At 42.8% G+C, this 144,179-nt stretch overlaps 2 protein-coding genes across 3 annotated transcripts; both read left to right on the top strand.

Annotated features, from left to right (window-relative positions):
- The first annotated feature begins 51,699 nt into the window (after positions 1–51,699).
- On the top strand, positions 51,700–56,356 carry LOC145351492 (deoxycytidine kinase 2). 2 transcript variants are annotated; one of them, XM_080201090.1, is made up of 7 exons: positions 51,700–51,849; positions 52,559–52,674; positions 52,966–53,159; positions 53,344–53,491; positions 53,601–53,716; positions 54,626–54,725; positions 55,062–56,356. In XM_080201090.1, the coding sequence occupies exons 1-7, from the start codon at positions 51,756–51,758 to the stop codon at positions 55,086–55,088; spliced, it is 795 nt and encodes a 264-aa protein (XP_080057216.1). In that variant the 5' UTR covers positions 51,700–51,755; the 3' UTR covers positions 55,089–56,356. The 2 variants fall into 2 exon arrangements, with proteins under 2 accessions (XP_080057216.1, XP_080057217.1); XM_080201091.1 differs by lacking the exon at positions 54,626–54,725.
- Positions 56,357–62,483: 6,127 nt separating this feature from the next.
- On the top strand, positions 62,484–143,729 carry LOC145351841 (electrogenic sodium bicarbonate cotransporter 1-like). The gene is made up of 22 exons (XM_080201538.1): positions 62,484–62,758; positions 68,696–68,856; positions 71,150–71,302; positions 73,750–73,826; positions 82,649–82,806; positions 85,494–85,581; positions 87,419–87,573; positions 89,494–89,610; positions 90,107–90,281; positions 91,222–91,355; positions 94,235–94,506; positions 94,621–94,694; positions 97,454–97,645; positions 104,008–104,121; positions 113,123–113,284; positions 117,237–117,415; positions 122,321–122,393; positions 122,509–122,577; positions 130,749–130,922; positions 134,937–135,089; positions 140,158–140,222; positions 143,645–143,729. Exons 1-21 carry the CDS (start codon positions 62,484–62,486, stop codon positions 140,209–140,211), a joined length of 3,009 nt encoding a protein of 1,002 aa, XP_080057664.1. The 3' UTR covers positions 140,212–140,222; positions 143,645–143,729.
- The last annotated feature ends 450 nt before the right edge of the window (positions 143,730–144,179 follow it).

The raw sequence follows: 144,179 nt of genomic DNA, 5'->3' as shown, positions 1-144,179 counted from the left end.
CAGGACCAAAAAACAGCAGAGATTGAGAAACTTCAGGACAAGAAAACAGCAGAGAGTGCAAGACTTCAGGAACAGCAGAAAGTTGAGAGATGAAGAGACCAGAAATCAGCAGAACATCAGGACTAAGTATAAGGAGAGAGTGCCAGCCTTGAATGAAAGACATGTGGACTAGAAAACAGCAGACTGCAAGTATTCACAATCAGAAAATGGAAAAGTGCAAGAGTTCCAGACCAGAAACCATCAAAATGTTCAAGACTTCTGGACTAGAAAACAGCAAAGATTGAGGGATTTCAAGATCAGAAATAACCAGAATGTTGTGAGACCTCAGGACCAGAAAGCAGCTGAGAATTTGAGAATTCTCATCAGTGAACAGCAGGGAGTGTGAGATCTCATAACCAGCACATCACAGAGAGTGTAAGACTTCAGGGGCCAGAAATAAGCACTAAGTTGTGGGACATCAGGCATAGAAATCAGGAGAGAATGTCAGATCTTTGGACCAGAAAACAGTGGAGTGAAAGAGTTATGACCCGTAAACAGCAAAGAGCAAAACATCAAAATCAGAGAACAGCTGATAGTGAGAGATATTGGGGCCAGAACATAGCAGAATGTGCGGGACATCGGGGCCAGGTATCAGCAAAACGTTGGGAGACTTATGGGACCAAAAATCAGCTGAACGTTGTCAGACATCAGGAATAGAAATCAAGAGACAACGCCAGACTCTAGGACTTCAGCAAAGTGCAAGACTTCAGGATCAGAAAACAACAGAAAGTGTGAAACAGCAGGATTTGAAGAGAATACCAGACATTTGAACCAGAAAACAGCAGCATTCAGGACATCAGGGTCAGAGAACAGTACACAGTGAGAGATGTTAGACCAAGAAAACAAAGTTCGAGAAATCAGTACCAGGCATCAGCAGAAAGTCATGAGACTTCAGGACCAGAAAATGAGAGTGTGAGAATTCTGGACAAGGGATCAGCAGAAAGTTGTGAGACCAGAAATCAGCAGAACATGGTGCAATATTAGAACTAGAAATCAAGAGTGGTTGCAAGACTAAGACCCAAAGGTGAGATTTTGTTAGATGCATTGGACTTGCTAAATTCTACCTCGGTGTACCCAAACAGGTGCAAGAGTGTGCTGACTAGGGGATTTTCACAGTAACTTCATTTCAGTTTTGATGTAAACGTACTTGTGACACTGATGAGCTTTAAAAGACATCAGGACGAGAAATCAGCAGAGTGTGAGAGCTCTGGTTCAGAGAACAGCTGAAAGTGCAAGACTTGCGGACCAGAAAATAGCAGAGGGTTCAAGATTTCAGGTGCAAGAAACAGGTGAGAGATTGAAACATCTCGAATGGAAACAGTGGAGAGTGAAAGATTTTTCTGGCAGAAAACTGCAGATTGAGAAAGTTAGCATCATAAAAAGCTGAGTGTGAAACTTTGTGGCAGGAAAGAGCAGAGAGTTTAAGACTTATGGGAAGGAAATAATGGAGAGTTGGAGACTTCCAGGAAGGAAACAAGCGGAGAGACTCCCGGCCCTGAAAACAGCGGATACTGTGAGATTTCAGGACCAGAATTCAGCAAGGAATGCATGACCTCAGAGTTAGGAATCAGGAGAGAATGGGAAATTTTAGGACCGGAAAACAGCAGAGAAGGAGAGACCACAGGACCAGAAAACAGCAGAGTGAAATCCTTTGAACCAGAAAATAGCAGCATGGAAGACATCAGAATCAGAGAACAGTAGACAGTGAGAGACATTGGGGCCAGAAAATAACAGAGTGCCTGATTTTATGATCAGAAAACAGCAGAGAGGGTGAGACTTCAGGAGCATGTATAGAACATAGAACATTACAGCGCAGTACAGGCCCTTTGGCCCTCAATGTTGTGTCGACCTGTGAAACCAATCTAAAGCCCATCTAACCTACACTATTCCAATATCATCCATATGTTTATCCAATGACTATTTAAATGCCCTTAATGTTGGTGATTCCACTACTGTTGCAGGAGGGCATTCCATGCTCTTACTACTTTCTGAGTAAACCTACTTCTGACATCTGTCCTATATCTATCACCCCTCAATTTAAAGCTATGTCCCCTCATGCTAGCCATCTCCATCCAAGGAAAAAGGTTCACACTGTCCACCCTATCTAATCCTCTGATCATCTTATATGCTTCTATTAAGTCACCTCTTAACCGTCTTCTCTCTAATGAAAACAGCTTCAAGTCCTTCAGCCTTTCCTTATAAGACCTTCCCACCATACCAGGCAACATCCTGGTGAATCTCCTCTGCACCCTTTCTAATGCTTCCACATCCTTCCTATAATGCGACGACCAGAACTGTATGCAATACTCCAAGTGCAGCTGCATCAGAGTTTTGTACAGCTGCAACGTGACCTCATGGCTCCTAAACTCAATCCCTCTGCCAATAAAAGCTAACACACCGTATGCCTTCTTAACAATCCTATCAATCTGGGTGCCAATTTTCAGGAATCTATGCACATGGACACCGAGATCTCTCTGCTCAACCACATTACCAAGTAATTTACCATTAACCCAATACTCTGTATTCCTGTTACTCCTTCCAAAATGAATCAATTCACACTTTTCCACATTAAACCCCATTTGCCACCTCTCAGCCCAGCTCTGCAGCTTATCTATATCCCTGTGTAACCTGCAACATCCTTGTGCACTGTCTACAACTCCACCGACTTTAGTGTCATCCGCAAATTTAGTAACCTGTCCTTCTATGCCCTCATCCAGGTCATTTATAAAAGTGACAAACAGCGGTGGCCCCAAAACAGATCCTTGCAATACACCACTAGTAACTGAACTCCAGGATGAACATTTCCCATCAACCACCACTCTCTGTCTTCTTGCAGCTAGCCAATTTCTGATCCAAACTGCTAAATTGCCCTCAATCCCATGCCTCCGTATCTTCTGCAATAGCTTATCGTGGGGAATCTTATCAGACGCTTTACTGAAATCCATGTACACCATATCAACTGCTTTACCCTCATCCACCTCTTTGGTCACCTTCTCAAAGAACTCAATAAGGTTTGTGAGGCACGACCTATCCTTCACAAAACCATGGTGACTATCCCTAATCAAATTATTCCTTTCTAGACGATTATAAATCCTATCTCTTACAATCCTTTCCAAAACTTTGCCCACAACAGAAGTAAGGCTTCCTGGTCTATAATTACCAGCGTTGTCTCTACTCCCCTTCTAGGGACAACATTTGCTAGCCTCCAGTCTTCTGGCACTATTCCTGTGGACAATGACAACCTAAAGATCAAAGCCAAAGGCTCTGCAATCTCCTCCCTAGCCTCCCAGAGAATCTTAGGATAAATCCCATCTGGCCTAAGGAACTTAGCTATTTTCATACTTTCCAGAATTGCTAACACCTCCTCCTTATGAACCTCAATCCCGTCTAGTCTAATAGCCTGTATCTCAGTATTCTCCTCAACAACATTATCATTTTCCTGTGTGAATACTGACAAAAAATATTCATTTAGTGCTTCTCCTAAATCTTTGGACTCCACACACAACTTCCCACTACTGTCCTTGACTGGCGCTAATCTTATCCTAGTCATTTTTTTATACCTGTAGGAAGCTTTAGGGTTTTCCTTGATCCTGCCTGCCAAAGATTTCTCATGTCCCCTCCTGGCTCTTAGCTCTCTCTTTAGTCCTTCCTGGCTAACTTGTAACTCTCAAGCGCCCTAACTGAAGTCTCATGTCTCATCTTGACATAAGTCTCCTACTTCCTCTTCATAAGTGATTCAACTTCTTTAGTAAACCCTCGCTTGACCACTTCCTCCCTGCCTGACAGGTACAAAGCAGAAAGTTGTGAGACATCAGGACTGGAAATTAGGAGAGGATTTCAGATATTTGGATGAGAAAACAACAGAGAGTACAAGAGTTCTGGACCAGAAAACAGCAGAGATTGGGAGAGTTTAGGATCGGAAAAGAGCAGAAAGTTGTGAGACTTCAGGACCAGGAAAAGCTGAGAGTGGGCGACATCAGGACCTGAAAACAGCAAATAGTAAGAGACTTCAGGACCAGAAATTGTCAGAAATCTGTGAGACTTTAAGGAACAGAAATCAACAGGATACAACATTTGAACTAGAAATCAAGAGGGCGTGCAAGACATCAGGATGGGAAAACAGCAGAGAGTGCGAGACTACAGGAACAGACATCAGCAGAAAGTAGGGAGACTTTAGAGACCAGAAATCAGCAGAGTGAAGGACTTCACAATCAGAAAATGACAGAGTTCAGGAGAGAGGGCCAGGCTTTAGGACCAGAGAACAGCAGAGTGAAAGACATCAGGATCAGAAGACAATGCACTGTGAGAGACTTGGGGCCAGAAAACAGCAGAAAGTCTGTGACTTCAGGATCAGTTATCAGCACAAAGTTGGCAGACACCAGGACCCGAAATCAGAAGAGAGTGCCAGTCCTGAGGATCAGATCACAGCAGAATGAAAGGCATTTGGACCAGAAAATGGTAGAGTGCAAGACTTTACGATCAGAAAATGGCAGATTGCAAGAATTTCGCACCAGGAAACAACAGAGTGTTCAAGACTTATGGACTAGAAAACAGCAGAAATTGAGGGAATTCAAGGTCAGAATTAAACAAAGCTGTGAGACCTCAGGACCAGAAAGCAGCAGAGAGTGGAGATCTCAGGACCAGAAAGCAGCAGAGAGTAGGAGACCTCAGATCCAGAAAGCAGCAGGGAGTGGGAGATTTCAGGACCTAAAAATAGCAGCTTGTACAAGCTGGACCAGGACCAGGCATCGGCAGAAAGTTGAAACTTCAAGGACCAGAAATGAACAGAACATGGTAAGACATCAGAACTAGAAATCAAGAGCGAGTGCAAGATATCAGGACAAGAAATCAGAAGGAAGTGCAAGACCTCAGGTACCAGAAAGCAGCATAAAGTTGTGAAACTTCAGGACCAGAAAACAACTGTGGGTGTGAGACTTCAGAAGCAGAAATCAGCAGAAAGTTGTGAGACTTTAAAGAACAGAAATCAAGAGAGTGCGACATCTGAACTAGGAATCAAGAGAGAGTTCAAGACATCAGGACGTGAAATCAGACGGAAGTGCATGACCCCAGGGACCAGAAAGCAGCAGAATGTTCTGGGACATTAGGACCAGAAATCAGGAATCAGTGCCAGTCCTGAGGACAAGAACACAGCAGAACGAAAGATATTGGACCGGAAAACAGCAGGGTGTAATACTTTGCAATCAGAAAATGACAAGCAGCAGACAGTTTGAGAATTATTGATTGGAGAACAGTGGAAAATTGTGAACCACCAGGACTGGAAAGCTGGAGAGCGTACAAGGATTTTCGCCCAGAAAACAGCAAAGTGAAAGACTTTACAATTCGTAAACAGCAGAGTGAAAGACATCAGGATCCAAAAACAGTGGACAGTGAGAGACATTGGGGCCAGAAAACATCGGAGTGTGGCTTTATGAGCAGAAAACGGCAGAAATTGCGAGACGTCAGGACCGGGTATCAGCAGAAAGTTGGGAGACATCTAGAACCAGAAATCAGCTACATTATGAGACATCAGGACTGGAAATCAGGAGAGGATTCCAGGTTTTTGGATGAGAAAGCAGCAGAGTGTGCAAAAGTTCTGATCCAGAAAACGGCGGAGATTGAGCGACTTCAAGAGCAGACAGGAGTGGAAGGTTGTGAGACTTCAGCACTAAAAATCAACAGAACATGGTACATCTGAACTAGAAATCAAGAGAGAGTGCAAGACGTCAGGACAAGAAAACAGCAGAGAGTGCGAGACTTTAGGAACAGCTATCAACAGCAAGTTGGGAAATTTCAGAGACCAGAGATCAGCAGAGTGAAAGTTCCATGAAGGACAGAGTAGAGAGTGAGAGATTTTGTGGCAGAAAACAGCGATGAGTGAGAGACTTTGGTGCAGGAGATAATGGAGAGTATAAAACTTTTATTTGTAAACTGCACAGATTGAGAAATTTGGGGTGATAAAAGGCTGAGTACGAGACTTTGTGATAAAAAAAGAGTGGAGAGTTTGAGACTTAGGTGAAGGAAACAGTGGTGTTAGACATGTTTCAGGAGACAACAAGAGTTTGAGACTTTGGGGCAGGCCATAGCAGAGTGTGTGATATTTTGGCACAGAAGACAGTGGAGTGTGAGATATTTTAGTGCTTTAGGCTGTGGAGAGATCACAGGGCCTGAAAATGGTGGAGAGTGTGAGAATTCAGGACTTGAACTCAGTAGAAAGTTGTGAGATGTCAGGTTCAGAAATCAGTAGAGAATGTGTGACCTCAGAGTCAGGAATCAGGAGAGAGTGGGAGATTTCAGACCAAAAAAACACAAGATTTTAGGATCAAAGAGGAAGAGACAACCAGAAAACACCAGAATAAATCCTTTAAGACAAGAAAACAGCAGCGTGGATGATAACAGGATCAGAGAAAAGTGGACAGTGAGAGAATTGGAGCCAGAAAACAGCAGAGTGCCTGACGTTAGGACCAGAAAACAGTAGGAATAGTGAGACATCAGGACCAGGTATTAGCAGAAACCTGGGAGACTTCTGGAACGAAATAATCAACAGAATGTGTGAGACATCAAGACTGGAAATCAGGAGAGGATCCCAGACAAGAAAACAAGTCGGGACTGAAAGACTTTGAGATCAGAAAAGAACAGATAGTGAGAGATTTCAGGATCAGAATTTGATAGAAAGTTGTGAGACATCAGAACCAGAAATCAGGAGAGTGTGCCAGTCCTAAGACCAGAATACAGTAGAATGAAAGATATTTGGATGAAAAATCAGTAGGGTGCAAGACTTCACGATCAGAAAATGTCAGAGTGCAAGAGTTGTGCACCAGGAAACATCAGAACGTTCAAGCCTTCTGGACCAGAAACCAGCAGAGATTGAGGGAATTCACAGTCAGAATTAAGCAGAAAGTTGTGAATCCTCAGAACCAGAAAGTGGCAGAGAGTTCAGGACTTCAAGACAAAAAAAAACAACCATGAATGGGCGACTTCTTCAGGACCTGAAAACAGTAGATTGTATGACTGTTCAGGACCAGGTATCAGCAGAAGTTGAGACTTCAGGGACCTAAATGAATAGAACATGGTGAGACATCAGAACTAGAAATCAAGAGAGAGTGCAAGACATCAGGATGAGAAATCCGAAGGAAGTGCAAGACCTTAGGGACCAGAAAGCAGCAGAATGTTCTGAGACACCCGGACCAGAAATCAAGAGAGAGTACCAGATCTTGAGACCAATAAATAGCAGAATTTCGACCAGAAAACAGAGTGCAAGACTTTGTGATCAAAAAATGACAAGCAGCAGAGAGTTCGAGAATGCTTGTCAAGGGAACAGTGGAAAGTTGTGAGATATCTGGACTGGAAATCAGAAGAATGTGCAAGAAATTTGGACCAGAAAACAGCAGAGTGAAAGACTTTATAAGCCGTGCACAGCAGAGTGAAAGACATCAGTTTCCAAAAACAGTGGGCAGTGAGAGACATTGGGGCCAGAAAACAGCAGAGTGTGACTTTATGACCAGAAAACAGTAGAAATTGTGAGACTTCAAGACCAGATATCAGCAGAAGGCTAGGACCAGAAATCAGCAGTTCATTATGAGACATCAGAACTGGAAATCAGGAAAGGATTCCAGGTTTTTGGATGAGAAAACAGCAGAGTATGCAAGAGTTCTGGTCCAGAACACAGCAGAAATTGAGAGACTTCAGGATCAGACAAGAGTGGAAAGTTGTGAGACTTCAGCACTAGAAGTCAACAGAACATGGTACAACATCTGAATTGAAGTCAAGAGAGAATGCAAGATGTCAGGACAAGGAAACAGCAGAGAATGCAAGACTTTAGGAACAGGTATCAGCAAAAAGTTGGGAGACTTCAGAGACCAGCCATCAGGAGAATGAAAGTTCCATGAAAGAAAGAGTGGAGAGTGAAGATTTTGTTGCAGGAAACAGCAGTGAGTGAGAGACTTTGATACAGGAGATGATGGAGAGTACAAGACTTCTATCTGTAAACCGTGCTGATTGAGAGATTTCAGGTCATAAAAAGCTGAGTGTGAGAATTTGTGGCAGAAAAGAGTGGAGACTTTGAGACTTCTGCGACGGAAACAGTGGTGAATGTTAGACTTTGTTGAAGGAGATATCGGAGAGGGCAAGACTCTGTTGCAGAAGACAACAGAGTGTGAGACTTGGAGCAGGCCATAGCAGAGTGTGTGATATTTTGACATTGAAATATGAGAGATTTTAGTGCAGGTGGCAGTGGAGAAAGCATTGGCCATGCTAAATTCTCCCTCAGTATAGCTAAACAGGTGCCAGAGTGTGCCGACTATGGGATTTTTACAGTAACTTCATTGCAGTGTTAATGTAAGCCTACTTGTGACACTAATAAATAAACCAACTTTAAAAGACATGAGGAGGAGAAATCAGCAGAGAGTGTGAGAGTTTTGGTCCAGAGAACAGAAAGTGTGAGACTTGTGGATCAGAAAACAGGAGAGAGTTCAAGATTTTGTGGCGGGAAACAGCGGAGAGTGAGAAACTTTAATGCAGAAGATAACAGAGAGTGTAAGACTTAGGCAGGAAACTGTGCAGATTGAGAGATTTAAGGTCATAAAAGGCTCAGTACAAGACTTTGTGACAGGAAAGAGAGAGTTTGAGACTTCCAGAAGGAAATTGTGGAGAGTTCAAGACTTATAGGAAGGAAACTGCAGTGATTAAGTGACTTAAGAGGCATTGGAAAAGGCGAGACTTTGGAGCAGGCCATAGGAGAGTGTATGATATTTTGGCATAGAAGACAGTGAAGTGTGAGAGATTATAGTGTGGAAGAGAGCAGAGACTAAAGGCCCTGAAAACAGCGGAGAGTGTGTGATTTCAGGACCAGAAATTAGCAGAAATCTATGAGATGTCAGGACCAGAAAGCAACAGAGAATGAGTAACTTCAGAGTCAGGAATCAGGAGAAATTGGGAGAGGGAGAGACTACAGGACCAGAAAATAGCAAAGTGAAATCCTTTAGGAGCCAAAAACAACAATGTAGAAGGCAACAAGATCAGAGAACAGTGGACAGTGAGAGCCTTTCGGGCCAGAAAACAACAGAATGCCTGACTTTATGACCAGAAAACAGCTGAAAGTGCGAAACTTTAGCACCAGGTATCAGCAGAAAATTGGTAGACTTCTGGGACCAGAAATCAGTAGAACATTATGAGACATCAAGACTGGAAATCAGGGGAGGATGCCAAACATTTGGACCAGAAAATATCAGGATCAGAAATCAACAGACAGTGTGTGACCACAGAGTCAGGAATTAAGAGAGAATGGGAGATTTTAGGACCAAAAACAGCAGAGAGTGCAAGAATTCTGGACCAGGAAACAGCAGAGTGAGAGAATTTATGAGCAGGAAACAGAAAACAGTGTCACACCTCAGTGACTGGAAATCAGCAGAAAGGTGTGAGAAAACAGAGTGGTGGGTCTTAGGACCAGAAAACAGCAGTGTGGAAGACATCAGGATCCGAGAACAATAGGACACTAGGGCCAGAAAAAAACTGAGTGCCTGACTTTATGACCAGAAAACAGCAAAAAGGGCGAGGCATCCGGACCAGGTATCAGGAGGAAGTTGGGAGACTTCTGGGACCAGAAATCAGCAGAACATTGTGAGACCTCAGGGCTTTAAATCAGGAGAGGGTCCCAAATCTTTGATCCAGAAAACAGTAGAGTGAATAACTTCAGGACCAATAAACAGCAGAAATTGAGAGACTTCAGGACCTGGAAATAGCAACACGTATGAGAGATGAGGACCTGAAAACAGCAGGTAGTACAAGAAATAAAGACCATGTAACAGCAGAAAGTTGGGACTTCAGTGACCAGAGGTGAACAGAACATGGTGGGACCAGAACTAGAAATAAGAGAGAGTGCAAGACTTCATGGACCAGAAGGCAGCAGAATTTTGTGAGACATCAGGACCAGAAATCAGGAGAGAGTGTCAGTCCTAAGGACAGCAGAATGAAAGACATTTAGACCAGAAAACAGCAGGGTTCAAGACTTCATGATCAGAAAATGGCAGAGAGCACAAGAATTCCAGACAGAAAAACATCTGTGTGTTCAAGACTTCTGGATCAGAAAATAGCAGAGATTGAGGGACTTCAGGACCTGTGGGTAGCAGAAAGTTATGAGTCCTCAGAATCAGAAAGCAGCAGAGAGTGAAAGAATACTGGACTAGGGAACAGTCAAAAGTTGTGAGACATCAGGACTGGAAATCGGGAGAAAGTGCAAGACTTTTGGACCAGAAACCAGCACAGTGAATGACATCAGGATCAGAGAACAGTGAGAGGCATTGGGGCCAGAAGTCAGCTGAATGCGTGAATTTGTGACCAGCAAACAGCAGAAAGTGCAAGATTCCAAGACCAGGCATTAGCAGAAGGTTGTGAACATCAAACCAACGAATCGGGAGAGTGTGCAAGACTTCGGGACCAGAAAACAGGGAAGAGTGAAAGAATTCAGGGCCTGAAAACAGCTGATAGTGCGAGACTTCAGGACTAGATATCAGCAGAAGATGTGGGATGTTAGGGACCAGAAATCAGCAGAACCTTGTGGGACATTAGGACTAGAAATCAGGAGAGAATGCCAGAGTTTATGACCAGAAAACAGCGGAGTCAAAGACTTCAGGACCAGAAAACAGCAGAGATTGAGAGACTTCAAGATCTGAGGGGACCAGAAAGTTATGAGTCCTTAGAGCCAGAAAGCAGCAAAGTGCTAGAATGCTGCACAAGGGAACAGCAGAAAGTTGTGAGACATCAGGACTGGAAATTAGGAGAGAATGCAAAAGTTTTGGACCAGAAACCAGTGGAGTGAAAAACATCAGGTTCAGAGAACAGTGGAGTGTGAGAGACACTAGTGTCAGAAAACAGCAGAAAGTGCGAGACTCCAGGACCATGCATCACCAGAAGGTTGTGAGAGTTTAAGGACCAGAAATCAGCAGAACATGGTGTGACATCAGGACTAGAAATCAAGAGAGGATGCAAGACATCAGTGCGAGAAAGTAACAGAGAGTGCGAGAGTTCTGGTCCAGAGAACAGCTGAAAGTGAGAGACTTGCGAACTGGAAAATGGAGAGTTCAAGATTTTGATGCAGGAAACGGGAAGTTTGTAACTTCTGGGAAGGAAACAGTGGAGAGTGAGAGATTGTGAGATTTAGCTTCACAATAGCTGAATAAGAGACCTGGTAGCAGGAAAGAGCGAAGAGCTGGAAACTTCCGGGAAGGAAACAGCGGTGAGTGAAAACAGCGTGAAAGACATCAGGATTGGAAGACAACGCACTGTGAGAGATATGGGGCCAGAAAATAGCAGAGAGTTTGAGACATCAGGACCTGGTATCAGCAAAAAGTTGGGAGAAGTCAGAGACCGGAAATTAGCAGAATGTTCTGAGACATCAGGACCAGATTTCAGGAGAGAGTGCCAGTCCTGAGGATCAGAACACAGAGTGAAAAACATTTGGACCAGAACACAGCAGAATGCAAGACTTCACAATCAAAAAATGGCAGAGTGCAAGAGTTCCAGGCCAGAAAGTACCAGCATTTTCAAGACATCTGGACTAGAAAACAGCAAAGATTGAGGGGCTTCAAGACCAGAAATTAGCAGGACGTTGTGAGATGTCAGGATCAGAAAGTAGCAGAGAGTACACGAATTCTGGATCAAGAACTGCAAGGAGTGGGAGAGCTAATGACCAGGACACCTTGGAGAAGACAAGACTTCAGGACTAGAAATCAGGTGAGAGCATCAGATGTTTGGACCAGAAAACAGTGGAGTGAAAGATGTTACAACCCATAAACAGCAGAGTGCAAGACATCAAGATCAGAGAACAGTGGACAGTGAGAGACATTGGGGCCAGAAAACAGCAAAGTGCCTGACTTTATGATTAGAAAACAGCAACATGTGCAAGACTTCAAGACCAGGTATCAAAAGAAAGCTGTGAAGCTTCTGGGATCAAAGATCAGCAGAATGTTGGAAAACATCGGGAATAGAAATCAGGAGACAATGGGCCCGATTTTACCAATAGTAAGCTAAGGGCCGGATCCGGATGTAAAACAGATCCTAGCCCAGAATCCTCATTCCAGTGCACCGATACACTTTTTGCCGGCTCCGATTCGGTCGACACTGTGGGCGGGGCTTAGCGCTGCTGGAATGATCAGAGCTCTGAACTGCGCGTGCACAGTTCGAAAAAAACTGAAACAGCGCGCCCGGGCACAAAAGACAAAACAGAGGGGGGTGGGGGGGTAGGATGAGCCGCGATCGGACCCTCCTGGGAGGCAACCCCCACCACCACCACCACCATGATCAGGCCCCCCTCGGTAGTACACACCCCCAACCTACCTCGATTGCTGTTCTCCTTCCACCATCCTTCTGACCTGCATTCGTTGATGTGGAGATGCCGGCATTGAACTGGGTTAAACACAGTAAGGAGTCTCACAACACCAGGTTAAACGTGTTGTGAGACTTCTTACTGCACTCATTGGACAGCCTGCAGCACATTCCCAGCCTTCCCTCTGCCTGAGGAGGGGGGGGGGCGGGGTCAGGTGGATCTCTGGTTGAGGGGGGACTGGTGGAGGATGGACTTGGGAGAATCTCAAGGGGGGGCCTGCCTCCCCGGGGGGTGGTGTGCTGGGTAGGTGGTCCGGTGTTGTGGGGGGGGGGGGGGGCCGTTGGTGCGGAGGTCTGCCTCCCAAGGGGTTCAGATCACGGGGGGGGGCAGGTCTGCCAGGGTGGTTAGCGGGGTTCTGCGAAGGGTGTTCGAGGAGGATGGGCTTTGGAGGTTCCCCTACAGAATAGGAATCCGCTTAGGATTTTTATTCTGCAGGTTAGTAACAGAGTTGATGTGGAACAGATTCGAAGATGTAAAGTGGGATTTGGCAGTAGAGTTAGGCGCGTGATTCATTAAATCGATTTAAATGCATGCTAATGGATCCGCGCCCAAATCGGGTGTCGGTAAAGGCGTGATCTGCTCGGTTTCTGGTGCAGATCGCGTTACAGGCCCGACACCTGAATTTACCGCAATTTTGTGCCCGAAAACGAGCACAAATTTTTGGCAAAATCGGGCCCAGTGTCAGACTCAAGGACTTTATCAGAGTGAAATTCTTTCGGACTAGAAAACAGCAGCGTGGAAGGCAAGAAGACCAGAGAACCGTGGGCAGTGGGAGATACTGGGACCAGAAAACAGCAGAGTGCAACACATCAGGACCAGTTATCAGGAAGTTGGGAGCCTTCCAGGACTAAAAACCCACCAGAACATTGCGAAACATCAAGACTGGAAATCAGGAGAGAGTCCCAGAATTGTGGATGGGAAAACAGCAGAATGTGCAAGAGTTCTGTGCCAGAACACAGCAGTGATTGAGACACTTCAGGACTAGAAAACAGCTGAGATTGAGAGACTTCAGGATCAGAAAACAGCAGAGAGTTGTGAGACTTCAGGACCAGAAACCAGCAGAATGTTATGCGAAAACGGGTCTCGAAAGCAAGAGATTGGGCCGTGCTTTAGGACCATAGAACAGCAGAATGAAAGACTTTAGGTGCAGAAATGGCAGTGTGCAAGACATCAGCATCAGAAGACAATGCATTGTGAGAGACATGGGGCCAGAAATCAACAGGGTGCGAGACTTCATGACCAGTATACAGCAGAATGTTGTGAGACTTCACAAATAGAAATCAGGAGACAATGCCAGACTTTAGGACTTTATCAGAGTGCAAGACTTCAGGATCAGAAAACAGCAGAGAGCAACAGTTCCAGACTAAAAGACAGCACTTCAGGGCTTCAACACTTCAGGACCAAAACAGCAGAAAGTACAAGAAAGCAGGACTAGAAATCAGAAAGAAATGCCAGACATTTGAACTAGAAAACAGCAACGTGGACAGTGAGAGACATTGGTGTCAGAAAACAGCAAAAAGTGTGAGACATCAGGACCAGGCATCAGCAGACAATTGTGAGATTTCAGGACAGGAAAACAGGAGAGAGTGTGAGAATTCTGGGCTAGGTATATCAGCAGAAGGTTGTGAGAGTTTAGAGACTGTAAATCAACAGAACATGGTGCGACATCAGAACTAGAAATCAAGACATCAGGACAAGAAATCAGCAGAGAGTGTGAGAATTCTGGTCCAGGGAAGAGCCAAAAGTGCAAGTATTTTGGATTTGAAAACAGCAGAATTCAAGATTTTGATGCAGCAAACAGGTGAGAGTTTTAAACTTCCGGAAAGGAAACAATGGTGAGTGAGAGACATTGGTGCAGGAAATAATAGTGTAAGACTTTTCGGCAGGAAACTGTGCAGATTGAGAGATTTAGGGTAATTAAAATCTAAGTGTGAGACTTTGTGGCAGGAAAAAGCAGAGAGTTCGAGATTTTCAGGAAAGAAACGAGTTGTAGACTTTGTTGCAGGAGACATTGGAAGGGCTAGGATCAGTGGCAGTAGACAACAGAGTTTGAGACTTTGGGACAGCCATAGAGGAGTGTGTGATATTTTGGCATAGAAAACAGTGGAGTGAGACAATGGAGAGACTTCAGGTCCTGAAAACAGTGGAGAGTGCAGCATCAGAAATCAACTGAGGGAGAGACTACAGGACCAGAAAACAGCAGAATGAAATACTTCAGGATCAGAAATTAGCAGAAAGTTGCGAGATTTAGGACCCGAAGACAGCAGAGAGTGCAAGAATTTATGAGCAGGAAACTGAAGAGCGCAACATTTAAGTGACTGGAAATCAACAGAAAGATGTGAGAAAACAGGACTAGAAATCAAGAGAAAGGTGCAGACTTTAGAACCAGAACACAGCATTGTGGAAGACATTAAGATCAGAGAAGAGTGGACAGTGAGAGACATTGGGGCCAGAAAACAGCAGAGTGTGTGAATTTATGACCAGAAAACAGAAGAAAGTACGAGATTTCAGGACTAGGTATCAGCAGAAAGTTGGAAGACTTCTAGGACCAGAAATTAGGAGATGATGCCAAACCTTTGGACCTGAAAACAACAGAGGTTGAGGTACTTCAGGACCTGAAAACAGAAAACAGGAACTAGAAATTAACAAAACATGGTGAGACATCAAAACTAGAAATCAAGAGAGATTCCAAGACCTAAGGATGAGAAATCAGTAGAGTGAAAGACCGCAGGGATAGAAAGCAGCATAATATTGTGAGACATCAAGGCCAGAAATCAGGAGAGAGTGCCAGACCTTATGACCAGAACACAGCAGAATAAAAGACATGTGGACTAGAAAAGAACAGCGTGCGAGACTTTGTGATCAGAAAATGGCAGAGTGCAATAATTTCAGATAGAACACCGGAATGTTCAAGAAAACAGTAAAGATTGAGGGGCTTCAAGATCAGAAATACCTCAGGACCAGAAACCAGCAGAGTGTGAGAATTCTGGACCAGAGAACAGCAGAGAGTGTGAAACTTCATGACCAGGACACCACAGAGAGTGCAAGGTTTAAGGGACCAGAAGTTGCAAAACATCAGGACTAGAAATCAGGAGAGAGCATCAAATGTTTGGACCAGGAAATAGTGGAGTGAAAGATGTTACAACTCGTCAACAGCAAAATGCAAGACATCAAGATCAGAGAACAGTGGATGCTGAGAGACATTGGGGCCAGAAAACAGCATCATGGAAGACATTGGGATCAGGGAAGAGTGGATGCTGAGAGACACTGGGGCCAGAAAACAGCAGTGTGCCTGACTTTATGACCAGAAGAAAGCAAAATGTGTGACACTTCAAGACACGTATCAAAAGAAAGCTGGGAAGCGTCTGGGACCAAAAATCAGCGGAATGTTGGAAAACATCAGGAATAGAAATCAGGAGACAATATAAGACTCTAGGACTTCATCAGTGAAATCCTGTAGGACTGGAAAACAACAGCGTGGAAGGCAAGAAGAGCAGAGAATCATGGTCAGTGGGAGAGATTGGGGCCGATAAACAGCAGAGTGCCTCACGTTATGACCAGAAAACAACTGAGAATGCGAGACATCAGGACCATGTATCAGCAGAAAGTTGGGAGCCTTCTGGGACTATAAATCATCAGAACATTGTGAGATATCAGGACTGGAAATCAGGACAGGAGCCCAAGCTTTTGGATCCCAGACTTTGGGAAACAGCCGAGTGTGCGAGCTCTGGACCCAAAAACAGCTGAGAGACCTCAGGATCAGAAAAGAGCAGAGAGTTGTGAGACTTCAGAGCCTGAAAGCAGCAGATAGGAAGAGACTTCAGGACCAGAAATCAGCAGAAAGCTGTGAAACATTAAGGACCAGAAATCAACAGAACATGTTGCAATGCCAGAATTAGAAATCAAGAGTGGAAGGCACCAGGATAGGGAAACAGCAGAGAGTGCGAGACTTTAGAACAAGATGTCAGCAGAAAGTTGGGATTCTGCAGAAACCAGAAATCAGCAGAGTGAAAGACTTCACACTCAGAAAATGGCAGAGTGCGCAAGAGTTCTGGATGAGGAAACACCGGAGTGTTCAAGAATTCAGGACCAGAAAACAGCAGAGATTGAGAAAGTTCAAGGTCAGAAAAAAGCAGAAAGTTGTAAGACCTCAGGATCAGAATGCAGCAGATGGCATGAGATTTCATGACCAGAAATCAGCAGATCATTGTCAGAAAACGGGTCTCGAAAGCAAGAGAGGGTGCCAGGCTTTAGGACCAGAGAACAGCAGATTTCAAGACTTCAGTGCAGGAAACTGGTGAGAGTTTGACACTTTTGGGAAGGAAAGAGTGGAGTGTGAGAGATTTTGTGGCAGGAAACAGCGGTGAGTGAGACACTTTGGTGCAGGAGATTATACAGAGTGTAAACCTTAAGGCAGGAAACTGCTGATTGAGAGATTTAAGGTCATTAAAAAGCCAAATCTGAAACTTTGTGGCAAAAAAGAGCGGCGATTTCCACAAAAGAAACAGCGGAGAGTTTGATACTTCCGGGAAGGAAACAGCAGTGAGTATTAGACTTTGTTGCAGGAGACATTGGGGAAGGCAGGAGGCTGCAGAATATGAGACATTGGGCAGAAAATATCAAAGTGCATGAGATTTTGGCACTGAAGACAGTGGAGTTTGAGACATTTTAGTGCAGGACACAACGGAGAGATTTCAGGACTGGAAATCAGCAGAAAGTTGTGAGATGTTAGGATGAGAAATCAGCATGGAATGTGTTAATTGAGTGAGGAATCAGAAGAGTGGGAGATTTTAGGACCAGAAAATAGCAGAGAGGGAGAGACTATGGAACCAGAAAACAGCAGAGAGAAATCCTTTGGGCCAGAAAACAACAGCGTGGAAGACAACAAAATCAGAGAACACCGCACAGTGAGAGATATTGGGCCAGAAAACAACAGTGTGAGGCAACAGGATCTGGTACCAGAAATCACCAGAATACTATGAGACATCAAGAATAGAAAACAGGAGAGGATCTCAAACTGTTGGACCGGAAAGCAGTAAAGATTGAGAGACTTCAGAATCAGAAAAGAGCACAGAGTTGTGAGATTTTAAGGAATGTAAATTAACAGAACATGATGTGACATCAGAACAGGAAATCAAGAGTGAGTGCAAGACATCAGGATGAGAAATCAGCAGAGAGTGTGAAGTTCTGGTCCAGAGGACAGCCAAAGGTGCAAGACTTGCGGACCAGAAAACAACAGTGAGAGACTTTGGTGCAGGGGATAATGGAGAGTGTAAGAATTTTAGGCAGGAAACTGTGCAGATTGAGCGATTTATGGTCATTAAAAGCTGAGTATGGCAGGAAAAAGTGGACAGTTCAAGATTTCTGGGAAGTAAACAGTGGTGACAAACTTTATTGCAGGAAACGTCGGAGAAGGCTAGACTCTGTGGCAGGAGACAACAGAGTTTGAGACTATGGGGCAGGCCATAGTGGAGTGTATGATATTTTGGCATAGAAGACAGTGGAGTGTGAGATATTTTGATTTAGGAGACAATGGAGAGCCTTCAGGTCCTGAAAACAGCAGAGAATGCAAGAATTCAGGACAAGAAAACAGCAGAGAGTGCAAGAGTTTATAAGCAGGGAACAGAAAAGAGTGACACTTGAGTGACCAGAAATCAGCAGAAAGGTGTGAGAAAACAGGATGAGAAATCAAGAGCGAGGGGTGGACTTTAGGACCAGAAAACAGTAATGTGGAAGACATCAGGTTCAGAGATCACTGAACACTGAGGGACACTGGAGACAGAAAACAGCAGAGTGCCTGACTTTATGATCAGAAAACAGAAAAAAATGTGAGATTTCAGGACCAGGTATCAGCAGAAAGTTGGGAGACTTCTGTGACCAGAAATCAGCAGAAAACAGTGTGACATCAGGAATGGACATCAGGAGAGGATCCCAAATCCTTGGGACCAGAAAGTGAATGACTTCAGGACCAGAAAACAGCAGAGATTGAGATATTACAGGACCTAACAACAGGAAAAAGCAGAGTATGAGAATTTCAGACCAGAAACAAATGGAGTTTTCAAGATTTATGGACCAGAAAACAAGAGATTGAGGGACTTCAAGATCTGAGAGGAACAGAAAGTTGTAAGTCTTCAGAACCAGAAAGCAGCAGAGTGCAAGATGTCAAGACGAGAAATCAGTTGGAGAGTGCAAGACCCCAGGGACAAGAAAGCAGCAGGATGTTATGAGACATCAGGGCTGGATATGAGAGAGTGCCAGACCTTATACCAGGATGCAGCAGAATGAAAGTCATTTGGACCATAAAACAACAGGGTTCAAGAGTTCATAGTCAGAAAATTACAAAAAATGCAGGAGTTCTGTACTGGAGAGCAGTGGAGTGTTCAAGACATCTGGACTAGAAAATAGCAGAGAAGTAGAGACTACAGACTGAGGGACTTCAAGATCAGAAATAAGCAAAAAGTTGCAAGACCTCAGGATCAGTAAGACCTCAGGATCAGAAAGCAGCAGACAGTTTGAGAGTTCTAGACTAGGGATCAGCAGAAATATCAGGATTGGAAATCAGGAGAGATTGCAAGACTTTTGGTCCGGAAAACAGCAGAGTGAAAGACATCAGGACCAGGTATCAGCAGAAAGTTGTGAGACATCAGGAATAGAAATCAGGAGAGAATGCTGGATTTTGGGGCCAGAAAACAACAGAGTGTGAGAGATCCAGACCAGAAAACAGAAGAGGTTGAGAGACTTCAGGATCAGGTATCAGCTAAAAGTCATGAGACTTTAGGTTAGAGAATTCAGCTGGTAGTGAATGGTGAGACATCAGAAATGGAAATCAAGAGTGAGCGCAAGACATAGGACGATAAATCAGCAGAGAGTATGAGAGTTCTGGTCCAGAGAACAGCTGGAAGTGTGAGATTTGCGGATTAGAAAATATCCAACAGTTCAAGATCTCGATGTGAGAAACAGGAGAGAGATAAAAACTTCCAGGAAGGAATCTGTGCAGGGGGAGAGATTTTGTGGCAGGAAACAGTGGTAAGAGAGAGGCTGCAGGGGACAATGGCAAGTGTAACACTTTTTGGCTAGAAAATGTGGACATTTAGGGTCATAAAAAGCTGAGTGCGAGACTTTGTGGCAGTAAACAGCAAAGAGTTGGAGACTTCTGGAAAGGAAACAGTGGTGGTTGAGAGACTTTGCTGCAGGAGACTTCAGTGGGAGCAAGATCTGGCAGGAGGCAACAGAGTGAGAGGCCTTGGGGCAGGCCAGAACGGGGTGTGTGAGATTTTGATGTAAGAGACTTCAGAGCAGGAGACAGCAAGAGTGATGTAAGAGATTTCAGAGCAGGAGACAGCAAGAGTGACTTCACTTTGTGAAAACAGTGGAGAGTTGAGAGATTTCAGAAGCAGATGTCAGCAGAATGTTGTGAGATGTCAGGACCAGAAATCAGCAGAGAATGTGTGAATTCAGAGGCAGGAATCTGGAGAGACTGCAAGATTTTAGGATCAGAAAACAACAAAGTGGAATACTTCAGGATCAGAAAACAGCAGAAAGTTGTGAGATTTAGGATACGGAAACAGCAGAGAATGAACCCTGGACCAGGAAACAGCAGAGACTGTGAGTTTTTATGGCCAGGAAACAGAATAGAGTGCAAGACTTTAGTGACTGGAAAACAGCAGACAGACGTGAGAAAACAGGACCAACAATCAGGACATTGCAGGCTTTAGGACCAGAAAACAGCAGAGATTGGGAGACTTCAGGATCAGAAAAGAGCAGAAAGTTGTGAGACTTCAGGACCATAAAACAGCTGAGAGTGCGAGAATTCAGGGCCAGAGAACAGTAGAAACCGCAAGACCTTTGGACAAGAAAATAGCATAATAGTATGAGACTTCAGGACCAGGTGTCAGCAAAACGTTGTGAGAGATCAGGACTGGAAATCAGGAGAGGATGCCAGAGTTCTGGATCAGAAAAGAGTGGAGTGAAGGACTTCAAGACCAGAAGACAGCAGAAAGTTGCAAGAACTAAGGACTACATGTCAGCCAAAAGATATGAGACTTCAGGACCAGCAATCAAGAGCACATGGTGAGGCATCAGAACTAGAAATCAATCGAGAGTGCAGAACTGCAGGTTGAGACATCAGTAGAGAGTGGAAGACTTCAGGGATCAGAAATAATCAGAACATTGTGAGACATCAGGACCAGAAATCAGGAGAGAGTGCCAGACTTTAAGACCAGAACATAGCAGAAAGACATTTGGATCAGAAAACAGGGTTGCAAGATTTCATGATCAGAAAACGGAAGAGTGCAAGATATCAGGACCAAAAAACAGCAGAGATTGAGGGACATTACAATCAGAAATTAGCAGAAAGTTGTGAGACTTCAGGACCAGAAAGGGAGTTTTAGAATTCTGGGCCAAAGGACAACAAGGAATGTGGCACCTTATGACCAGGATACCACAGAGAGTGTGAGACTTCAGGGACAAGAAATCAGCAATAAGTTCGGAGGTATCAGGACTGCAAATCAGGAGACAGCGCCAGAACGCAGTGGAATGTAAGATGTTACAAGCAAAGAGCATGACATCAGGATCAGATAACAGCAGAAAGTTGGGAACCTTCTGGGACCAGAAATCAGCAGAATGTTGTGAGATATCAGGAATGGAGTGCAAGACTGCAGGATGAGAAATTAGTAGAGAGTGCAAGACCTCAGCAGTCAGAAATTATCAGAACATTGTTAGACTTCAGGAGCAGAAATCAGGAGAGAGTGCCAGACCTACAGACCAGAACATAGTAGAAAGAAAAACATTTGGTCCAGAAAGCAGCAGGGTGCACATATTCACCCTGGAAAAATGGAAGAGTACAAGAATTTTGGGCCAGAAAACAGAGTGTTCAAGACGTTTGGACCAGCAAACTGCAAAGATTGAGGGAGTTCAAGATCAGAAATAAGTAGGAAGTTGTGAGACCTCAGGACCAAAAAGCAGCAGAAAATTTGAGAATTCTGGACCAGGGGACAGCAGGGAGTGCACAATCCTATGACTAGAACACCACAGAGAGTGTGAGACTTCAGGCAGCAGAAATCAGCAGTAAGTTGTGAGACACCAGGACTAGAATTCAGAAGAGGACACCAGAATTATGGACCAGAAAACAGCAGATTGAATGACTTCAGGACCAGAAAACAGCAGACAGCATGAGAGTTCTGGACCAGAAAACAACAGAGTCAAAGCTACAGGACCAGAAATCAACAGAGATTGAGATGCTTCAGGACCAGAAAACAGCAAATAGTGCAAGATTTCAGGACAAGGTATCAGCTGTGAGACTTTAGGTTACAAAAATCCACAGATCATGATGAAACATCAGAAATAAATATCAAGAGAGAGTGCAAAACATCACAACAAGAAATGAGCAGAGTGCATAACTTCTGGTCCAGAGAACAAATGAAATTGCAAGACATGTGGACCAGAAAAAAGCAGAGGGATCAAGATCTCGGTGTGGGAAACGGGAGAGTTTGAAACTTCCAGAAAGGAAACTATGGAGACAGAGATTTTGCGGCAGGAAACAGCGATGTGAGAATTTGGTGCAAAAGACAATGTAGAGTGGAACCCTTTTTGGCAGGCAATTGTGGAGATTCAGGGTTATGGAAAGCTGTGTGCGAGACTTTGTGGCAGGAAACAGGGAGAGATTCTGGAAAGAAAACAGCAGTAATTGAGAGACTTTGGTGCAGGAGACATCAGAAAGAATGAGACTCTGTAGCAGGAGACAACAGAGTGTGAGACTTTGGGGCAGACCATAGCGGAGTATGTGAGATTTTGGAGTAGAAGACAATGGCGTCTGAGAGATTTTAGGGCAAGAGAGAGCGGAGAGACTTCAGGAGTGCAAGATTTCAGGACCAGAAATCAGCAGAATGTTGTGAGATGTCAGGATCAGAAATCAGCAAAGAATGCATGACTTCAAAGGCAGAAAACAGAAGAAAGTTGTGAGATTTAGGACCAGAAAACAGCAGAGAGTTCAGGAATTCTGGATCAGGAAACAACAGGGATTGTGGGACATTATGTCCAGGATGCCAGAAAGAGTGCGAGACTTCAGGGACAAGAAATCAGCAATAAGTTTTCGGGGCTAGAAATCAGGAGACAGCACCAGGCCTTTGAAGACATTGTGAAGTCACACTTCCAGAAGGATGTGGAGGCTTTTGACAAGGTACCTCACAAGAGGTTATTGCAGAAGGTAAGGGGGCATGGAGTTGGGGGTAGGGTGTTAGCGTGGATAGAGGATTGGTTGTCAAATAGGAGGCAGAGGATGGGGGTTAATGGGTGCTATTCGGATTGGCGGTTGGTGACTAGTGGAGTGTCCCAGGGGTCGGTGCTGGGGCCTCAGCTATTTACCATTTATATGATCTGGAGGAGGGAACCGAGTGTATGGTGTCGAAATTTGCTGATGACACCAAGATTGGTGGAATGGCAAATTGCGCGGAGGGTGTGGAGAGTCTGCAGAAGGATCTAGATAGGCTGGGCGAATGGGCCAGGAAATGGCAAATGGAATTTAATGTTGGCAAGTGCGAGGTGGTCCACTTTGGTAGGAATAATGGTAGGAAGGACTATTACTTACGTGACGAAAAACTGCAGCAGGCGACGGTGCAGAGGGACCTCGGGGTCCTTGTGCATGAGTCGCAAAAATCCAGCCTGCAGGTGCAGCAGGTGGTCAGGAAGGCGAATGGGATGCTGGCCTTCATAGCGAAGGAGATTGAATATAAAAGTAGGGGGGTCTTGTTGCGGCTGTATAGGGCATTGGTGAGGCCGCAGCTGGAGTACTGTGTGCAGTTTTGGTCGCCGTACTTACGCAAGGATATTTTGGCCTTGGAGGGAGTGCAGAGGAGGTTTACTAGGCTGATACCGGAGTTGAGGGGGTTGAGCTATGAGGAGAGGCTGAATAAACTAGGCTTGTCCTCGTTAGAGTTTAGAAGAATGAGGGGAGATCTCATTAAGACATATATGATGATGAATGGGATGGATAGGATAGAGGTGGAGAGACTCTTCCCGCTCAGAAAGGACAGTAGGACTAGGGGGCACAGCCTCAAGATAAAGGGGGGGTGGTTTAGAATGGAGTTGAGGAGGAACTTCTCCACTCAAAGGGTGGTGAATCTCTGGAATTCTCTGCCCGTTGAGGTGGTGGAGGCTGCCTCGCTAAATATTTTTAAGATGCGGGTTGATGGGTTTTTGATAAGCGAGGGGATTAAGGGTTATGGGGAGAGGGCGGGAATGTGGAACTGAGCCACGACAGATCAGCCATGATCTTATTGAATGGCGGGGCAGGCTCGAAGGGCTAGATGGCCCACTCCTGCTCCTATTTCTTATGTTCTTATGTTCTTTGGAGAAGGTACAGAAAAGATTTACCAAGATGTTGCCTGGTATGGAGGGTGTTAGTTATGAGGAGAGCTTAGAGAAACTTGCTTTGTTCTCACTGGAACATGGAGATTGAGGGACAACCTGATAGAAGTCTACAAGATTATGAGAGGCATGGACAGAGTGGATAGTCAGAAGCTTTTTCCCAGGGTGAAAGAGTCGATTATTAGGGGACACAGTTTAAGGTGCGAGAAGCAAGGTTTAAAGTAGATGTACGAGGCAGATTTTTTTATACCGAGGGTAGTGGGTGCCTGGAATTCATTGCCGGGGGAGGTAGTGGAAGCGGATATGGTAGTGACTTCTAAGGGGTGTCTTGACAAGTACATGAATACAATGGGAATAGAGGGATATGGTCCCTGGAAGGGTAGGGGTTTTTAGTTAAGTCAGGCAGCATGGTTGGTGCAGGCTTGGAGGACCGAAGAGCCGGTTCCTGTGCTGTAATTTTCTTTATTCTTTTGACATTGGGGCCAGAAAACAGCAGAAAGTGTGAGACTTGAGGATCAGGTATCAGCTGAAAGTTGGGAGACTTCTGGGACCAGAAATCAGCAGAACATTGTGAGACATCAGGAATAGAGTGCAAGACTGCAGGACGAGAAATCAATCCAGTGTGCAAGACCTCAGGGATGAGAAATCATCAGAAGATTGTTAGACTTCAGGACCAGAAATCAGAAGAGGGTTCCAGACCGTAAGACCAGAACACAGCAGAAAGAACAACATTTGGACCAGAAAACAGCAGGTATTCACAATCAAAAAATGGAAGAGTGCAAGACTGTCAGACCAGAAAACACTGGAGTGTTCAAGATGTTTGGACCAGCAAACAGCAGAGATTGATGAAGTTCAAGATCAGAAATAAGCAGAAAGTTGTGAGGCCTCAGGACTAGAAAGCAGCAGGGAGTTCAGGAATTCTGGACCAGGGGACAGGAGGGAGTGCAAGATCTTATGACCAGGACACCACAGAGAGTGCGAGACCTCAGGACCAGAAATCAACAGAGATTGAGACAATTCAGGGCCTGAAAACAGCAGAGAGCATGAGAGTCCTGGACTGGAAAACAGCAGTGTGAAACTTCAGGACAAGGTATCAGCCGAAAGTTATGAGACTTTAAGTTACAAAAATCCACAGGTCATGGTGAAATCAGGAGAGATTGAGAAATTTTAGGACCAGAAAACAGCATAAAAGGAGAGACTATAATACCAGAAAACAGCAGAGTGCAATACTTCAGGATCACAAAACAGCAGAAAGTTGCGAGATTTAGGAGCAGAGAACAGCAGAGAATGCAATAATTCTGGACCAGGAAACAACAGAGACTGGTGAGTATTTATGACCAGGAAACTGAATAGACTGCAACACTTCAGTGACTGGAAATCAGCAAACAGATGTGAGAAAACAGGACCAACAATCAGGACAGTGTGGGCTTTAGGACCAGAAAACAGTGGAGATCGAGAGACTTCAGGACCAGAAATCAGCAGAAAGTTGTGAGACGTCAGAATCAGAAACAACTAAGAGTGAAAGAATTCTGGGCCAGGGAACAGTAGAGAGTGCAAGACCATTGGACCAGAAAACAGCATATAGTACAGGACTTCAGGACCAGGTATCAGCAGAAAGTTGTGAGAGATTAGGAGTGGAAATCGTGAGTGGATGCCAGAGCTTTGGACCAGAAAACAGCAGACTGAAGATCTTCAGGGCCAGAAAACAGCAGAAAGTAGCAGTACCTCAGGACCACATTTCTGTTGAAAGTTCAGGTGACTTCAGGACCAGAAATCAAGAGAACACAGTGCAACATCAGAACTAGAATCAACCGAGAGTGCAAAAATGCAGGTCGAGTAGTCAGTAGAAAGACTTCAGGGATCAGAAATAATCAGAATATTGTGAGACATCAGGACCAGAATCAGGAGAGAATGCCAAACCTTAAGACCAAAACACAGCAGAAAGACATCTGAATGAGAAAATTGTAGGGTGCAAGGCTTCACGATCAGAAAATGAAAAAGTGCAAGAATTTCAGACCAGAAAACACTGGAGTGTTCAAGACTTCAGGGCCAGAAAATAGCAGAGATTGAGGGTCTTTAAGGTCAGAAGCAAGCAAAAAAGGACCACAGGACCAGAAAGCAGAGAGTGTGCGTGATTTCTGGAGCAGCGGTCAGCAGGAAGTTGTGAGACATCAGAATTAAGAATCGGGAGAGAGTGCAAAACCTTTGGCCCAGGAAACAGCAGAGTGAAAGACACTGGGATCGGAGAGCAGTGGACAGTGAGAGACATTGGGGCCAGGAAACAGAAGATAGTGCGATTTTATGACCAGAAAACAACAGAGAATTTGAGACATCAGGATCAGTTTTCAGTAGAAAGATGGGAAACTTCTGGGACCAGAAATCAGCAGAACGTTGTGAGACATCAGGACTGGAAATCAGGTGGGAGTGCCAGGCCTTAAAGACCAGAACATAGCAGAAAAAAGGACATTTTGGACCAGAAAACAGCAAGGTGCAAGTATTCACAATCAGAAAATGGAAGAGTGCAAGACTGTCATACCAGGAAACACCGGAGTGTTCAAGACATTTGGACCAGAAAACAGCAGAGATTGATGGAGTTCAAGATCAGAAATAAGCAGAAAGTTGAGAGAGCTCAGGACCAGAAAGCAGCAGAGAGTTCAGGAATTCTGGACCAGGGAACAGAAAGGAATGCAAGATCTTATGACCAGGACACCACAGTGAATGTGAGGTTCCAAGCGCCTGACATCAGCAGTAAGTTCTGAGACACTAGGACTAGAAATCAGGAGAGAATGCCAAACCTTCGGACTAGAAAACAGTGGAGTGAAAGCTGTAAGTACCAAAGTGCAAGACATCAGGATCAGATAATATCAGACAGTGACAGACATTGGTGCTGGAAAGCAGCAGAGTGCAAGACTATGACCAGAAAACAGCAACAAGTCCAATAAGTCCAGAACAGGTATCAGCAGAAAATTGGGGAATGTCTGGGACCAAAAATCAGCAGAACATCAAGAGGCATCAGGATTAGAAATCAGAACAGAATGCTAGAACTTTAGACCAGAAAACAGCAGAGTGAATGACTTCAGGGTCAGAAAATACTATAAAGTACGAGGTGTCAGGACCAGGTATCAGCCGAAAGTTGTGAGACATCAGGACCGGAAATCATGAGAGAATGCCAGATGTTTGGTCCAGAAAACAGCAGAGTGAAGGATTTCAGCACCAGAAAACAGCAGGGATTGAGAGAACTCATGATTAGAACAGCATCAGAAATCAGCAGAGAGTGCGAGACTTCAGGACAAGGGAACATAGAGTTTACCAAGACTTCAGAACCTGAAAACAGTATTTTGCTTTGCGACTTCAGGAGCAGTTATCAGTAGAAACTTATGAGACATCTGGAAATCAGGAGAGGATGCCAGACTTTTTGACCAGAAAATAGCAGAGTGAAGGACTTCAGGACAAGTTTTGAGCAGAAAGTTGTGAAACTTTAGGGATCACAAATCAACAGAACTAGAAATCAATGGAGAGAGCACACCTGCAGGATGAGAAATCAGTCAGGAGTGCAAGACTCCAGGGATCAGAAATCATCAGAACATTGTTTGACTTCAGGACCAGAAATCAGGAGAGAGTGCCAACCTTAAAACCAGAACACAGCAGAAAGAAAGACATTTGGACCAGAAAACAGCAGGTTGCAAGTATTCACAATTAGAAAATAGAAGAGTGCAAGAGTTTTGGACCAGAAAACACTGGAGTGTTCAAGAGTTTAGACCAGCAAACAGTAGAGATTGAGGAATTTCAAGATCAGAAGTAAGCAAAGAGTTGTGAGACCCCAGGACCAGAAGAGCAGCAGAGAGTTTGAGAATTCTGGACCAGGGGACAGCAGGGAGTGCAAGATCTTATGACCAGAAGAGCACAGAGTACGAGACTTGAGGCACCAGAAATCAGCAGTAAGTTGTGTGATACCAGGACTAGAAATCAGGAGAGAACACTAGGCTTTTGGACTAGGAAACAGTGGAGTGAAAGATGTTACAAGTTGAAAACATCAAAGTGCATTACATCAGGATCAGATAACATCAGACAGTGAGACATTGGTGCTATAAAGCAGCAGAGTTCGTGACTATGACCATAAAACAGCAGAGTGTGAAATACAGGACCTGATATCAGCAGAACCTGTGAGACTTCAGGAATGGAAATCAGGAGCAGATGCCAGACCTTTGGACCAGAAAACAGCTGATTGAATGACTTCAGAATCAGAAAACAGCGTTCTGATTCTGAATCAGAGAGAAGGAGGTTCCGAGGGACACTGGTGGGTTGAACTGTGTCTGTTTCAATGCGAGGAGTGTGACAGGAAAAACGGATGAGCTTAGGGCCTTGATGTTTGTGAGGAAGTTAGATGTGGTGGCAGTAACGGAGACGTGGTTACGTGAAGGGCAGGACTGGCAGCTAAATGTTCCTGGGTATAAGTGTTTTAGGTGTGACAGAGGAGGGTTAAAGAGAGGTGGAGGGGTAGCACTGTTAGTAAAGGAGAACATCACAGCAGTACAGAGAGAGGACAATATGGAAGAGTTAGGGATTGAGTCGCTGTGGGTGGAGTTGAGGAATAAGAAGGGAGAGATTACGATGCTAGGGGTATACTATAGGCCACCCAACAGCCCGAGGTCAGTGGAGGAAGGCATTTGCAGGGGCATTTTGGATAGGTGCAGAAAGAATAGGGTGGTTGTAGTGGGTGACTTTAATCTTCCTGGAGTGGATTGGAGGGGGCCTAGAGCTGGGGGTACGGAGGGAGAGGAGTTTGTAAAATGTGTTTTGGTAGGGTCCCTAGAGTAGTACGTAACTAGCCTGACTAGGGAAGGGGCTATACTGGATTTAGTGTTGGGTAATGAGCCGGGGCAGGTGGTTGAGGTTGAGGTAGGCGAACATGTGGCTAACAGTGACCACAAGTCCGTCTACTTTAGGATAAAAATGGAAAGAGATGAGTGCCGGCCAAACAGGAGGGTGCTGAACTGGGGGAAGGCGCGCTATAGCCAGATTAGGAGGGAGTTGAAGGACACTGATTGGGAGGGACTGTTAGCTGGCAAGTCCACGGTTGGCAAGTGGGAGGCTTTTAAGGGCAAACTGAAAATGTTGCAGGAAAGGCATGTTCCGGTTAAGCGGAAGGATGGGAAAGGTAGGATTAGAGAGCCATGGATTACAGGGGGTATTGAAGAATTGGTTAGGAAGAAGAGGGAGGCGTATGTTAGGTTGAAACAACTGGGTACGGAGAGTGCGCTGGAGGAATATAGAGAGAGTAGGAGGGAGCTAAAAAGGGGAGTTAGAAGGGCGAAGAGAGGGCATGAAATGGCTTTGGCTGATAGGATTAAGGAGAATCTGAAGGCATTTTATTCCTATATTAGGAGCAAGAGATTAGTTAGAGGGAAAATTGGTCCTCTTAGAGACAAAGGTGGGGAGTTATGTATTGAGTCGGAGGGAATGGGGGAGATCCTGAATGAATACTTTGCATCGGTATTCACGAAGGAGAGGGGTTCGGTGTCGTGCAGTGTCTTGGAGGGAGCTGTAGATCAGTGGCAGGAAATATCTATTACGAGGGAGGAAGTGCTAAGGCTTTTAGGTAGTGTAAGGACGGATGAAGCTCTGGGGCCTGATGGTATTTATCCCAGGCTGCTTAGGGAGGTGAAAGATGAAATTGCTGGGCCTCTGGCGCAAATCTTTGTCTCTTCTTTGGACACAGGTGAGGTCCCAGAAGACTGGAGGGTAGCTAATGTTGTACCGCTGTTTAAAAAAGGTAGTAGGGATAACCCTGGAAATTATAGACCGGTGAGTTTGACATCGGTGGTAGGGAAGTTAATGGAAAAAATACTTAGGGGTAGGATGTATGAGCATTTGGAGCCCTGCGATCTGATTAGGGATAAGCAACATGGCTTTGTTAGGGGGAGGTCTTGCCTTACGAATCTGGTAGAATTCTTTGAGGAGGTGACAAAAACGGTTGACGATGGGAGAGCCGTTGATGTCATCTATATGGATTTCAGTAAGGCGTTTGACAAAGTCCCTCATGGTAGGCTGGTAGAAAAGGTTAAGGCGCATGGGATACAAGGACAGGTAGCTAGGTGGATTGAGAACTGGCTGGGCAATAGGAGACAGAGGGTAGTTGTTGAGGGGACCTTTTCGGGCTGGAGGCCAGTGACCAGTGGTGTGCCGCAGGGCTCAGTACTGGGACCTCTCCTCTTTGTAGTATACATAAACGACTTGGAAGAGGGCGTAGGTGGTGTGATCAGCAAGTTTGCGGATGACACCAAGATGGCAGGATTGGCAGATAGGTGGAATGTCAGGTGATACAGCAGGATATAGAGGGTTGGTACATTGGGCAGATAGGTGGCAGATGGAATTTAATCCTGACAAATGCGAGGTGATGCATTTTGGAAGGAGTAATGCAGAGAGGAGCTACGTGATAAAAGGTAGACCGATTAGGAGTGTAGAAATACAGAGGGACCTGGGAGTGCAGGTTCACAAGTCTATGAAGGTTGCGGCACAAGTGGAGAAGGTTGTGAGGAAAGCTTATGGAATGCTAGCCTTTATAGGAAGGGGTATAGAGTATAGGAGCTGCCATCTAATGCTTCAGTTGTATGGAACGTTGGTTAGACCGCATTTGGAGTACTGCGTCCAGTTCTGGTCACCTTACTACTGGAGGGATGTGGAGACTCTGGAGAGGGTGCAGAGGAGGTTTACCAGGATGTTGCCTGGCACGGAAGGACTGAGTTATGAGGAAAGGTTGGAGAAACTGGGACTTTTCTCCTTGGAAAGACGGAGATTAAGGAGAGACATGATAGAGGTATATAAGATACTGAAGGGAATAGATAGAGTCAATAGTGAGAGGCTGCTCCCTAGATTGGGTACAATTACAAGAGGTCATGATCTAAGGGTGAGGGGGGAGAAGTATAATTTGGATGTGAGAGGAAGGTTCTTCACGCAGAGGGTTGTGGGGGTATGGAATGCGCTACCGAGTAGGGTGGTGGAGGCAGGCACGTTGGACTTGGTTAAGGTTTACTTAGATAGACACATGAGCGAAACAAGGATGGAGGGTTATAGTAGGGGGTATTAAATAGGGTCAGAGCCTCGGGAGACACCGGAAATGCAGACTTATATGTTAACGTTTTTGTCTTTTTATTCCGCAGGTGGCGGTCCACCTTGTTGTCAAATGAGGGGCATGCACACGGTGGGTCGTGCGTGGGCTGCTCTTGGAGGTTCCGGGAGTGGCCTAGTACTTCGTGTCGGTGTGTGTGCTTGATCCTGGACCGGTAGACGGGTGCCGCAACAGCTCAGTGACTAGCACTGCTAGCTGTGCAGAAACATGGATTTGGGCCGGTGTCTGTGGGAGTTTGCGCATTCTCCCTGTGGTTGCATGGGTTTCCTCCGGGCGCTCCGGTTTCCTCCCACACCCCAAAGATGTGCTCTTAGGCTGATTGGTATACCAAATTGACACTATTCTCCCCTGAATCTGGCTAAGTTAGGGGTTCCACTCGCATACACGCAGGGCAGGGTAGGTGTAGGACGATGCGGCGGCGCAGGCTCGTTGGGCCGAAGGGCCTGTTTCCTGTGCTGGGTTGTTCTTTGTTCTTTGTTTCTTGAGTGCGAGAATTCCAGACCAGAAAACAGCAGAGAGTTCAAAGCTACAGGACCAGATATCAGCAGATAGTGCGAGACTTCAGGACCAGGTATCAGCTGAAAGTTGTGAGACCTTAGGTTACAGAAATTAACAGATTCTCGTGAGCCATCAGAAACAGAAATGAAGAGTGAATGCAAGACATCAGGATGATAAATCAGCAGTGAGAGAATTCTGGTCCATAGAACAGCGAGAAGTGTGGACCAGCAAAAGCAGAGTTCAAGATCTCAGTGTAGGAAACACGAGAATTTGAAACTTCCAGGAAGGAAAATGTGGAGAGTGAGAGAATTTGTGGCAGGAAACAGCAGTAAGTGAGAGACTGTGGTATAGGAAACACCGGAGAGTGTAATATTTTTTGACTGGAAAATGTGGAGATTGAGTGATTTAGGGTCATAAAAAGCTGAGTGTGAGACTTTGTGGCAGGCAACAGTGAAACATTGGAAACTTCTAGGAAGGAACCACGGTGATTGAGAAACTTTGGTGCAGGAGACATCGGAAAAAGCAAGATTCTGTGGCAGGAGACAACTGAGTGTGAGACTTTGGGGCAGTCCATAGTGCAGTGTGTGAGATTTGGCGTAGTAGACAGTGGAGTCTGAGAGATTTTAGGGCAGGAGACAGTGGAGAGACTTTAGGTTCTGAAAATGGTGGAGAGCGTGAGATTACAGGAGCAGAAGTCGGCAGAAAGTTTTAAGATGTCAGGAGTAGAAATCAGCAGGGAATGTATGACTTCAGAGAAAGAAATCAGGAGAGAGTGTGAGATTTTAGGATCAGAAAACAGCAAAGAAGAGACAACAGGACCAGAAACAGCAGAACATTGTGATATTTTGGACCTGAAAACAGCAGAGAATGTGAGTATTTATGACCAGGAAACAGAATAGAATGTAACATTTCAATGACTGGAGATCAATAGGAAGATGTAAGAAAACAGGACCACAATCAAGACAATAGCGTACTTTAGGACGAGAAAATAGCAGAGACTGAGCCTTCAGGATCAGAAAAGAGCAGAAAGTTGTGAGGACTAGAAATCATCAGAAAGATGTGAGACTTCAGACTCAGAAAACAGCTCAGAGTGCGAGAATTCAGGACCGGGGAACAGTAGAGAGCGTGAGACCTTTGGACCAGAAAATAGTATATAGTACGAGACTCCACGACGGGGTATCAGCAGGAAGTTGTGAGAGATCAGGACTGGAAATCGAGAGGATGCCAGAGTTTTCAATAAGAAAACAGCAGGAGTGAAAGACTTTAGGACCAGAAAGCAGCAGAAAGTTGCAAGATCTAAGGACCACATATCAGCCAAAAGTTGTGAAACTTCAGGACCAGAAGTCAAGTGAACACAATGAAACATCACAGCTAGAAATCAATCGAGAGTGCAAGGCTGCAGGACGAGAAGTCAGTAAAAAGTGGAAGACTTCAGGGATCAGAAATAATCAGAACATTGTGAGACATCAGGACCAGAAATTAGGAGAATGCCAGACTTTAAGACCAGAACATAGCAGAAAGAAAGACATTTGTACCAGAAAACAGCAGGGTGCAAGACTTCACAATCAAAAAATGGAAGAGGGCAAGAGTTTCGCACCAGAAAATACTGGAACGTTCAAGACTTCAGGATCAAAAATTAACACAGATTGAGGGAATTCGAGGTCAGAAGTAAGAAGAAAATTATGAGACCACAGACAAGAAAGCAACAAAGAATTTGGGAATCCTGGACCAGGAGACAATGGGGAATGCAGAACCTTATGACCAGGACATCACAGAAAGTGTGAAACTTAAAGGACAAGAAATAAGCAATAAGTTGTGAGATATCAGGACTAGAAATCAGGAGACAGTGTCACACCTTTGGACCAGAAAACAGTGGAGTGAAAGCTGTTACAAACCATAAACAGCAAAGAGCAAGACATCAAGATCAGAGAACAGTGGACAGTGAGAGACATTTGGGCCAGAAAACAGGACGGGGTATCAGTAGAAAGTTGGAAGAATTCTGGGACCAGAAATTAGCAGAAACACTATGAGACATCAGGAATAGAGTGCATGACTGCGGGACGAGAAATCAATAGAGAGTGCAAGACCTCAGGGATCAGAACGTAAGACCAGCAAGTAGCAGAAAGAAAGACACTTGGACCAGAAAACAGCAGGATGCAAGTATTCACAATTAAAAAATGGAAGAGTGCAAGACTGTCGGTCCAGAAAGCACTGGATGTTCAAAACATTTGAACCAGCAAATAGCAGAGATTGAGGGACCTCAAGATGAGAAATAAACTGAAAATTGAGAGACCTCAGGGCCAGAAAGCAGCAGAGAGTTTGAGAATTCTGGACCAGGAACATCAGGAAGTGTAAAATCTTATGACCAGGACACCACAGTGAGTGCAAGACTTCAAGCACCAGACATCAGCAATAAATTGTGAGACACTGGGACTAGAAATCAGGAGGGAACACCAAACCTTTGGACATAAAACAGTGGAGTGAAAGCCGTAATCATCAAAGTGCAAGACATCAGGATCAGATAATATCAGACAGTGAGAGACATTGGTGCTGGAAAGCAGCAGAGTGCAAGACTATGACCAGAAAACAGCAGCAAGAGCAAGAAGTCCACACTAGGTATCAGCAGAAAGTTGGGGGATGTCTGGGACCAGAAATCAGCAGAACTTTGTGACATCAGGAAAAAAAATGGTGCGGATGTCAGACTTTTGCACCAGAAAACACCAGATTGAACATCAGAATCAAAGAACAGCATTGAGTACAAGAATTCCAGACCAGAAAACAGCAGAAAGTTCAAAGTTACAGGACCAGATATCAACAGATAGTAAGACCAGGTATCAGCTGAAAGTTGTGAGACCTTAGGTTACAGAAATCAACAGATAATGATGTGACATCAGAAATAGAAGTTAAGAGTGAGTGCAAGACATAATGATGAGAAATCAGCAGAGAAATTGCGAGAGTTTTAGAACAGCAAAAAGTGCGGACCAGTTCAAGATCTCAGTGTGGGAAACAGGAGAGTTTGAAACTCCTGGGAAGGAAAGTGTGGAGGGTGAGAGAATTTGTGGCAGGAAGCTGCAGTAAATGAGAGACTATGGTGCAGGAGACAATGGAGAATGTAACGTTTTTCGGCTGGAAAATGTGGTGATTGAGAGATTTAGGGTCATAACAAGTTGAGTGTGAAACGTTGTGGCAGGAAACAGCGGAGAGTTCGAGATTCTGGAAAGGAAACAGCAGTGATTGAGAGACTTTGGTGTAGGAAACATCAGAGAGAAGAAGACTTTGTGGCAGGAGACAACTGAGTGTGAGACCTTGGGGCAGGCCATAGTGGACTATGTGATATTTTGTGGTAGAAGACAATGGAGTGTCAGAGATTTTAGGGCAGGAGACAGTGGAGAGACTGCAGGTTCTGAAAATGGTGGAGAGTGTGAGATTCCAGGACCAGAACTCAGCAAAAAGTTGTGAGATGTCAGGGACAGAAATCAGCAGAGAATACATGACCTCAGAGGAACGTATCAAGAGACAGTGCAAGCTTTTAGGACCAGAAAAGATCAGAGAAGGAGAGGCTTCTGTGTCCGAAATCATAAAGATGTGAAAAAACAGGACTAGAAATCAAGAAAGTGTGGCAGGCTTTAGGAACAGAAAACAGCAGACTGAAATACTTTAGGACCTGAAAACAGCAAAGTACAAGACAGGTAGAGTGCCTGACTTTATCACCAGAAAACAGCAGAAATTGTGAGACTTCAGTACCAGGCATCAGCAGAAATTTGGAAGACTTCTGGGAGCAGAAATCAGCAGAACATCAAGAGACATCAGGACAAGACATCAGAACAGAATGCCAGACCTTTGGACCAGAAAACAGCAGAGTGAATGACTTCAGGATCAGAAAAGAGCACCTAGTACTAGATGTCAGGGCTAGGTATCAGTGGAAAGTGTGTGAGACATCGGGACCAGAAATCATAAGAGGAGGCCAGATGTTTGGGTCAGTAAACAGCGGAGTGAAGGATTTCAGCTCTGGAAAACAGCTGAGCTTGAGAGACTTCACAATCAAAAAAGAGCAGAAAGTTGTGAGATCTCAGGACCAGGGAACAAAGAGTGTATGTACCAAGACTTCACAACCTGTAAACTGCATATAGTTCGAGACTTTAGGAGCAGATATCAGTAGAAACTTGTGAGACATTAGGATGGAAAACAGGAGAGGACACCAGACTCTTTGACCAGAAAACAGCAGACTTCAGGACAAGTTTTCAGCAGAAAGTTGTGAGACTTTAAGGACCAGAAATCAAGAGAACATGGTGAAACACAGAACTAGAAATCATGGGACAGTGCAAGATTGCAGGACCAGAGATAGTAGAGAGTGCAAGACTTAAGGGATCAGAAATCATCAGAAAATTGTTAAACTACGTGTTGAGAAATCAGGAGAGAGTTCCAGAGTTCAAGACCAGAACACAACAGAAAGAAAGACATTTGGACCAGAAAACAGCAGGGTGCAAGTTTTCACAATGAGAAAATGGAAGAGTGCAAGAGTTTCGGACCAGAAAACACCAGAGTGTTGATGACGTTTGGACCAGCAAACAGCAGAGATTGAGGGAGTTCAAGATCGGAAATAAGCAGAAAGTTGTGATAGCTCAGGATCAGAAAGCAGCCAAGTTCAAGAATTCTGGACCAGGGGTAGCAGGGAGTGCAAGATCTTATGACCAGGGCACCACAGAAACTTCCAGGAAAGAAACTATAGTGATTGGGAAACTTTGATGCAGGACACACCGGAGAAAGCGAGAGCCTGTGGCAGGAGGCAACTAAGTGTGAGACTTTGGGGCAGGCTATAGCAGAGAATGTGAGATTTTGAGGTAGGAGACATTGCAGTCTGAGAGACTTTAAAGCAGGACACAGTGGAGAGACTTCAATTTCTGAAAATGGTGGACAGTGTGAGATTTCAGGACCACAAGTCTGCAGAAAGTTTTGAGATGTCAGGACCAGAAACCAGCAAGGAATGTATGACTTCAGAGGAAGAAATCTGGGTAGATTTTAGGACCAGAAAACAGCAAAGAAGGAGAGACTGCAGGACCAGAAAGCAGAATGCATGACTTCAGGATCAGAGAACAGCAGAAAGTTGTGACAATTTGGACCAGAAAACAGCAGAGAATACAAGTATTTATGACCAGGAAACAGAAGAGAATGCATCACTTCAGTGACCAGAAATCAGCATAAAGTTTTGAGAAAATGAGACTAGAAATCAAGAGAGTTGAAGGCTTTAGGACCAGAAAACGGTCGAGTGAAATACTTTAGGACCAGAAAACAGCAGCATGGAAGACATCAGGATCAGAGAACAGTGGACAGTGAGAGACATTATGATTAGACAACAGCAGAAATTGCGAGAGTTCAGGACCAAATATCAAAGAAAAGCTGGGAGACTTCAGGACTGGAAATCGGGAGAGGATCCCAAACCTTGGGACCAGAAGACAGGAGAGATTGAGAGACTTCAGGACCAGGAAAGAGCACAGAGTTGTGAGACTTTAAGGACCAGAAATGAACAGAACATGATGTGACATCAGAACAAGAAATCAAAAACAAGTGCAAGACATCAGAACAAGAAATCAGCAGAGAATGCGAGTGTTCTGCTCCAGAGAACAGCTGAAAGTGCAAGACTTGTAGACCAGAAAACAGCAGAGTTCAAGATTTTGGCGCAGAAAACAGGTGAGAGTTTGGCACTTCCGGGAAGGAAAAAATGGAGAGTGAGAGATTTTGTGGCACAAATCAGCAGTGAGTGAGAGATTTTGGTGCAGGACATAATGGAGAGTGGAAGACTTTTAGGCAGGAAAATGTGCAGATTGAGAGATTTAGGGTCATTAAAAAGTTGAGTGTGAGATTTTGTGGCAGGAAAGAGCAGAGATTTCTGGGACTTTGTTACAGGAGACATCGGAGGGGCGAGACTCTGTGACAGGAGACAACAGAGTTTGAAACGCAGGCCATTATGGAGGGTATCGTATTTAGGCATAAAAGACAGTAGAGCAAGACAATGGCGAGACATCAGGTCCTGAAAGCAATGGACAGTGAGATTTCAGGACCAGAAATCAGCAGAAAGTTGTGACATTCAAGACCAGAAATCAACAGAGTGTGATACTTCAGGATCAGAAATTAGCAGTAAGTTGCAAGATTTAGGACCTGGAAACAGCAGAGAGTGAGAGAATTCTGAATGAGTGAACAGCAGAGTGTGAGAATTTATGAGCAGAAACAGAAAAGAGTGTGGGAGTTTAGTTAGTGACTGGAAATCAGCAGAAAGGTGTGAGAAAACAGCACTAGAAATCGAAAGAGTGGCAGACTTAAGGACCAGTAAACAGCAGTGTGAAAGACATCAGGAGCAAAGAACAGTAGTCAGTGAGAGACACTGAGGCCAGAAAACAGCAGAGTGCCTGACTTTATGACCAGGAAACAGAAGAAAGTGAGCGATTTCAGGACCAGGTATCAGCAGAAAGTTGGGAGATTTCTGGGACCAGAAATCAGCAGAACGTTGTGAGATATCATGAGTGGAAGTCAGGAGAGGATGCTAAACCTTTGGACCAAAAAACAACAGAGTGAGTGGCTTCAGGACCAGAAAACAGCAGAGACTGCGATACTTCAGGACCTGAAAACAGATAATCGTATGAGAATTCTGGGCCAGGAAAAAAACAGTTTTTATGGACCAGAAAACAGCAGAGATTGAGGGACTTCAAGATCTGACAGGAACAGAAAGTAATAAGTGCTCAGAACCAGAAAGCAGCAAAGTATGTGAGAATACTGGACTAGGGAACAGCAGAAAGTTGTGAAATGTCAGAACTGGAGATCAGGAGAGAGTGCAAAACTTTTGGCCCAGAAACAGCAAAGTGAATTACATCAAGATTCAAGAACAGTGGATAGTGAGAGTCATTGGGGACAGGAATGAGCAAAGTGTCTGACTTTATGACCAGAAAACAGCAGAAAGTGAGAGACTTTAGGATTAGGTATCAGAAGAAAGTTAAGACTTCAGGGATCAGAAATGAACAGAACATAGACTTCAGAACTAGAAATCAAGAGTGAGCGCAAGACCTCAGGATGAGAAATCAACAGAGAGTGCAAGATCTTATGACAGCAGAATCAATAGAGAGTACAAGATCTTATGACAGCAGAATAAAAGACATCTGGACCGGAAAAGAGCAGGGCGCAAGTCTTCGTGATCAGAAAATGGAAGAGTACAAAAATTCTAGACTTCTGGATCAGAGAACAGCAAAGATTGAGGAACTTCAAGGACTGAGAGGAACAGAAGGTTGAGTCCTCAGAACCAGAAAGCAGCAAAGAGTGCGAGACATCAGGATGAGAAATCAGAAGGAAGTGCAAGACCTCAGGAACCAGAAAGCAGGAGAATGTTGTGAGGCATCAGGACCAGAAATCAGGAGAGAATGCCAGTCCTGAGGATCAGAACACAGCTGAATGAAAGACAGTCTGGTCCAGACAACAGCAGGATTCAAGACTTCACAGTCAGAAAATGGCAGAGAATGCAAGAGTTCCGGACCAGAAAACACTGGAGTGCTCAAGACTTCAGAGCCAAAAAAACAGCAGAGATAGAGGGAGTTCAAGGTCAGAATTAAGCAGAAAGTTGTGAGACCTCAGGACCAGAAAACAGCAGAGAATTTGAGAATTCTGGACCAGGAAACAATGGCGAATGGAGGACTTTATGACCAGGACACCACAGAGAGTGTGAGACTTCAGGGACAAGAAATCAGCAATAAGTCATGAGACATTAGGACTAGAAATCAGGAGACATTGCGTGATTTTTGGAGCAGAAAACACAGAGTTAAAGATGTTACAAGCCATAAACAGCAAAGAGCAACACATCAGGATCATATAACAGTGGACAGTGAGAGACATTGGAAAATAGCAGAAAGTATGAGATTTCAGGACCAGGTATCAGCAGAAAGTTGGGAGACTTCAAAAATCAGGAATCAGCAAAATGTTGTGAGACATCAGGAATAGTGTGCAAGACTGCAGGACGAGAAATCAGTAGAAAGTGCAAGACCTCAGGGATCAGAAATCATCACAACATTGTTAGACTTCAGAAGCAGAAATCAGGAGAGAGTTCCAGACCTTAAGACCAGAACACAGCAGAAAGAACGACATCTGGACCAGAAAAGTGCAGGGTGCAAGACTTCATGATCAAAAAATGGTAAACTGCAAGTGTTTTGGGCCTGAAAACATAAGCACACAAGAAATAGGAGCAGGAATAGGCCATCTAGCCCTTTGAGCCTGCCCCGCCATTCAATAAGATCATGGCTGATCTGAAGTGGATCAGTTCCACTTTCCTGCTTTCTCCCCATAACCCTTAATTCCCTTGTCTATCAGAATTCTATCTACCTGTGACTTAAATATATTCAACAGGATAGCCTCCACCACTTCAACGGGCAGAGAATTCCAGAGATTCACCACCTTTTGAGTGAAGAAGTTCCTCCTCAATTCTGTTCTAAACTGCATCCCCCCCCCCGCCCCCGACCCCTGAATTATTTTGAGGCTGTGCCCTCTAGTTCTGCTATCCTTTCTAAGTGGGAAGAATCTCTCTACCTCTACCCTATCTAGCCCCTTCATTATCTTGTAAGTCTCTATATGATCCTCCCTCAGCCTTCTAAACTCTAACGAGTACAGACCCAGTCTATTCAATCTCTCTTCATGAGCTAACCCCCTCATCTCTGGTATCAGCCTGGTGAACCTTCTCTGTACTCCCTCCAAGGCCAATATATCCTTTCTCAAATGCTGATAAATACCAGAGTGTTCAAGACGTTTGGATCTGCAACATGCAGAGATTGGGGGACTTCAAGATCAGAAATAAGCAGAAGGTTGTGAGACCTCAGGACCAAGAAGCAATAGAGAGTTTGAGAATTCTGGACCAGGGTGCAGCAGGGAGTGCAAGATCTTATAACCACAGCGAGTGCAAGACTTAAGGCACCAGAAATCAGCAAAGAGTGCAAGCGATCTGGTCCAGCAAACAGCCAAAAGTGCAAGACATGAGGTTCAGAAAACAGCAGGAAACAGGTGAAAGTTTGACACTTCCAGGAAGGAAACAATGGTGAATGAAGTCTTCGGTGCAGGAAATAACGGACAGCATATGACTTTGAGGAACGAAACTGCAGTGATTGACAGACTTCAGTGCAGGAGAATGTGGAGATTGACAAATTCAGTGTCGTAAAAAGCTGAGTGCGAGACTTTGTGGCAGAAAACAGCAGAGAGTTTGAGATATCCGGGGATGAAACAGTGGAGGGAACAGCAGAGAGTTTCAAACTTTACAGCTAGGAAACAGAAGAGAGTGTGACACTTCAGGGACCAGATATCAGCAGAAAGATGTGAGAAGACAGGACTAGAAATCAGGAGAAAGTACTAGGATTTAGAGCCAGAAAACAGCAGAGTGCAAGACATCAGAATCTGAGAACAGTGGACAGTGAGAGACACTGGGGCCAGAAAACAGCAGAGTGCCTGACTTTATGACCAGAAAACTACAGAAAGTACGAAACATCAGCACCAGGTATCAGCAGAGAGATGGGAGACTTCGGGTGCTAGAAATCAGCAGAACATTGTGAGACATCAGGAATAAAAATCAGGAGAGAGTGCAAATCTTTAGAACGAGAGAAAAGCAAAGTGAAACACTTCAGGACCAGAAAACAGCAGAGATTACTAGACTTCTGGACCAGAAAACAGTTGATAGTGCAAGACTTCAGGACTAGATATCAGCAGAAGTAGTGAGATGCTGGGGTTCAGAAATCAGCCGTAAGCTGGGAGACATCAGGACTAGAAATCAGGAGAGAATGCCAGACTTTAAGACCAAAAAAAAGCAGAGAGTTCAAGATCTCAGTGTGGGAAACAGCGGAGAGATGGAAACTTCATGGAAAGGACATTGTGGAGAGTGAGAGATCTTGTAGCAGGAAACAGCGGTGAGTGAGAGACCATGGTGCAGGAGATAACAGAGAGTGGAACACTTTTTGGCAGGAAGATGTGGAGATTGAGAGATTTAGGATCGTAAGAAGCTGAGTGCAAGTCTTTGTGGCAGGAAACAGCAGAGAGTTCAAGACTTTGAGGAAGGAAACCGTGGTGATTGACAGACTTTGGTGCAGGAGACACCGGAGAGGGCAAGACTCTGTAGCAGGAGACAACTGAGTGTGAGACTTTGGGGCAGGCTACAGTGAAGTGTGTGAGATTTCAGGGTAGAAGACAGTGGAGTCTGAGAGACTGTAGGGCAGAAGACAGTGGAGAGGCTTCAGGTTCTGAAAACGATGGAAATGCAAAATTTCAGGATGAGAAGTCAGCAGAAAGTTGTGAGATGTCAGGGCCAGAAATTGGCAGATTATGCATAACTTCAGTTGCAGGAATCAGGAGAGAGTGGGAAATTTTAGGGCCAGAAAACAGCAGACAATGATGGACTGCAGGATCAGAAAAGGGCAGAGTGCAATACTTCAGGATCAGAAAACAGCAGGAAGTTGTGAGATTTATGACTAGTGAACAAGAGGGCAACACTTCAGATATCAGCAGAAAGATGTGAGAAAAAAGGACTAGAAATCTAGAGAGAGTGGTGGGCTTTAGGACCAGCAAACAGCAGAGGGAAGGACTTCAGGATCTGAAAAAAGCATTTAGTGCGAGACTTCAGGACCAGGTATCAGCAGAATGTTGTGAGACTTTAGGGATCAGAAATCAGCAGAACATGGTGAGATATCAGAACTAGAAATCAAGAGCGTGCAAGATCTCAAGACAAGCAATCAGCAGACTTTGTGAGAGATTTAGTCCAGTGAACAGACAAAATGCAAGACTTGCAGACCAGAAAAAAAGCAGAGAGTTCAAAATTTCAGTGTAGAAAACAGAAGAGTGCAGCTTCTGGGAAGGAAACTGTGAAAAGTGAGCAATTTTGTGACAGGAACATTGTGAGTGAGGGACCTTGGTGCAGGAAACAACGGATAATGGAAGACATTTTGGAAGAAAATGTGCAGATTGAGAAATTTAGGGTGGAATTTTACCAACATGTCTGCCCGAGGTTCGTACAATCCCACCTGAGGCCAAAGGAGAATGCTGTTCTCCGAGCCTCGCCCACCCCCCAAATCGGGGCGGGTGCACCGGGAAAATTCCGACCGTAGGGTCATAAACAGCTGAGCCCGAGACACTGTGGCAGGAAACAGTGACGAGTTTGAAATTTCTGGGAAGGTAACAGTGGAAAGTGAGATATTTACAGGCAGGAAATATTGGCTGAGTGAGCATTTGGGGTAGGAGATATTAGAGACAGTGAGACTCTGTGCCAGTAAACAACAGTGTGCGACTTTGGGGCAAGCTATAGCAGAGTCTGTGAGATTTTGGGGTAAAAGAGAATGGAGTGTGAGAGATTTCATTGAAGGAGACAGGGGAGAGACTTCAGGTCCTGCAAATGGAGGAGAGTGCAAGAGTTTTGACCAGAAATCAGCAGAGAATGTGTGACTTCATAGAGTGCCAGGTCTTCGGACTAGAGAAAAGCAACATTAGGATCAGAAAACAGACGCATGCCAGACATCAGGATCAAAGAGCTGTGGACAGTGAGAGACTGTTAGAAAACAGCAGAATGCAAGACTTCAGGACCAGTATCAATAGAAAGCTGGGAGACTTCTGGGAACCAAAATCAGCAGAACGTTGTGAGACATCAGGACTTTAGGACCAAACAGTGGAGAATGAAATAGTGGAGAACGAGTGATTTATGGACGAAAACAGCGGCTGTGTGATTTTTCAGGGCAGGAGACATTGGAGAGAGTACTACTCTGTAGTAGCAAACAATGGAGTGAGATTTTGCGGTAGATGTCAGCAGAGTGAGAGATTTTTATATCAGGAGACAGAAGAGCAACTTCAGGACCAGTGAACAGCATTAGGTGCAAGATTTCATGACAAGAAATAGCATTCAGTTTGCGATCTCAAGACACGAAATCAGCGGAGAATGCATCATGACTTCAGATCCGGTAATCAGGAAGGATGCGAGACTTTAAGACCAGACAACAGCAGAGTACAAGCCTTTAGGAATGGCAAACTGCAGAAATTGAGAGATTTCAAGTTGAGAAACCAGCCAAGAGTGCAAGACATCAGAAGAGAATGCCAGCTTTTAGGACCAGAAAATAACAGAGGGCAAAACATCAGGATTAGAGAACAGCACATAGTTCAAGACTATGGGGGCCAGAAAAAAACAGAGAGTGCGAGACTTCAGAACCAGAAACCAGCAATGAGTATGAGGCTTTATGACCAGAAAACAGCGGACCGTGCAATACTTTGGGGCAGGAGGTAACTGAGAGAGCAAGACTCTGTGGCTGGAGATGGTGGAGTGTGAGGGACATTGGGATTGGAGGCATTGGAGAGTGCTGGAACTTCAGGGTCAGAAATAGCGGGGAGTGCGAGACACCATGGCAGGAAATAGCAGAAACTGAGAGACTTCAGTGTAGGAAAGAGTGGAAATTGAGGTCCAGGAAGGAGCAGAGAGCGCAAAATCTCAGGACCAAAACAACAGTAGACTCCCAGAATCCAGTGCAGGAAGCAGCAGAGAGCTCCCGATTTCAAGAAAGGTAAGTGTGGAGGGGAAGAGATTTCGTGGCAGGAAACAATGGTGAGTGAGAGATTTTGGTGCAGGAGACAACAAAGCATATAAGAAAGACATTTTGGCAGGAAACTGTGGAAACTGAGAAATTTAGGGTCGTAAGAAGTTGAGCATGAGGCTTTGTGGCAGGAAACTGCAGAGAATTTGAGACCTCTGGGAAGGAGACAGTGGAGAGTAAGAAATTTATGGGAAGGAAACATCGGCTGGGTGAGACTTCAGGGCAGGAGATGTCGGACAGAGTAGAAATGGTATGCCAGGAGATAAGAGTGTGAGAGACTTTGGGAAGACCAGAGCTGAGTGAATGAGATTTTAGGGTGGAAGACAGGGGAGTGAAAGAGGTTTGGAGCAGGAGACAGCAGAGAGATTTTAGGACCAGAAAATAGGAGAGTGCAAGACTTCAGGACCAGTACCGAGCAGTGGGTATGAGGCTTTATGAACAGAAAACAGCAGAGTGTGCAATATTTCAGGGCAGGTGATAGCTGAGACAATGAGAAGCGATGGCTGGAGATGGTGGAGTGTGAGGGATCTTGGGGCTGGAGACATGGGAGAGTGCAGGACTTCAGGGCCAGAAACAGTGGAGAGTGTGAGCCAATGTGGCAGGAAAAGCAGAAATTGAAATCTCAGGGCAGGGAAGAGCAGAGATTGAGAGACTTAGGACTAGGAAAAAAACCAGAGTGAGAGACTTTGGAATAGGAAACACTTAAGAATGAGAGATTTTGTGGCAGGAAAGAGCAGAGACTGTGAGACTTGAGGACCAGAAAACGACAGAGACATCAAGAGTCCAGTGCAGGAAGCAGTGGGAGTTTGCAACTTTGAGGGAGGCAACAGTGGAGAGTGAAGGATGTCATAGCAGGAAACAACAGTGAGTGAGAGACGCTGGACAAAGGATGACGGAGTATATAAAACATTGTTATAGGAAACAGCATAGATTCGAGACTTCTGGGAAGGAAACGGTGGAGACTGAAAGATTTATGGGCAGGAAACAGTGGCTGTGTGAGACAATGAGGCAGGAGACAATGGAATGTGAGAGACCATGGGGCAGGCTACAATTTAGAGACTTTAGGATCAGAAAGTAGCAAGAGCGTGAAAATTTTGGACTAGGAAAAATTAAAGTGTGATATTTCAGGACGCCAAATGAGTTGTCAGAAATCAGGAATAGAAATTAGGAGAAAGTGCCAGACTTTACGACCAGAAAACAGCAGAGAGTGAAAGACATCAGGATCAGAGAACAGCGGAGAGATAGAGACATTGGAGCCAGATAACAGCAGAGATTGTGTGACTTTATGACCAGGAGACAGAAGAGAGAGCAAGACTTCAGGACAAGAAAACAGCAGTGAGTATGAACGAGGCTTTATGACTAGAAAACAATATGGAGTGCAATACTTTGGGGCAGGAGACATTTGAGAGAGTGAGACTCTAGCAGGAGAAAACCAATCGTGAGAGACTTTGGGGCAGGCCACAGTTGAATGAGATATTTTGTGGTTGAAGACAATGGAGCATGAGAGATTTTGGATCAGGAATCTGTGAAGAGACTCCAGAACCAGTAAATGGCAGAGTGTGAGACTTCAGGACTAGAATACAGCATTTCATGCAAGATTTCAGGAGGAGAAATCAGCAGAGAGTTGAGATATCAGGACCAGAGATCAGCAGAGAATGTGTGACTTCAGAACCAGTAATTAGGAGAGCATGTGAGATATTAGGACACAGAAACAACAGAGAGGGAGGGATACTGAACCAGAAAATGGCAGAGTGAAAGATGTTCAGACCAGAAAACAGCAGAGTGCATCAAGATTAAAAAAAAGCAGTAATTGAGAAGCTTCAGGATGAGAAAACAGCTGAGGATGTGAGACATCACAACTAGCAATCAGAAGAGAGTCCGAGACTATAGGATCAGTAAACAGCAGAGTGAAAGACATCAGGATCAGAGAACAGTGGAGAGATAGAGAGATTGGAGCCAGAAAACAGGGATTGTGTGACTTTTTGACCAGGAAACAGAAGAGAGTGTGAGACTTCAGGATGAGAAAACAGCAGTGAGTACACAGCTTTAACACCAAAAAACAGTGGAGTGTGCACTACTTTGGGGCAGGAGACAGCCAACAGACTGACTCTGGCTGAGACAGCTGGGTGTGAGGGATATTGTGCAGGAGACATTGGAGAGTGCAGGACTTGGGAGACAGAAATAGCCGAGAGTGAGAGATTTTAGGACAGGAAACAGCAGTGAGTGCGAGACTTCGGGGTAGGAGACAGCAGAGAGTGCAAGACTTTGTGGCAGGAAATAGCAGAACCTGAGAGACATTAGGGCAGAAAAGAGTGGAGATTGAGAGACTTAGGAGCAGAAAAATGCACAGAGTGACAGCCTTCGGAGGAATCACTTGAGAATCAGAGATTTTGTGGCAGGAAACAGCAGGCAGTATGATAGTGCTGGACAGAGAACAGCAGAGACTCCAAGACTTCAGAACTAGAAAACAGAAGAGAATACAAGACTTTAGGATCAGAAAACAACCAAGGGTGCAAGAATTGTGGACCAGGGAATGGCAGAAATTGTGACATTTCAGGACAAAAAATCAGCTGAAAGCTCTGAGTCATCAGGACTAGAAATCAGGAGAGTGTCAGAATTTAGGACCATAAAACTGGTGTGAATGACTTCAGGATTACAGAAATGTGGAGAGTGAGAGGCATTGGGGCCAGAGGACAGCAGAGAGTGCATGAATTTATGACCAGAAAGTACGAGATTTCAGCACACTATAAGAACAGGATGCTGTGAGACATCAGGACCAGAAATGAGCACAGTGTAGATGACAGCACTAAAAATCAGGAAGGAGTGAGAGACATTAGAGCCTCCAAACAACAGAGAGTTTGAGATTTCATAATGAGAAATCAGCAGAAAGTTGCATAATTCAAGACCAGAAATCAGTAGAAAGTGCAAATCTTCAGTGCCAGATACAGCAGAGTATGTGAGCCTTCAGGACTAGAAAACAGTAGAGAATGCAATAGTTCTGGACCAGAGAAAACAGAAAGTGTGAGACTTCAGGACTCGAAAATAGTGGACATTGTGAGACTTTGGAGCCAGAAAACAGCAGGGAATCTGTGACTTTATGAACAGGAAACAGTGGAGAGTGCAATACTTTGGGGCAAGATACAGTGAGTGAGGATCTGTGGCTGGAGACAGCATTGTGTGAGGGACCTTGGGATAGGAAACAGCGGTGTGTGCAAAGCTTGGGGACAGGAAATAGCAGAAATTTTGGTCATGGACACAGCAGAGAATTCAAGACCTCCGGGAGATAACAGTAGGGGGAGATTTCGGGGCAGGAAACTGGTGAGTGCGAGACGTCAGGACAAGAGACAGCGATAAGTAAGAGATTTTGTGGTCATGAACAGTGGAGGCTGGGAAATTTCAGAGACAGAAACAGCACTTAGTGTGAGTCTTCAGGGCAAGAGACAATAGAGAGAGCAAGACTATGTGGCAGGAGACAGTAGAGTGTGAAAGACTTTAGAACCAGAAAACACCAGTGAGTGCGAGGATTCTGCACGAGAAACAGCAAAGAGTGCAAGACTTAAAGACCAGTAATCAGGAAACAGTGTCAGACTCTAGGACCAGAAAACAGCAGAGTGAAAAACTTTAGGATCGAAAAACAGCAGTATGGAAGATTTCAGGATCAGAGAATAGCAAAGAGAGAGAGACATTGAGGACTGAAAACAGCAGACCATGCAAGACTTCAGGACCAGAAAAGAGGAGTGCAATACATCAAGTCCAAAATATGGCAGAAAATGTGAGAGTTCTGGACCAGAGAACAGCAGAAAGTTCAAGACCGCTGGACCAGAAAAAAGTAGGAAATGCAAGACCTTATGACCAGAAAAGCACGAGACTTTGCAGGAGGACATGAAGGATAGCAAGGATAATCCAGGTAATCACAGGCCGGTGAGCTTTACGTCAGTGGTAGGGAAATTATTGGAGAGGATTCTTTGAGACACTTGGAAATAAGTGGATGCATTAATGAGAGGCAACTTGGTTTTATGAAGGAGAAGTCATGTCTCTCTCACTTAATCGAGTTTTTTGAGGAAGTGACAAAGATGATTGATGAGAGTAGGGCAGTGGAAGTTGTCTACATGGCCTTTGACAGGGTCCCTCATGGAAGACTGGTACAGAAGGTGAAGTCGCATGGAATCAAAGGTGAGCTGGCAAGGTGGATACAGAATTGGCTCAGTCGTAGAAGACAGAGAGTAGCAGTGGAAGGGTGAATTTCTGAATGGAGGCTGTGACCAGTGATGTTTCTCAGGGATCAGTGCTGGGACCTTTGCTGTTTAGAATATATAAATGATTTGGAGGAAAATGTAACTGGGTTGATTAGTAAGCTTGTGGATGACACAAAAGTTGGTGGAATTGCAGATAGCAATGAGGACCATCAGAGGATACGGATTGGTTGGAGACTTGGGCAGAGAGATGGCAGATGGAGTTTAATCCAGACAAATGTGAGGTAATAGAGATGGGAAATATACAGTAAATGGCAGAACCCTTAGGAGTATTGATAGGCAGAGGGATCTGGGTGTACAGATACACAGTCACTGAAAGTAGCAACGCAGGTGGAGAAGAAAGTCAAGAAGGCATACGGCATGCTTTCTGTCATCGGCCTGGGCATTGAACTTAAACATTGGCCAGCTTTAGCAGCTTGTTGCAGTTTTATAAAACATTAGTTAGGAATATAATGTTCAATTCTGGTCACCACACTACCAGAAGGATATGGAGACTTTGGTGAGGTAACAGAAAAGATTTACCAGGATATTACCTGGTATGGAGGGCATTAGCTATGAGGAGAAGTTGGAAAAGCTTGGTTTGTTCACTCTAGAACTTCAGAGGTTGAGGGACAACGTGATTGAAGTCTACAAGATTATGAGGGGCATGGACAGAGTGGATAGTCAGAACCTTTTTCCCAGGGTGGAAGAGTCAATTACTAGGGTGCATAGGTTTAAGGTGCGAGGGGCAAGTTTTAAAGGAGATGTGCGAGGCAAGATTTTTACGCAGAGAGTGGTGGGCACCTGGAACTCGTTGCCAGGAGAGGTAGTGGAAGCAGATACAATAGTGACTTTTAAGGGGCGTCTTGGCAAATATATGAATGGGATGGGAATAGAGGGATATGGTCCCCGGAAGGGTTGGGGGTTTAGTTCAGATGGGCAGCATTGTCAGTGCAGGCTTGGAGGGCTGAAGGGCCTGATGCTGTGCTATAATTTTCTTTGTTCGTTGACACAGCAAAGAGTGCGGGACTTTAGTGTCAGAAAATAATGGACTGCAAGACTTTAGGACCAAGAAACAGCAGTGAGAGGCTTTAGGGCAGGAAAACAGCAGAAGGTGTGAGACTTAGGACCATAAAACAGTGGAGAATGAGAGACTACAGAACCAGAAAACAGCAGAAAGTTGCGAAACTTCAGGACAGAGAGTGCAAGGAATCCAAACCAGAAACAACAGTGAGTACGAGGCTCTGGTGCAGAAAACAGCAGAGAGTGCAAGACTTTTTGGCAACAAACTGGAGATTTAGAAACTTTGCAGCTGGAGACAACAGAGATTGCGATACTTCAGAGTGGAAAACACTAGCGTGTGAGATCTTTTGGCAGGAAACAGCAGAGTTGCGAGACTTTAGGGACACTGAAGTTTGCAAGATTTTGTGGCAATTGACAGCAGACAGTGAGAGTCTTTGGAGTAGAAGACAATGGACAGCAGTGATGAACAACCTAGGCTAGTGAGTGGGCCATATGAGTGGCCCTCCATCTCAGTGGAACGGGCCGCAAAATTGCAATCAGGCTTGTTTGCTAACCATGACCCCCATGAATAAGATTAAATACATTTAATGCACATCAAGTATTCATAATGAATTATAGAAAATGTTACACGATTTATATATTAATAGAATTATTCAATAGTAAAAACAAAATAAACATTTACACTTTGGATGCAGAGGGAGCAAACGACTCCCATAGTCAATGTCGTGTGTAATCAGCATGCACCTCATTTCATTTGCCCTGCTATAAATGCTTACCTTCACTCATAGCAGACAGAAAAAAACTATGCGGATGGAAATCAGTGGAATGTGGCAACCCCACATATGACTAGTGGCCTACAAAATGTCTCATGGGCTATCCCTTGGAATTCAGATAGGCTACGTTTGGCCCCCCAAGCGGCAGATTGCCCACCAAAAAGTAAAGTTAAAGTTTATTTACTGGTCACAAGTAGGCTTACATTCACGCTGCAATGAAGTTACTATGAAAATCACCGCTGGCAGTACATGTATGATTTGGGACAGGACACAGCAGAGACTAAGCCTTTAGGACAAAAAAACAGCAGAGTGCAAGACCTTGTACAGCACAAGTATACAGCAGAGCATGCAATACATTAGGAGCAGAAAACAACAGTGTGAGACTTCAGGGCCAGAAACATCAGAGTGCAAGACTTCAAAACCTAAAACCAGAGTGCAAGATTTCAGAACACAAAAAGAGCAGAGAGTGCAAGACTTTAGGACCAGAAAACAGCAGAGTGTTCAAGATTTCAGGGCAGGAAACAGCAAGAAGTTTGAGGACTCCAAACCAAAAAACAAGAGTGAGGGACAACAGAACCAAAAGACAGCAGAAAGTGAGACTTCAGAACCTGAAAACGGACACATGCTTGAGGTCTGGAACAGAAAAACAGAGTGCAAGACTTCAGGACAAGGAAACAGCAAAGAGCACAAAACTTGAGGACATAAACATAAATATATAAATCATAATATATAAATTTGGATAGTTATTCTGAAATTGTATTTGATTCGCCTCTGGGAACTGGCTGGAAACTTCATAGAATGTTTCCTCATAAAATTAAATGAATTCTGTCTGTGACAAAGTGTTTTTAACCTGCACATCATGATGAAAAGAAGACCTTGAAAATGTATAGGGTTGATCCTTCTGTGACCTGGGGGTCGCAAGATGGGATGGGAAGGTGAGGCCCAAGGGGGTTGGGCAGAGCAGGAGTGGGGGTAATGATGGAGAGGCCCGGGGCGGGGGCTGCAGAAGGTCCTGTGGGGCTGGGGGGGGGGGGGGGGGTGCAAAGGGTAAGAGGGGCTTGACGTTTAAATAAGGCAACTGATAGGGCCCTTCGAAGAGACCATTTTCAGACTTTATTGTGTGGGTTGAAGGCATTGATAGGAAGCTAGTTTTTGGCTCAGTTGAAGCATGGTATCAAGCCCAAGATAGCGTGCAATGTCTTATCAGCTTCACAGAAAGGTTGTGTGATTTCAAGAATAAATTAAATACTAAAGGGATCAAGGGATGTAGGTGGGAGGGAGATGGGGATATTGAATTTGGTGATCAGCCCTGATCAAAATGAATGGTGGGGCAGGCTCAAAGAGCCGAATGGCCTATTGCTCTTATTTTCTATATTTCTATCTCGCTAGTGAGAACCATGAATTAGATTCCATTTGAATTTGGTTTCTGGAACAAGGAGATGGAGTTAGGTCTGCCCAGTCCACTCTGAACATTGGCTTTGTAACTCAAGAATGAAATAAAAATTAAATAATAAAAAGAAGAAAAAAATCTTAATTGTGCTCCTCATTGTTAAATATGTGGAGTTCATTGGCTACAATGAATGTACAGTAGGGCAGCACTTCCGTAGTTGGATTGAGATACGCTAGCAGGGAGGCGGGCTGAGTGATTTCTGAGCTTACAAATACGAACGGAGCCCGCCACTTTCAAATACTTTTAAGCGCTGCTGAAAGGAGCTTGCAGAATTACCAGCAAGCACTATGGCTACTCCTCCGAAAAGAATGTGTGTCAGTCCCGCTTTCGACGACAGCTTTGAAAAGAGAGTGAGGAGGATTTCAATTGAAGGAAACATTGGTGAGTGAACTGAACCGTTTATACTGATATTCCAATTCGTTTTTGCACAAATGGGGGCTCTAGGTAGCCGTATTGGCGCCAGTATGTTTTGGCGGGCAGTAAGTTTCCAGTGTTTTACTTGTGAACTTCAAGAGGAAAGTTTTTAAAATAGTGCATTTGCCCGAGTCGGTAGCATTAAAATTGAATGAGATAAGATGATTCTGGGCTGAGAGTCTGGATTTTGTTACATTTTTGCTCCTCAATCGGGTGACCGACTGCGCGGGAGATCTTGCGGTACGTGCCAATTAAAATTGTTCTCCATTGCTTCCTGCCTCTCCCATTTGAGCAAAATTAAACTCTTTCCTACTTTGAAATAGTTTACAACAATTCAATGACTTGTTATTTTTAGAATATTTGGCAATTATTCTAGAGGACAGTCACCCTGCTTATGAGATGACATGCTTGCATCTTTTTATGTACCCCACTCCTGTCCAGTCTTTTTGCACAAAAATCTGTTGTGTAATGTTGTGTAATAATGTTTTCAAATGCATATGCACTTTTTTAAGCGTTTCCTGTTCTCTAATTTCTGTGCCCGCTACATGCTGTACAGCATGTGTTCAGGCTGCTTGGGGTTCTAATGGAAGTTTACAAATGTTTAATCGTGATTAAGTTCTACTTTTCAGTGGACAGGTATACCTTGTATTTTATTTTACCTTTTTATTTTTAACAGCTGCAGGGAAATCTACTTTTGTTCATATATTGGAAAGAGCCAGTGATGAATGGGAAGTTGTACCTGAGCCTATTGCTAAATGGTGTAACGTTCAAACAACAGAAAATGAATTCCAGGTAATTAGCACACATGAAATACAATGTACTGCCTTTCAATATTTGATTGGATTATTGGAGTAAGTTTCAGTTTAAAAGTTGTAGGAAACGGTTTTTTTTTAGTTTTACCTTCAGAGTTTTCTGAAATAATTTCTGCTCCCAGAGTTGTGGACAAAAACTGCTGTATTCAAGTTAACATTATAACACAGCACTATTGGGTAATCATTTGGAGTTTCATGTGTAGATTTTGGTGAAATTTCTCCTAACCAGTTTTTTGTTTCTGGATTCCCCCCTCCCCTCCCCACCAAATAGGAACTTTCAACATCCCAAAAGAGTGGTGGTAATCTCCTCCAGATGCTCTATGACAAACCAAGCAGATGGGCATACACATTTCAAACCTATGCTTGCCTGAGTCGGGTTCGGGCACAGCTTCAGCCATTCAGCGCCAAACTTCAAGAGGCAGAACATCCTGTACAGTTCTATGAAAGATCTGTATACAGTGACAGGTGATGCACAAACTTCTAATGTTATAAATCGTGGGGGGGGATAGGAAATATAAAATTACCCAAGTTACCTGACTTTTTAATAAATGTAAGTTCATTTTAAGTATTAAATTGTTCTGTGTTTATTCATTCCAGTGTTTAGAGTGCTATGAATTCATAATATTTAGTTTTATCTCTCCCCAAACAGGTATATATTTGCCTCAAATTTGTTTGAATCTGGAAATCTTAATGAGACTGAATGGTCCATTTACCAAGATTGGCATGGTTGGATATTAAACCAGTTTGGTTCACAAATTGACTTGGATGCCATGATCTACCTCCAAGCAACCCCTGAAGTAAGTAAATAAGTGACTTATTTTCTTCGCCTTAGTTTCTTTTCTCCAAAATATTAATCTAACTTGACATTCTAGTATTGATAGAGATCTGTCACTTGTTCTTTGGTAGAAATGTATGGAGCGCCTTCATCTAAGAGGCAGGGAGGAGGAGCAAGGAATTGAGATGGAGTACCTAGAAAAACTGCATTTCAAACATGAATGTTGGCTTCATAACCGGACAATGAGGTACATAGGGCCTATTCGAATTTATTGGTTAACACCTTGGGTGGAATTAACCCAAAAAAATTCTAAGTGCTGAATTTGCGTAAGATCGGGAGTGAATCACGATGCTTTTTTCAACAGGACTTTCAAAATGAATCTCCCACACCCTGCACCACAGAGAGCCCGGAAGTGAATCATGCTGAAGAGCTCAGGGTGGGTCCTTAACCTGCTGGGGAAGCCGGTAGCATAATGCTGAGTGGGCCATTGCACGTGTGCTGAGATTAGCACGTGTGCATAGCCCCGGACTGCCAGCCTCCTGATCGCTGGCTAGCCCCTTGACCCCCCAGGCATGTGCAGGCCAGCCCCTGCCTCGATTGCTGTCCACTCTCCCTCTGTCATCAATCCTGAGTGCAGAGTGGCAGTGGGATCTCTCTTCCCCACACGCACAGGCCCTGCCCCCTTGGTGCTGCCTGATGGGCAGTGCCAGGAAATGCCCAGGGGCACCACCACCCCGCTGCCTTCCCCCCCCCACACACACACACACTCCTGACTTCCTGGAGGGCCTCCCTTTATTCCAGGGGGTTGGGGCCGCCAACTTACTGATTGTGGGGAGGTGTTGTAAATCCAGCTGGAGTGAAATAGTCCTGGCGAGGGTGGAGAGGCTAGTAGGCCCACTAATAAGATGTAAATCATGATTTAAATAATTTATTCATCTCTGTGCCAATTTCTGGCAAAACTGACAACACCAGAAATCCAGCAGGTGGAGATGCATGGAGGCCATGGCGCCCATTGAGAAGCCCGCTAAATAGTCTCCGCATATGAGAACCCCCCGTTTCGTCTTAAGTCTTGGATTTATCCTAGTCTGGATAATATAATTTTGCAATAATTCTTTTTTTTTTGCCACCTCAAACATTCTATACTTTACTATTTCAGGCTTGACTTTGAATACTTGAAGGACATCCCTATTCTGGAGTTGGATGTCAATGAAGATTTTAAAGATGACAAGATAAAACAAGAAGACATCCTAGATAAGGTTAATTGAGTTGAATTTCTGTTTCAATAACCTCCTCTATTTGGCCATGAGCTGCATGATAACAATTTATTACTTAAGTTGGTCCAGTTACCTGAAATTCTGTATTCATATGTTTTAATTTTTCAACTAAAATGAGAGGGTTTTTTGGGTAAAGTGATGAACTGGTTGGTTGAATAGGCTTTCATTGCAATTGTAGTTTCTACAATTTTGCTTTAGTATTTTGAAATTAACTTTCAAAATACATGTAAATGAATAAATAGTTAGCTGAAGTATGTAATAGTTAAACAGTACATCTGTAACAATTAGTAACACTGCAACTTTATTTCTTGTTCACAGGTGAAGGCATTTTTGCAGAATTTATAGTATGATGGCAGAGACTACAAAATATTTATCTGGTATTGCACTGATTTTGTTTAATCTGTGGAATTGGAAGCAAATACCTGCATTTGAAGATATATTTTGACTATTTTGTACAGATAATGCAAGAGTAACTTAGTTACTTATTATGCAAACAATTCTCATTCAGTCCTATGCATGTTTATTGTATTTCCTGCTTGCCTTTCTTTCCCCTCTCCAAACTGTGTTGACTAAGTTGTCATGATTGTCAGTCTTTGTCCAAGTATGATGCTAACAATGCCAATTTTCCACAATAACATGGCTTAGATTGTAATGAGATAGTTCTACATAACCTATAGTTTGGTGATTATTCTTAATGAACTGGTGTGAGTGACTGAATTGTGAAAATATTGTGCATACCCAACTGCCATAAACAGTAAATCAGTAAAGCTATTCTGGTTGAACTTCTGCTGAAAGATAATCTATGTAACGCTGATATCCTTAGTGTTACATGACAGCATGCCTTGGATTATAATGCAACTCAGATTTAATTCAGTAGCATTCTGACTCTGCTATTACTGACCTTGGCCAGTTCTGTCTTTTGGCAACTGATCTTTTATATAGAAAAACATATTCGATCAGTTTTCTTCTCCAGGACTTCTTGCTAATTTTTGTTTCAATTTCAGATCTGATCTCCATCTTGTGTATTCCTTGAGTTTTTTTTTCCACCTCCCAAGTTATACACTTGTTCATTTCTGTCTTTCAGTTGAATGGCAAATAAATTAAAACTGTGGCCAGCATCACCTCTTTAAACAAGTTGATTTAATCTGCCAATACTTCACCTTATTCCTTGTTTGCCCATTGGTTTTGATGAAAATTTGTAATGTTAACTTATTACTGCCTTGCTGTGTGCTGCCATTATTTATCAGTATCAAATTTCTGCTTTTGTCAAAATGTTCTCAGTATTTTTCAGTATTTTGGTACTTGTGCTATGCCATTCTGTCCACCTTCTTAGGAAACATTCTGGAGCTTAATTTAATCTTTTGTAGGCTTTTTTTTGTTTCTAACCGTTGCAAATTATAGTATCTCTTTCAAGGTGGGACTTATACAATTTTCATTAACAGAAACAATTGTGGTGACACAACTGCTCCTATGTGAATGGTAGTAATGTAAATAGATGTGAAGTATAGATTTCCATATTGTATATTCTACAACATTTATTAATCAGTTCTGTTTTCAACCACTTTGTTTATTTTCAAATCCATTTTTGTATTTGCTGAATGTGCTTTTTTGAATTAATTTAATAAAAACATATATGTGGTTCTGTTCATTTTATTATAGTACTGTGATGACTACAAAGCATTAGAGGAAACATAAAATGATGCTACTTGTTCATGGCTGGAATTAGGTTTTTAAAATGTTAGCGTTCCTGGAACAAAAGCTTCTAGTTTTAAGCACTGACTCTGGGAAATCACTGTTTTGGAAATGCCTAAATAGTTATACAAAAACATAAACAATAGGAGCAGAAGACTATGCTGCCCATCACCCTTGTCCCCCCCACCCCCACCCAACCACCACTTTCCTGATGCCCCAATATCAGATTTTGGGGCGTACACCAAAGATGCACTGGCACATTCCTCTCAGAAGTTACCGGGTTGGGCTTAATGTGACAGTTGTCTATGAGGGTTTGTTGCGCTGCATTAGGAACCATCCGACAAAGCAATTTGAATTGCTAACTAAAGATCTTTGTACCAGTTTTACACCAATAGTGACTGAAAGACTCAGAAGAAATGAGCACTTATAACCAGTATAACTATTTCAAACGTTCAGTATACACAAGCCACTCCCTGAGCCCCACACCCTCCAAGCTGTGGCACCAACTCTATATCATTCCCCACCCTACCAAAACTTCCACCCTGGCTCACTTACTGGACCAGACCTGACCTCCCACCTGCCTACCAGATTCCCTAAATTCCATGCATCTATCTGTCTGGACAATTGCCTTCTCCCTAGCCTGTCAGTTTCTCTGGCCGTTTAAACTAACTTGCTTTCCGGCAGCCACTGGTTTTAAAGGAGGGGGTCTCCCTGAGCTTGCTAGCACTGTACTGCGGCTGGAGGGGTCTCTCATTGCAGGCTCCAAGCAGTACCAGCCATTAGAGATTTCAATGAAATTTTCCAGAGCAGGTAAGTGCTCTTTAAACTCTCAGAATTCCAGCAGGCCATGACATCTTGTAGTTAGGTTGAAGTAGTGTCTCAATATCCAGCTTGTCAACCCCCTTCATAACGTTGAATGTTTCAATGAGATCACCTCTAATTCTAAGCTGCAGAGAATACAGACACAATTTACTCAGCTTCATAGCCCAGGAACCAACCTAGTGAAACTTCACTACTGCCTCCAATGCATATATATCCTTTCTAAATATAGAGACCAATATTGCACATAGTATTCCATGTGGGTGGCACTGGTTAGCACTGTTGCCTCATTGCCAGGGACTAAGGTTCAATTCCAGCCTTGGGTGACCAAAATTTGCACATTCTCCTCATATGTGTGTGGATTTCCTCTCAGTTCAAAGATATGTGGGTTAGCTCAATTGCCAATGTTAAATTGCCCTTTAGTAGCAGGGTGCATATGTGGGATTACGGGGATTGTTGTTGGTGTGGGCTTGATGGGCTGAGTGGCCTCCTGCACTGTAGAGATTCTGTGATGTGTGACCGCATCAGAACCCCATATAACAGTAGCAAGACTTCATCCTTTTAGTTCAATTCTCTTGGAATAAAGGCCAACTTGACATTTCCAAAGATTCTACTTTCCTATTACAATCAAAGTGAATAATCTTGCACTTTCTCACATTGTACTCTATCCACAACTTTGTCTACTCAACTAATCTGCTTATATGTCTGCAGACTCTGAGTAGCCCAGCTTTGATGTATGCCGGCGTTGGACTGGCGTAAACACAGTAAAAAGTCTGACAACACCAGGTTTTAGTCCAACCTATTTATTTGATAATATACTCACAAGCTTTCGAGGGACACCCTCTTCGTCAGGTGAATGGAGAGTTCTGGCCTCAGACAGTCTGTCTGTCTGTGCTTTATATGCTCTGTCTGAGGCCAGAACTCTCCATTCACCTGACGAAGAGGGTGTCCCTCGAAAGCTTGTGAGTATATTATCAAATAAATAGGTTGGACTAAAACCTGGTGTTGTCAGACTTTTTAGCCCAGCTTTCCCATAGTGCCCTGGCAGCACCAGGGAAACCCTAACATTCTCCTAACGTAAGTCACTATTATGTCATGAAATAGGTGCAAAATACATTTGGCAGCCAGACAGGCCCCCTCACATTAATCTCTGGAAAAGCCAATCTCCCATAACCACTGTGAGTGTAACAACCTTAACCACTGGAAGTAGTGTCCATTTATAGAGCGAGTAATCCAAGAATAATTAAAAAGTGACACTATTTAGAAAAAAATTTAAATCTTCCCTTTTGTCACTTTTAATGGAAGAAAGCTAATTCTATTGGAAACGCACCTCCGTTGCCCTCGTATACACACACACATACAGTCGCCCCACCATTCTCACAATCACTTCTTTAACACATTCACACACATACAAACAGCTCTCACACACATCCCTCAGACATAGCCCTCTCACAAACACTTGCCCCCTTTCTCCAAACCTACTCATCTCACACACACCCCCTCTCACAAACATTTGCCCCCTCACACACACCTCTTACAAGTACTTGTCCTGTTGCAAAAAAAATCCTTTCACACGTCTTTTCTATCACTCAACTCACTCATCCTTCTCACATACAGTCACTTCCCTCTCCTATACATACCCAATTCTCACACATAGGCTGCCTCTCCCACACGCTCCCCTTTCCCTCACACGCACACACATACCCCTCTCACAAACACGCTACCCTTTCGCTCACATATACTCTCATACACACACGTCTCTCGCGCAGGCACACTCACCCTCTTACACCTCCCTTTCTCACAAATACACACACTCCACTCTCTCAAACATGTACACTAACCCTCACATATTTACCACTCTTTCACATGCTAACCAACCCTTGCATATAAATGCCCCACCACCCCCCCACACACAAACCTGCCTTCTCTCACACACACACCTCACAAGACACTCAACCCTCTCACGCATTTCCCCCTCACACACACAAAGCTTTGTCTCGCACGCACCCACTCCTCTCTATTACACACACTCATTCTCCTCTCACACAGTCATCCCCTCTCTCTCACATGTACACACACTCATCCCTTTTCTTTCACATTCACACCCTTCTCTACATACACCCACACTCATTACAGACTGGTGTAGAAGGTGAAGTCACATGGGATCAAAGGTGATCTGGCAAGGTGGGTACAGAACTGGCTCGGTCATAGAAGACGGGTAGCATAGAAGGGTGTGTTTCTGAATGGAGGGCTGTGACATGTGGCATTCTCAGCAATCAGTGTTGGGACCTTTACTGTTCATAACATATATAAATGATTCGGAAGAAAATGTAACTGGTTTGATTAGTATATTTGCAGATGTCACAAAGCTTGGTGGATTTGCAGATAGTGATGAGGACCATCAGAGGCTACAGCAGTTTGTAGATTGGTTGGCGGCTCGGGCAGAGAGATGGCAAATGGAGTTTAACCCGGACAAATGTGAGGTAGTGCATTTTGGAAGGTCTAATACAGATAGGAAATATACAGTTAATGGCAAAACCCTTAAGAGTATTTAAGACAGAGGGATTCTGGGTGTACAGGTACACAGTCACTGAAAGTGGCAATGAGAAGGTAGTCAAGAACGCAATACAGCATGCTAGCCTTCATCTGCCAGGGCATTGAGTTTAAAAATTAGCAAGTCATGTTACAGCTTTATAGAACCTTTGTTAGACTGCAGTTGGAATATAGTGTTCAGTTCTGATCACCACACTACCAGAAGGATGTGGAGGCTTTGGCCAGGGTACAAAAAACATTTACCAGGATGTTGCCTGGCATGGAGGGCATTAACTATGAGGAGAGGTTGGAGAAACTTAGTCTGTTCTCACTGGAACAATGGAGGTTGAGGGGTGACCTGATAGCAGTCTACAAGATTGTGAGGAGCACGGAGAGAGTGGATAGAAGCATTTTCCCAGGGTGGAAGAGTCAATTACAAGGTAGCATAGGTTTAAAGGAGATGTACAAGGCAAGTTTTTTACACAGAGGGTGGTGGGAACTTGCTGTCAGGGGGGGTAGTGGAAGCAGATACAATAGTGAGTTTTAAGGGACGTTTGGAATAGGATGGGAATGGAAGGATATGGTCCCTGGAAGGGTAGGGGGTTTCAGTTCAGTTAGTCAGTATGGTCGGTGCAGGCTTGGAGGGCCAAAGGGCCTGTTCCTGTGTGATAATTTTCTTTGTTCTTTGCACCCCCTCACACACACACTCAATTCCCCACCCCCACCTCACACACACACACACACACACACACACACACACACACACACACATTCACCTCTCTTATTCACAGCCACACTCACCCCCCTGTCACACTCACATGAGGAACTCCTGCAATGATGTTCTCAGGCTAAGGTGATTGGATTCCTAGAACCCCAAGAATCTTCCTTCATACAAAATATGTGAAATAAATTGAGGGCGACTTGATGTGGCTTGAAATAAAAAAAAGTTTTATTGTCAATAATAAAAAACTATATGTACAAAAAGTCAGATTGAATTAACCATGCGACTGAACAACTCTCCTCCCACATGAGACACTAATACCGGAATTTTACCTTCTCCCGAGGCTTGTAAGATTCCACTCATGACCAATGGAAAGTGCCATTGTGCGAGCCTCACCCACCCTAATTCTGGGGTGAGTGCGCCTGTGCCTAAGTATCAGGAAGATCCCAGTTTTGATCCCAAGTTGATTCTGAGTCAGCCAGATCAGTGACATAATGCGGTTGACTCCCTCAGCATTCCTGATGATAAGTTTGGGAGAAGGCGGAGAAAAGATTAGCCACTATTCCTATTCCTGATTACTGTCCTGTGAACCTTGCTGGGAATGCAGACATTGGCTGATGATAGTTTAGACATGATGTGCTGTATGGCTGAATGATGTCCTCATCTAGCCTCAGAAATGAATAATGGCCACTTAAGTTTTATATCAGAGTGGCTGGACAAACATGACCCATTGCTTTAGAAATGGCATGGTGGAAAACCAGGTGAATTTTGGAAGTTGTTTTATTTGATCAGATTCCTTATCTAAATTCTTGTTACAATACTGTTTTTGTAATAATACTGTGTATGGTGAAATTTGTTTTTGTATACATTATACTATTTATACTGTTAACATAGCTGCTTGTTTGTAGAAATTTCTGCAAGACATAGACAACTCTGTTATGCACTCTGTATGATAATTATATTGGGCTCTAGCCAATGTCACTTTGATTAAGAAATATATCCCTTCAACACCAATGTAAAACTAGTAATATCAAATATGCTTCTTGTCAAATGATTCCCCTTATTTTGATACAAGTGTCCTTTAAACAATCACCTCGTTTTCCATCATGCCATTTCTAAGCATATATTTAAAAAAATTACGAAAGCATTTTTACCAATACTGGAGGTACGGCAATTGCTTACTGAATTGGTGGTTTGGATCTCAAGCATACAGCCTTGGAGGTTCCATATTCCGTTATGTCTTAAGTCTCAGCTGGAAAAGCAGCGACATGCTACAATTAGCCTCGGTACTGTGTTTGAGATGGGCAAAAGAGAACCAAGATGTATGTTCCTAATCACCAGTAATCCCTTCTGGAATATGTGCTTGCAGAAGCTTTGAGTGGGCATTAGTACAGAGCAGCTTTGATTCTCCCATGTTCAAATAGTTTGCTAGCAGTGATTATGCACACCAACTCATGGAGAATAGCTTTATCGGAAGCCCTTGTAAGCAACCTACAGAACCACACTCCAGCATCAGCCTACTCCTCATTAGGAAAAGAGAAAACTATTAAATAAGCTGAGTATATAGTCAAAATTGTAACCACTGTCTCATCAGCAAACGCTGTTTTCCAAATATTATCTCTGAAAATATGTTCACCTGCTTTACAAAAATAAATAGTAAGGAACATAATCATGAACATTTAGTGACTATATTTGTTAGGTGTTTTGCAGGATTCAGGGATGCAGGAAGAGAAAGCTGTTGTTTTTTGCAGAAGTATATCATACTTCAGTAACACAAGCTGCAACAGTCTGGATAGAACAAGTTTTATCTGTGATTTACTGGTAAAGCTCCATTGTCATCAGGGTTGTATTGAGTAATTTTGGTGGCTAAGAATCAGTAGCTCACTGCATTTAAGGGACAAGACTTCAATCGTACTTCGCACTCACTACAGAAGTAAGTAATTTCAGATTTCAGGGTACGCTTTGCCAGTTGAACAATGACACCTGAAGAGACAAAAGAGCTGCTTCCACATAAGACTGATGAAGCAGCCAACAATTGTGTATGCAAAACAGATCTGCAGAGCCGCAATTCCCTTATAGTCTCACAGGCAGTAAATAGAGGTATATTTACTTCAAATGCTTCACCTGCTACCAGGAGAATCTGCTTTATATTGGGTGAAGAGGATGAACCCAAAGCCCCTCTTCTCTTCACTGAGCTGGATGAACTTTTTCATGTCAATGAGAAAGAATTGCAATGGAAGGAAACAGCAAGGTAAGTCATCTGTTTATGTACCTTGCACATAGCTGGATTTCAATTTAAGAAAAAATATATTAATGCATGCAATGATATTTTGGTATAAAATTCAAAGAAAACATGCAGTAAGATGAGAACAGAAATGGGCTTGTGGCAAAGCATCTACAGTTGAGGTAAATAATCAAAGAGCCAATAAAGTAAAAAATAATGGTTATTTTCAAATAATTTATTTGCTACCTGTTTTGCAGTGCTTGGAAAAGTCCCCTCTATCCTGTATAGAGAGACTTTATTCCTTTTCTTCCTTCCACCTCATCTAAAACCTGGATATCTTACCCAAATGGTCATTGGTAGTGTATGTATGCGTCCTTGACAGACAATAAAACTGTAGCTGCTTTGTAGCTGAGCCCATTCATGTTGTCATCTCACCCTATACATTTACAATCAAGCAAAGGTACCATGTCATTTCCCTATAACAAATGTATCTACACCAGCTGTAGTAACAGTATGAGGGCGACAGCTAAAGTCAAGTATTTTAACATAGAATGGGATAGAATATGGAATCTTGTAGGTCAGTTTGGCTCATATGTTCACAAGTTAAAGTTACTGAGTGTGATGACTTCAGCCGGGCTAATGAGTTTGGCTTGCTAGAACTACTGATGAGTCCTAATTGATTGTTAAATCAGGGAGCCTCATGCTCCCTATTTAAAGCAGGTGTGTCAGACTCCCAGCCTGCATTCAGCAGGGAGCAACTGGAGAACTGGCTGTATACAGATGTATGGTGTAAATAAAGTAACTTGGTGACGGAACTTTCACCTCCGTGGAGCTATTACAGTGAGCCTTCAAGATAACCCATATTAATCTGCATTTAAAAACTAAGAGGTGGAATTTGATTAGCTGTATCATTTCAAAATTCTCCCAAACATCCGTTTGAACATAATAATTTAATTAGCTTACACTAAATTAAGAGCATGTCACATTCTTAAAGGGAAGATTTTGAACGCAAAAGATCTTTAATTATATGATTAAGGCAGTCTATCTCTGAGGAATCTCACAGAAAGCCATACAGTTTAATTGTTAATGCTTTTTCTGTCCAATCTTAGAATCTTCCTCAGAGATAATTGGTGTTAGAGTAAAATTACACCTCTAATTGTTAATGGAGAAGGTAAATCCAAGAGTAATTACTATGAATGATGAGTAATTATCCTTATAAAGATAGACAATAAAAGTTTATATAGGTATTTTAAAAATACGTTAACAGAGTGAGCATTGATTCTCTGGAAAGTGAGCCTGGAAATTAACGATGATAAACAGGGAGTTGGCAGATGAAGTGAACTGGTATTTTGTGTCAGTCTTCACAATAAAAGGTACATGTAACATCCCAGAAATGGCTGTAACTCATGAGATGGAAGGGAGGATGGAATTCAAGAAGATCACAATCACCAAATACTTAGCAATTTGTTGGAGCTAAGGATGGACCCTAATAGATTTCATCCTAGGATCTTAAAATAAATAGAAAGTGAGATAGTTGATGCTTTGGTTTTAATTTTCCAAAATTTCCCAGAAGATCCCATTAGGCTGGAAAGTAGTGAATGTAACTCCTTTATTCAGGAGACAGAAAACTACAGGCCAGTCTGCTTAACATCTGGCATAGGAAAAATGTTCAAAGCCATTATTAGAGAAGTTACAGCAGGACACTTGGGGGGGAAAAAAAGGTAATGAGTCAGTGTCAACATAATTTTTGATTTGATTTGATTTATTATTGTCACATGTATTAATATACAGTGAAAAGTATTGTTTCTTGTGCACTATACAGACAAAGCATACTGTTCATGGAGAAGGAAATGAGACAGTGTGAAATATAGTGTTACAGTCATAGCTAGAGTGTAGAGAAAGATCAACTTAATGCGAGGTAAGTTCATTCAAAAGTCTGACAATAGCAGGGAAGAAGCTGTTCTTTGGTCGGTTGGTACGTGACCTCAGACTTTTGTATCTTTTTCCTGATGGAAGAAGGTGGAAGAGAGATCATCCGGCATGTATGGTGTCCTTAATTATGTTAACTGCTTTGCCGAGGCAGCGGGAAGTGTAGACAGAATCAATGGGTGGCAGCTTTGTGGAAGGGAAATCATGTTTAATCAATTTACTTGAGTTCTTTGAAGAAGTAACATGCTGTGGATAAAGGGGAACCAGTGGATGCACTGTATTTAGATTTCCAGAAGGCATTTGATAAGATGCCACATCAAGGGTTATTGCAGAAAACCAAAGCCCATGATGTAGGGGGATAACATATTGGCACAGATAGAAGATTGAGCTAGCTAACAGGAAACAGAGAGTGAGCATAAATCGATCATTGTTTGGTTGGCAAGATTTAATGAATGGTGTGCCACAAAAATTAGTGCTGGGTCATCAACTCTTTACAATTTATATAAATGACTTGTGTGAAGGGACCAAAGGTATGGTTACTAAATTTGCTGATGACACAAAGATAGGTAGAAAAGTAAGTAAGAGGACAAAAGGAGAATATAAATGAATGTGGAGAGGTTATCTGAGTGGGTAAAGATCTGACAAATAGAGTATAACGTGGGAAAATGTGAAATTGTCCATTTTAGTAGGAAGAATAAAAAAGAATCACGTTATCTCAACATTGAGGGATTGCAGAGTTCTGACATGCAGAGGGATCTGGGTGTCCTTGTACATGAATCACAAAATGTTAGTATGCAGGTGCAGCAAATAATTAGCAGACCTAATAGAATGTTATTATCCATTGCGAGGGGAATTGAATGCAAGAGTTTTGCTTCATTTATACAAAGCATTGGTGAGATTACAGAAGCACTGTGTACAGTGTTTGTCTCCTTATTTAAAGAAGCTTATAAATGCATTGGAAGCAATTCATAAGTTTGCTGAACTAATACATGGAATGGGTGAGTTGTCTTATGAGGAATAACTGGGCAGGTTAGCATCCACTGGAGTTTAGAAGAGTAAAAGGTGACTCCTTTGATTGAAATATATTAGATTGTGAGGAGACTGGACAGGGTGAGGGTGAAAAAGATGTTTCCTCTTGTGGCAGAATCTAGAACTAGAAGTCACTGTTTGAAAGTATCAGTTCATCCTGTATGGTCATGTCATCTCTGATGGTGAAGACTGTGTGGGGCTCACGGGGAAACTGCTTTGAGAACTCAGGCCAGCCTCTCATGATGATCTTGTGCAGTTGTCTACATGTGACTTCCACCTGTAAGGAATTTTTGAGTTCCTGGATTCTGCAAGAGGACAGCACCTCTATTGTCTTGATGTCTATGTCTGCCTGACAATCTGCCTGGTCTGTAATAGGTAAGAAGGGTCTAGAAAGGACATCAGCCAAGTACAGTTCCTACCCCTTTGTAGACAACATTGAGATTGTTATACAGAGGTCACTATTGCAGCTCAAGCATCATGCACTGCTGATGTGCAGAAGCAGTGCAAAGAGACTGTTTTAGAATAGTTAATAGTTGATATAGTTGTAGAACAGCTATATATAAAGTCATGTAATTTATGATAGGTGAAGTCTAGAGCGAGGAGTTCCCTTTTAAATCTGAGTGTAATGAGTCTCAGTGTCACTGAGAGTCCTTGAAGCAAAGGTATTGGCCTGCCATTCTGGATGCAGACTGTGTCAAGTCCATGCTGGGAGGCTGATACAAATGATGTGGATATGCTGGCTTTGGACTAGGGTAAACACAGTAAAAAGTCTGACAACACCAGGTTTAAGTCCAACCGATTTATTCAATAGTACACTCACTAGCTTTTGGGGTTAGTCCCTTCGTCAGGTGAATGAATGGCCATTCATTCACCTGACGAAGGGACTAACCCCGAAAGCTAGTGAGTGTACTATCAAATAAGTTGGTTGGACTTAAATCTGGTGTTGTCAGACTTTTTACTAGGCTGATACAAATACAGCTGCTCGGAAGTCAAAGTATTCTAGCACGGATGAAGCTGTGTGTGCTTGTTTGAGTCTGTTGGAGACCACCGTGCAGTACTTTGGCCAGCACCATTCCATGTCCTGGTGGAGAATTTGACAAAGAGTTCCAGGGACCTCACTATAAACAGAATGAACTTCGAAAGATAATTTGTCATACCAAGGAAGTGCTGTGAAGCATGCTTGTCTGCAGAAATGGCCATCTGTCATATAGCTATTGTCTTGTCTGGATCAGGCTTTAGATCATCAGCTGTGAGTAGACAACCCATGTCAGAACCTGGTTGACCCTGAATCTGCATTTCACAAGGTAAAGCTTCAGCTATATGGTTCTGATTCTGTCGAGGATCAGACAAAGTCTGCATCATATTTCTACATAATGTGACCTCAAACAAGAACGTCATCAGCAACAATTTTGCAGGGTTGGCCTGTAAAGAGTTGCTCCATGTATTGCTGGAAGACCTCACTGCCATGGAGATCCCATAGGGTACATGAAGAAAATGATATCTTCCTATCGGAGAGATGAATGTGGTTCGTTTTAAAGATTCCTCATCTAACAGGATCTGCCAGAACCCTCATTTTGAAACAAGGGTTTTGAATACCTTAGCATTTGGCATGTCTGTTATCATCTGCTCCATGATCTTCGTAGGGTGATGGTGTCTGAGAATGCCTTGTTTAAGTGAACTGAGTAAATGTATATCCTGATTGTTCTATCTTTATTTACTGCAGCCACCGTTGCTAAAATCCATTCTGCAGCTTCGTCTATCGGAATTTTGACACCCAATATCATCATCCAATGCAACTCATTGACTACTTTCTGTTTCATGCTATTGGTAATCTTCTAGGAGAGGTGGTACCAAATCATTAAAGACAAGTGGGCTGGTGCAGCAAAGTCCTTGTGCCATACTGCCAACTCCTGGCACCATGTAAATGTGTTGGATTCCTGAAACACTGACAACAAGGACTTGTAACAATAATTTATTCACAAGCTGAGAAGCTACTTCATGTTGGTACTCAGTCCATAATTCCATGGAGAACTCCCACGTTCACAACATGTCATCCTATTTGTAGCCACATCATCACATGATCATTTGCTCTATACTTCAACCTGGAAGTACTGAATTTTTGCCTTTTTTTGCATGTGTGTGTTTAAAATCCTCCCAATTGATTGCATCTCTGACCTCTTGCTGTGCAGCTGCCTCGTCTGGGTCGCTAACACAGTGTGGGGGCTATGTGATGCTTGGAAGATTGTATTATTGAGGTAAAATCAGCTACATGGTGGGAAAAATTAAACAATCATCTTTGGTCCCCATTTCAAATCCCAATCCATGCCATCAACTCCCTGTCTGAGCCAGAATGAATGGAATATCCTGTATCTTGTTCAATCTGGAGCCAGGTTTCTGATCCATACCTTCCATATTATAAAGACTGCGTGTAAAATCGTCCACTGCTCCTACCTCAGCCCATCTCCTGTTGAAACCTTCAACTGTGTCCTTGTCACCCCAAATTATTCAATTATTCAAACAACGTCATGGCTAACATTGGTTCCCAACCTTCCAGCGCTTCAAAATTAAACTTTTATTATTGTATAAATCCCTCCATAGATTAGACTTCCCTGTCATTCTCAGTCTAATAACTTCCCCTATGAGTTCACCATGTTTCACAGTGTGGTTTATTTGACAGTCCTCTCCCTTAATTCCAACATTAATAGCCCGTTCATTGCTGTCTGGATCCCAAACTCTGGAATTTCTTCCCTAAATAATCCCGTTTTGTTCTCTATCAAAACACTCTTTAAAACCCACTTTTTTTGACAGACCACCTTTGTCATAGCTCTTTCATTGGCCCAGGTTTCCTTGTGCTTTTTGAATGCTTTTCTGTAGTAACAGTACTAGAGAAGTGGAAGTTTTGTATCGTACATGTGCCCAATGTATAAACTCATTCTGCAAATATACAATCCTTCAAGTGAATAACGACCATGCAATTACTAATGCCAATTCTGTACTCATTCACAGGTGGATAAAGTTTGAGGAAAAGATCGAAGAAGGAGGCGAAAGATGGAGCAAGCCCCATGTTACCACATTGCCCTTACACAGTTTGTTCGAATTACGTACCTGCATTGAAAGGGGAACACTTCTGTTTGATTTAGAAGCAAGCAATTTTAAAGAAATATTAGGTGATAATGAATGTTCTGCATTAAGTAATAGAGCACTAAATTATACTTATCAGTTAGGATGGCATATTCTATAAAGTTTTTTAATATGAATTTTTAAAGAACTGAAGGAATAGTTTATATTCATAAGACTGCTCTGTAATATTCTGAGATAAGAATGTATTATCAGAACTTCAACGCAGAATAAGTACTTTCTGTCTGATGTGAACATTTGTCAGTCAATCAGCATTTAATTGTGGATCTTAGGCAACATAACTTCCCAAGAGAAATACAGCCTCCTAATGGACTACCCCTCAGACACTGCAGGTTATGTTGTCTTCAGTGTATAAACTGCTGGGAGGAGAAGGATTCCTGATGGAATACCTTTCATTTGCTATCATTGTAGTTCTGATTGTTCCTTCCCCCTCATGCTGATGACTCTCCTCTTCCACTTGCCACAGCAGAATTGCCAGTAGGCCATCCAACTAGGAAAGTGTGTTGCCAAAAACCCTTTTGGAGCCTCTTTACTGTTTAACCATTACCTCTTGACATTCAATGATGTTGCCATCGCCAAATTCCCCACAATCAACATTCTGTTACTTACCACTGACCAGAAACTGAACTGGACTAACCATGTAAATACTATGGCTGTAACTCACCTCCTGTGTCTCCGAAGCCTGTTCGCCATCTCCAAGGCACAAGTCAGGAATATGTTGGAAGACTGACCATTTGCCGAGATGGGTGCAGCTCCAACAATGCTTGACGCCAGCTCCAAGAAGTTTGACACCACTTAAGTCAAAGCAGCCCACTTGATTGGCATCCCAATTACAAACATTCACTCCCTCCACCATCAATATGCCGTGTGTACTATCTACAGCATGCATTGCTTCTTAGATAGCCCCTTTAAAACCCATGACCACTAGCATCTAAAAGGACAAGGGCAGCAAACACACAGGAACAACACTATCTCCAAGTCACTCATCATGCTGACTTGCAAACATTTCACCGTTTCTTCACTGTCACTGGGTCAAAATCCTAGAACTCCTTCCCTAACACCACTGTGGATGTACCTACACCACATGCACTGCAGCAGTTCAAGAAGGCAGTTCACCTTCACCTTCTCAAAGGCAATTAGGGATGGGAAATAAATGCTGGTCTAGCCAGCGATCCCCACATCCCATGAATGAATAAATAAAAAGATCAATAAAACTATAATAGATGCTTGCAGTGATTTAATCAATCACTAATGCCCTATGCCCTAAGAGCCCTGTGTCTTCTCCTTTGAGGATAGATGGCCTTATTAAAGTCAAGCACTTAGGGAAGGCCCACCACTGTCCACTTGAGATCAAATACCCTGAGGAAGAAACCCTGCCCCCTGAAAGCTGCCGGTTAGAAACTGGCCGTTGTGCATTGAAGGCAGTGCCAACAGGGGCAGCTCCCACCCACCAGAGGCCCATGACAAGGATGGCTGAGGGACCCCAGGCCTCAGGTGAGTTAGGCAGGATGTGCGGCTGCCAGACTGTTGATCCATGTCTCACAAGTGCCGGGTAATGACCATCTCCAACAAGAGATAATTTAATTATTGCCCCTTGACTTTCAATAACCTTACCAACACCACATTCCCCACTATCAATATCCTGTTGTTTACCACTGACCAGAAACTGATAGGGGAAGGGGGGTTCAGGTGCAAGGACAGGAGAGTGGATCTGGGTGGGCCCCTCTGTTCTGAACCAGATCCCACCTTCAAACACTTAGTGCCCAATGAATGACCCACCCTAGGAGCCTGTAAGACTTCCCACACTTACCGCCAGTTGAATGTCAGAAGTTGTGGGATGAGGCCCTTAAGCAGGCATTAATTGCCATCTTAAACATCCCAATGGCAGTGGTATGGGAAGGCCATCCAGGTGCTTTCATCCCCAGATTGAATCGAGGCAAAGGTGGCAGAGTTTTTATTTACCAATCTTTTGCCTCATTATGTCCCCTCCGCCCTTCCCCTAGCCTCCAAACTTGTCTCTCAGGATTGGATAGGATTCCACCCAGTGCGTGAAAGAAAATGGAATAAGCAAGGAACAGACTCTGCTGTGACGCCAAATTACATTGAGGGGCTTGTGCGCACTCACTTTCTTGGCTCATCTGTGCAAAATAGTCATTTGGACAAGCTGCCAACTGCATCATGTTGAACAATATCGTGAGAAATGTCAGGCTTCAAGGATGAAGTTAATCATAGAAAATAAAGAATTTTTGATAATTGTTAGGGACATTCATTTAGCATCAAATACTATATCAGGTTTAATCTTTAAAATTTATTTGATTTCAGAGACAATCATCAGCAATGAAATTACAAATGGCAATCTTAAAAATGTGCTCAAGGAAAAGGTCATGTACGTCCTTCTTAGAAAGCACAGACATCACATAAAAAAGTCCAGAATGCAGACTATGATTGATCTATGGATGAATGTTTCTTGTGCAAGTAAGTAATTTCTTTAAGCCATTCTTTGCTAATACCCTTTTTTGTTATTTGTTCATGGAATGTGGGACATCACTTGCTAGATCAGCACTTATTGCCCATTCCCAATTGCCTCTGAGAAGGTCACCTTCTCAGAACAACTGTGAGGCAGAAAGTTCCAGAATCTTGAACCAGCAACAGTGAAGGTATAGCAATATATGTGCAAGTCAACATGATGTGTGTCTTGAAGGGGAACTTGCAGTTGGTGGTGTTTCCATGTTCTGTGGCCCTTGTCTTTCAGGGTGTTAGAGGTAATGAGCTTGGAAGGTGCTGTTCAAGGAGATCTGGTGAGTTGCTGGAGCACCTCTTGTAGATGTCACACACTGCTACCATTGTATTTTGCTGGTGGAGGAAGTGAAATTTCAAGGTAGTGGATGTGGTGCCAACCAAGCAGGCTGCATTTGTCCTGGATAGATGTCGAGCTTCTTCAGTGCTGTTGGAGCTGTATGCCTCTAGACAAATGGATCTGACTCACTGCTGTACTATCATCAGCAAACTTGAAAAGTGAGTTGGAGAGGAATTTGGCCACACAGTCGGAGGTGTATAAGGACTATAAGGGATTGAGAACACAGTTTTGTGGGGCACCAGTGTTGAGGATAATCATGGAGGAAGTGTTGTTGCCTATCCTTACTGATCATGATCTGTGGGTTAGGAAGTCTAGAATCCAGTCGAATAGGGAGGAGTCGAGGCCCAGGCCATGGAGTTTGGAGATGTGTTTTTTGTAGGAATAATGGTGTTGAAGGCTGAGCTGTAGTCAATAAAGAGGAGTCTTTATAGGCAGTATTGGTGTCTTTGTCAGCCAAGCGTTCCACGGTTGAGTTTAGGGCCAGAGAGATAGCCTGGACTGTTGTGGGGATAGGCGAACTGTAGTGGATCCAGGCAATCCCAGAAGTTGGAATTGATTTATATTTAGCCGCATTGTATTGCATCTGCCACATGTTCGTCCACTCATTCAACTTGTCTAAATCATCCTGAAGCCTCCTTGCATCCTTCTCAGCTCACAATTCTGTCCAGTTTTATGTCATAAACAAACTTGTGATTGTTACATTTGGTTCCCCCATCCAGGTCATTTACATATATCATGAACAGCTGGGGCCCAAGCACTGAACCCTGCAGTACCCCACTAGTCACTGCCTGCCACTCGGAAAAGACCCATTTATTCTCACACTCTGACAATCAATTCTCAATCCACGTCAACACATTACACCATCCCCTCCCCGCCCCCCCCCAATTCAATGTGCTTTTATATTGCCTAATAACCTCTTCTGAGGGAACTTTCAAAAGTCTTCTGAAAGTCCAAAAACACCACACCCACTGGCTCTCTCTTATCTATTCTAGTTACACCCTCAAAATGTAGGACCCTTATAGGACCTTTGTCAGACCCCACTTGGAGTACTGTGTGCAGTTCTGGTCGCCTCACTACAGGAAGGATGTGGAAGCTACTGTGAGGGTGCAGAGGAGATTTACAAGGATGTTGCCTGGATTGGGAGGCATGCCTTATGAAGATAGGTTGAGGGAGCTAGATCTCCTCTCCCTGGAGAGACGAAGGTTGAGAGGCGACTTGATAGAGGTTTATAAAATGTTGAGAGGAATAGATAGGGTGGGTTCTTGGAGGTTATTTCCCAGGGCTGAAATGGTCGCTACAAGAGGACACAGGTTTAAGGTGCTGGGAAGCAAGTACAGAGGAGGTGTTAGGGGAAAGTTTTTCACTCAGAGGGTGGCGAGTGAGTGGGATCGGTGCCGTCGGTGGTGGTAGAGGCGAACTCGCTGGGGTCTTTTAAAAGACTTCTGGATGAGTATATGGGATCTAATGGCATTGGAAGTTACAGATAGTTCTATGGCTTGGTAGGTATAGATGTGATCGGCGCAACTTGTGGGCCAAAGGGCCTGTTTGTGCTGTAGTGTTCTATGTTCTATGTAGGGAAGGAGACAAACAGGACCGTTCTTATATCTGTGATTGGTTATGTGCTGCCAAAGGAATACAACAATAGTGATAGTGCAGGAACTTGTCCTGACGTTACCTTTGTGCAACAGCAATGAAAATACAGTGCCATGATTTTTCATGTCTCATTAATATAGCTATGGAAGTCCAGAACTGAATCTTTGCTATATGTTCAGTTGCATAGAAAATCAGAAGATGCTGTCTTGACTCATCAGCAAATGTTTGGCTATTCCTCTCTGATAATCCTCATTGTAAATGCTATGCAAGCAAATTGATATGTCTAAGCAGTAGTCAATGCTGACCAATATTTCCATTTTTGCATACAAGACCAGTACTGGTATCTTGGTTAACATTAGGAAGTTGTTCAGTTGGGCCTCATGTGTTAATCAGAAATGTCATCAAAATGTTTCCGGGATTGATAAAGAAATGAAAACTATATCTTGGCAAAATATTTTACTTTTCTATTCAGATCAATCAGCTCCTTTGAATTATAACACAACTGCAGATTTCACCAATGAAATTTCAGAAAAACCTCTGCAGGAACAGGTAAGTATATGGTTATTTTTCAAATTAACATGGTGTCAAGTTCCATCATCAGTTCTTGCTTTCACAAACCTTTTGCAGTGGAGAATATGGTTATTTTAGAGTATAAGCAATTATTCACACCAACATATTAATCCATGAAATGTGATTTTAATTTTTGTTTTCTAATAATAACACTAATTAGATAATAACAGTTATAAAATTAAATATTATTTGGTTGTAGCTTCTGTGATACAATATATAAGTTTTTACATTGAACACGGGAAAAGCCAGGAGAGAGACTTGGAGGAAATAGAGTGAACTGCCCCTGTTCATGAGGATTATGTTCCTAAATAAACATAGAAGATAGGAGAAGGAAAGGTCATTTGGCCTTTTGAGCCTGCTCTGCCATTCATTACGATCATGACTGATCATCCAACTCAATAGCCTAATCCTGTTTTTTACTCATAACCTTTGGTCCCATTCGCCCCAAGTGCCACATCTCACCATCTCTTGAATACATTCAATGTTTTGGCATCAACTACTTTCTGTGGTAATGAATCCCATAGGCTCATCACTCTTTGGGTGAAGAAATGTCTCCTCATCTCCTTCCTAAATGATCTACCCTGAATCCTCAGACTGTGACCACTGGTTCTGGACTCCCCCGCCATTGGGAAAGTTCTCCCAGCATCAATCCAGTCTCAACCTGTTAGAATTTTATAAGTCTCTATGTGATCCCCTCATTCGTCTGAACTCCAGCGAAAACAATCCTAACCTAAGGGTAGCACGGTGGCACAATGGTTAGCACTGCTGCCTCACAGCAGCAGGGACCTGGGTTCGATTCCTGGCTTGGGTCATTGTCTGTGCGGAGTTTGCACGTTCTTCCTGTGTTTGTGTGGGTTTTCTCTGGGTGCTCCAGTTTCCTCCTACTGCTGGTTAGGTGCATTGGCCCAAACAGGCACCAGAGTGTTGTGACTAGGGGAATTTCACAGTAACTTCATTGCAGTATTAATGTAAGCCTTACTTGTGATTAATAAATAAACTTTAAAAAAAACTTTAAATCTTTCCTCATATATCAGTCCCACCATCCCCAGAATCAGCCTGGTAAAACTTCGCAGCACTCCCTTGGGAGCAAGATCATCCTTCCTCAGAAAAGGAGACCAAAACTGCGCACAATACTCCAGGTGTGGCCTCACCAAGGCCCTGTATAATTGCAACAACACATTTCTGCTCCTGTACTCGAAACCTCCCACAATAATGCTAACATGCCATTTGCCTTCTTTACCGTCTGCTGCACCTGCATGCTTACTTTTAGTGACTGGTGCACAAGGACACCCAGGTGCTGCTGCACATTCCCCACTTCCAGTTTACAACCATTCAAGCAGTAATCTGCCTCCTTGTTTTTGCTTCCGAAGTGAATAATCTCATTTCATTTATCCAAATTATACTGCATCTGCCATTGATTAGCCCACTCACCCAACCTGTCCAGATCATTCTGAACGATTTTCGCATCCTTGTCATCGTGCACCCTCCCACCCAATTTGGTATTATCTGCAAACTTTAGATGTTACATTTTGTTCCTCATTCAAATCATTAACATATATTGTGAATAGCTAGGGTCCCAGCACCAATCCCTGTGGCACCCCACTAATACTGCCTGCCAATCTGAAAAGCATCCATTAATTCCTACTCTTTGTTTCCTCTCTGCCAACCAGTTTTCTATCCATCTCAATACATGCGCTTTAATCGTGCACGATAATCTCTTGTGTGGGACTTTGTCAAATGCTTTCTGAAAGTCCAAATATACCACATCAACTGATTCCTCCTTGTCAACTCTATTAGTTACATCTTCAAAGAATTCCAACAGATTTGTCAAGCATTATTTCCTTCCATAAATCCACACTGACTCTGTCTTATCTTGCCACTGCTTTCTAAATGCTGTGCTCTAAAGTCTTTGATAATGATTCAAGAATTTTCCCCACTACCAATGTTATGCTTACTGGTCTATAATTCCTTTTTTTTCTCTCTACATCCCTTTTTGAATACTGGAGTGACATTCGTTACCCTCCAATCTGCAGAATCTATAGAATCCTGGAAGATGACCACTAATGCATCCACTAGTTCTAGACCCACTTCTTTACGTACTCTGGGATGTAGATTATCAGGCCTGTGGATTTATCTACCTTCAATCTGTCAATTAGCCATTGGGGAGACCATGCAGACGCTATGACAACGGATGAACGAACGCCACTCGACAATCACCAGGCAGGAGTGTTCCCTTCCAGTCGGGGAACACTTCAGTAGTCACAGACATTCAGCCTCTGATCCTCGGGTAAGCGTTCTCCTAGGCAGCCTTCATGACACACAACAACGCAGAATCGCTGAGCAGAAACTGATAGCTAAGTTCCGCACACATGAGGATGGCCTCAGCCGGGATCTTGGGTTCATGTCACACTATCTGTAACCCCCACGACTTGCCTGGGTTGCAAAATCTCACTAACTGTCACGGCTGGAAAGAATACACACCTCTTTAACTTGCATTTGGCCTTCTCTCCATTCACATTCTCCGCACTGTTAAGACTTGATTACCTGTAAAGACTCGTATTCCAACCATTATCTTGTAAATTGAGTTTGTGTCTGTATATGGCGTGTTGGTGAACACAAGTCATCACTCACCTGATGAAGGGGTACTGCTCTGAAAGCTTGTGCTGCCAAATAAACCTGTTGGACTTTAACCTGGTGTTGTGAGACTTCTTACTGTGCTTACCCCAGTTCAACGCCGGCATCTCCACATTGTGTCAACCTGGCATTGCCAACTTGTGCCGGGGGTTATATTCATCTTTGCACTGTTCTTTCTGAAGGCAAACATAGGCTGAAAATCACTCCTACATTTTTGAGAAATTTACTGAAGAGATTTGCTAATGAAACAAGAAAATGTAAAATATGAAACACTTACTTGAGAATGGACTTTGATTGGGGCAATGTGGTGTTCAGGGCTGCAGGGGTGGGGAGTGGCTAACTGCAGAAAGTCCATCATGGATTTGATTTCAGCAATTTTTCTTTTTGGCATTTTTTAAAGATTGCTTGTTTTGTTTTTGAAACCATAGATGTGATTTTAAAACCATAGGTAGTGAATTTGGGTTCTCAATGAACGAACTGGAAAGATTTTTGTGTGAATTTGCGAAAAAGGAAGTCACAAATGGGGCTTCATTGCTGCAACAAGCCATTGGGCCCAATCAGCCCATAGAATCCTTCAGCGCAGAAGGAGATCATTCGGCCCATCACATCTGCACCGAATATCTGACAGGGCCTCTTAACCAAGCCCACCTTCCCTTTCATCCTACCTCCATAACACCACGCAATTACTTCATTAATTCTCCCTAAATTACACATCTGAAGACGCTAAGGGGCAATTTAGCTTGGCCAATGCACATAATCTGCCCATCTTTTGACTTTGGACATCAGTTCTTAGTGACTTTTACCCCTACCTCTGCTGTCCCTGTGCGCAAATAATTTATAATCACATCTGCCCACCCAATCCCATATTCCTGTTCCCATATTACTTTGTCCTCTTTTCCTTCATTGAACCTAACCTTAAATGTTGACATGGTTTTTGCCTCAATATTGAAAATAAATTCCACAGCCTCAAAACTCGGTGTGAAGTTTCTCCTGCTTGCTGTTCTGTAGCTTTTTATCTTTCTTGACACGTCAATTACAGGAAACAATCATTCTGCCTAACCTGTTAGATCCTTTGATAATATTAAACATTTCACCCTCTAATCTGCATTGTTCTAAAATGAAAAGACTCAGTTTTTCATGTTTGTCATATTTGAATTCCCTCACATCAAGCGATATCCAAATTCATTTGTGCTGTACTAAAGCCTCAATTTCCTTCCTGTTATTTGATGCCCGATATGGCACACAAAAACTGAGGTCTTAAATTTTATAAAGGCTTATGATTATATTTTGATTTTTATCTTCTACACCTCTTGATAAAGCCTAGAAATCCTTTAGATTTTTTTTACTGCTTTAGCAACCGGAGTAAATATTTTCAACTCTTCTCTGTATGTGATTAAAGTTAAATGCTGAATCCAGTAGATAAATGAATGGCAGGTTGTTTAGATGATATGGATAGTAATGGGACTTAATGCATGTTAACCAATAGGAATTGCATTTGATTGTCCCACCAATCATTACTACTTGATAATATCTTACGATGACAGATATTATTAACAGAGGAAGTACCTTGCAAATCTGATGAGTGTCAACAAGTAATTATTTGTCTACGAGTTATATACATACGGCCAGCTATCACAGCATGGTTTTATGTCTGCACTACCTCTTCATAATTGAGATAGAAAGTGATTTCAGAGATATTGCTTTGTTCCAGATAATTTACCCTCTCTATTGATGCCATACAATCTTTTCCCAAGTACCCCTACTGCATAGTTTCCCTCCACAGCTACCTCTTCAACCATTGTCAACTCCCAACTACCAGCATCAATCACCCCTACCCTCAACTGATGCCATCTTTCCTAATGAGTTTTGCAATCTCCTCATGGTCTTGATCTGAACAGCCTGACCTCAATCTCTTCTCTCCTCCCTTCCTCTTCCTGACTGTTTCCTAAGCTTTCCTATCCACTCGATAGCCAGCCTCTCAATCAAGAGGCCTGTCGGGCGGGAAATCTTCTGAAAGCATTAAAAAACTGTTCTGCTATTAATTTCACCTGGGCATCCAACAAATCCATAGTTCCAAGTTTCCCATCCAGAGATCACCGGATCCATACTCTGTATATGACCTGAATAAATATTGTGGCTCTTACATTTGGTCACATCACCAGTGATCCTCTTGTTCAAATATTGATACTGAAAGATGTGTTGGTTAGGTGCATTGGCCATGCTAAATTCTCCGTCAGTGTACCCGAACAGGCACCGGAGTGTGGCAACTAGGGGATTTTCACAGTAACTTCATTGCAGTGCTGATGTAAGCCTATTTGTGACACTCATAAATAAACTTAAACTGATTTAAGAAATAATGCAATCATTTTATGTATAGGTGTTGAATAGATGCCAAACAAATATCCATTCAACATGGCAGGAGACTGGCACAGTTTTCAGTTCAGTCGTCCTTTATTTGTGCAAACAGTTTGCAGTACTATTCTGTAGTTTGCCTACTTCCTGTAATGGAAAATAAGCTGCCCATAGCACATAGCCAGCAAGCAGGTAAGGCCTGTTGATTGGTGCTGGGTGGAGGACAGGGAACAGATGCTGGGGGTGGACAAACAAAGTCCCCCAATGGGTTAGAAGATACTCTTCCTTGTCCCACAAAGACCTTAAAAACCCTCAAAAACTATGGGTGGAATTTTCCCCAAAAATTCAAAGTGTCATAATGGTGAGGAAATGAGAATTCTCCGTGTCAGTCTTTTTGGTGAGCTCGGCAATGCCATTCATTCCCGCCACCACTGCAAATGAGGTTGGAGAACTTGGCACTCAGCCAAATCTCTGTTCATTGCCAGAATGAATGACTGGAAAATTCCCACCCATGTTTTTCTAAATGCTTTATTATTATATCCTTTATAATGAACATTTTCCCAAGGCAGATGTTAATTTAATTGGTTAATAGTTATCTGTTTTTTGTCTCCCTCCCTTATTGAATAAGAATGTTACATTGGCAATTGTAAATTAGTTGGGGCTTTTCCCGGATGTAAGAATTTTTGGAAGATTATTACTAGTGCATCCAAGATGGAACCATAGAACCATATAAAATTATAGCTCAGAAACTGGCCTTTTGGCCCTTCTTGTCTGTGCCGAACCATTTTTTGCCTAGTCCCACTGACCTGCACTTGGACCATATCGGTCCATACCCCTCTCATCCATTAACCCATCCAAGTCTTTTTTTTAAATGTTAAAAGTGACCCCGCGTTTACCACTTTATCTGGCAGCTCATTCCACACTCCCACCACTCTCTGCGTGAAGAATCCTCCTGTAATATTCCCTTTAAACTTTTCTCCTTTCACCCTTAACCCATGCCCTCTGTTTCTTTTCTCCTCTAGCCTCAGTGGAAAAAGCCTGCTAGTAGTCACTCTATCTATACCCATCAAAATCTTATACACCTCTGTCAAATCTCCCCTCATACTTCTACGCGCCAAGGAATAAAGTCCTAACCTTTTCAATCTCTTTCTGTAACTCAGATTCTCAAGTCCTGGCAACATCCTTTGAACCTTCTCTGCACTCTCTCAACCTTATGTACATCCTTCCTGTAACTAGATGACCAAAACTGTACACGATACTCTGAATTTGGCCTCACCAACGCCTTATACAACCTTACCATAACACTCCAACTTTTATACTCGAGTAAGATCTCTATAGCTACTTTCTTTAATATGCTAGGATGAAACCAATCAATTCCAGGGAACTTCGCGACCTTTAGCTTCATTAGTTTCCCCAGTACATTTTCTCCAATGATAACTATTGTTCTTATTTCCTCCCCCTTTTGCCCCTTGATTATTTAGTAATTTTCGAATGCTATTCGTATCTTCTACTGGGAAGATTGATGCAAAGTTATTATTTAACACCCTCTGCCATTTCCTGGTTCCCCATTATTATTTCCCTAGTCTCATTCCCTTTGGCGCCTATGTTCACTTTGACCTCACTCTTCCTTTTTATATATAAAGGAAACTATTACTGTTCATTTGTATATAACCTGCTCCTTTAACCTCATTGTTTATCTTCTCCCTCTTTTTTTGGTCATATTTGCTGGCTTTTAAAACTTTCCCAATCCTCTGGTGTGATAATCGGAATGATTGATGACCACTAGGTTACTAATAACAGCAACTATTTGTTGACTAACTCAAACCACGTATTGAATGCTTCAATGTGCATCTTCTCCATTCAGCTGAAGGATTGATTCTGATGGTAAAAACCTACGTTTAGCCCTGGGATTTGTGTGCTGTCATCCCACTGGGCTAGCAGGTCTCATGACCTTCTAGATACTCGCCCTTTAAGGGGGGGGGGTCACTACTACATCTGGTTTACCACCAATCTTTGCCACATTGTATATTTTATTCTTTCAGCTTACCATTCTTAACTTGCATGGTTAACCATGGTTGATTTATCCCCTTCCTAGAATCCTTCTTCCTCAGTGGGATATATCTTTGTTATAAGTCAGTATTTATTTTCATGAATGTCTGTCATTGCTGATCAAATGTCTTTTCTGCTAAACACCTTTCCCAATCCACTCCAGACAACTCTGCTTTCATTCCTTTGTGATTACCCTTATTTAACTTTAGCACAGTTCCTTCTGACCCAAGTAATTCACTCTCAAACTGAAAATTCTACCATGGTAGGTAGGCTTGCTTGCTTGTTGGGCAGCAGCATATTAGAATCATAGAATCCCTACAGGAGGAGGCCATTCAGCCCAAAAAAGTCTGCAGTGACTGTCTGACAGAATGTCTTACCCAGGCCCACCTACGCACCCTACCTCCACAACCACAACTTTTTACCCTGCAAATCCCTCTAACCTACACACCTTGGGACAATTTAGCAAAGCCAATCCATCTAATCCACACGTACATCTTTGGACTCTGGGAGGAAAACGGAGCACCCAGAGGAAACCCAGGCAGACATGGGGAAAAGGTGCAAATTCCACACAGACAGTCACGCAAGGCTGGAATCAAACCCAGGTCCCTGGTGCTGTGAGACAGCAGTGCTAACCACTGTGCCACTGTGTCACCCACTGACTGAGAAAACTGCCCTAAAGAGACAGGGAAAAAACATCGTTCTCACCACAGTTACTCCCTTTTCCCCAGTCTGTTCTATTTTTGCATAGCTTACTACTTCATCTGAGACTAAGCTCAACTCAAATCCACAATAACAGTTACCTGCTTAGTGCAATAGATAGCAATCAAGAGTTGGTCATTTTTGCACTTTCTTAACCAAGGGGCATGAAGACTAGTGCATCCTTCAATGGAGATCAGTAAAGATCAAAAACCTAAAGAAAAGGATGCCATGCACATTGCACCTTTTGTGATTTCTGGACCTCCCAGACTGCTTCATGGCAATTAAATACTTCTGAGGTACAGCAATGGTTGTAATGTAGAAAATATAAAACAAGCACTCACAGAGTGCATGATAATGTCCAGATAATTTGATTTAATTGTGTTGTATGAAGGATAAGTATTGTTCAAGACACCTAGAAGAAGTCCCTTGTAGTTGCATAGGCTTGGATTTTCCAGTTCTGTCAGCAGGACAGAAAATTTGACAGAACAGCAAAAGGTCGTTGTGGGATTTTCCAATCCTACAGTGGGAGGGACTGGAAAATCTTGCCCATAGCTGTGAGGGCAAACAAGGGACCCTTTTTGACACCTAGGGTAGAATTTTCTTGTACTGCCTGCCATGGGAATTGCAGCAGGTGGGGCAGAAGATTTAGCGAGCCATGCAAAGGCCAGTTGACCTCGGGTGGGAATTTCCAGTCCTGGGGTGAGTGTAGCTGGAAGATCCCACCCCTAATCTCAGCACTGAAATGTCAACCTACATTGCTGTGTTCAGGCCTCGGAAATGGAACTTGAACCTCACAACATTACAGACTTGCGAGCCACAGCAAACACAAACCTTCAGTTTCTAGGCTATATCACTTGCTGCACATCATAAGCACATTAACTTTTGTTAATTGTTCAATGTTGGAACTTTTGTTGATTCAATTACTTTCTAATGATTGATCGGTGAAAAGGAAATAAGTTTTTAAAGTCTTGGCCTATAGTTAATTAATGTAAAATTTTAAAATTGCATTCTATTATAATTTCTGCAAAGTTACATTCATGTTTCTGATACTTAATAAAATATTTTAGCTGAATAATAAATTCAAGAAACAGATCCCAGAGGGTGCTGAAGCCACAAATGTACTTGTCGGCGAAGTAGATTTTTTGGATAAGCCATTTGTTGCCTTTGTGCGATTAAAGGAGGCTGTGATCCTTGGGGCTCTGACAGAGGTTCCACTGCCAACCAGGTAAGGATCATTTGATTTGTCTGGAATTAATTTCACTTTCATGTATTGACGCAAATGTTTTAATTATTTATTAAATTACCCTTTCCACTGATGTACATTGGGATGTGGCTCTCTAGACATTCTCTACATCTCCCTCAATGCGTTTTCCCAGTTTGAATCTGAATAGTGGTTGTTGCAAGTCTATTTGAGCATGGGGATAATTATAGATCAGTCTGATCCTGCCTGTAGCGGCCCACTTTTCAGCAGCAGCTCAATAATTAGGACTGGGAATTCTTTATTTTTATTCCTCTTTATACAGGAATACTAGGGCTATTTTTAGTATCTCATTACACTTCCAGCACAAATGCAATTTGGAACTGAATTTACCTGAATGAATAACTCAAGTGTGGTATCTTGCCCACTGTAGCTCATGTGTTCTGTCAGATTTACCGAGTATTAGTCATTTTGGCTCTCATTAACCTAAGTGAATGAATGTTATCTTCATGTTTTAATGGATCTGTAATTTGCAATTGGGCAGCACAGTGGTTAGTACTGTTGCCTCACAGCATGAGGGACCCGGGTTCAATTCCAGCCTCAGGTCCTCCCTGTGTCTGTGTGGGTTTCTTCTGGGTGCTCTGGTTTCCTCCCATAATCCAAAAATATGCAGATTAGATTCATTGGCCATGCTAAGTAGACCCTAGTGTCAGTGGGATTAGCAGGGTAAATATATGGGTTACAGGAATAGGGCCTACATGGGATTGTGGTCAGTGCAGACTTGACGGGCTGAATGTCTTCCTTCTGCAGGGATTCTATGAAAAATGTTTCTATGTTCACTCTTTTTACTGAGAATTGAATCCTACTCCTGATTTTGGCAGCCCATAGTTATGATTTGCCCTGCTGCTTTACAGAGCTTTTTCTCCACGGTCCCTGGACTGTCTTCTATACTACAATCAAATATATGTAAGATGCATGCAATAACTTCAGCAATATTGGCTATTGTAATATGATCAAGCTATGGTACAATATAGAAACATGTAGTTACAGTTGAAGAAACATCTTGTATTGCATTTTCAAATGATTAAACTCTTAAGGAACAATGTATTGGGTCAGGATATGTCCAAAATCTTGGAAAGGCATACTCTTATTGGTCTCAATTCCTCGCTAGGTTTTATGCTTTGATTTTTCTGGCTACAGTTAAATTTTGTAAGAACCTACTTGTGATACATGGGGAGGTAGTGGCTTAGTGGTATTATCCCTGGACTATTAATCCAGAAACTCAGCGAATGTTCTGGGTGGGTTTGAATCCCACCACGACAGATGGTGGAATTTGAATTCAATGAAAAAATCTCTCAGAAAAACCCATCTGGTTCACAAATGTCCTTTAAGGAAGGAAATTTGCCACCCTTACCTGGTCTAACCTACAGAAACATGGTTGACTCTCAACTGCCCACCAACAGAACAGAACTTGATTTAATTTGATTTCAAATTCTACAAACCCAGCATTGGCACAATGAATTAGGGGAAGACAGTGGCGGAGTAGAATATAAAATTTATCTTAGAAAAGGTGACTATGAAACTGTCAACAATTATTGTAAAAGAAAACCCACATCTGGGTTATTTTAGGAAGGAAATCTGTCATCCTTGCCTGGTCTGACCTACTTGTGACTCCAGATCCATGGCAATGTTGTTGACTCTTAACTGCCCTCTGAAATGGCCTAGCAAGCTATTCAGTTCAAGGGCAATTAGAGATGAGTAACACATGTTGGCCCTACCAGCAATGCCCACATCCCATGAAAGACAAAAAAAAGATTATTTTCTATGCTGTATTTTCTATGATCAATACATTTAGCACGAGAGTATATTTTTAATTATTTTTGTTAGATACTAATATATTTATTAGTTATTTCTTTTATTCATTTGTGGGACATGGGTGACGCTGGCTGGCCAGCATTTATTGCCTATGCATAGTTGTTTCAGAAAGAGAAAATTTTGAGGCTGTGTTTATGCAGGGAACATGTTTCTGACATTCCGATACGTGCTGGCTGCCTTCAAGGCCTCATAAAGTTTACCTTAAAACAAAATGAGCAGCACAATTGCCCAGTGGTTAGCACTGCTTCCTCACAGTACCAGGGACCTGGGTTCAATTCCAGTCTGTGTGGAATTTGCACGTTCTCCCCATGTCTGCATGTGTTTCCTCCGGGTGCTCTGGTTTCCTCACACAGTCCGAAGATACGCAGGTTAGTTTGAATGGCCACGGTAAATTGCCCTTTAGTGCCCCAGGATGTGTGGGCTAGGGGGATTAGCAGGGTAATTACGTAGGATGCTCTGTTGAAGAACTGGTGCAGATTCAATAGGCCAAATTCAATTCCCACTCCACTGTCTGTGTGGAGTTTGCACATTCTCCCTGTGTTTGCATGGGTTTCCTCCGGGTGCTCCAGTTTCCTCCCACATTCCAAAGATGTGCGGGTGAGGTGCATTGGCCATGCTAAATTGCCCTCAGTGTCCTGGGATGTGTAGGTTAGAGGGATTAGTAGGATAAAATACGGGAATAGGTGGAAATGTTGTCATTGCAGATTCAATGGACCGAATGGCCTCCTCCTGCACTGTAGGATTTCTAAATTAACCTTCTTCTGCACTACAGTGATTCTATGAAAATATATTTTTCTAGAACAGTTCCATCCAGAAATATCTCTTTCTCTCTCTTTCAGGTTCCTGTTCATTCTGCTCGGGCCAAAGGCTAAGGCTATGGCTTATCATCAGATTGGGAGAGCTGTTGCAACTCTGCTTACCGATGAGGCAAGCCATGAATCAATTATAAAATTAAAGATTTTGGTGGAACTTGTTAACTATATAAAAACTGTGACAAATATACAAGCTATCTCACATGGCATGAGAAACATATAAGAAAATGTACAGATGTACAAGACAACAGATAAACAGTGCAAAACATTTGAGACAACGGGCCCGATTTTACCACTGCAGCGCACGGACATGGTAAAGTCGGGCGTCAGGCCATTAACGTGATCTGCGTCTGTGTCTGCGCAGATGCCCACTTTACTAAGGCCCAAAAATTGCCATGATCCGATTCACGCCCGAAATGGGTGCAATGGCAATTTAAATGTATTTGCATGCATTTAAATTGAATTACTGGGCTGCCCGCCCAACTTTACCAGCATTTCCCCCTTTACCATTGTGTTCACGCATCCAGTTTCGGTGCAAAGCAGACACGCTCGGCAAAGGCCTGCTTCGGGCATTCCAGCTTCTGAAGAGGCGCTTCCAACGGCTCTCTGACTCAGATCGGTGGTGGAAGGGAGGGGGTGGGGGGGGGGGGGGGGGGAAGTGAGCCAGATCATTCTCTGTTCGGGTGGGGGAGGGAGAAGAGAGGCCTGATCATTTTCTGGTGTTGAGGGGGGGAGAAGGCGGATCAGATGGTGGATGGAGGAGAGGAAGGAGTAAGGCCAGATTGTTGTCTGGTGGATGGGAGGCCAGAGGGAGGGCAGATTGTTATCTGGTGTGGGCGGGGGAGGGGAGGCAGGGGGAGGCCAGGTTGTTGTCTGGTGCGATGGGGGAGGGGAGACAGAGGGAGGCCAGATTGTTGTCTGATGGAGGAGGGAGGGGAGGGGGCAGGTCAGATGTATCTTTGGTGGGGAGGGGGAGGGAGGCCCAATCATTCTCTTGTGGGGGTGGGGGGAGTCCGCTGCCACTGCGGGCAATCGGTGAGGGGAAAGGGGGCAAATGGTCGTGATCAGTCTGGGTAGCGGGCGTTGGGTGGATAAGGGGGAAAGTTATGTTGTAGGGGTGGGGGATGATGTCTTTGGGAGCCATTACTCCCGCTTGTCACTCCCAGGCCGCTTTATCAATTTTTTGCAGCCAGGGAGCAATGTGACAGTGGCGCAATTTTCAATTTTTTTCTCACTGTACATGTGCAGTTCAGAGTGCTGATCATTTCAGGCGTGCTAAGCCCCGCCCATAGCACGATTCAGATTCACGATTTTTTTTTCAGGCTGAGTGCGTATGGGGACACCTGAGAGCAGATTTCCAAATCCGATCTGAATCGCATCCAGATTCAGCACTTAGAATGAAGATGGTAAAATCGGGCCCAATATATATCAGACAATAGATAATCAAATGCAGAACCTTCAAGTTTTGGTATTTGCCTCACCCAGGCCTGTAGGCACAAATTGTTAAAACCGTCTTTTTCTGTGAAATGTATTTTCTTTCTCTTTGCAGTGCAACTTATGCATCCTCCTTCAACTGCTTGCATGAACTTAAATGTAAATGTCTGCTAGACTCCTGCGATTACATAGCTCAATTTAAACAAAGATGATTGTTAGGCAGCTATTTTCCTCAGCCCTCTGATCAAATGCTTTTGATATCAGTAATACTCCCTGTTCCTTAAGTATCACCCTCATATAGATGTTACCACAGAATTGTACTTCTGGAATAGATTTTTACAACTTTCAACAATTTTTGAATCACAAAAGTATTTTTTAACCTTTATGTTTATTTGACCTTGAATGTTCAGCAAATATTTTTTAAGAAAAGCTATGTTTATAGTTGGCATTTACTTTGTAATGAATTATTCATTAATTTTAATTAGTTGATTAAATAAAATGCAATAATTATTTTGCAGTTATTTCATGTTGTGGCATTTAAGGCAAAATCGAGGGAAGACCTTTTAGCTGGAATTGATGAGTTCCTTGATGAGGTAACTGTGCTTCCACCAGGGAAGTGGGATCCCACTTTACGGATAGCACCACCAAAGATTCTTCCATCACCACACAAACGGTAGGTGTTGAGTGAATTGATCTTTTTTCATTGCTTTTGTCCACTACATACAATAGAATAAATCCACCAAGTAAGTGAGAAAATTATAGATGCCTAGATTGTTCCCTGGCCAACAGTAGGAAAATATTCTACCTGTTGTCAGTGCTAAGGCTGAAAGAGATTCCACAAAAATGGCAAGAGGTGTTGTCTTATCTGACAATAGGCACTTTCTATTCAAAGGTGTTATTTTCATCTCTAAAATTCTCTGATTGGAAAGTCAAGATCAGTATTTAAATAATTTCTTAAAGCTATTCTTCCATTGTGCTTCCTAGACAAAAAATAACGGAAAAGTCACATTGGGGTAGGACACGCCTATTGAGTAGAATTTAATCCAAGTAATGGGGTACTCTTTTGCTGGCTAGCGAGCTGGTGAGAGCACCATATCACCTCCTTTGGGGAACGTCCGTTGTATTAAGTGCCAATTAAGCAAGACAGAGTCTCTTCAATTGGGAGGGGTGAGAAATCCATTTTTTGTCTCTCACCTGAACATACCACTTCACCTCACTGAAACTCAATGGGATGAGGTTATAAGATCGCACTCACCAACTCTAATGGATCCCTTTCTCTCTCTCTCTCTCTCTCTCTCTGGCAGAGACAGCTTTCTAACAAAAGCTATTGACTTTCTCTTAAGGCAATTAACTTTGGTCTAATGCTGGATTCTAACACTGACCTGGATTCCAATGACAATCCCCAACCTTTGACAATTACTTTAATCATTTCTATCACAGTTACCCATCAACTAGCAATGTCCTGCATGAACGCTAACAACTTAGCAAGTGCTCTACTACTAACTCCTAACTTTCTTTCCCTGCAAAATCCCAAGCAAGTGTCCTGAGACAAATGCTATCTCCGGACAGGTGCAAAAACTCCAGTGATGCTTCCTCATCTTTATATCTTTTTTGCAGGTAGCATTTGCAACATCTAGCCTAAGAATGCGTACTTGTGTCAATACAACCGACAACTTCTAACCAAATATTTAAAATTCTTGATCAATGTGAGGAATGCTCTTGGCTTTCCCAATGCAATCTAACCTTAACTTATATCCTTTAAGCGGGAGAGCCATCTCCAGACCATTCTTCTAACCAATCAGTACTGCAGTCTTAGCTTCTGTTTATTGCTAATACTGGACACACTGGAGCCCAAATATGCAAAATGTGTCCCAGTTATAACTTCATCTTTTCTTTCTTAAGGCGATATTACAGTCCTTTGGCACTTAAAGGAATACTAACTTAAAGATGTTCTTAACATTCCAATAATGCACACAAATTAAGATTTTTCATCGCTAAGCTTATGTAAAATACAATTTGATAACTTAAGCCTTATTAATTACACAAATGTGCAAAGGAGGAGGTTCTAGCAAATCTCTCCCTAAACCTCTCTGCTTCTTTCTTCTTCTTCAAACCTATCTTTCTGTCCAAGCTTCTGTCACCTAAACTCATTTCTGCTGTTGTATTTTGGTGTTGGATTGTTTGACATTGCTCCTGTGAAGTGTCTTCTGATATTTTATTGTGGTAAGGGCACTACATCAATGGCAATTTTCTGCTGCTGCCTTTACAAAATGCCACTTTGCCATTCCTTAATCCACTTTCTCAACCTATTTTTGTGCCTCTTTGTATTTGGTCCCATTTCTCAATTACTCCCACACTGGCATAGATACAACCATACAAATAGCATTTACTGTAACTAACTTGAAATGTGACCTCCATTCAAGGGAGTCTCATGCAATTATCCAATCTTCTGTCATTGTATGATTGGAATGTATTACAGACATAAACTGTTCTCAGTTCAGTTTGATGTACAATAATTTGCATACCACATCATCATAGCACCAAGTTGTGCTGCAGTTGAATCTTTTTTTCCCTTTTGTATTTTATCTTGCAGAAAATCTATATATTCTCATAATTTTAAAGTTCATATGCATAAAGGAAGTCATATTCACCATGAAGAAAGGTATGGGAGTAATCTGCATGTTGCTGAGGATTTGAAAAGAACAGGAAAGTGAGTACCTACATAATACTTTTGGCTTATTTACAACCCCAAGGGACGAGGGCCCATATAAAACCTCTTGGGCTGTAGGCACCAGAGAATGTTTGACATGAAATAATATATTGTATACATAACCTGTAATTGTAATTGTAGTGAGGTGTACTACAGTGTCATGTACTTTTCTGAAAAAATAGTATTTCATTGCACTTTATATAATGCAGTAATGCTTTTAAAAGTCCTATGACTGAAGAATATATATTTTTTAAGATATTAAAAATGAAGAAACATATCTCAGCTGAGAATTCAACACAGCTCAAAAATAGAAGCTAGGACCTTCCTGCTCACTTTCAAATTGAGTAATGCAGTTACCATCTGATTCACTAAACAGAACTGGGTTATTACTTTAAAATTAAACACAGGAGCAGAAAGTTATTCTGATCATGTAAACCAGTGAGAAATCTGCTGCAACAGATTCAGAAAAGAAAACTACTTTTTGTCCTATCTCCAGGTTATTTGGGGGATTGATCAGTGACGTCAAAAGAAAAGCACCTTGGTTTGCCAGTGACTTTTATGATGCTCTGAACCTCCAGTGTCTTTCAGCTGTCCTGTTCATCTATTTGGCCAGTGTAACAAATGCGATTACATTTGGGGGAATCTTGGGTGATGCAACCAACAATATGCAGGTTTGTATGCAAATTACTTGGGTGCTATTTATTTTAATTGTATTACATCGTTATAATTTTCATCTGGCATATTAGGTCACAGTGCCTGCACAATAAAAGACTGCTTTGGTCACAGTAATTACACATTATAATGCTCTTTACCCTGGTCGGATAGTCAGCTTGTCTAACCAAAAGTAAAAATAATTACACTGGTTTCTACTATTTTTGTTTCTGTACATGTTCTGTGCATACAAGAATACTTTTAAACCTCGGGTGATACTACAATATTTATAACTTACGGTTCATTCTTATTTTCTTTCATTTTTTTTCCCCCAGTTTGTCTTCTCACTCTTATATTTTATGGAATACAATTCCTGCAGTGCAGAAGGAGGCTATTTGACCCATCGAGTCTGCACTGACCACAATCCCATCCAGGCCCTGTAACCCCACATCTTTACTCTACTAATCCCTCTAACCTACACATCCCAGGACACTAAAGAGCAATTCAGCTCTTTCAACCTAATCAACGTAATCTGCACATATTTTGACTGTGGCAGGAAACCAGAGCACCTAGAGGATACCCACGCAGACACGGGAGGAATGTACAATCTCCACATACACAGTGACCCAAGCCGGGAATCAAACCCAGGTCGCTGGAGACATGAGGCATCACTGCTAACTACTGTGTCATTGTGCTGCCCTGTGCACTTTTCTGACTTTCCATTTCTTCCTTCTCCTCTTTGTCTCTTTTCCTCTATTCCTTTACTTATTTCTGCTGCTTTCTCTTCCATGACTGCTTTGGGATAGAAAAATAAAATCAGTTTTGCATCAGAATGATCACCATCTTTTGTCTCTCTCCCTCTCTCTTCCATGACTGCATTGGGATAGAAAAATAAAATCAGTTTTGCATCAGAATGATCACCATCTTTTGTCTCTCTCCCTCTCTCTTCTACTTATCTAGGGCATCATAGAGAGCTTTCTTGGAACAGCTATTGCTGGAGCAGTTTTCTGTCTCTTTGCTGGCCAACCATTAACTGTTCTTGGTAGCACAGGTCCTGTATTGGTATTTGAGCGTCTCCTCTTCAACATTAGCAGGTAGGATAATTATAGTTGAATATTACTTAAGTTTCAGTATATATTTGATACTGAGGTTTTATCTTTGGTGAAATACCAATCGACTTTCTTAGTTCTTACCATGAATGTACCATAGTAAAGGTTGTAAAGTAATTGGTGGTCACATTCTATGTTAACTCATGGGCATGTCTAAGAGAGTGAAGTTGGTATGGGAACTGTGGGCAGAATTTTCGGCCCCCAGTATAGTCAAGGCGGGTGTGGAAAATTTGCATCTGCGTGTGGGTTTGTCAGCACCTGCTGGGCCATCTTCCCAGAGGCTAGTTTGGGCGAGAAGGACTATCTGTCCTAAACTGGTGGGTAGCTAATTAAGCTGGATGAATGGTGTTTTAAGCAAATTGTGTTGACATTCTCATTGACCTACGAGCCCCCAAGGAGTCAGAAACTATACCAGAAGACCAGGGGCCAGTACAGTAGGCAGGCTTTGAGGCTCAACCTGCCTGCCTGGACATGGGTGGGGATGGTTCACTCTCCATGATGGTGACCTGGCAGCCATGGTCATACTTCATTATAAAAGTTTATGATGTTGCCTCATGATGGAAAGCAGATTCCTGAGTGAGGCTTTCTTTCCTCCTCGTTGCAATACTTGCCATTATTATTATACAACGCATTGATTCTGTATGTTGTACTGGATTAGTAAGTATGGATAAGACTTTGTGTATTTACCGCTCAAAAGGTTCCCATGTTCAGACTGTGGCTCTGATGTGGATGATCACCTGACGAAGAGGGAGTCCCCTCGAAAGCTTGTGAGTTTACTATCAAATAAATCGGTTGGACTAAAGCCTGGTGTTGTCAGACTTCAGACTGTGGCTCACAGTTCTCTGACGGGCTGTAATCATGGAGAAGCTGGCCCAACTTTGCAAAGTTGCAGGGGGCTGTGAGAAACTTATCTCTGTGGCAGGCCCAGACAGGACAGGGTTGCAAAGGATGGGCTCTCTACCTGCATGCTTGTCACAGGAAAGCAAAATTTGACAGTACCAGGAATGGAGGTGGGAGTCTCAGAATCGAGTCTCGTCAGCCATTTTAAATGTTTTTGGAGCTAGCCTAACTCTGTGAAATTCTGGGCTAGTGTCTCTGAAAGGATTTCCACAGCCACAGAAAGTAAGTGGTTCAGGAGAATGCTGGTCAGGATTTCCCCAGATATGAACAAGAAGGAAATATCTCGCTCTTTCGACACCACAATTAATCTGCCTTCTTGAAGATAGCTGCCATTCCCCCCTGCCAACTTGATTAAAAATCCAGTAAAAATCAATGTGGAATGACTGCTCCTGGCAGGTTGCGCAGTAGGGGACCTGCCACAGTCCAACACAAAATGGAAATCCTGCTCTGAGAATCAAACCTGGGATCTTGTTGATCTGAAAGACTCAGCTTTACCTGCCTTACCCAGTTGAGCCACTGGGGGCACTCTAAGTCTATTCTTTAAAAGGCATTGAAAATAAAAAGGAATTCTTATATTTCTTATGAGCTTTTGCACCTGTTTCCTACAAAAATGAGGATATTTTACTTACTCAATATTAAAAATAAGGATATTTTCCTTACTCAATAGGAAATAAACACCTGTCCAGCATTAACAAACCACAAAGGATATTGGAAAAAAATATTTTTTTGTTACCCTTACAAAAATGTGACCAACAGATCTTTCAGGGAATGTTTCAAGACTCGATGCAGCAAAGATTTGGCTTTAAAATATTTATTTATAATTCCTTACTATTTTGCCTTTTGTGCCCCAAATTCATATAAACATACTTTTAAAGAAACGTTCCTAAAATTAGCTAGTTGTCTTGGTGACAAAAATGCTTTTTTGTGATGTCCCCACATGTACTGATCGCTGCTTAACCACAAATCAATTTTTGAAATAATCGGGGGTGAAATTCCAGTTTGGCAGAGGAACAAAATGGATAGGAGCAGATCAGCTGACCATTATACACCCTTTTCAAAATGGAAAGATAGTGGTCTGAGCATGGGAATAGCTGTGTTTCTGTGAGTTCTGACGCTATTCGGTCTTTCATTTACCACACTTACAAAGCTCGTGCTTATCTAATCTGGAGCTGAGAATCATATATTATATCCCTGGAAGATTTCTGGTTAAACATCGGTGGCAAAACGCCAGGAAATATGAAAAACATTCCTCAGAACGCTCCTTCTAGTTAAGGAATACACTGTGCAGATTGTACAGCACGAGAGCCGTGTAAAAATACCCTTCTTTCTTTTCGTCCGCACAGTAATAATGGTGATATATGCTTTATGGTCTTTGCTCTGATCATTGATAGTGCCATTGCTGGGAAGTGGGCAAGTGGAGTTAGAATGCAGAAAGGGTGTTCAGTATTCGATTTTTCGTGCAGTATATTGCTTCTCTTTTTTGATGAGAAAGACTACTTGGTGTAATTGTGAAAGGTTTACAGGTATAGTCCTGCAGGACCTCACATTTGGAGAGGAAAACCTCCTTAGAACTAATGGTTTTGCATTTTTAAAAAAAATTTTGGCATTGAAGAATAATTTATTTGGTTCCTGCAAGACTACAGACAAAGCTCAGGTCATATTACTTTATCCAGATACTGTACTTGGAAATGTGGTTTGTTCTGTGAAATTTAGCTCTAGGTAAATAACCTAGAGTTAAATCTATAGTACTAACAAATTCTGAATGAGTTCATTGTCATTATGTAAATTCTAGCGCGTAGTTTCCAATTACATACATGTGTTTATCCAGTTACTTCATATTAACTGGCGTTGGTCAGTTTTGCAGATATAGGAATTGAAGCTGTTTAAAGCTACAGTGGTTTCGAAGAATTTTGCATTTTATTAAACGCTTAATCAATATTCATTATTTTCCTATGCATCCACAGTGATTATCAGCTTGACTATTTGGAATTTCGTCTTTGGATTGGAATTTGGACAGCTTTCTTTTGTCTCATTCTGGTTGCAACTGAGGCCAGCTACCTAATCCAATATTTCACACGGTTCACTGAAGAAGGTTTCTGCGCACTTATCAGTTTCATTTTTATCCATGATGCTTTTCAGAAAATGTTTAATTTGGCAGAGGATTATCCAATCAATTCTGATTATGACATCAACCATGTTACTCTCTATCATTGCTCCTGTTTGCCTCCTGAAGCAGGTAAGGTTCCACCGAAATAAATTGTTGATCTTTATATAAACAATTTTAAGCACATCATTGAAAGAAAATGTAGTTTCTCCATTGAATTTCACATGATTGCTTTCTTTTCTTCAGCTAATGTTACAAGTCTGTTTAACAAAACGAATGATGCACGTTTTAAACCCAGCTTTGTCACCTCTAACACAACTGTAAGTTTTGGTTCCAACTAGAAATTTTATATGTTCCAAAGTAATAATAAAGTTCTTCTCTCTTTTCCCAAAGGTGGGGTACAATTGCATCGTTATTATTAATAAGTTACTATTATCAAATCTATTAATAAGGAGGCTAAAGTGGGATAGTTAGAAAATCACAACACAATCTGGCAGAGTCAATGTGGTTTGTGTAAGGAAAATCATGTTTGATTAATTTATTAAAGTTCTTTGAGAAAGTAACAAGCAACATGGATATAAGGGAACTAGTGGATGAGCTGTACATAGATTTTCCAAAGGCGTTTGACAAGATGGCACATCAAAGGTTACTACGCAGAATAAGAGTTCATAATATAGGAGTAACGTATTAGCATGGATAGAAGATTGGTTAGCTAATAGGAAGCAGAAAGGAAGCTAAAATGGGTCATTTTCGGGTTAGGAAGATATGACAAGTGGAGTCCCACAGTGATCAGCGCTGGGGCCTTAACTATTTTCAATTTATATCAATAACTTGGATGAATGATGTTAAGATATATAGGATTAAGTTGTGAACAGGAAACAATGGAGTCTGCAAAGGGATATAGATAGGTTGAAGTGAGTGGGCAAAATTTGGCAGATGAGTATAATGTGGAAAAATGTGAACTTGTCCATTTTAGTTGGAAGAACAGCAAAGCAGCACATTAGGCATGAAAGGTGTGCAGAATCGCTGACAACAATGCGTCTCTTCCCAAAGAGCTCAACACATTCTATGCCTGTTTTGAGCAAGAGGTCAGCGAGAGATCATCATCCACCCTGAGAACCTTGGCCGAACCGGTATCCAAAGTCACCATCGTAGATGATTGATCAGCCTTCTTGAAAGTTAACAAATGGAAAGAACCCCAAATGGGATACCTGGATGAGCACTCAGATCCTGCGCGGACCAGTTGAGGGAGGTATTCGCAGACATCTTTAACCTCTCCTTATACCGATCTGAGGTCCCTACCTGCTTCAAGAAGATAACCATTATCCCTGTATCAAAGAAAAGCCAGGCAGAGTGCCTTAATGACTACAGCCTGGTGGCTCTGATGTCCATCATTATGAAGTGCTTCAAAAGATTAGTAATGGCATGCATCAACACCGGTCTCTCAGATTGGCTAGATCCACTACTGTTTGCCTATTGCCGCAACAGGTCCACAGTCAGATGCCAACTCCCTGGCCCTACACTCAAACCTGGAACATCTGGATAACAAGGACACTTATATCAGTCTCCAATTTATTGACTCCAATTCAATCTTCAATACCATTATCCCAACAAAACTCTGACCAAGACCTCAAAAAACTACAAAGGACTGTGAATGTAGTCCAGTCCTTCACTCAAACGAGCCTCCCATCCATTGACTCCATCTACACTTCTCTCTGCTTCGGAAAAGCAGCCAGCATAATCAAGGACCCCACGCAGCCCAGACATTCTCCCTTCCACTTTCTTCTGTTAGGAAAAAGGTACAAAAGTCTGAGATCACGTATCAACCGAATCAAGAACAGCTTCTTCCTGCTGCCATCAGACTTTTGAATGAAGCTACCATATATTAAGCTGATTTTTCTCCCCTAGCTACAGTTGTAACACTACATTCTGCATCCCCTCCCTTCCTTCTCCCCCATGTATTCTATGAACGGTATGGTTTTGTCTGTATAGTGCGCAAGAAACAATACATTTCACCGTTTCCCAAGACATATGACAATAATAAATTAAATCAAATATTATTTAAATGGAGAAAGATTGCAAATTCTACTGTACAGAGGGATCTGGGTGTCCTAGCACATGAATCACATAAAGTTAGTATGCAGTTGCAGTAAGTGTTTAGGAAGGCAAATGGAATATTGGACTAAGAGCAAATAGTTTGGAGACCAACCTATGACACTCATGTAAGTTGCGGTGGAAGATTTGTCAAGCTCTCATGGGCAATAAAGGGGGAGAGTTGAAAAGTATGATCCCAGATTTTCCACTTAGGGCCTGAAGGAACAAGCCTCCACCCAGTCCTGTGTAACTTGTGTTTTAAGCCCCCCGACACTGCCACCACTCCAATAGGATTTAATGAGAGTGGTAGCTGCCCAAGTTAGTTAATTGGTTAATATGTCACTGGGATTCTAATTATGTCATATAAAATTGATTAACAAAACTAACGACTCTCCTGCCTAAAATAGGGTCCAGTTAAAGTAACAATGTGCAGGAATGGAGTCTGAGCAGTCTAAGGTTCTACTGTTTGGAATCGGTTGCCCAAAAAGTTAGCTGGTTATCGAACAAAAGGCAGCAACATAACTGAGCTTGAGATTGCTCTGACCAGGTGTCCCCACGTGCATGCTTCCCAACAGATATCGCTGGACAGAAATCAGAGGGAGGAATTGCAGATGATATCCCTTTCTGAATCCGAAGGCATTTAAACCACCTTGAACATCATTAAATTCACGGCAATTGAAATCGGTGAACTCAGCATGGATCCTAAATCAAACCTGGGACCATCTGTTTCACACTGGTTGCTGCATTTACTCATCGAGTCTTCAGTGCAACTCCAGGGCTTTGTCATATTTCTAGTTCAGGGTAATGCCAGCATCTTGGAAAGAAATATATCATGCACAACCTCTTCTGACTTTTAAACTATATGACGCAGAATATTTTGACAATTAAGGAGATCTATATCTTTTACGACTTGTAAATATTTGATCAATATGCAAACATCTGCACAAGGTTTTGGTATTCCTGTTTAACTGTGTTTTCTTTTTAGTCCAACATGCAATCTGTCAACTGGAACTCGCTTACAAAGCAAGACTGTTTGAGGTTTGGAGGACAGCTTGTGGGCGAAACCTGTGATTATATTCCAGACATTGCACTCATTTCCTTCATTCTTTTCTTTGGTACATTTGTTTGTTCCATGTCACTGAAGAACTTTAAAACAAGCAGATACTTCCCAGCGGCAGTAAGTACAATTTGTTGCATTTTTCATAGCAGACTCTCTACACAGCAACAAGTAATATGCCTAATTTTCAAAGCCCAACCCTTGACCACAGAGGGGTAACCTCCTCCCCCTATACATCTCTCTCCTCTGTGTCCCTCCACCCCCTCACTCCCCACCATTAAATACTCAACCACCTCCTTCCATTCTCACCAACATCACCCCGCACCACTCCTTAATCGCTGCCATTGAAGAAACATCAGACATCCCGACCCCATTGTCAATTCACCAACCCCATCCCCGCACCCTGACATCCGTTGAACTCCTACTGTGCAGAAGGAGAGCAAATTTGCACCAACTTTCTGAAACAGCATCTCATGTAGGCCCAACCCATTGCCCTATCCCCGTAACCCCACTCATTTCCCATGGCTAACTCACCTTACCTGCATGTCTTTGTTCCCCCACACCCATCCCCCTGCCAAAAGGGTTCCCTAGAGGCCCCAAACTCACTCCCTGGGACAGGACACTTCCTAGCTATGTCCCTGACCACTCAGGGGGCGGGGCAGGAGGGAGCTGCACTGACTTCTGCCCCACCTGATGCAGTCGTCTCAACTGCTGGAGGCCAGTAGTGATTCGCAGTGGCGTGACATTCAGCACTCCCAGAAGCAAGCCATTTAATTATATTAAATTTAGTAAATATCATGGTAATCAGATTCACACCCTTCTAGTGCCAGCAGAGGCGGGGAGGTGGGGGATGGGGACGAGGATAGATCTCAAACAGAGATCTCCCTGTTGCAAATCCTATTATGGTCCTATCAGGAGAGAATCAGACCATAACGGGACATGTATCCAAGTCAAATGCACCCTGAAAATCCCCCCCTCCCCCGCCAGCGCCCCCACCCGCAGCATTTCAACTTGCTGAGATAAAATGAGAGCCAACAAAAACTGCCAGGCAAATGATCCACTGAACCCAGTTTAAAAGCCAGTGCAGCTGGGTGAGAACATGCATGTTGGACGTTGTTGAAAGCAATACGCCTCTCGGCACTCCTGAAGCTAAAAATACCTAAAGACCAGTCATTTGACTGTTAGAAAGCTAATATTAGCAATGGAAGGCTCAGAGATTCTGCGTGGCAGAGTTCATGTTTCACCAAGACCAGCAGGTTGGGAGAGGGAAAACAAAATCAATTGGCTGCGATTTAACTGTGCGCTCGAAGGAGACAGTGCAGCCAGAGAGTCTCGGACCTGTAGGCCTGGCCGATCTTGATGGCTGACCTACGTTTACATAAATATATCCAGACTATCTGGCCTGCCAGCAAGAGAAGAAATTTCCCGAAAGGAAAAACCGGTTTGGACCAGTATTCTTATTTCCCATTTTACTGGTGTTCCATTTTAAAGTGTACCAGAACAGTTCAGACCGGTATTCTTACTTCACCGTTTTACTGTTTTTTTTCCTTTGGGTTGGCAGCACTAGTCCCTCAGGAACTTTTTCCAGCGGTCACTAGGGTGTGCGTGCGCATGCACACGTGTGCAAGTGTTTGTGTACAGCTGCCTCACTGCGCCAGGGACCTGGGTTCAATTCCTGCCTTGGGTTACTGTCTGTGTTAAGTCTGCATGTTCTCCGGGTGCTCCGATTTCCTCTCATAGTCCGAAATACATGCAGGTTAGGTGCATTGGCCACGCTAAATTCTCCCTTAGTGTACCTGAACAGATGTCAGAGTGTGGCGATTAGGGGATTTTCACTGTAACTGCATTGTAGTGTTAATGTACATCTACTTGTGACACTAATAAATAAACTTAAACTGATAAAGAAACCGAAAATAAAACTTTAGAATCTACCTCATGGGCCGCCCTGACTCAAATCTTCAATTCAAATAGCAAATCAGGTCTCGAAGCTATCTTTGAACCCAATGTATATATTTGAAAAAAGGGTCCTGTTGCTTTCCTGTGAATGTCGTGCTCACCTTCTCAAAAGTGTAGGTTAAGATTATGACAGAATAGAAAAGTTGGATTACAGAAATTGAGTCACTACTTTCATTTGATCTGCTTTCTTTTGGTTTCCTGACGTGTGAAGGGAATTAAAATCAGTGCCGTCGAATCAAAATCTAATATTTGGTTCTGGATAAAAACATCCTGATGTGATCTGAGTACCTATGAATGAAATTTGATAAATAGGTGGAGATGCTCCTTCATCAAAGGTAAAATTCTTATATGTATCAGGAGGAAATGGATTTCTCTCCATAATAGTGATAGAAAATTACAACATAGCAATAAATATTAGCCAAGATCCTGGGGGTAACTCACCTACTCTTTGTAACAGGACCATGGGATCTTTTCATTCCGCCTGAGAAGAGCAGACAGGTCTTCAATTGAACTCCTCATTTGAAATGTGGCGCTTCTGAGAGGTCTTACTTTCCATTATATTGACCAACTATCTGTCAGAAATGGGCAAAAAGAAGCAGCTGGCTGGTTTGGTCAAAATTATGGTGTCTGCACGCAGCACTAAGCTGCGGACAGGGTCAAATGCAACTGTTTTGCATGTGTTATGCGTTCTTGTTGTCTTTTGGTTCCCAGACGTTCTTAATAATCGCACATAAAGTTTGCAAAAATCAAACTCTTTATGTTTAATTTTACCATGCTGTCTCGATTAAAAGAAGAACCAGATTGAACTGTCTCTGTGCAAATCACTTCAATCTCTTGTGCAGCTGTGAAATATGGCCCCCTGGAACACTTACAACATGACACATTAGTTCCTACCTATGCGTAGATTTTTACAGATTGAATAACAATATATAGCAGCATGTGGGAAGAATAGTGGGAGCCTTGGGCCCCACTAAGGTACGTTTCCGACAAGCCTTAAGGGCTTTGTCTGCCCTGCCAGATTCTACTGAAGAAGGCATCTGCATTCAGTAGATTGTCATTGAGTTCCAAACGACATGAGAAAACCTTGATTTGCTTCTTTAATGAAGCTCCTACTTAAGATTATGGGTTGGTTAAAATAACAGTAGGTTGGTATCAAGAAGGAATGGCGCAGTAAATCTTTGCATAGTACTTTTATCCATGCACCTGTTCTGTTCCTGTCAGGCCTTGATAAGTTGAAATTCCTACCGTAGTGTCTCTCTGCCAATGTCCCTGGAAGTGAAGACTCTACCTCATAACGCTGGTCTAAAATAATTTCTCTTGGCCTCTTGTTATTTATCTCTTGTGTTTAACCTTTGAAGTTAAGTATCAGCAGAATCTGCTGTTAGGCTCATCTGAGATCCTCACAAGCTCACTTCCAGCAGGGGTCATTACAGGGTGACCTGGGGCAGTAACATTGAACTTTGAAAGTAATTGTAGCACTACTACCATCTTCTTTCCACTCGCTGAGATCAGTGTCCCTGTGGTTGAGAGGTTTGGTGCAGGGGAGCTCAATCGCACAGGGGAAACCTGTTCAGGCCAGGGACACTGAGACTTTGGTGAAGCGTTCTGGAGACAGCAGCTCTTGATTTTGTTGCCAGGTTTCCCCAGCACTTAGGAAACCTGGTTGGCAGTAATTAGTTTTAAATCAGACTCAAGCCCACACAGTGCAATTGATTTAAATAATGCAGCTTCTCAAAGACTGAACACTTGCACACCTCATTACCTGCTGCTGTAAAAATGGCAACTCACCCTGTGGCAGGTTGAGGTATAAGTAAAGATGCACTTTCAGAGACTCCATTAACGGACACAAAAAGGATTTATTAACAAGAAGCATTCAGCAGCCACACAGCTCTGCAGCTAGCTCCCTACATGTCTCCTGGCCTAAGAGGGCTTCAGCCCACTTACCCACTCTGAATCCCAATTAGACTCCCATGCCAGGTGACCCTTTCCTGTGGTGTTGCCCTAAAGGACAATCACTCCAGGATTGTTCCCCTTTTTTTACTGTTTAACTGAGCCATGACCTCCTTCTTTTGCTACCAAATAAACCTGTTGGACTTCAACCTGGTGTTGTGAGACTTCTTACTGTGTTTACCCCAGTCCAACGCCGGCATCTCCACATCCTGCAATGGGGGCAGGGCTTATCAAACCTTCCTTGTCTGTATGACTCCACCACTAAATCCAGTAAATCATGGAATCATGAAACCAGTTGAATTCATATTGCTGGCAGACCGTAAAATCTAAGGCTGGGATTCTCCCAGCCAGCAGCAATGCTCAAGTAACGTAATGGATCAGGAGGAGTCTTTAGCAGGATCAGGACCAGTGTCTGGCAGAGCACAATTCTCCCAGGCCTTTTTTAAAATTTCTGGCGCGGAGCTGATTAGCATATTGAAATTTCACTTTCAATAGGATTAGCGGACTTGGGACAGAGTTTACAACAGCTACCCACCAACGTGAGAATAGGCATCCTCACCCCGCTGGTGGGGACAGAGGCCATTGAGTGCCCCCCAAGAGGTCGGGTACAAGGATGTTGCTCCTTGGGCAATGCCAGCCTGGCATCTTGGCAGCCCATCTTTGGCAATGCCATAGGGGTGGGGCCAGAGGGGCAGGCATACTGGTAGGGTGAAGCATACTGGGCATGATCGGTGGTGACCTCCTGCCACCCTGCAATGGGATCAGTGGGGGAGGGAGTGAGGGATCTATCCAGACTTCCCAACGGAGAAGATCAGGTCTGGCCCGGGGTGGTCCTGGAAGGCCAGCAATCGGGGGCGGTGGTAGACCAGCAATCAGAGAGAAGGGCGTAGAAACATATTGGAAGATCAGTGATCATGAGGCTGATGATTTGGGGTGGGCGGGTAATGCTCATACGTCGATCTCTCCACTGACAGATCAGCGCGTACACTGTGACCCATTCAGCACTATGCCGCTGGCCTCTCGAATAGCATGAGGCTCTGCCCCTACTTACCAGCATGAATCCCTCTGAGGCACACTGTGTCAGAGATTCATTCAGGTAAATACGCCCAAAACATGGGCAGTAAAATCTCCCATTTTCCCATCCATTGCCCACTTAAGATTTTTTTGGGAGAAGACTGACTGATTTGTTTGGAAGCAACTTTGGTGACATAATTTTTTGCATCCCGTTCCAGCTGGAGGAGAGGCTCCAAACTTTCCCAGAGATGCAGTGGGGGCAGGGGAAAGTCATGCAATATTCTCATTCCTGATCACTTTCCACAATTTCTGCTGGAAACTGGTGATGTGTGAATGTCAGATGAGGATAGAATTGATTTGGGCTCACAATATTACAGGCTGTGCCTTCTTGTGCTAGGACTCTATTTATTTACTAGTGTCACAAGTAGGCTTACATTAACATTGCAATGAAGTTACTATGAAAATCCCCTAGTCACCACACTCTGGTGCCTGTTCAGGTACACGGGGGGAGGATTTAGCATGGCCAATGCACCTCATCAGCACATCCTTCAGGCTTTGGGAGGAAACCGGAGCATCCGGAGGAAACGCACACAGACAAGGGAAGAATGTGCAGACTCTGCAGAGCTGGCAATTGAACCTGGGTCCCTGGCGCTGTGAGGCAGAAGTGCTAACCACTGTGCCACCCCAGCCACCGTTTTGCCCCCTGATGAAGTTAGTTCCTCTGGTCAGCTTTCGTATGACATTGAGATGATTTTGAAACAGGAATCAAACTTTAGACTGGTCCAGGAATGTGAAAGGTGGAAGCCTCCTTTTGTATCTCAGCATTGGCAAACACATAGCAGAGATTTACATTGTCATGGTGTTTGGCTATGTTTTATAATCTCTCTGAGAGGGCATTAAGACTATTTGAAGTGATTGCAACTTACTTTTATCCCGATTGAAAAATCAGACTGAAATAATCATGTGGTGCTGAGTCTTGCAATACATTGTGGTTAACTATTCTCAAACTTGGAACAAAACGTTCGTTAACTCTCTGGCTATTCAATTCCCACATTGAAAATAGTTGTACTTTTTGTCTCAAATTGGAAAGGTCATAGGATAAATATGGATGGGGAGGGCATTCAACCTACATGAGATCATCCTTCCAGAAAAATCAACTGTCTTCCCATTAGGACATCGAACTGTCTCTTAAATAGATCCAAGGTTTTTGTCCCTGCTTGGAGCCCATTCCACGTGCTAAGTTCTGTCCACACCAAGAACTTCTCGGCATTATTTTTAAATTTGCCTTTTGCCAGTTTAAAACTGTGCATGGTTGTCCATAAATAACCTTCAATATTCCCGCTTATCATCACAAAATCAGCCATGAAAATGTTGTTTAGATATAGGTGATTTACATTAACTATTGTACTTGTTTAACTTTGTGTTTACAACTTAAAAGGCAAGTGTAGACAAATGACACATTATCACAATGTCTGCTTACCTTGGATCAGTTGGTCCAAATTAAACCATGTAAAATGGCTCTGTTATATGATTGTTTTACAATTTACTAATTTCTTCCTCAGGTCAGGAAACTTATCAGTGATTTTTCCATCATCTTATCAATACTGATCTTCTGTGGAGTTGATATTATAGTTGGTGCGGATACCCCAAAACTCATTGTGCCAAGTGAGCTTAAGGTTTGTGAACATGAACTATAATTGTTTGTATTAACTAATTATTTAAAGTTAAACTTAATTTATTAGTCACAAGTAAGGCTTATATTAACACTGCAATGAAGTTACTGTGAAATTTCCCTAGTCGTCACAGTCCGGCGCCTGTTCAGGTCAGTGCACCTAACCAGCATGTCTTTCAGACTGTGGGAGGAAACCGGAACACCTGGAGGAAACCCATGCAGACACGGGAAGAACATACAAACTCCACACAGACAGTGACCCAAGCCAGGAATCGAACCCAGGTCCCAGGCACTGTGAGGCAGCAGTACTAACCACCGTGATACCATATTTATTTATCTGATAATTTATTGGGAAAGAATTCAATTGCCCCTTGAATCATTTCTTGGGTACTGAACTTAAGTGTACACCAATGTTCTTATGTCATAGTTACAAATTGCTGCTTTGTTTCTTCAATCTACTTCACCCCATTGTCCATTCTTTCAATTGTGATGCAAGATTGCACTTCTCAAAATACATGACTGAATTTATTTATTTCTCCTGCTTTTCTTTGAAGCACGGTTTTAGGGGTGTCAGCCGCTCTCCACTGACCATTCTTTGTAAGTGAGCTTAGACAGTGAATGTCAGCAGGCTATTTAAAGAACATCGTAAGCAAGCTTGATCGTATCCTCTCTCATTCCTTCAAATTTGCAGTATGAGATACTGGATAGCACTCCAAGTGAGAGCTTTGATTTTGTCCCCTCTTCTATATCAAGTGACGATGGGAAATGAAGTTAAGGAATGAAATTGTATGCCCTCTCCTGCTCCCTACAGCCCCCACCCCCCGCAACCTTTGGAGTGGGTTGGGGGGTTGGGGAGCATAAAACGCCTACCGCCACTGTTGGTATTTTACAAGCAATGGGGAAGAGGCATCAGGTCTTCCTGGCCTGGTCCAACTGAGTCCCACTTCCCTCCTTGCTTAGCCACTGACATTTATTCAGTGGTTGGAGGTGTCCATGCCATGTGGGCAATGCATGTTTTTTATGTGGAATGGGGATGGAGGGATCCTCACTTCTTTCTTTTGTGCCCTTCAGAGGAACCCCTCCACCACAATACTTTCCCTTTAGTGGATTTTCTTCCTCATGATTAATAGAAACATAGAAACATAGAACAGTACAGCACCATGCAGGTCCTTCGGCCCTCAAAGTTGCACCGAGCTATGTCCAAACCCAAGATCAAGCTATCCCACTCCCTATCATTCTGGTGCGCTCCATGTGCCTATCCAATAACCGCTTGAAAGTTCCTAAAGTGTCCGACTCCACTATCACAGTAGGCAGTGCATTCCACACCCCAACCACTCTCTGAGGGAAGAATTTACCTCGGATATCCCTCCTATATCTCCCACCATGAACCTTATAGTTATGCCCCTAGTAACAGCTACATCCACCCAAAGAAATAGTCTCTGTACACCCACTCTATCTATTCCCCTCATCATCTTATAAACTTCTATTAAGTTGCCTCTCATCCTCCTCTGCTCTAAAGAGAAAAGCCCCAGCTCCCTCAACCTTTCCTCATAAGACCTACCCTCCAAACCAGGCAGCATCCTCGTAAATCTCCTCTGCACTCTCTCCAATGCTTCCACATCCTTCTTATAGTGAGGTGACCAGAACTGAGCACAATATTCCAAATGTGGTCTCACCAATGTCCAGTATAGTTGCAACATAACCCATGGCTCTTAAACTCAAACCCCCTGTTAATAAACGCTAACACACTACAAGCCTTCTTCACGGCTCTATCCACTTGAGTGGCAACCTTCAGAGATCTGTGGATATGAACCCCAAGATCTCTCTGTTCCTCCACATTCCTCAGAATCCTGCCATTCACCCTGTAATCCGCATTCAAGTTTGTCCTTCCAAAATAAATCACCTCGTACTTATCAGGGTTAAATGCCATCTGCCACTTTTCAGCCCAGCTCTGCATCCTATCAATGTCTCTTTGCAGCCTACAAGAGCCCTCCACCTCATCTACTACTCCACCAATCTTGGTGTCATCAGCAAATTTACTAACCCACCCTTCAGCCCCCTCTTCCAAGTCATTGCTAAAAATCACAAATAGCAGAGGACCCAGCACTGACCCCTGTGGTACACCACTGGTAACTGGCCTCCAGTCTGAAAATTTTTCTATCCAATTAGCCAAATTTCCTTCTATCCCACACCTCCTTATCTTCTTCATGCGACTACCATGGGGAACATTATCAAAAGTCTTACTAAAATCCATGTATATGACATCAACTGCTCTGCCTTCGTCTACACACTTAGTTACCTCCTCAAAGAATTCAATCAAATTTGTGAGGCAGGACTTACCCCTCATGAAACCGTGCTGATTATCCCAGATAAAACAATCCCAGATTATTCTGGATTTACCTGTGACTCCAGCAAGATGGTTTTTCCATGTGGCAAATTCGAGCTGAAATTATTATGAAGCTTTTGTGGTATAAGTCAACATATATCCTGCATGAAGTCAAATACATTTTGAAATGAGTTACAGATTTAATTCACCTACTTTCATATGTAGCTGTAGTGTGGCATGGTGGCACAGTGGTTAACACTGCTGCCTCACAGTGCCAGGGACCTGGGTTTAATTCCCAGCTTGGGTCACTGTCTGTGTAGAGTTTGCACATTCTCCCTGTGTCTGCGTGGGTTTCCTGCAGGTGCTCCGGTTACCTCCCATAGTCTGAAAAATGTGCTGGTCAGCTGCATCGAGGGGTCATGCTAAAGTCTCCCTCAGTGTATCCGAACAGTGCCAGAGTTTGATTACTAGGGAATTTTCACAGTAAATTCATTGCAGTGTTAATGTAAGCCTACTTGTGACACTAATAAATAAATTAAGCTGACTGAATCCCATACCTAAAAATGACTTTTTTTAAAACTCCAGTTGTTTAACAATAAATAAATTCAAATGAAGGAGTTAAAAATGTGAGATCAAACAAAACAGAGCAAAGAGATTGAAGGATAAAGCAGCAGAGAAAGGGTTATTCAGACTTGAAATGTTTGAGAAAAAGAAAGAAAAACTATAAATCATTGTACAGGAATGTTTATGTTACAGAGAGAAAATAAAGAAGGACTAAGTTACAAGAGAAAATTAAATATGGTTTTGCAACAAGGAAATATGAAAGAGTAGGGAAATTTGATAAAAGAATAAATTTAAAGGTGTGTCTGAATGCATGAAGCATTCAGAACAAAGTTAATGAGATAACAGCGCAAATAGAGACAAAGAGGTATGATTTGGTGGTGATTACTGAGACATGGTTACAAGGAAACCAGGTCTGGGAATTGAATGTCCAAGGGTACTCAGTACTTAAGAAAGATAGACAGGAAGGAAATTTAGGTGCTGTAGCTTTGTTAGTGAAGGAATGGATCAGTGCTATTGTGAGAAATTATATTATTACTGGAGATACAGATGTAGAATCAGTCTGGATAGAAATAACAAATAGCAAGGGAAAGAGTCCTTGGTGGGAATAATCTATAGGTTCCAAACAATAGTTCTGCAGTGGAGCACAGTAAAAAGCAAGAAATACTAGGGGCTTCTAAGAAAAATATGGCAATAATCATGGGTGATTTTAATATGTGCATATAATGGATTAATCAAATTGGCAAGAGTAGCCTTGAGGGAGAATTCATTGAATGCATTAGACATTGTTAGAGCAATATGTTGCCTACTCCTGCTCCTAGTTCTTATGTTCTTATGTTCTTATGTATTAAAATCCCACAAAGTAGTGAATGTGAGCATCAGTGTCTAACCGTTGGCCAAATGATGCACTGGCAATGTTCTTGGAGTAACACTATCCCAACCTTTTACATAAGAACATAAGAAATAGGAGCAGGAGTAGGCCATCTAGCCCTTCGAGCCTGCCCTGCCATTCAATAAGATCATGGCTGATCTGTCGTGGCTCAGTTCCACATTCCCGCCCTCTCCCCATAACCCTTAATCCCCTCTCTTATCAAAAACCCATCAACCCGCGTCTTAAAAATATTTAGCGAGGTAGCCTCCACCACTTCAACGGGCAGAGAATTCCAGAGATTCACCACCCTTTGAGTGAAGAAGTTCCTCCTCAAGTCCGTTCTAAACCACCCCCCCTTTATCTTGAGGCTGTGCCCCCTAGTCCTACTATCCTTTCTGAGCGGGAGGAGTCTCTCCACCTCTATCCTATCCATCCCATTCATCATCTTATATGTCTCAATGAGATCTCCCCTCATTCTTCTAAACTCTAACGAGTACAAGCCCAGTTTATTCAGCCTCTCCTCATAGCTCAACCCCCTCAACTCACCCCCTTAACAGCAAAAAAGAAAGACATGCATTTAAAAAACATTTTTCACAACTACTGGACATCTCAAATTTCACAGCCAATGAAATATTTTTTGAAGTGTTGTCACTGGTGTAATGTAGTAAACACAGCAGCCAGTTCACATTCAGTAAAATCCCAGCGACGGCAATGTGGCAATGATCAGATAACCTGTTTTCTTGATGTTGATCGAAGAATAAATATTCACCAAGACAAAGGATAATCATCAACTCTTCTCTGAAATAATGCCATGGGATGTTTGGAATCCTCCTGAGCAGCCCTTGGTTCATTGTCTCATCCAAGAGACAGCATCTCGGACAGTGCAGTACTCCTCATTACTATACTGGAGTGTCAGCCTTGATTTTTGTGCTCAGGATCTGGACTAGGGACCTGAACCCGGAACCTTGTGCCTCAGAAGCGAGCGTGCTACCGATGGAGCCATGGCTGGTGTATAAATGTAGACCACTGAAAAAAGTAGGAGAATGTACTGGAAAGAACATTTTGAGAAAACAATGCATTCACAGAAATCGACTATGCGGTAAAATGCTGTCTTGCAGGTTACAGTATCTTCCAATGAAAAATTACAATAGCTTGATGGTCAAAAAGGATAGTAGGAAGAGAGGTAATAAGCCGTGGATAACGAAGGAGGTGAAGGAAAGTGTTAAATTAAAAGCGGAGGAATTTAGAGTAGCTAAGAGTAGTGGGCGAGAAGAGGATTGGGAGAGGTTTAAATGTCAACAAAGATTGACAAAGAAGTTGATAAAGAAGGGTAGGAGAAACTATGAAGCTGGGCTAGCGCTTAATATAAAAAAAGATAGCAAGAGTTTTTATAAATATATAAAAAGGAAGAGGCTGGCTAGGGTGAATGTTGGTCCTTTAGAGGATGAGAAAGGGGACCTAGTGGTAGGGGATGAGGATATGGCTAAGGTATTGAATAACTTTTTTGTTTCTGTCTTCACAGAGGAGGATGTGAATAATTTGCCGGGTGTTAGCGATGGAAAGGTGGTAGGACTGGAGGGTCTTAATGACATTACTGTTACTAGAGAGGCGGTGCTCGACAGACTGGAGGGGCTGATTGTGGACAAGTCCCCAGGACCGGATGGAATGCATCCGAGGGTTCTGAAAGAAATGGCGGAGGTGATAGTGGATGCCTTGGTGGTTATTTTCCAGACGTCGCTGGATTCCGGGGAAGTGCCGGATGATTGGAAAACGGCTAATGTTACGCCGTTGTTTAAGAAGGGTGCCAGGCAAAAGGCGGGGAATTATAGGCCGGTTAGTTTAACGTCTGTGGTAGGTAAAATGTTAGAATCTGTCATTAAGGAGGAAATTGCGAGGCATCTTGAAGGGAATTGCTTGCTAGAGCAGACGCAGCACGGTTTCATTAAAGGGAAGTCGTGTCTGACAAGTTTACTGGAGTTCTATGAGGATGTGTCTAGGGCGGTGGATAGAGGAGAGCCGGTGGATGTGGTCTTTCTGGATTTTCAGAAGGCGTTTGACAAAGTACCTCACAAGAGGTTACTGCAGAAGGTCGAGGGACATGGAGTTGGGGGTAGGGTGTTAGCGTGGATAGAGGATTGGTTGTCAAATAGGAGGCAGAGAGTGGGGGTCAACGGGTGCTATTCGGATTGGCGGATGGTGACTAGTGGAGTGCCCCAGGGGTCGGTGCTGGGGCCTCAGCTTTTTACCATTTATATAGATGATCTGGAGGAGGGAACCGAGTGTAGGGTGTCGAAATTTGCTGATGACACCAAGATTGGGGGAACGGCAAATTGTGCGGAGGGTATGGAGAGTCTGCAGAAGGATCTAGATAGGCTGGGCGAATGGGCCAGGAAATGGCAAATGGAATTTAATGTTGGCAAGTGTGAGGTGGTCCACTTTGGTAGGAAGAATGGTAGGAAGGACTATTACTTACGGGGCGAAAAACTGCAGCAGGCGACGGTGCAGAGGGACCTCGGGGTCCTTGTGCATGAGTCGCAAAAACCCAGCTTGCAGGTGCAGCAGGTGGTCAGGAAGGCGAATGGGATGCTGGCCTTCATAGCGAGGGGGATTGAATATAAAAGTAGGGAGGTCTTGCTGCAGCTGTATAGGGCATTGGTGAGGCCGCAGCTGGAGTACTGTGTGCAGTTTTGGGCGCCGCACCTGCGCAAAGATATTTTGGCCTTGGAGGGAGTGCAGAGGAGGTTTACTAGGCTGATGCCGGAGTTGAGGGGGTTGAGCTATGAGAAGAGGCTGAATAAACTGGGCTTGTACTCGTTAGAGTTTAGAAGAATGAGGGGAGATCTCATTGAGACGTATAAGATGATGAATGGGATGGATAGGATAGAGGTGGAGAGACTCTTCCCGCTCAAAAAAGACAGTAGGACTAGGGGGCACAGCCTCAAGATAAAGGGGAGGCGGTTTAGAACGGAGTTGAGGAGGAACTTCTTCACTCAAAGGGTGGTGAATCTCTGGAACTCTCTGCCCGTTGAAGTGGTGGAGGCTGCCTCGCTAAATATTTTTAAGACGCGGGTTGATGGGTTTTTGATAAGAGAGGGGATTAAGGGTTATGGGGAGAAAGGGGGAAAGTGGAACTGAGCAGCGACAGATCAGCCATGATCTTATTGAATGGCGGGGCAGGCTCGAAGGGCTAGATGGCCTATTCCTGCTCCTATTTCTTATGTTCTTATGTTGAATCTTCTGAGCAGTGGCAATGCTTCATGCGTTGCTACTGCCCATGACGATCCTCTCGACTTGATGCGGTTGCACATTTCGTCTGGCTTCTTCTGATACTGTCTGTTAAAGAAATGTGCAGCGCAGCAGCCCCTGGGAAGTACATCAGGGTGGAGCAGAGTCAGTGTCAGAGAGAACGGGTCCCCTTTATAGGGCACCAGCTGCCATATTCTGGTAAGTATTTCAAGGTCCGATCTTTTATTGTGGGCGGATGGGCAGGAAGGTGAGTGAAAGGATTCTAAGCACAGAGGAGCACAAGTAGTCCATTCAGCCCCTTGAGCCTGTTCCATCTTTCAACTTGATCAGTGCTTATCATCTACCCCAATGCCACTTTTCCGCATTATCCCCATATCCCCTGATGTCATTCGTGCTTACAAACCTATCAATCTCTGTCTTGAGTATACCCAGTGAATGAGTTTCCACAGCCCTCTGAGGTACAGAATTCTAAAGATTCATTCTGCATTTTCAGTTGATGACTCCGTAAAAGTAGTCAGCAGAATTTTCCCAAAAATGCAGAGTGTTGGTTCAGTGTGCCAGTATTTTGCTCTGTAGCATTTTGTCCAATTATGGGAGAAAAAGTTTTTATGTCATTGCTCATCTCTGTTTCTGACATTACATTTGTTATATTATTAATTATTAGTGAAAATGCATTTGGGTAAATGTTTGGTGTTTTATGAGCTCTAACGTTAATGTTCTCTGGACCTAATGGCTCCACAACATTACGTGGCCATATTTGTGTTCTGGAATTATTTTGATCAATGTAAATTTAAAATAATATTTGGGCAAAGTTGTTTGGTGAAGGATTTCACTGAAAAATAAAAGTACTCTACAGAAATGAAGATGGGGGGTGGTGAGAACGGAGAGCCAGTATGGGCATGTTGGGCTGAATGGCCTCCCTCTGTGCTGTAACATTTCTGCGATTCTGGCCAGCACTGTGAAGGGAACTGCATGTGACTGTCCCAAGAGTTTGTCCTGTTACAGAAAGCCAATTCATCAATTTGATAAACTCCCATTTTGATATTCTAGACACAAATCAATATCATTTGTTTTTTAGATGTGATTGCAAAATACTAGAACTGCTGTCAGTCACCGTTCTGGCACATTGGCAAGTTTCTATCCCTTCAGAATGTTTAAAAGTCTGTTTTTAAGGATTGCATAGACAGGGTTTTCTTGGTTTAACACCACAATGCTCAACTAATAATTATTGATGATTTACGCAGCTAGAAAAACTGTAGTGTTATAATGGAAGATTTTATTTGTCAGAAGAATATTTGAGTAGTACATTCTTGTGTAATGAGAGCTTCAGTGGATTTTGGCTTGGTTATTACTACAACTGGCAACAGTAATAAATTTAAAGAGGATATTGTTTCCCTGATAAAGGGGTTAGCTAAATCCTTTTTACATTTGTTTAGAAACTCAACTTTTCGAATTATATGATCACGTGAGTTTTGAGTTGGGTTGAAACTTATACCGCTTTTTGGGGTCTTTAATTTCCCAAGTGCAATAATTCTTTGTCAAAACTTTTAATATAACCAGTTTTTATTTTAAACTGCTGGTTATAAACTACTCCAAGCCAATATTAAATTCTGCTATCACACAACCCACTTTAATGCATAAATTTTTGATGTTTAAACAGCAATAATTTGTTCACTATTATGAAATGTCTGAGTTACAGGAAAATTAGCAAAATATTTTTCTCTCAAATATTTTGGTGTTATTGCAAAAAATCCAATATAGAATTCACAAGAAACATTTTTCATCGTGAGAACGGTGACAACTCGTTCCCGTAGGGAGTTGTTAACATGAATAATACACATATATATAAGAGAAAGCTAAATTGACATATGAAGATGAAGGAAATAAATATTTATACAGATAGTTAGATGAGGAAGGAAAGGCAGAGGATAAATGGACATAAATATATTGTAATGCCTTGAAGAAATGCAATATGATCAATATAATTATTTTTTATTAAAGCCAACAAACCCACACAGAGGGTGGTTTGTGTATCCATTTGGAGGGAATGAATGGTGGATGTGCCTCATTGCATTTGTGCCAGCTTTACTGGTCACAATACTTGTCTTTATGGACCAACAGATTACTGCTCTCATCCTGAACCGCAAGGAACATAAACTCAAGGTTTGTTGTTAATTTGTCTCTTTTTTTTAGAAAAAGGCATATTTGTTTTATCATTTTGCCAGTTGGAATCTTTGCAAGATGATACATTTCAAGTAGTTCATATAATTGCAAAATGAAGCTCAAGTCAGCTTGAATTTTATTTCCAAAATTATTTTTTAGAAAATAAGTACTTTTACCAATTCATATTATTTGCTTTAATTATGCTGCACAGTGGTTTTTTATTCATTTAGGGGACATGGGTGTTGCTGGCTGGCTATTATTTATTGCCCATCCCTAGTTGCCTAGGGCAGTTGAGAGTCAACTATATTGCTGTGGCTCTGGAGTCATATGTAGGCCAGACCAGGTAAGGATGACAGATTTCCTTCCCTAAAGGACACTAGTGAACCAGATGGGTTTTTCCAACAATTGGCAAATGCTTGCATTACAAGCATATATATTTATAGCAAAGGAGGAGGTAATTTAGCCTATCGTATCTGTTCTGGCACTTTGATAGAACAATCCAAATGTAATCTCACATTCCACTATGATGTTGTACATTTTACTGCTTCAAATATTTATCCTACGTTTCCTTAAAAGAAACAATGGACTTTGCTTCAACCATTCCCAAGGGCAAAGCATTCCATGTTCCAACAACCCTTTGTATAAAGAGACATCTCTTAACCCTTTTCTGCACTCTTCTAATAATTTTGAATTTATGATCAAAGTCCATTAGTTGTTGTTTTTCCAATCAGTGTAAATAGCCTTTCGCTATTTTAAAAAGATCCACTTGAATCTCCTGTTAGCCTTTTCTGCTTTAATGGAAATGCCTGAGTTACAGACATTTCCATCGCAGTATCTTATTTCCCCTCTCACAATCACAAGGCCCTATTTCTGACACAGGTGGTGTGGGCCTGGGTAAGATGTTCTTTCAGAGAGTCAGTGCAGACTTATGGGCCAAATGGCCTCCCTCTGCACTGCAGGAATTTTATGATTCTTCATTCTCCACAATTAGACTCCTCCCTGCATCCTGGAGCTGTCCTACCCTATTTTTATCTGTTCCTTTTTGCTTGCTTTTTCCTTTTATATTATTTGTTGGTCTTTTTCGGATCCTGTTTCACTCTTTTACTTTGCTGTTTCACCTCCCTGTTACTCTTTTTGTATTCCTGAAGCGCATCCTCACTATTATTAGTTATAGATTTATCTTTTTCAAATTTCCATTTAGTTTTATTAGCAAAGTCTTTAGTCCCACTTCCTAATATCCACTTTTTCTGCATCCATTTATCTCTGATCGTGCCTTGGTAAAGTTCTTATATTCCAATGCAAGAGCTAAGAATTCAAAAAGGAAGTGATCCAATTCTCAGTTTGTAATAAAGGCAGCCAAAGAGATAGGCTAGAGGGAGAAATCTGCACACTGTTACATGGAGTCAGCTTCCAAATACACACATGCTCCGCCTCTTCACCACATATCTCATCCCCTCCACTGTCTCTGTTGTCACACAGTTGTTCGACATCCAGTCTTGGATGAGACATAATTTCCTCCAAGGTAAATATTGAGAAGACTTGAACCATTGTTTTCAGCTCCAGCTCCTCACCATTGATTCTGCCCTCCTCCCTAGCCACTGCCTCAAGATGAATAAGACTGTTGGTAATCTCACCACATATGACTCCAAGGTGAACATTTGATCCTTTATCCAGTCTGTCACACAGGTTATTTACTTAATCCATGTAATGTTACTCACCTCCACCCCTGTCTCAACCTATCTGGCACTGAAACCTTCACCTACATCTTTGTCATCTTGAGACTTGATTATTTCAGTACAGTCTTAACTGGTTTTTCATTCTCCTCCCTGTAAACTAAGTTGCCCATATGCCTGTAATGACAGTCTCTGGACCACCAACCTTTGCAATTTCTCTTCATTTCAACAGCATGCTGCTTTGCCAAAGTGGATAAGTTCACATTTTCCCACATGATACTTCATGTGCTTTTTTTTGCCCATTCACTTAATCCTATATCCATTTGTGGACTCTATACTTCCTCTAACTTTTTGAGCTAACTTGTGCCAGTGGCAAATTTAGCTACATTTAGTCTCTCATCCAAATCACTGATATAGATTGTAACATCTTGCCAATCTAAACATGGCCCATTTATCGTTACTCTTTGCTTCCTGGTAAGTAACCAATCATCTGTATATAATAAGTTACCCCCTGTGTGGGTTTCTTCTGGGTGCTCAGGTTTCCTCCCACCCTCCAAAGATGTGCGGGTTAGGTTGATAGGCCATGCTATATTGTCCCTTAGTGTCAGGGAGATTATCAGGGTAAATATATGCGGTTACAGGGATAGGGCCTCAGTGGGATTGTGATTGGTGCAAACTTGACAGGCCAAATGGCCTCCTTCTACACTGTAATGATTCTATGATACTAGCTTCCAGTTCCCTTACACATTAAATTTAAATTTTTATTTCTCTTTAAATCTATTCACAGCTGTTCATCTAGCTAGCATTTGAAACTCCTCCAGGCCTAGAACTCCCCTCTGTTTTTTTTGTTTTAGCTATGGCCTTTTGTGTATCCATACCCCTTTCTTCCATCATTAGCATCTATGCCTTCAGTCTCCTCAGCCCCAACTCCTTGAGCTCCATTTCAAAACTTCTCTAGTTCTGTCCTATCCTCCACCAGCTCCCTCTCCACCTTTGAGGACCTCTTTAAACACAACCTCTTTGGCCAAGCTTTGGAAACCAGTCCTTTTATCTCAATCTCTATCTCAGCATCTATTTTTATCTGAATATATCTCATCGTCATAATCATAGAACCTTAGAATCTCCACAATGCAGCAGAAGGCCATTTGCCCCATCATGCCTGCACCAACTCTCTGAAAGAGCATCATACCCAGCTGTGCCCCTCCCCCCCACCCTATTCCCGAAATCTCATGTGATTACCAAATAACCTACACATCTTTGGACATGAAGGGACAATTTAGTATGGTCAATTCACCTAATCTGCACATCTCTGTGCCTTGGAATATTTTTCTTTTGATAGGTACAATATATATCAACTTTTTACTGTAGCCTTCTCTAGCTCCAAAAATTACTTTAATGTCCTAGGAATGAAACTCTGCTGTTCTGTAAAAGCCCTGCGACCACATACTTTCTTCACTTATCATCCTATTTAGTATTTGAGAGAGAAAACAATCTAAGATTGCCATCCCACCTGGAAGTGTACAGATTCAGGTTTGGTGCCATATCCCTCATGATTGAAGAGCTCTCTAATACCAACCATTCAGGTACAAACATAAAGATTCATCAGATACTGGAGGATTAGGCGATAGTGACTTTCAATGAAAGCAGAAGAAAAATACAAGAATGTGTTTTGTCGCTGTATTATTTTCCCTGCCATCAAGAGCAATTTTTATTACGCAAGTGTTTAAAACTAATTTACTGCTCCTTTTATTTCACAAAACTCCAAACAAATTTAATTAATTCATCTACTTTAATAATCTGTATACTGATATACCCTACAAAACAAAGTAATTACTGCAAAGCAAAAGTATCACTTACTGGCTATAATTTAGTTTTTATCAAGTTAATAGGTCTTTTGAAAAGAATCATATATCTTCAATCTCATGTTAAACAAACAAAATATGAGACAGTTATGTGGATCAGAAGTCAACATAAACTTGAATTAATATATTGAAAATGTGGAACATGAATGCTTTCCATGGAATAGCGACAAAATTGTGAGTAGAATTTCACTCACAATAATAGATCTGCAATTTCGGAACACTAATGTAAGGGAAATAATGTTATTTTATAAGGTGTGAAAAGGATTCCATTGTCTTGCTCTAACAGAAGACATTTCCTGAAGTTTTTAGAGCATTGGCAATGAGGGTAAGACTCTGGTGAATTATTTTGGACAGATGTAATTTCTATTTTGTATGTGTTTTCTTTTCCGAATTCAAACTGTGACAATTATCCCACAGAAAGGTGCTGGTTTTCACCTAGACCTGTTCTGGATAGCTATCCTTATGATCCTCACTTCATTCATGGGTCTGCCCTGGTATGTGTCTGCGACTGTAATATCCCTTGCACACATAGACAGCCTGAAAATGGAGACAACAAAATCTGCCCCAGGTGTAGAGCCCACATTTATGGGTGTGAGGTATGTTCAACAATATTCTGAGGATTTTATGTAGATTCATTATATACGCATGGCTTCCATCATCATCAGATTTGTTTTAAAATGGGTTCATATGCTTTCTTTAAGCATCATTGTGTTTTTTGTGTAATCAACCAAATCACATCCATAGCCAGTCTATCCATGAACTGTAGCAGTTATACCTGGAATTCTCAGCCTAAGTATAACTGTTGCATCAATGTTTTGTTCAGAACATGCTTTTGTTTCATGGCTGGACAGTAGTTTCTATGAGCAGAGAAGTGTGTCAATACATATTATTTGTATGGACTTCCAGAAGGCATTCAGTAACATTCTGAGCATGAGATTATTAACAAAAATGATGCATATGAAATTGGCAGTAGCTTATTGACTTGAGCTAGAAATTGGTTGGGAGGCAGGGGACAATAAGTGGGACGAAAGGGTAAATATTCTGGAGGGATCTGGCTAGTAATGTTCCTCAGAGATCCGATCTGTAGCTTCAACTTTTCACCATACTTATTTATGATGTAGATGAAGGATAGAAAGTTCTGTTTCCAGGTGAGACTAAGTTGGGAGTGACAGTGAGCAGTGAAGTTGGGAAGTTGCAAGGTTAAGCAAGTATATAAAGCTATGGCAAATGGATTTCAACATGGGCAAATGTGACACCATCCACTATGGCAATGAGAAAAATAAATCAGATTACTTTCTATAAGCTGAGAACCCCCTAGAGGTTATGGAGGAGCTAAGATTTGGAAATTCAAACAGAAAAATCATTAAAAACCACTTGACAGACATGATTAATAAAAAAGAATGGGATATTGGACTTTATGTCAAGAGGGACTGGTATACAAGGGCGAAGAAGTCATACTTCAGTTGGGCAGAGCCTTGGTCAGACATCATCTGGAACACTGCATTCAGTTTTGGGCACCACGCCTCAGAAAGGATAGGTTATATATTCCATTTATTATAGAAGATTGAAGTTTAATGTTAAAAGGATTTGATGAGGTAAATCCAGAGAAATTGTCTTCTTCATTGGCAGAAACTTTGAAATTAGAACAAGACCATTCAGGAGTAAAATTAGTAACAAGGTGATTTTTTTTTACACATAATACATACCTGAGGCAAAGCAGGGGTGCTCCTCCTGTCCTCACACATGGGATAGTAGTAGAGACTTAGAACTCTGGCCCCAAAAGATTGTGGATGCTGGGACCATTGGCAGTTCCAACAATGGATAGATTTTTGTTAGGTACAAGAATCAATTGGAGTTGAGTTTCAGATCAGCCATGATCTATTGAATAGGAAGGCATGCTGATGGCCTACTCTTGTTCTTATGTATCTGTTTTAGCCAGGGTAGCTGGTACTATATTTGACTGCAACACCCCAGAACTTGGATTAAATAGCCTGTTGAAAAGAAAATTCAGTTACATATGAGTCAAGTAGACTGATTTTGCTGACAGAACTGCACCCAGCAAAATTAAGTTTCTGCCTTCAAGAGGACTGAGGATAAGAAATGGTTAACATAATGAATGAATTGAAGGCTCTGACATACCATGATTTTGACTGTTCATATTTTGTACATCATGGCTTCATTAGTAAAAAAATTCACAAATTCTACTTTGTGTAGTTTCCAAGAATGGACACTCAAATCATTTCTGTAATAATGTGTTAAGGGAATTATCAAAGTAAGATATAATAGCTGAGAAATTGGTCCACTGGTCTTTTTGACTATGTCAGCATGCTGTGAGTGTCCTAGCCCTCGAGGGAACTTTCTAGGAGACAGCAGGGTTTAGGAGAATGCTGGCAGTAGGCCCAAGATGGGATTGGGTGGAGAGGAGATAATTAGGAAGGGGATAAATGCTGGCAGCCCATAATTTTGATGTGAAGACAGGAGAAGCACTTCTGCTTCTTCCAACTTCACAGTCAATTAAGTTTCACTTGCCTTAGAGTCATAGAGTCATAGAGGTTTACAGCATGGAAACAGGCCCAAGTTGTCCATGCTGCTCTTTTTCTTTTAAACCCCGAAGCTCATCCCAGTTGCCCGCATTTGGCCCATGTCCCTCTATACCCATCTTATCCATGTAACTATCTAAATGTTTTTTCAAAAGGCAAGATTGTACCTGCTTCTACTACTACCTTTGGTAGCTTGTTCCAGACACTCACCACCCTCTGTGTGAAAAAATTGCCCCTCTGGACACTTTTGTATCTCTTCCTTCTCACCTTAAACCAATGCCGTCTAGTTTTAGACTCCCCTACCTTTGGGAAAAGATATTGATTACTAGCTGATTTGTGCCCCTCATTATTTCATAGACCTCTATAAAGTCACCCCTTAGCCTCCTACGCTCCAGAGGAAAAAGGTCCCAGAATATCCAGCGTCACCTTATAACTCAAGCCATCAAGTCCCGGTAGCATTCTAGTAAATCTTTTGTGCACTCTGTCTAGTTTAATAATATCCTTTCTATAATAGGTTGATCAGAACTGCACAAAGTATTCCAAGTAAAGTCTTACCAATGTCTTGTACAACTTCAACAAGACATCCCAATTCCTGTATTCAATGTTCTGACCAATGAAACCAATCATGCTGAATGCCTCCTTCACCACTCTGTCCACCTGTGACTCCACTTTCGAGGAGCTATGAACATGTACCCCTAGATCTCATTGCTCAGTAACTCTCCCCAATGCCCTACTATTAACTGAGTAAGTCTTGCCCTGTTTCAATCTACCAAAATGTATCACCTCGCATTTGTCTAAATTAAGCTCCATCTGCCATTCGTCAGCCCTCTGGCTCAACTGATCAAGATCCTGTTGCAATCGAAGATAACTTTCGTCATTGTCCACTATGCCACCAATCTTGGTGTCATCTGCAAACTTTCTAACCAGGCCTCCTATATTCTCATCCAAATCATTAGTATAAATGACAAATAACAGTGGACCAGCACTGATTCCTGAGGCACACTTGCTGGTCACAGGCCTCCAGTTTGAAAAACAACCCTCTATAACCCTCTAGAGAGGAAATTGCGGGTCCCCTAGCCGAGATACTTGAATCATCATTAGTCATGGGTGAGGTGCTTGAAGATTGGAGAGTGGCAAATGTTGTGCCTTTGTTTAACAAGGGTGTTGGAAGGTATTTTGAGAGACAGGATCTACAGGCATTTAGAGACTCAAGGACTGATTAGGGACAGTCAGCATGGATTTGTGAGTGGAAAATCATGAATCACAAATTTGGATTTTTCTTTGCCTTATCTGTCAAAACAATCTCGTGTCCCCTTTTTGCCCTCCTGATTTCTCTCTGAACTCTATTCCTACATCCCTATACTCCTCAAGGGATTCACTTGATCCCAGCTGCCTATGCATGTCATGTGCCTCTTTCTTCTTCTTGACCAGGGCCTCAATATCCCGAGTCATCCAGGGTTCCCTACTTCTGGCAGCCTTGCCCTTCACTCTAAGAGGAATGTGTTTACCCTGAACCCTGGTTAACACACTTCTGAAAGGCTGCCACTTACCAGGTGTCCCTTTGCCTTCCCACAGACTCCCCAAATTAACTTTTGAAAGTTCCTGCCTGATACCATCAAAATTGGCCTAGGCCCAATTTTGAATTTTAACTTTTGGGCCAGACCTATCATTGTCCATAGCTATCTTAAAACTAATAGAATTATGGTTACTTGTCCCAAAGTGATCTTTCACTAATACTTCTGTCACCTGCCCTTCCTTACTTCTCAAAGGAGGTCAAGTTTTGCCCCCTGTCTAGTCCAGCCATCCACATACTAAGTGAGAAATTCCTCCTGAATACATTCAACAAATTTCTATCCTTCCAACCCTCTAATACTATGACTGTCCCAGTCAATGTTGGGAAAGTTAAAATCTCCAACTATTATCACCCTATTTTTCTTGGAGCTATCTGTAATCTTCTTACATGTTTGCTCCTCAATTTCCTGCCGACTATTTGGGAGCCTATAGTACAACCCTATCAAAGTGATTTCCCCCTTCTTCTTTCTTAGTTTTACCCATATAGACCCTGTGACCGAACCCTCAGATATATCGCCTCTCTGTACAGCTGCAATGTTTTCCCTAATCAAAAGTGCAACCCCCCCTCCTCTCTTACTTCCTGTTCTATCTTTCCTATAGCATCTATACCCTGGAACATTGAGCTGCCAGTCCTGTCTCTCCCTTAGCCACGTTTCAGTAATTGCTATAATATCACAGTCCCATGCACCCATCCATGCCCTGAGTTCATCTGCCTTGACTGTCAGGCCTCTTTCATTGAAATAAATGCAGTTTAATCTGGACTTCCTTTGCTTTCTGTCTTGCTTTTGCCTGATCTGTCTGATACTAGGATTACTGACACTGCCTTTACTACTTAAGTTAATCTTTAACTTCTATGCTGTCCTCAAACTTCTCTTCTGTCTCCCTACTGCCTTCTGGCTAGAAGTTCAATTGATTCCTTTTGAAGACCATCGGCACAGCTACTTTTCATCTGAAAACATTGACTACAATATGTATGGTCAAGCTGTGGTCAACTGGCAACCTTCAAGGAAAGGAATCCAAAATAGGCATGACGTCCCCAGTTAGATAGACAAATAGGCCTAATAGCAATTCCAAGCAGATGCCCTTGCAGGTATTGGACACCCTTGCCAATATTACTGGCAGTGCATATCCAGTGTGGACAAGGGCACATATCCTGTACACCAAGTGGAATCCTTTGGTGCCCATTTTTCACTGAAGAACTGGTATAGCGCGAGCCTACTTCTAGCCCAATTTATTTAATATAGCATTATTTACACTGTTTTATCAGGGACAATGCAACTTCTCATCCATGTAAGTCTACACTAAATTTCCAGGAGTAATAAAAAGATCCAATTTAGTTGGAAAAATTTGATGTATTCTTTTATTCCTTGTTGTTTTGTGTGTTTGTAGGGAGCAGCGAGTGACTGGGCTGCTTGTATTCATCCTCATTGGTTTATCACTGTGTCTGGCTCCAATTCTTAAGGTGATGATAATTCCACAGCATTTATATTTAAGTGTATAAATCATGTTAATTATGATTTTTAGTGATGGTGACTGTTTTAAAAATTATGAATAAATTAATTTGTGTTGCTCCTTAGTACATCCCTATGCCAGTCCTGTTTGGAATCTTTCTCTATATGGGTGTATCTGCTCTCAGCAGTGTTCAGGTAAGCACATTTGTCTGTGGTTTCTAAACATTGTTAGTTTTTATTTTAATGAGATATGTAATTAAGCCTTTTATTAGGTTGATCATTTGTAATGAAAATGAAAACCCACCAATACTTGCAGTAGGGTTTTACCACTCGCTGAAATCTTGGCTGGAATTTTATGCCCTTTTCCTTGCCCCGTGGATGAGATGGCAGGTGGGATGACGATAATATTGGGTTCTATGGCAGTGGGCACTGTGCCTATCACCTACCTGCTCCCACCCACAATTTTACTAGTGGTAGGGGAGACATCAGGCTCATCTGTGGACCAATTGAAGTCCTTTAAATGCATTAAATGGTGAAGGCCAATTAATGGTTATGTTATTGGATTAGTAATTCAGAGGCCGGGGTGGGATTTTTCTCCCGCTCTGCGATGTATTTGGAGGTGGGGCACCACTCACTGGTGGCAGCATCTTATGGTTCGGCCATTGTCAACGGGGTTTCCCATTGAATGCACCAAGTGTACCAGGAAACCAGCAGCAGGGGTGTGCCACTGAGAGGAGTGAATGGCAACTGGACCACTGATCCGGAGATATAAATTCAAATCCCACCACGGCCACTGGAGATTTTAAATTTCTTTAAATGGATCTTGAGTTAAAAAGGTAATATTAGTAATGATGACTATAAAACCCATTTGCTCCAGTGAGGGCCTTTAGGGAAGTAAAACTGCCATCCTCCTCAGTCTGGCCTATTGGTGATTACAGACTAACAGATAGTTAACTGAGCTCCAACATTTATTCAGGAAGATGGTTCTCATCCCTTTCTCAAGGCAATTAGGGATTGTTGACAAATATTGACCTTGCTAGTGACGTTCTCATCCTGTGAACGAAGAAAACTAATCAAGGAAAAGAACTTGTGAGAAAAAGGGAGGTACTGTTCAGTGGGGTTTGTGGTTAGCTACTTTTTCATGGATAAAGGAAACAGTGGATGTGGTCTGTGTATCTGGAGCTAAAGAAGACGGAAGATGGGATAGTTGGAAGAGCAGATTTTGTGAGTGGTAGTACTTTAACTCTGAGTTAATGCTACAACATCGAAGGCTAAAGCGTTCAAGAGCTTTTCCAAACATTTTACCAGAAACTGAAAGAAAAATTTCCCTTTCTCGAGTTTCCTCGTGGGGTACACCTTCTCAGGATAACAATATATCCTTGTAATATAAACTTAAAGCTGGCTCTCAGAATGTGTGCTCTAGTGACTTATAAATAAGGATATTTTGCTTCAGAGATTAAAGTGCATTTGTTTAGTCAATGCTAGTTACTGACAGATTGACAAGACAGAAGGTACCGAAAAATAACTTCTGTATGGACTAATCCTGGCTCATCACAATCCTGGTCTGGCTGACAACTTTGTCAGCACCTAATGGACTGCAGTTTGTGTTGGCCTTTTGCTATCATAGGTAGAACGCTTTTCCTCTCCATTTATGCGATGCTTTGTTTACACGGTTGTTTCTGAATAAACTACTTAATAAACTATTTTAAAAGCACCTGTGAACCCAACTTCCTTTCTGGTAATCTGTGACCCCTGCCAGAATTTTGTCATTGGCTGAGAAATGGATGACTCTTTATAGCTGGATGAAGCCTATTTAAAGCTGTACTGAAATTTTCTCCCAGCTGTAGGTACAGTTTCATGAACCATATTATTTTATCAAACCCATCCTGCACATAAATTTCAAACTCCAAGGCTGAAATTCTCCCATCCTGAATTGGACAGCAAACAAATTAGCCGCTGAGTGTTGCAGCTGGAAGTCCTGTCTCCATTTCCACCCTTCTCCATTTTGTGCAATGATCTAAGTGTGTGTGTGGGGAGCGGAAGATGGGGGAGGGGTGGAGAGAGAAAAAGAGCCAAGTAATGGGCCCTGTTTCAGACACCATGCTATTTTGCAGAAGATGGCTAGGAATTAGGAGCCCTCCACAATCGTGCCCAGTGAGGGGAGCTGTGAATAGCAATCTGGTTGAATCAGTAGGCATGGAATGTGTTTCAATTACTTGGACAGGCTGTAAGGTATTGCTGCGCACACTGAAAATTTGCAGGGGCTCATTAAGGGAGGATGCAAAGGCAGGATGGAGGTCTCTGCCACCTCAGTGAACACAATTGGTATTGTACCAGCCAACTTGGACATCACCTGGGCAACAGATGCATCTGAAAATGGGACTTGCTTCATCACACATAGAGGTCATTGAAGCCTTTGAGTGGCAGCATGCACAGTGATGAAGAGTCCTGAACATCAGGAGCACATGGCTGCAGAGCTACAGCTACAGAGGAGGAGAGAGGTTAACCAACACTCAGGATATACTGAAACAGGCAAAGCTACCTGAAACATGTCAGAAAGTCAGTGCTGATGGACATTGCAGCTCTCCAGGCAAATGGTCACAGATGTCTGTGCCCTCATCAATGAGGAGCTCACACTTTGCTCCACTCATAGCCAGTCCTGCCACTAGATAACACTCCCTCCACACCCACCATCACATCATGTGCACATGAGCCTCATCAGTGGTCATTTGCACCTTGGATGATGGTCTCGCTTAGATCATTTTGTTCCTGTTGCAGGACCCGAGCTAACTCCATGACACTTGATTGCCCTGGTGGTTCTCATCACTGGGATCCCGTTTCCGGCCAAGGCCATTTCCTAGTGTGGTTACCTTGCTCTTACGGTGTGCAGGCCATTATGGAATGGATTTGTGCTGAGTGGCAAGTATTTAAGGAGACAGATTTCCTTTAAGTGTATTGAGAAGTTGGGAATGTCCAGGATATTGAACCGTTAGTGTCCTCCTATCTAAAGAGTGGTCAAATTTGTGCTATTGGGTAGAAGCACTTCACCTCGGGAAGGTATGCAGAGATCTGCCCCCCTAAAGTGGGCTGCTCTGTTCAATTCAAGTACGCTATTGGGAGTTGCTACGACTGTACATGATGCATTGCAGGCACATGCAGGAGCCAGGAGTGGAGACAGCTGGGCTATCAGTATACTTGTGAGGGGCTCAAAGGCAACTTGATAATGGTTCCAAGAAATCTGCAATGGTTTGCCTATTTCATAAAGGTTCCATTAGACTGGATCATCTTTCACAGAAGCATTCATATATTGGGTAGCAAAGAGAAAAACTATGAAGGTAAGTACTCATATTCCAAGTTGCAGCCAACATTCATAGCAATTTTGATGTCTTATATCACCAATTTCAAATGATTTTGACCTTTTCAACGAAGATGGCAGCCAAGGTGGGTCTTTGATTGGAATCACTCTGGCATTGCCCAACCCCTCTGTTCCCATTTCAAGACTGCCAAATTGGATGGCAGACCTATCTCCAATCCAATTATGGACCAGAACCTGGGAAAATCCCACTTCTCATAGGCTGGTGACAGGTGTTCTCAACCTGGAATTGAACCTGCCTTCTGATTCACCTCTAAAGGGAAAATCCAGCTCCAGGAGTAAATTGCAGTTGGTTCTCAGTGGATTCCAGGCATAAGTATGTACGCAGCCCTATTCCTGGTCTGCTGCTAGCCCACCAGTGCAAGAAAAATCCAGCCTTTTGCTTCTCAAACGGAAGGAACTATGGAGGAAATAATATTTGTTCACTGTTCTATTCTGAGACATTTGCAAAGTGCTTCTGCCAAACATGATATTTCCTGATGAACACCCACAAGAGCAGCCAATGTTTAATCTTCCTTTAGATGATGCTTGTTAACCAAGGCAGGAAAGTGATGAATGCCAATACTTCCAATTTTAGTGTTTGCACTGGAGCATTACAAAAACCTCAAATCTACTAAAACATGAGTGTAGAATATTTTATACATTTCTGAATATTCAGCCTTGTTGGGTTGTCAGTTTAGTATAGATTTGTAATTTCTGATCTTACAGTGCAGATCATAATATAACTAGGCCAGAGACCTCCACTTATTTAGAAATGATAGATTGGTAACAGCCTTTCCCAAAACAGGACTGTATAATTCTAACCACTGCATTACAAACCAAATGTTGAACTGAAGCTTTTTTTAAGTGGGATAATTCCACTCCTAAGTTAGAGATTTTGCTTAATCTTAGCTTATTGTTCCCTTTCAGTTGTTTTAAATCATCTTAATTTATAAAATTCCAAAAATTGGGAATGAAATTTAATGTCCTCTTCCCCTGTAGCACATTTAAGAGGTGGGGGGGGGGCATCATTTAATTGGGCAGGTGATGACCAAGGCATTTGGTGCCTGATCACGGGACCCAGCATTGGGAAAAGGGACTTTATCCTTCCCCTCACCATCACTCACTTGTGGATTCAGGATCCAGCAATGTTCATAGGGTTTGTGTGGCTGCCATTTCAGCAGCAGCCACTGCCTCCCAGTGGTGCTGCTATTCAATAGAGTCACTGACCTCTGACTGTTAGCTCTCAACAAGCAGGATTTCTGTTCCCCCTGGGCTGTAGGTCCTAAGGAAGGTCCAATTCTGCCCAGTTAAGTACCTGAGTGGCCCTTCATTCTTTGGGCCTTGTCCAAAAGAGGCAACACAGGTCTCTTGCTGGGTCTCCCATTGGCAAGCAAGACCCCCTCCCGCTCCTGTAACCTCCATAAAATACTGCTCTGAGTGTATAGAATTGGTAAATCTGAACTAATATTTGGCAGAAAATTAGCAAACGCAATTATTCCAGGGCAAGCAGAGGCCTCTTTCTAATCCACCTTCGGAATTGAATGCCCAGAGATCTATGATACAGCTCTGTTAATGATGATCATTAGAAAGCAAGAATTGTAAAATTAAACATTCTGCTGGGATTAACTTATCCATGGATTCACCATCTCTTCAAATACAACTTCATTTTTTTTTCCATTTAACAGATTGATAATATGTTTTGCACTAAACAGAACATTTATATGATTCACTTCATTTATTTTCTCTTTCCTCCATTTGAGGTTTTGTGATTACCATCCCGACCACTGCCTCAAACGCTTTAAAAAATATATTTTTATTCTTGACCCATTTTTAGACCTCTTTGTGCCATTTAACTGCCTTCTGATAAAGAAATCAGACAGGAAAACTGTTCCCAGGTTTTGGGCAGTGCAACTGGTCATTTGGAGGTATGCAAGATGCTTGGGAATGCTGAATTGCCAAGCTTTTTTTGGATGGAAAGTGACTGGCCTCCACTTGGCACCAATGAGGCGAGGTGGTACTCAAGGAGGAGGCAGAAGAAGAAAAAATGCTGAAGCAGCTGATGAGACAACAGTGAAAGAAAAGAATTACCTGCTGTAGAAGCTACTAAGACCGTTACAATTGTTAGACAAGCCCTAGTGGCCCACATCTTTCATTTATAGCCCTTTGCCACCAGTACATAACAGTTTCTATTCATGGGTCCAGTCCTCATGAAAAACACAGTATAAGCAGACCTACTCTTATCACAAAGAAATGTAAATGCCTGCCTAACTGTCTTCTGAAGTTTCTTCAGAAGCTCCTCAATCTCAGCATAACCATGTTTTATATTTAGAAAGATCAGAATTGGCAAGCCACCCTATATTGTCCCTCTGTGATGATGAGCCAAGTTTGTAGTGACGAACAATGCAAAACTTTTGCAGAACTTTGGCAAGGCAACTAGTTCAGATATTGTACATTATTTGTACATTTCCCTTGGTACACTTGCATCTGTCAAAATATTGTTTCTTTATTTGCTTCCATGGTTTGACCATTGTGTGGCTGTCCTTACAAGCTCTGTTGCATCTACTCATGCTACTCTAATATTACTCATTGCTGCAAGGTGGCTGTCCAGTCCAGATAGGGGATGTCTTCCACTTCCTGGTCACAGAACCAGACAGTTCTGTGCCCTGTAATTTTTTAGTTAAATTCTGAACTGCAGCTTTAAGGCCTGATATAGCAGCTTTTCGGGCACTCTGGTGGTGGAAATCCCTCCCATAACCTCAGCTCATGTTGACCCCCTGTCAAAACCATGCAACGATGGCATTGCATGATCACTTCTGTGGATTCATAGGACACATGATGAGTGATGACACTTCAGAGGGGTTGTGTTATCAGATACAGAGAATTGAATGTTCTACCTGAAGTATGTAACAAAGAAGTAATTGACAGGAAATGCATTTTTAAATCCTTTTTAAATCTTTCAAGGGTTGTGGGCATCATTGGCTAGGCCAGCATTTGTTGCCCATTCCGAATTGCCCTGGAGAAGGTGGTGGTAAACCAGAGCCTTGGATTCCTGCAATACACAAAATGTTGTTAAGAATGGAATTCCAGGATTTTGACTAGGCTGCAGTGAAAGAATAGCAATTATAGTTCCAAAACAATAAGGTGTGTGGTTTGGACAGGAATATGTAGATGGTGGGGTTCCCATGCATATGCTGTACTTGTCCCTGGTAGGTGCCATCGGAGTAACTTTTGGAGTTTGCCGGGGTGTTTCTTGTAAATGGTCCACACTGTTGCCACTGTTCATTAGTGGTGGAGGGAGTAAATGTTTAAGGTGGTGGATGTGATGCCAATCAAACGGGCTGCTTTGTCCTGGATGCTGTTGAGCTTCCTGAATGTCGTTGGAACTTCACTAAACAAGTGTAGAGTATTATTTCGTGGTACTCCTGTTTTGTGCCTCGTCGATTATAGATAGGCTTTGAGGAATCAGGAGATGAGCTATTCACCTGAAAATTCCCAGCCTCTGACCTACTCTTGCAGCCTCAGTGTTTATTGGTTGGTCCAGCCCAATTTCTGGTCAATGGTAACCCTCTGGGTGTTCATTTTGGGGAATTAGTTAATGTTAAATATAACGGGCCAAAACTCTTTGGCCCTTCCAGGACATTTAGGCTTTAACTTTGGGGGTTCATGAGTTGGGGCCACACAGACATATGCTCCATTTAGAGTGCTTTCCAACAACCCATTTAAATTTAGAAGGACTTTAACCTAAGAAAACATCCTCCAATAACACTGCTGGCAAAACCTCAATTTTTGGTTTGGCACATTTGGCAAGCTCCGGCTTTAAGAAGCACACCTTTCAGTTTCAATGTTAATCCATCTTACAGAATTCTTTTCACCCAGCTTTCACAACTGCTCAAGGTTTTGAAAACTACAGTGCACTAGAGATGATGTCGACACATGAAGCTGCTGTGTTTGTTTTCCCTCTGCACTGGACTCTGGAGTTGTTTTGGATTCCTCCAGCAGCAGCTGCGGTCGCTTCAGGAGACACTGCAAAGGTGACCCTGCTGCTGCTTGTAGACTGGGGGAGGCAGGGAAGGCACATATACATTGCGCCCAGTTGGAACGCAGCTCTGAATGTGTAGCATATTTTGGTGTCAGTTTATCTCTTAACATACTATATGGGGCTGTGAGACTACAGATCCAAACCCACTGTTTTGTTGGTTCAGTCAGTTTTCTATTTTAAAAATGCATTGAGTATGATCTCCTGTTTTAGGTTTTTTCAAGTAATGTTTGCCATGAATGCTGCGGTTGCAATAAGCAAAGAGGAAGGCTTCCTGGGCAGTGCTCTGAGGCAGGAAAGTAACCCATCCTTATTGCATGTTTGTTAGGGCAAAATTGTTTTGTTTAGCATGCTTTCCTTTAAATTGCCATTTTTTAGGAAAACATTAAGATAGCTGAACTCTTTCCAAGGCTGGACATTAAGCTTACATTTGACAGCATCCTTGGGCGAAGAGACAGGTACCCAAGGTCCACTGTAGTGATGTGATTCCTATCGCCAGCATTTAATTTAGGTGATCTCCCAAAGGCTCCAAGGGAATTAAGAATGGAAGTCAACTGTAGATGTAATCCCGGTTTAGTTATCAGAGTTACTGTCCCACAGAACAGCTGGGCCACTATTACTGCAATATTATCAGATGTATTTCACATAGGTTTTTATATTTGAGTGATTGAAGAAGGAATGTTGCTTCCTTTGCGAAAGAGAAACTTCGATATTAAAAATAAATTCGTTCATAACTACCTAAGTTGTGTTGACAGAGCAGAGTAAAGACTTCATTGGTAAGTGAGGAATTGAAGTGTATGAATTTTAAAATAAAGTTGCATACAAATCTGGTAGAATAATCGGAGGAAGAACATAAGATAACAAATGCAATGCTGACAGACCAACAAAAGAAGGGAACAAACTTGAGAGAACGAGGTAAGGGGAAAAAGCATGTCAATAATAACAAAACTATCTGCATCTCTCCTTCTTCGATAGTTCATGGACAGATTGAAGTTGCTGTTGACTCCGGCTAAGCACCAGCCTGACTTAATCTATTTGCGTCATGTTCCATTGCGCCGTATCCACCTTTTCACTTTGCTTCAGCTCTTGTGTCTGATTCTGCTGTGGGTTTTAAAATCAACAGCTGCTGCAATCATCTTTCCTGTTATGGTAAGTTGTAACTTGGTGGTTTACAGATATTTTCAACTTTAAGGTGCAATAACCTGATGTCTGTCTTGATACTTGTAAAATTAGCTAATGGAACCGACAATAGTATTTTAAATACAGAGATAGGTTAATAAAAAAAAGTTTGCAATCCTTTCCACATCAAAGGTAATTATTTTCTACTTTTCCACTTTCCTGTTTATAATAGGTACCTTCCCTCATCTAGAAAACAAACAGATGATTGAAGCATAGAATCCCTACAGTGCAAAAGGAGGCCATTCAGCCATTGAGTCAGCAGTGATCACAATCCCACCCAGACCTTATCCCCACAACCCCATGCATTTACCCTAGCGAGCCCCCCTGACATTAAGGGGCAATTTAACATAACCAATCCACCTAACCCGCACATCTTTGGACTGTGGGAGGAAACTGGAGCATCTGGAGGAAACCCATGCAGACACGGGGAGAATGTGCAAACTCCACACAGACAGTGACCCAAGCCAGGAACTGAACCCGTGTCCCTGGCACTGTGAGGCAGCAGTGCTAACCACTGTGCCACCATACGGCCCCAGATGATCTTCTTGTAGGTTTTGGCAATATATTTCTATTCATTCTTGGGACATGGGCAATGCTGGCAAGATCATCTCACAATGACTTTACACAGTGATTTTTTTTCTTTCTCTCACTTTAATGTTATAACTACTCAGACCTGGCCTTACTGCTGTGGACAGCATGGGAAGGTAAGATTAACAGGAGATTTTTCACTCCCTATTACCTACAGTGAGGGCTTCTTGGGCAAGTATGGCATTCCTTATGAACATACCCTTGCATGTAACTGTCATTACATATTGTAGAGAAGGTAGTCCCAGCAAGTGAGGCTGAACTACATGGAGGAGAGCATTGCAATGATCCGCATTCGAGGGATTCCTCAATGAGTACTGCAAGCGACATCACAGCTCATCTGATCACTCATGTCTTCTCACGTTTTTAATCTTGGACAGCAATGCCTTACTACTTTCCTCAATATCAGAGAATGAAAATTCCTTCAACTCAGTACCGTTTCCTGGAACACCCCTCTCTTTCCACCAGGTGACAACTCCAATAATCATCTCCTAATTATAAAAGCTGCAGTAAATAAGTGCACCCTTATTCTGTATGACACTAACTTCTGTGAAAAACAAACCACAATCTAAGTGCACATTCTACTTTATTACCATAATATTAAAAATGATCATAAACCAACCTACTTTAAAAAACACACCTGGGTGGTAACTTATGAGCCGGTTCTAAGTTCCCAACTTGCGGGAAAATGGAAGTAAATCCCACTAGTTTTTTTTTAAGCGTGATTTGCAGAATGAATCTCCGACACTCCATGCATCACAGAGTGCCCTAATGGAATTCCCTCTGAAAAGAAGGGGGCGGGGTCTATTCCCACCCAAGAGGCTGGCAGCATAGCACTGAGCAGGCCACTGCACATGCGCTGATCTGTCAGTGCCAAGAAGCAAGCACGCACAGTGGCCTCACATTGCTGCCCTGCCAATCACTGCCAGCTCTACACTCCCCCCTCATCGGCCTTCGAATGATCCCAATGCAGAGTGGCAGCGGGTCCCCTCCAACCCCACCAATCACCCCACCCCTTTGCCATTTTCTGTTGCCCAATGGGCAGTGCCAAGGGGATACCCCCTTACCTCTGACCTCCTGGTGGGGCCTCAATGACCTCTCTTCCCTCCAGCAGGATCAGACCACCTATTCCCTGTTAGTGAGGAGCAGGAGTAAATCCTACTAGATTGAACCACCCCTGGCAGGGCGGGAGGGAGACACTAGATGGCCCAGGACCTCAGTCTCAAGCCCACTAATCAGATGGAAATTGCAATTGCCATCAGCTCCATAAGAACATAAGAACATAAGAAATAGGAGCAGGAGTAGGCCATCTAGCCCTTCGAGCCTGCCCTGCCATTCAATAAGATCATGGCTGATCTGTCGCTGCTCAGTTCCACTTTCCCGCCCTCTCCCCATAACCCTTAATCCCCTCTCTTATCAAAAACCCATCAACCCGCGTCTTAAAAATATTTAGCGAGGCAGCCTCCACCACTTCAACGGGCAGAGAATTCCAGAGATTCACCACCCTTTGAGTGAAGAAGTTCCTCCTCAACTCCGTTCTAAACCGCCCCCCTTTTATCTTGAGGCTGTGCCCCCTAGTCCTACTGTCTTTTTTGAGCAGGAAGAGTCTCTCCACCTCTATCCTATCCATCCCATTCATCATCTTATACGTCTCAATGAGATCTCCCCTCATTCTTCTAAACTCTAACGAGTACAAGCCCAGTTTATTCAGCCTCTCCTCATAGCTCAACCCCCTCAACTCCGGTATCAGCCTAGTAAACCTCCTCTGCACTCCCTCCAAGGCCAAAATATCTTTGCGCAGGTGCGGCGTCCAAAACTGCACACAGTACTCCAGCTGTGGCCTCACCAATGCCCTATACAGCTGCAGCAAGACCTCCCTACTTTTATATTCAATCCCCCTCGCTATGAAGGCCAGCATCCCATTCGCCTTCCTGACCACCTGCTGCACCTGCAAGCTGGGTTTTTGCGACTCATGCACAAGGACCCCGAGGTCCCTCTGCACCGTCGCCTGCTGCAGTTTTTCGCCCCGTAAGTAATAGTCCTTCCTACCATTCTTCCTACCAAAGTGGACCACCTCACACTTGCCAACATTAAATTCCATTTGCCATTTCCTGGCCCATTCGCCCAGCCTGTCTAGATCCTTCTGCAGACTCTCCACACCCTCCGCACAATTTGCCGTTCCCCCAATCTTGGTGTCATCAGCAAATTTCGACACCCTACACTCGGTTCCCTCCTCCAGATCATCTATATAAATGGTAAAAAGCTGAGGCCCCAGCACCGACCCCTGGGGCACTCCACTAGTCACCATCCGCCAATCCGAATAGCACCCGTTGACCCCCACTCTCTGCCTCCTATTTGACAACCAATCCTCTATCCACGCTATCCATGCCGATTTCCAGCGAGAAGCTTAGTCTGGGAAATTTGGGAAGGCCATGGCGCCCAGTGGGAAACCCACAAAAAAGCCTCCGCTGATGATTATCAAGTGGAACAGGTTTTAGTGCTACTTCACTGTGTCATGACTGCCTGCACCTAAAGTCAGGCCTTTAATAAAAAAAATTGACTTTGGCAGAGGTTTGGTTGCTTATTCTTTCAATCAAATTGTATGATTTATGCACTGGAAAACCTAGAGCAAGGCAAATTAATGAAAGTCCAAGACAATAACAAAAACAAATCAGTCATGGCACTTAATTGTTCCCAATATGGAACATTTTTTAAATCTCGGAAACCAGAAAGCCTGTTTGATCTAATATCTGTCCTGAGTAAATGAATTAAAGATATTGGCCTCTCATTAAATATTTAAGCTTTGCAGTAGTACAGGCCTTTTAAGTACCTGTCAGCTTCAGGGAACTTCCCCGGTGCTCCGCTTTTGATGAATACAGGGTTAAAATCAAAATAAAATTGTTCAAATGGATGCCTTTTTAGTATTGTTATGGGCCAAAATTATTTCTGCAATTTATTTTACACAGCAATTAGTTGACGAAATGCTTTCTGTCATTACTTACATAATTGAGAGTGCTGTTTGGTAGTTTGATTAGAACAGAATCATAGAATCTCTACAGTGCAGAAGGAGACCATTCGGCCCATTGAGTCTGCACCGACCACAATCCCACTTAAGCCCTATTCCTGTAACCTTACATATTTACCCTACTAATCCACTTGGGTCAATTCAGCATAGCCAATCAATCTAACATGCACATCTTTGGATTATGGGAGGAAACCGGAGCACCTGGGAGAAACCCACACAAACACAGGGAGAACTTACAAACTCCATAAAGTCACACCAGGCCAGAATTGAACCTGGGTCCCTGGCACTGTGAGGCAGCAGTGCTAACCACTGTGCCACCATGTCGCCCTTTAGAAATTTATTAAATGGCAATGTTGGTGTTTGATTGGTGACAGCTCCTGGCTTTAGTAGGGGTACGAAAGGCAATGGAATGCGTCTTCTCCAGACATGATCTAAGCTGGCTTGATGATGCAATGCCTGAGAAAGAGAACAAAGCACTGGAAGAAAAGAAGACTGAGAAAGACGTGTCAAACAACGAGAGTGAAGATGTGAGTATCATTCTTTTCATTTTGTCTCTTCCTTTACTACAGAAATGTAACACAAGTGAAACTTGAGATCTTTGCAGCCATCTAGTGGCAGTTTACCCCTCCTCATTCTGTGAGCAGCTGGTGATTAAATTGAGTGATGATTTCCTTTCAACAGTTGTATTTTAGTATTATTTCCAAGTAGTATCAAGCACTAGCTTAGAATTTGATTTAAATAAATTATTCTTCTCTGCCGGTCGGAGCACAGTTCAGCCATGCGTTGCTTTCTGAGCTGACAACGTATTAACTCTAGTACAAATGTGGCAATTTAAAGTACATTGTACTATAGTATCATGTAAATACCCTCGCCGTCAAAAAACACAACAGGACTAACTGCTTGCAAAATAACTGTGCCAACACCTGAATCATTTGTAGAAGGAAATATTAGATTTAATTCCTGCACAGTATTCAAAACCTCACACTATTTCAGAACATAAATGTGAAGCTTAGCTATTTCTGAAGTGAAAGATTTTATAGCAAAATCTCTTTACCAAATGCTCTGAATGACAACAGAAGAAAAGAAAAGGAATTGCAGAGGGAAGAGGAGGACCAAAGTTTCCTTTTGGTCATTCCTCCTCCTCCTCCTGATCTATGAGAGCTTTTTTAAAAATAATACAAAATAAAAATTACCTGGGCATCTGCTGACCTGCTAATTGCTGCCAACGTTTATCACAAAGTGTGGGTCTCCAAATCCCAAAAGTTAATAATGCATCACAGAGCACTTAATGCCATTGAGGGAAGGCGAGCTTTCCTATTTTAATAGGTTCCCTGTTTGCCTGGGGCTGGCAATTTTCAATCTGCTGGGGAACAAGGGAAAATGCAATGTAAAACTGCCCTAGCCACCACCCCTTCTGACTATTTAAACTGCCCATCCACCTCATTGGCACCAAGCAGACTGGATTAAAAAAATACAACACATCTAGCAGTTCAGGAAAGACAACAAGTGCAAACTGACCATCGATAATTTTTATTTATATCCTAATAAGTTTTTATATTTTTCAACATTTTAAGTGAGAAAAATTAAGCTCTCAACAGAGATGATCTCTTAAATCCTCCACTGAATGCATGTCAGACAGTCAGCTCAATTCCACAATTGAGCTCCAACTAAAGTGCTGCTGCTCATTGTGTGCGACAATCACTGATGCCAGATTTTTTTTTCACAGCCTGTTACTGGGAAATAGTATATTTAATAGTATACATAAATAATGCATTAGAAAGTTTTATACCATTGCCTCAGTTATTCTTGTCAGGGCTCGCTCATTTCTCTAAATGAAACCTATTTGATAGCTCTCTAAAAGAAAATAAACACAGCTTCATGTGTTTAAATAGCGTTTCAATCTGTCTTGCTCTGTTTAGTCATAAATATACCTACCAACATATCTTTAAAGTTAACAGCTTTGGCTTCAGCAAGAGGAGCTGCACATTCAGTGCAAAGAACAGCCAGGGAGCTTACTTTCACATAGACAGTTTGATTATGTTCAGTATGCAGCCAGCTCAGTCACATGCAGGCATCAGTCAGCCAAGACACATACTATCAGTACGGCTACATACAAGCAACCAGCCCAGTCTGAAATATGCAGTCTGTCCAATCAAAAACAGAACCAACCCGGTTGTATTCAGCCTGTCAAACACACTTGACTGAGTCACACACATCCAATAGACAGTCTGACTGAGTCACCAGCTAGTCAAATAAAGTGCAGACAGCAGATGGGCCAGTTGTATGCAGAGTTAGACAGCAGCCAGTCCACTTGCACACAGATACATATACAAATGGATGTTTGAGTCCAGTCACATGCATGCTCAACAGAGTATGTATTCACACATATGGAATTGCCAACTTGGTCAAATCCAAACAGCAGCCAGTCTGCTTGCTTAGGTCCATACAGGCATCAGCTAAAGCAGACAGCAGTGGATAACATCCAAGGTCTCTACGTGACTGAAGTGACTTCAATCCTAAGTTAATTTAAACCAAGTCATATGAAATATTTTCTATTTTCCTGTTTTTCAGGAGAAAATATTTTATGTTACGATGTAAAGAGCAAATTTGCAAAGTGATTCTTAAAAATTTAACACATTTGAGGTAATTTCAGGGGAGCCCCAGTGGTTCACAGGGTTTAGTACAGTTCCCTACTTGTGGGGAGCTTGCGGTCTGACCCTGCTGGAGGGAAGGGGGAAGTAATCGAGGCCCCCCCCCCAGAGGGTAAGGTGCCAGGGGTGCCCCCGGGCATTGCCACCTTGGCAGTGCCAGCCTGGGCCCTCTGGCACTGCCCAAGCAGCAAAGTGCCAATGCCCAGGGGCACCTTGGCACTGCTCACCAGGCAGTGCCAAGGGGGCAGAGCCTAATGGAGGTGGGGCCTGGTGGGGTAGGGCCTGATGGGATGGGGCAATTGTGGGGGTGGGGGTGTCCAGCTGCCATTCTGCAGTCGGGATCAATGGGGGAGGGAGTGACATCAGCAATCGGGACCAGCCATTGGGGTGGGAGTGGGGGCAGCCTGCTGGGGTAGTCAGGGCTCCAGTGGGGCGGGGCGGGTCAGCACTGCGGGGGGTTGTTCAGGGCTGCTGGTTGAGGTGGGGAGGAGGAGGGAAATTGAGGCAGACTGGGAGGTGGGGCGGTTTGAGTCTGGTCTGGACATGTCCAGGAGCTAGCGATTGGGCTATGGAGTGTTCTAAATAGGTCATGGGGCTTGCCAGCTTGGAAGGCTGGTAGATAGGGGCCACTGTGCATGTGTCAATCCCAATGCTGACCACCCGTCGCATGCACACTGGTCTGCTCAATGCTCTGCTGCCAGCCTCTCCAGCGGGAATAGCCCCGTCCACTGATTTCTGGAGTGAATCACGCTAGTCCACTCTGCAGTGCACAGAGTGTGGGAGATTCATTTTGAAACTCCCGTTGAAAGAACCAGCAGGCTTTACTCCAGTTTCTACATAAATTCAACACTTTTATGGGAGAATCACTCTCCGTGTCCTTTATCGCTAAGCCTGGTGCTAAAATACTCAATTTCTCCAGAGAACGGAGCAATATTTTCCTTTGAAGGTACAATATTGTTTTAAATCTGGTCCCACACATCTTTCTGAAATTTTGCCATGTCATTTACTACTCTACAACCTGAACTGCAAGTGATGCCCTATGGTCCTACTTTGTAAAGCTAAATAGCTGCTTAAACCATGGCTTTCAATATGAATTACAAGAGTGCATGGAATATTTTGCCTCTAACACCAAGACCGGCTGTGCAACTTCATTCTGCTTCTTTTTCCTTTTCTCTTTCCACCATCCAAAGGCTCATCTCCATCTTTCCACCATTCCAGACAAGACCTCATCATTTTCCAATTTTTCTTCTTGATCTATCCTCATTTTCCCGAAGCCACAGGTTGGTCCCCTCCTCATCTCTCAACTAATTCCTGGATCCTATATTAGCTGATATTGTTAATGGTTCCTTTTCCAAAGTCACCAACCCTCACTTGTTCATTAACTCATGCATTCTCTGCAAGCACGGTCCCACTTCTTGTCTCCCTTTATTCCATAAGTTTGTCAAGAGTGTTGTTGCCTCCCAGTTCCATGCCAAATTCCAGAAATTGCATGTTCAAATGCTGCACAAATCCTGTTCCTAAGATAGTCTTTGCCTAGGTTATAAATGATGGGCTGGATTTTTTTATCCTCAAGATGGGTAGCAGGAGCTGGGAAAATTCACAGTTCAGACCACCTGGGAAAAAGTGCCTGCAAGACAGGATTTTCATCCCCGGGCAAGGGGAAGCAGAGATGGGCTGCATTCTGGCCAGCCAAGACAGGATAATTTTGGGAGGCAGCCACATGGGCTACTGGGTGCTGAGGTTGTTTTTGAAAGATACACCTTGGTGCTGTGGGACTTCACCACAGCTGCAATGGAAACAGAAAAGCCCTCCAGCCCTCACACACATTCTCATGCTTTACGTATTCCATCTCATGCCCTCCACCCAGCCCCCATGGCCTCTTATAACCTCCATGCCAAGTTATGCCCCTCATGCCACCCATGCAAGGTATGGCTATGGCCCTTCCTGTATCCCATGCCAATCAGTGGCATTTTCCTGCCCATTCTATACATTCTGCAGAATTTTATAGTGAAAATATATGTAAAAAAGACACTCATGATAACTTTCCATTTCCTTTAAAGAAGGCAAATAAAAATATCACCATATACACCCTTAAAGTTTAAATAGCAGAAACTGCAAACACTTGAAACCTCTTTATCTTGTGTAAACAAACAGTGTGCAATTGACAATAGCCAATAATGCACAATGAGGCTTGACTGAGAGCCCACACATCTATTAGAATACTGAAACACCTCAGCCCCAGGGGGAAAAAACTGCTTGAATATTGCTGTGGGCCATGTAGTGGCCATAGAGGGGTCCCTATCAGAAGCCTATTTGGAAACCACCAGGGCTTACCTGGTGGTCTCCCCAAGTCTCTCCTAATGCTGATAAACCCTTGGCAAGGGCAGCAAATGGCTCTTATTTGAGCGCTTACTTGATTTAATTGGCCTCTTGTTTCCATTTAGAGAGCAGCCATACCACTACATTTCCCACTGCTGAAAACTGCTGTGATGAGAAGATGTTCGTTCCCCTCCTGACCTATTCTGCCACCATATTACGAGGACTCACACCTGCAACCTCATCTCCAGGGAGCAATGAAATCCATCACACAGTGCTCCTGAGTGGTGGAGAGTAAAAGATACCAGTCCAAATTGTTATACCTGATCCCATCTGAAAATTATCCCAGCAAGAACAAGATTAGGCCCTCATCATTGCAAAGCCTAACCAAATCTCAGACTGGCATACAGAGCCTTGTAGATTCAGAAAGATACCAGTAAGCTGCTGAATCCTATGGATCCATGCTCAGGTGTATGTCAGTGCCATCAGCAAAGTAAAAAAAAACTCTACTGCTGCAAAATTAATTGCAGAATTAATATTCTGTGTGAATTATGCCAACATTTCCAAACAGCTGAAATTGAGGTTAAAAATTGAATTTAACATTTTGTAAATTATTTTCTTCCTCTAGTCTGAATATCTGTACCTACAAAAAGGCCCTGATATAAATATCTCTGTGAATTAAAAGAATAAATGGTAAGTTAATGGTATCACCATTCTGGATTCATCACCAATTCTGTGTTTTGTGCAGGTAACCTTTTGCGTACGAAAGTATGTCTAACAGTACAAAAAAATCATCATATGGAATAACTGATAAACATTTACTCAGGCAAATGAATTTCTGAATTATGATATAACTGATGTCATTATCTGTTAAAATATATTTATTTATTTGTGTATGTTTTCAATATTTATATATATATGGATAAAATTTTCAGTAATGCCATTGTTAATGCCACCATATGTTCTTGTGTCAGAACTTTTTGTCACCTTCCCTCAAAATTTGAAGATGGAGCTGTTTAAATATTGAGGCAAGGAATGTACATGTGAGCATTAGCTCCAAGACCATTAGCTAGACAAAATAATTAGTGCCAAACTGTCCTTATCCTCAATCTCACTTGCTAAGAAAATTATGTTGCTGAAACTCAAACATACTATCATTCACACACTGCCATATTCCATACACAGAATTCCTTATCAAAACACTAAGAGGTAGCTGAGAACAGAGAGCAAAAAATATATACACACTTTTATGTTTTTGTGTGTGTATGTATATCCTCAGCCATGATCTTATTGAACGGCGGGGCAGGCTCGAAGGGCTAGATGGCCTACTCCGGCTCCTATTTCTTATGTTCTTATGTTCTTCCCCATTCTAAGTCACACTTGACAAGATTTGCTGAATTCAGTTGCAATGGCAATGTGTCTGCCACTTGTCAGTGTTCCCTTTAAGAACATTATGCTATATTAAGGGTACTATATAATTGCAGGATGTTGTGTAATGTGAGCAAGGGAAACAACAATGTTATATAAATGGAAACTGTTGGGGATATTTTCTTTCAGGCATTGATTTGAGTGAAAAAGTCAATTTGAGTGAGAAAAGGGCTTCTAGGGTTGTCATTAGAATCGAAAAACAACCTTTTAAAATATATATATCTGGGGAATTGGGTCAAGGGAGAAATTGTAAGTTGGTGTATTGGATTATGAACTTAAATTTGGTCCTGGTGTCAGTTGATATTTATGTTCAATCTTTCGATTATCAGCAGGTCATGGAGGTTTATGAGGGCTTCAGGCAAAGTACTAGGCTGAGAGAAAATCTAAGTCCAGCATGCAGGAAAATTGAAAAGAGTTCCTCCAGGACGTACACTTCAGCAGTCCTACTAGTACTAGTCCTACAGCAGTGATGGGCAATCTATGCTCGTGAGTGAGCTGCATGAGTGACCCTCTATCTCAGTAGGCTGCAAGACTGAAATCAGGCTTGTTCGCAAACCATGACCTCATGAATAAGATTAAACACGTTTAGTGCACACCAAATGTTTCAAAATACATTATAGAAAATGCTTAATCATTTATATATTAATAGAATTATCATCAACTTTAAATGGTAAAAACAAAAGAAATATTTACACTTTGGGCGCGGAGGGAATGCACAGCTCTTATATACAGTCAATGTTGTGCGCAATCAATGTGGACCCCACTTCACTTGCCTTCGCTTTCCATCATGCTAGTAGGAAAATAGCTATGCAGATAGAAATCAGCAAAATGTGGCAATCTTGTGCATGGGCAACGGTCAACAAAATGTCTCACGGGGGTGCAATCAGAACCTAGATGAAGTGCTTGTGAGCCCCAAGCCTCAAGTTGCCCACTAGTGCTCAACAGTTATTGGTGTGAGAGACTGAAGGCCACAAAGGAAAAAGATGTAGATAATGGCAATGCACTCCTACTTTTTTCAATGTGGCTAAAAACTGAGGGAACAATTCTTGTATGCTGTTGTCCATCTGTTGCCTGATTTCATGGGCTGGACTTTACCAGACCATGAGGGACAGGCTGGGAGGTGGCGATATGATGAAATGGCAAGGGAAGGTGGGGCGTAGTGCAGCCATTGCATTTTATCAATGATGGAAAAAATGGATGAGGGCCCTCCTGCCTAGAGGTTAATTGTACCATTTAAGTAGCCAGTTAGGCGCTTTGTAACACTGACACTGGCATTCTACCAGCAGCAGGGTGGACTGTCCACCACATATGGAGAATAACAGGGAAAGATTTAAAAGGGACTGTTGCAACTGTACAAAACTCTGGTGCGTCCGCACTTGGAGTATTGTGTGCAGTTCTGGTCCCCACATTATAGGAAGGATGTGGAGGCTTTGGAGAGGATGCAGACGAGGTTTACCAGGATGTTGCCTGGTATGGAGGGGAGGTCCTATGAGGAGAGACTGAGGGATTTGAGGTTGTTTTCGTTAGAAAGAAGGCGGCTGCGAGGGGACCTTATTGAAACATATAAGATGATTAGAGGTTTGGATAGGGTGGACAGTGATAGCCTTTTTCCTCAGATGGAGAAAGCTAGCACAAGGGGGCATAGCTTTAAATTAAGGGGGGGAGTTATAGGACGGATGTCAGGGGTAGGTTCTTTACCCAGAGGGTGGTGAGGGATTGGAATGCCCTGCCTGCTGCAGTTGTAAATGCGCCTAGTTTGGGGGCGTTTAAGAGATCCGTGGATAGGTTTATGGATGGAAAGGGTTTGGTTTAGGTTAGAGGGTCATTGTTTTTTAACTGGTTGGCGCAACATCGTGGGCCGAAGGGCCTGTTCTGCACTGTAATGTTCTATGTTCTATGGTGGGGTGTGGGGTTGGGGGGGAAACCTCTTCATGCAGAGGGTGATGCAAATATGGAATGAGCTGCCAGAGAAAGTGGTTGAGCAGGTTCAGTAACATTTAAAAAGCATTTGGATAAATACATGGGTGGGAAAGGATTAGAGTGATATGGGCCAAATGCAGACAACTGGGACTAGCTGGGAGAGCACCATGGTCAGCACAGACTTGTTGGGCTAAAGGGCCTATTTCTGTGCTGTATTGCTCTATGACTCTATAAGTAATAAGTCCTGGAAGCCTCCCTACAGTTTGGGGCTGGGGGGGCTCTTAATCAAGCATTCTGGGGTCCATGGAGGGAGCAGCTGACCTGGCAATCTAAGATTTCATCATCATTATGCTTTGTTGCAGTGGTTTGGTGGAACTGAGTGGCTGGCTAAGCCATTTAAGCATACAGTTAAGAGTTAACCACATCACATGCAGACTAATCTGGACAAGCACAGCAGATTTAATTCCCTAAAGGACATTTGTGAACCAGATAGGTTTTTATGGTAATCCGTGGTGACCATTACCAATACTTATATGTATGGTTCACATATTATCTGCTTAGCTTGTATAATGCCAATATTTTAGCATATTATATGCTATATTTCCCCTCTCTAAAATGCAATTTATCCAAGTTAACATATGATAAAATGCCAACATATGTCAGCAAAATAGTAATATGTTAAATTCATAGGAATCTAGATTAACTGCTGCTGACAATCTGTCATAATTTTTTCATGGCTTCACCTTTATCTATTTGTATTTCGACAGGAGAATACCCAGTGAGAGGAAAGGCCACATTGAAAGACAGACTTGAAAGGTTAATATCTGATGTTGATGCAAACACTGGAAAGGGGCTTATTCTGGTTTGATAATAAAAACTAATTTTGCATTACATGATGCAAAAAGGTTACCCTTGACTGCTCTTTTGAATTGAAAAAGAACCTTGGACAAGTTCATCTGCATTTTTAATAATTCAATTTTGTTATTTTGAATCTTACTATCTTTAGCTGATAACGTCTACCCCTATATTAAAACATTTACATATTTTCATTGGACTCAATTACATACAGTGAAAAATTACAGAGGTGAAACATCTTTACTTGCGTCCTTATTGACAGGCCATGTGAGCTACAAGGACATATACAGAGATTTATTGATCTAGAGAAAGGATGACTTCAGTGAGAATGTTTAAATGATTAAAATCATCCCAAGCTCTTCTATCCTGTCCTAATGTGCACCAATTCCCATTCACCCACCACCCTTATGCTTGCTGACCTACACAGACTCCTATTTTAAGCAATAC

Source organism: Carcharhinus amblyrhynchos, chromosome 13 (genome assembly GCF_965287045.1).
Source record: "Carcharhinus amblyrhynchos chromosome 13, sCarAmb.v2.hapA, whole genome shotgun sequence".
NCBI classification, from domain to species: domain Eukaryota; kingdom Metazoa; phylum Chordata; class Chondrichthyes; order Carcharhiniformes; family Carcharhinidae; genus Carcharhinus; species Carcharhinus amblyrhynchos.
Note: the sequence above shows the minus strand (reverse complement) of the source record. Positions and strands in the feature narration are given on the sequence as shown.

Bases quoted from the DNA above. Each gene is read 5' to 3' on its own strand.
- LOC145351492 (XM_080201090.1), top strand. From the start codon at position 51,756: ATGGCTACTCCTCCGAAAAGAATGTGTGTCAGTCCCGCTTTCGACGAC. The intron at 53,160-53,343 runs GTGATGCACAAA...CTCCCCAAACAG, and splicing joins AGATCTGTATACAGTGACAG to GTATATATTTGCCTCAAATT. The intron at 53,492-53,600 runs GTAAGTAAATAA...GTTCTTTGGTAG, and splicing joins ACCTCCAAGCAACCCCTGAA to AAATGTATGGAGCGCCTTCA.
- LOC145351841 (XM_080201538.1), top strand. From the start codon at position 62,484: ATGACACCTGAAGAGACAAAAGAGCTGCTTCCACATAAGACTGATGAA. The intron at 68,857-71,149 runs GTGATAATGAAT...ATTTGATTTCAG, and splicing joins CAATTTTAAAGAAATATTAG to AGACAATCATCAGCAATGAA. The intron at 91,356-94,234 runs GTAGGATAATTA...ATGCATCCACAG, and splicing joins CTCCTCTTCAACATTAGCAG to TGATTATCAGCTTGACTATT.